The 144,179-nt window shown below is 42.3% G+C and overlaps 7 protein-coding genes across 11 annotated transcripts in view; 3 read left to right on the top strand and 4 right to left on the bottom strand.

Moving 5' to 3' along the window:
* ror2 (receptor tyrosine kinase-like orphan receptor 2) overlaps window positions 1-37,289 on the bottom strand; it is a 75,333-nt gene extending 38,044 nt beyond the window's left edge. For both annotated transcript variants that reach the window (XM_018744934.2, XM_018744935.2), the window contains exon 1: window positions 37,063-37,289. In XM_018744934.2, the coding sequence (XP_018600450.1) occupies window positions 37,063-37,135 (73 nt within the window). In that variant the 5' untranslated portion in view covers window positions 37,136-37,289. The remainder of the gene's footprint in view (window positions 1-37,062) is intronic.
* Window positions 37,290-44,029: 6,740 nt separating this feature from the next.
* Window positions 44,030-49,409, top strand: LOC108929876 (piggyBac transposable element-derived protein 4-like). Its single transcript, XM_018744708.2, has 4 exons — window positions 44,030-44,083; window positions 44,624-44,753; window positions 45,952-46,039; window positions 47,622-49,409. Exons 3-4 carry the CDS (start codon window positions 45,962-45,964, stop codon window positions 49,407-49,409), a joined length of 1,866 nt encoding a protein of 621 aa, XP_018600224.2. The 5' UTR covers window positions 44,030-44,083; window positions 44,624-44,753; window positions 45,952-45,961.
* Window positions 49,410-60,882: 11,473 nt separating this feature from the next.
* LOC114910756 (piggyBac transposable element-derived protein 4-like) lies at window positions 60,883-62,320 on the top strand. Its single transcript, XM_029253131.1, has one exon. The coding sequence runs from the start codon at window positions 60,886-60,888 to the stop codon at window positions 62,107-62,109; it is 1,224 nt and encodes a 407-aa protein (XP_029108964.1). The 5' UTR covers window positions 60,883-60,885; the 3' UTR covers window positions 62,110-62,320.
* Window positions 62,321-64,297: 1,977 nt separating this feature from the next.
* Window positions 64,298-74,273, bottom strand: sptlc1 (serine palmitoyltransferase, long chain base subunit 1). Its single transcript, XM_018744694.2, has 15 exons — window positions 74,199-74,273; window positions 73,207-73,314; window positions 72,907-73,001; window positions 72,431-72,524; window positions 71,993-72,065; window positions 71,698-71,830; window positions 71,456-71,585; window positions 71,247-71,336; window positions 70,910-71,017; window positions 70,704-70,799; window positions 69,571-69,667; window positions 68,840-68,894; window positions 66,423-66,540; window positions 65,848-65,921; window positions 64,298-65,229 (listed from the first exon to the last, which is right to left on the bottom strand). Exons 1-15 carry the CDS (start codon window positions 74,250-74,252, stop codon window positions 65,136-65,138), a joined length of 1,419 nt encoding a protein of 472 aa, XP_018600210.1. The 5' UTR covers window positions 74,253-74,273; the 3' UTR covers window positions 64,298-65,135.
* Window positions 74,274-91,118: 16,845 nt separating this feature from the next.
* Window positions 91,119-130,558, bottom strand: cdc42se2 (CDC42 small effector 2). Of its 4 annotated transcripts, none has more exons than XM_018744879.2 (5): window positions 130,221-130,558; window positions 105,774-106,025; window positions 95,213-95,314; window positions 94,665-94,787; window positions 91,119-93,304 (listed from the first exon to the last, which is right to left on the bottom strand). In XM_018744879.2, the coding sequence occupies exons 2-4, from the start codon at window positions 105,825-105,827 to the stop codon at window positions 94,686-94,688; spliced, it is 258 nt and encodes an 85-aa protein (XP_018600395.1). In that variant the 5' UTR covers window positions 105,828-106,025; window positions 130,221-130,558; the 3' UTR covers window positions 91,119-93,304; window positions 94,665-94,685. The 4 variants fall into 4 exon arrangements, with proteins under 4 accessions (XP_018600395.1, XP_018600392.1, XP_018600394.1 ...); XM_018744876.2 differs by having other exon boundaries at window positions 91,150-93,383; XM_018744878.2 differs by lacking the exon at window positions 130,221-130,558 and adding an exon at window positions 120,079-120,095 and having other exon boundaries at window positions 91,150-93,383.
* A 4,901-nt stretch (window positions 130,559-135,459) lies between these two features.
* Window positions 135,460-138,782, bottom strand: lyrm7 (LYR motif containing 7). The gene is made up of 5 exons (XM_018744728.1): window positions 138,697-138,782; window positions 138,399-138,471; window positions 137,944-138,014; window positions 136,134-136,215; window positions 135,460-135,760 (listed from the first exon to the last, which is right to left on the bottom strand). Exons 1-5 carry the CDS (start codon window positions 138,712-138,714, stop codon window positions 135,690-135,692), a joined length of 315 nt encoding a protein of 104 aa, XP_018600244.1. The 5' UTR covers window positions 138,715-138,782; the 3' UTR covers window positions 135,460-135,689.
* Window positions 138,783-140,130: 1,348 nt separating this feature from the next.
* hint1 (histidine triad nucleotide binding protein 1) lies at window positions 140,131-143,836 on the top strand. The gene is made up of 3 exons (XM_018744731.1): window positions 140,131-140,321; window positions 141,554-141,658; window positions 143,525-143,836. The coding sequence occupies exons 1-3, from the start codon at window positions 140,211-140,213 to the stop codon at window positions 143,687-143,689; spliced, it is 381 nt and encodes a 126-aa protein (XP_018600247.1). The 5' UTR covers window positions 140,131-140,210; the 3' UTR covers window positions 143,690-143,836.
* Window positions 143,837-144,179: the final 343 nt, after the last annotated feature.

Genomic DNA, 144,179 nt, shown 5'->3' with positions numbered 1-144,179 from the left:
CGTTTAACCAGTGCTCTGGAGAACAGCATACTTTTCACATTAAATCTTTTGTGACCATCTACATGAAATGCATGCCTCTGGAGTCATGCAGAGGGCACCTTAACCTATGGAGCATGTGACCGTTTTCAGCGAGACTGCTTTCATTCAACTCCTCTTTGGTTTCCCACAACTTCACAGCCTTAACCACAAAGTTGGGGGCCAAAATGGACTCTCCAAAGCAGGATGTTTAAAAGGCAGGAGTTTCATCTGGGATAACTTGATGGCTGGCAGCAAACACATCCACGAAAAAGGTTGTTCTGTGATGTCGCTAAATGTGGTTGCTTACTGAGACTGACTCTCTAGTTCCGAGGTGTTGATCCTTTTTAATGTAGGTAAGCGTTAAAGAGAGTTGTGGAGAGCTGTACCGCGGGGTCTTGGTCTGCCGGCACCATGGAGGAATGCTTAGCAAAACCACTCGCAGACATCTGCTCAGTGTTGGGTAAACAACATCAGGAATCCAGCCTGACCAATTACACAAGGACAAACATCTGCTTTGATCCAGGACTAAATAAGACACAAAGGTATCATTAGATAGACAAGCTGCACACTCCTAATTTACCATCTACAATGAGTGTAAATCGGTTCCGTTTTTAGTAGCTATGATCAGAGAATGGCATACGGTAGTGGATCAGGGCTTTTGCACAGTGTGGGAGGACTCCCCAGGGGGCTCCATCCAGGACATAGATAATTTCTTAGATATGCTGCAAACCTTTGATTTTTTTTTAAAGACAATTTTGAAATGGAGGTGCTATGTAGTACTAGTTTCAAAAACTGTCATTAGCCCATGTAATGGATTTTCAAATATACTGTAATGCACCTCTTTTAAATTCATTTATTAAAATATTTCACTTTAACTTAACATAAACTTGCACTTGAAACATCCAAACTTCCAAGACAGTGGACCCATGGATAGCATCTTACTGTTAGGGGTTGCTTAACCACTTGCAATTCATTTCAATTTGGGGAGGTCTCCCTCTACATATAATTCAAGATCTCGAGAACCACTGTACGGTGCAGTAAGCTATAAACTTGAAGAAACTGAGCCAATGGTGCCCACAAAGTGCCACCAGACCCCAGCCTTGAACTGAGGTCTCCACAAACCCTTGGTCAGCTTAACCAAAACGCATTAACCAGTTGTTTCAGGCGCTCTAACATCCCCGAAGATGTGAGAGGGGATGAGAAGAAAAATTACAGGCTTGTGACTGGTAATGCAACAGAAACATGTGGGAACATTTAATGCAATATTTTTAAACCCCAATAACAGTCCTATTTGAACCTCCTTTTCAACAGAACTAGTGATTCACTTTTGCCTTGACATTGATGGCTAAATTATTGTTAGATGTCCCGCCAGGACAAAAGTGCAAAGAAATTTAACCGGGACCCCCTGCCTAAGAAAGTTAGATGACCAAAGTGATCAGTGAAAGAGCTGTAATGAAGCAATTATGTACTGTGTTCCTCAGATTCTGCAGATTGCTCAGCTGAGGTTCATTTCACCTGCAGATTTCAGGCTACTTAAGACTTTAATATAGAACCACTCATAAGTACTCAACAAAATATTTCCACCCAAGATGAGTGTCGCTCGGATCCACTATTCTCTTAGCGCAGAAATTTGCAACGTAACATTTTCAGTTTACATCTCCAGTGTGAAATGACAGGTCTGAGGACTGGTAAATTAGTTTGGTGGGATGTTCTTGGGACCTGGGGGCATTCAGGAATGTTGGCAAACCTATGGTGAAATTTCACAGATCAACAATCCTTTCATAACCGTGTCAACAACAGCCAACATCTGGGACATTTTTCCATTGCTTTGAAGAAACAGATCATGATTGATTTTATCAGAATTGGTACCACACAATGTGATCTTCAGCATCTTCAACATTCTACTGGCTATTCGACTGTTTGCAAAAACTAATGAATTTTTCTGACAGACAGATGTAGTAATAAACTTTAATTTTTTTTATTGTTTGCCTCATTTTTACAGCAAGGCCTCTTTTTATTCACGTCTTGAGCTTATCTAGCACTGATTGGAAAAAAACACCACAGTGTGAATGTGGTCCTGGTACACTGACAGCACATCAGACAAGGTGTAACTTGCTCAGGTGAGGCTTTCCTGCCAGACAGCTGTCAGGATAACTTCCTTACAAGGTGTTGCTGCCATAACGTTACCCTGTAAGATTCCACCCATCACCATGTTTCATGTTATCTTCTTTCAAGTTCATAATAAGCTGATGCCTCAGCGCAATCAACCAATCCTCACTGTGATACTTCAACCAAAAGAATCACTGTCCTGGAATCACCAAGTTAGGAACTGTTTTTACTCTAACAAGAGTAAAAAGAGTAATCAGAGTTTCAAGCAAGAGATCAGCTCAAGCAACTGAACATTGCACTGGCACATCTGGGTCTTGCTTCCAACATATCACTATACCTCCAGGACCATTTCCAAAGCCAGACAACATGAGGCGGTGCATCAGAAGTACAGCGTGCCAGTGATGAGTCGTGCAGCCTGTGCAAAAAATGTTTCCCATCCTTGGGTATAAACACTGTGCTGAACACAATTTAGGTAGAGGTGGGCTGCCAAACAGCTCCAGAAGAAAGGTTGGCTGGTTTGTCCCTGAAGGTTCTTCAGTAAACAGAAGACGGCGCCACATGACTTTTTAATTGTGAACATCTCTACTTGGATAGTGCTCAATGGAGAGAAAACAAGGGCATGTGAAAGTGAGGGCACTGATATGTTTACAGAATGTTCTAGAAGGGAAGGGGGAGCGGAAAGCAAAAAACATGAAAAACCTTAAACAAAACACATGTAGGAAGGAGCTGATGACTTCACAACATGGTTAAGGCAATTTGTCTTTAACATTCCCTTTATGGAGTCTGTCTGGACCCCAAGGGAATCTTTCTGCATCTGCCAAGGGCCAATCCGTCAGGTAGAGTAAGTTCTGTGAACACTTCATCACTGCATCTTTTGCTAGTTCTTGTCACCATTCAGCTGAAAAATTACCTTACTAAAAATAACTCACTGGGGGGTGCAAACTATTAACGGCAAGGTACAATTTATTTACATTTTTTTAAACAGAATCAAATCAAGTTAATTATTGGCATCAATTTCTACAGAGAGTAAATTAAAATTTTCTAAAACAAACTCATCTTTCAAGATTCAGTATTCGAGATACACTAAATAAGCATTAAGGGCATGGAATGTTTTCTTCAAACTATAATCTGATCTCTTTATCAAGGGTCACTTCAAACTCCACAAGTCAAGTGCTGAAATGCTTTAAAAACATACACTTCTAAGACTTTAAAATAAGCATAAACAGTTTGTGGGATGAAATGTTTGCCATGAAGAAAACAGAGTTGTTGGTTTTAAATTAAAAGAACTTTCAGCTAATGTCATAAACATTTGTTTTACTGCAAGGGCATTATACACATGAAAAGCTAAATGATTTGTGTAAAACCGACGCTCAAAGTTTATTTTCCGTCAAGGCACCGAACACACCGCCTGTTGGTGAAAGCAAAAACGTCACATTGCACGATTCTAACTATTTGAGGTCAGAATTATTTGACAAATTGTTGCACGTTTCCCTTTCTGAGCACTTCCTCCTTTCAGAATTTTGAAGGGCTGGAGCTTGTTGGGGAGGGGGGCTGTCAATGGGCTCTGAAAGCTAATGGGGGTGGTGTGTCACAGCCAGGAAGCAGAGGAGCAATTTGTTTTCAGACAGTGTCAAAAAACGCCTAAGGGGACCCTTCGTTTCTAGGGCCTCTGGAAAGACAACGGCTCCACTGTACAGATTTATGAGAAACCATCGGAGCACTTAAAAATCTGTCGTATTGGGAGCTATGACAAACACACACACACATGCACAACCCTTTTCTGGCTACAGGTTCAATGCACCACCCCTCCCTTTCCCCACTCCAATTTAAAAAACAATGATAGGTCTGTTTCTAATGATAATGAATGTTTTGTGCTGTTGTGTGCTGGTACTATCATTGCACATTTAGCCTTTTCATTTATATTGTTTGTTCCACTTCTATCGTTTACTTTATCAATGCATCGTGTTTAGTCTTCTCATTGATCAACACTGGCGCCGCAAAGATTAATGGTCAGAAAGGAGTCTGACATGAGGCAGAGTAATCTGTTAAACCAGGCATTTAGTGTGTGTGTGTGTGAGAGAGAGAGAGAGAGAGAGAGAGAGAGAGAGAGAGAGAGAGAACCTTCAGGTGAAAGGGGAACAAGGGGGCCACTATTGTGACCAGCCACGATGCAAAGGCAAGGATGACTGACGGTCTCCCCAAGGGAGCCGGGGTCGTAAAAATCTACTAATGCAACGTGCGTTGGGCAGCCAAGCCTAGAAACCCTGCCACTTTGTGATAACAATCCGAACCGTGGCATCAAAGCATCTGTGCACGTCAGAGACCTTCTGGGATACAAATCTAATAACAGCGCATGATACTCAAATGCTCCGGATCAGCCTAAGTCAGATTGAAAATTCAAAGCTTCCTGGAGGCCAGAAGCTCATGATCTGTTTATTCAAACTACAATTACAGATTGTACAAAAATGACAGACACAATGGCTGCACTGTGCACCTCAGTTCTCTCCTATCAGTCTTCGAGTCACAGTTTGAAGTTCACTATCTAAACACGAAGTATGTTGTTGCGGCTTTGCAGCCTACAGCACACGTAGAATAACATTTGCATAACCAGAACAAGGAGCTCATTACTTGGCCCTCGGAAAGTCAGACAGGAAAAACAGAGAAAAACAAAAAACTTTTGGTGACCCCCAAAAATAACCATTTAGATTTATACACTATGTTCATTCAGCACATGCTTCGAAAACAGGCCTGTTTCACGCATCTTCACTTAAAGATTGCTCAATACCTAAATAAAGTCACATACGGTGATGCTTGATAAGAGGCTCTGTGTAACCATCTGAAGCAATTTCTTTCCAATTTGGAAAAATGAGTCTGATCTGTATGGAACGGTCTCTTGAGGGTTCTTGCCTCTGATGGAATTATGCAGCCAAGACATTGCAAGAAACTGGCAAAAACAAAAATCATGCTATGGAGATATGGTCTTCTATAATTCCCATTATGAGTGGTAACAGAATAAAAAATGTCCTTTGAAAGTTATGCAGTAAAGGTCAACCAAAAGTGAATGTAACCCAGGTTTAGATGAGTGACCTTAGGCAAAGTTCAAATACTAACAATAATGCTTCACAGCTTATTAGGTAAAAATTACAAGGTCTTTCCAGAAATCACAAATGTACAGAGACCTTGAAATACAATTTGGAAGTTGACAGATGATACTGAACTCCAAGTAAAGTCAACAGTTTTTTTACTGATGTGGTTTAATATGAAAATGTATATAATTGTGCTGAGGAAAAGCATGTCAAGTGCTGCCAGAAAATTTCATCCTAAAAAAACTGTTCTGGAAAATGCTCTAATCATTAAAATTGAAACAGGGTGAGACACAAGATTGGCCTGTCAAAATGTAATATGGAAAGAAATTTTCCTTTTTTAATGTAAAAGTTTACAGCCGAACACAAAACAAAATGCTAGCCTTTTATAATCTGTATATGTTGGCTCCCCATGTGACTATCATTCCACTTGTGAATTTTGCAAAATAGTTTATCCTTAAATTGCATTTTCCCGACTGATCCATTTTCTAACATTTCTGCTTGTGGCAGGAAAAGCAACCTGTACTTACATGCCCAGCTGTTAGAAGGCAGTAAAATGCACTCATACACAATAGGGCTGTTCCTTAATTACTTCAACTCACTTTCATTGTGTTTACAACCATCTGGTGTTTGTGAGTGTTGGTGATTAATGTCACTGTGAGTGATGTCACACGTTAAGGGGATGAGTTGTTCAACAATCGGAACTGCAGTGGGGTTTTGGGGAAGCATTTAAAGTATTTTTATTTTGTCATTTTAAATGCATCATTTTAGCTCAAGTGTAATAAAAATTAAAACAACGGTGCCAATTCATGGACCCCCAGCAAAATTCATACCTCACTTAAGGTTCTCATCAGCTTCGGGTCACTGGTAAACGAAATAGGACCAAACAGACCTTTAGCCCCCAGGGTGTCATTCCAACAATCCATATATGTCAGGTGATCAGGGGGTTTTGCCAATGCCAAAGCATCGCAAATGAGGCATACCTAAACTTGCATACATTTCCACCAGGGTAACAAGTAGCTTCCATTAGGAACTGAGGGACAGCAAATTTCTTCCAGAAGTGGAAGCCATGAAACTGCTAATCATAGGGTCTTATGTCAGGCAATAGTCAGCCAGTTTCATTCTCCTGCTTACACTCACTGTCTGGAGGTGCTTTTTCACAGCCTTCCTTCAGGTAGTTGGCAGACTGGAATGCAAATCAGTGCTGTCACTCAAATAGTGTACTGTGGCTTTTACCAGTCCCTTTCCAAAGAATTTCCCCCATCCCTACCCCACCCCAAAAATTCCCCAAAAGGTCCCTTATAGCTGAAGGAGGCGGGCATCTCGTGTTTGAGACATTTTTCATTGCGGACTGGCTTTCTGCTGTGATTTTCAGACAACAAATTCTTCAGGTCTCAGAGTGAGCTACACAGAGCACAAGTCAGCACTTTGGCATTCCTGTGGTGCTGGCATCCTCCGAATAAAGAAGCGGTTCAGCTGCAAATTCCTAAAACGTTTGCTGCAAGCCTCATCGCTCTGCGGGCAAATAAATCCGTGCCATACAATAGTTAGCAGATGAATTAAAAAAACAGAATATTTGGGGTACCCATGTTGAAAAACTCACATGGAAGAAAATACTGAATCTATCTTTTTTTTTTTTTACCATTTTTACTGGTTGGTACTTTGCCTCATACTTCAGAAAAAAATAAAAGTGCTGTGTACAGACCAAATATTTTACAGTTTTGACATGGGGCAACCTATGCAGGATATGGTTTGAGTCAGGAGCTGTAGTGAGATTATGATACCAAAAATGAACACATGCAGGAAGCAATAAGTCTGCGTCCAGAAAAACTCGCACTAAGAAAATAAAATAAAAAAAGAATACCCTTTTCTCTGTAAGGAGATAATCCGCACACAAAAGAACCTTTCTAGGTGCAAAGGAAGAGTCTTGCACTTTGTTGAACAAACACTGGACTGGCAGAAGTGAAAGCCAGCAAGTCCAGTTAGGATCATCGCTGTAAAATAAGCCTCCCCATGAAGCCACTAGGCCTAACAGGGATGGACCTACTAACTTATGCAACACTTAGGGTCTCAGGCAGCACTTGATTCCACCCCACAGCAACCAGAGGAAACCAAAGAGAATCCACACAGGTTGAACTGGATTTAAACCCTTGTCCAAACCCACGGCTCAGGAATTGAGAGATACCAGAGGTACCTGCTACACTACTGTGTTGCCCCCTACGTTTAACAGTCCACCTAAAATCAACATGGTTTGGTTACTAGGCTTTGTAGTTAACTCAGAAATACAAAGGACAGCCATACATTAAACATGAATAGGATGAACAGATCAGCCAGTGGTAAAACAGCAAGGTCACTGCGCAGAATTTGGGGATTACTGGTTTATGCATCGTCAAATACAGAGAATAAACATCCCAAGTCTCCCGTGTCATTCGCATCAGTGGAGATACAGACCAAAGACAACCAAAATGCTGAACAGGGAACGAAGTCAAAACGAAGACTGAATGAAACAACTGCTGAAGCGGGCTGCAAGACAACGGTGCTATCTGATGTGCCACCGTGCTACCCTCTATACAATCCTGGTGCCCAAACCCACCAAGGAGACGAGGGAAACGCCATTTGTCCACCTTCATTCAGATCCCACCCTCGAAAACATACCGCCTGGAAGCACTTTCACTTACAACAGCTGAATGTTTCTAAAACAAAGCTTAAAAAAAAAAAAAAAAACAACTGATAGACACCTTTTAAACTCATAAGAAATACCACTTACTGTCGATTCAGTTCAACGCCACAGACAATTCGGGGAGATGTATGAACATGAATAGATGTATGCACTCACGCTCTCCTAAACACACACAGAATTAACTCTGACCAGGTGTGGGTTTTGGCCTCTCATTCCCACCGTAGAACAGATACATTTTTGTGTCATTTACTGTGGAAATGCTGTCCATGTGCGGTCACTTTGTAGTCCAGCATTCCTGATGAGAACCATCTCTTGGGTGGGGAGAAGGAACGACATCAAAAAGGGGGATCCTGGGACTGGAAGGAAGGGGAATTGATCAAAGTCTCGGAGCCAGAAGCTTCTGTGTGGGGTTGTCTGCTCTGCTTTAAATGAAACCATCGCCCCTGAGAAGTGAAGGAAGCAGTGACAAGTAATACAAACCAGAAACCTGCTCCTCGCCCACACTAGGCCAATCTCAGAGCATGCCAATGCCATCTTGTACTTTACCTTGGAACTCTGCTGCCAGGTCTTTATAGCACCAGTCTGTCACTTTTACCATATAAATTTAATTCAGATCAAACTTGGGTTTCAGTTTCATATCTCTGGATTAATTTTGTGGCTTCAGGTTTATTAAATCATTTACGCTTCTCTAATAAGAAAACACCAGCAAACCATCAACGCCAACAATGAACACTAACACGAAAAACCATCAGCCAAATGTTAGGAACTGAAAATTGCATGCCAATTATTAACTTGCCATTAAAATTCCCCCTTAAAAAATTATCCATTGGTTAAAAAAAATGAGTTGGGAATATTCTGAATACTGCTTTTTAAATTTTTAAACATTTCCCACATCATGTGCACAATTGTTATTTGCAATTTTTTATGGATATGCCAAACAAGAAAAGTCTGCTGCAAAGAATTTTCTGGCAATATTATTACATGTGGGATAAGAGTAAATAGAATACATAAGAATGAGAAATAAACCTTTAGCCTTTTTCCCTTTGATGACTGGAATCCGTCAGGCTGGAGACTTTTACGCCCCTACAGCATGTGTTCCACAACAAAGTGTTAGCCAGTTTGCTGGGAAACTGGGCTTGCCTGACACACCCTCCCCATCTCCTCTCACTGGCAGTGAAAGAAAAATTTGATGCAGATTTTAATAAAATTCCCTTGTTAAAAAACATCTAATAATCAGTTGGTCATTGATTTAGCCATTTTATTGCTCTGATTACACCTGGCATAGAAACTTACGCAACGCATTAAAGCATGTTTTTCGCAGTAAAGCTGACCTGAAAGTGTAGTACGCCAATCTACACCCAGATGTGGTCTTTAGTTCTGCTCTTCATTCACTCTAACAGCACAACCTTCAGCAGCTGCAATCAACAATCAAACATTAACTCAACTATCCATCTAATTTTTCAAATTGCACCAAGTGGCAAACCCATCTTGTGCTCCTCTGTGACATAATTGATCATTTGTACTATATTTCAGTGTAGCTCTGAATATTTAAGTACTGGAGACTGTGGGTGTGACAGGTCCAGGCATACAGGCACACTGGTACCTTTCTTAGACTACAGCTCCATTTCCCCTTTTCAGCAGCACCATGTGCTTTGCAGATGTGGGCGGAAAAGCAAATGCATTCTTTTCTTTTATGCCTCAGATTGACTATGCTTTTTTCACTTCCTGGGTATAATATCCTGGTTTTGACCTCATGAAAGTACATGAATAAAAACACTGATTTCACTTTGCTATGCTTTGATGGTATTTTTAGATAAAGAGGGTGAAGAATTCATTTTGGCGAATGAATCCCCCTTCCTCGCTCTTGCTGTCACAATTTACATTTGTTCAGATTCAACAGACAAAGCTGCCATAAAGCAAAGGCTTCACTTGAGAGAGGGATGCAAAGTCAAGCTCTGGCTAAACAGATCAGGGAGAAAAACACCAGAGAGGGACAGATTAGTAGTAGGTCAGCACTCTTAAGGCATACCAGTGTATTTCGAAGGACACGACAAAAGGACCTGTAAGGGATAACTAATAGACATGTCATAACGAACCTGAGCATGACTCCCAAATGTATCACAAACTGATTATGTTAATCAGATTGTCTTATTTTTCCAGTTCATGCAAAAAATTAATAACCGCTGCATATTTGCTTTGAATGATGCAATGAAATTAAATTCTCACATTCCCGAACAGGGGTAGAAACTCCATATATTGAGGAAATCCGTGTCTGTCACTTGGGATGAAGAGATTGTTGTTATTATTTCACCCTCTTGCATCTCTGCGAGACGACTTCCATAGCCTAGTGCGTACAATCTGATATGCCACATTTCCTGTGATTTTATCCTTGTTAAATGTCCTTAAATCGGAAGGGAGCGAATTACCAAAAGCCATTTATGGTGCTCAGGCAACAGAGGAAGTCTTTACTGTCACTGAACAACAGCAATTAAATGTAAGGGTCAAAGCTCTCTGGATTAGTGTTTTCCTTCTCTGTCAACCAAACAGACCTTTAATCTAATAATATCCTAATATGAAAAAACAAACATTTAAAATGCAATTGGACTCCAAATATCATGGTTTAAGCTATTTCCTACAGTGAAATTAACCCAGAGTACCATCGGAACATGTCACATGTGACTATAGTACCAGCTGGAGGTAAAATAAGAGAGATTATGGGAAAGGATGGTTGAGTACACATTTGCATTTCAGTGGGAATGCGCAGCTCTGGCTTCTGTTCCAGACCCTCATTCGGAGTCCTGTCTTTCACAGGATTGTGGATTGCCCAGCCTGGGCTATAAAGGACACAGGCCAACAAAAATGAGGCTATCAGACAAGGGCCGTCTGGGGCCCCCTATTCTGCTCCTATCTGAACGGTGCCAAGTTCCTCCCCACCCCTCCCACCTCAAGCTGTTCCATGCTTTGCATTTCCCCTGTCCCTTTCCCTTCTAGCCCCATATTTCACCAGACACATGTCCGCTTGATAAGGCATGGCAGAGTAGGAGAGCTGCTAGCATGTCTTCAACTCTAGACTAGTGGCCTGCAAAGCGCTGTGGGGAATCTGCCTCAGCATAGCCCAAGGGAAGGCTGGGAACAAGGGTATGACACTCATGGGCATTACACACACGGCCAATTCCAGCACAGCCTGGTGACTGTCATATGATTCCCTTCTTGTCCTGATGGTTGTGATGAGTCACCTAGGAGAACAGCACCTGCAAAACCCTTAAAGTGAATGAATGAATGTAATAAAATGAATACTGTGGCACACAACACTCTGAGTTCAGATGGGGCGAAGAAGCACAGACAGGCAGCATCCCTGACAAACGTTTACTGGAACACCAGTACACAGGGAAATAATGCTCTCGGTCCAAAGACCCCTTATTCTTAAGAACCTACACCTCAAGCCACCCTTCGCAGCCTGCTTATAGCCCCCCAGGTTTTCTCCCTTTCTTGTTGGCAAACACAGTCACCCTATTACATTCCCCGTAAGTCCCCCCAGTGGTTGAACACTTACATTTTTCCCATAATTCAACTATTTGCAATAAACCCATTTCGTGCCTAAACTCTCGGTAACGTACAAAGGGTGATCCCTGACGCTCAGCGCTGGTTGTTGGGGTGGGGACAGCCGATGTAGCCCGCCATGGCGGCAAGCCCAGAGAGCCGAGGCGGTCATCCTTGTCCCTCATCCGCCCGGCCTTGGTCCCAGTACAGCTGTTTCACTCGTGTGTAGCCAGGCTTGGTGGCACCGACGTGGTTCTCACCGACCACTTTGCGCCCCCCACAGCTGACCATCTTTCACGGGACCGTCGGGTCAACTCTCCACAGCCCGGCCGCAATGTCCCAGCTCTGCCGTTGGTGGTGAAAATCCCTGTCGCGTGCCCGGTGGTCTCACTGCGCTCCCCCCACTCAGTCACTTTTTGGCAGAGGACCCGGGCAGGCCAACCTGCTTGCCACTTCCACCCCTGCCACCTCGCCGCACGCTGGGACTGCCACTATGCTCACGATACCGGGCTGCTTCTCATTGTGCAGTACTCCTGCTTTTTGTGGCGTAATAACTTGCTTCCCCGCATCGCCTTTTTTTTTAGGAAAGCTCGTTGGGGCTTCAGGCAGGCTGGGCGTTTTCCTCTCGAAAGGGGTGATATCTTCACACATGAGCGAATTTATGCTCGAGGGTTCGCTCACCTTGGCTATGAAGCCCTGCCTGTCCCACGTCAAGGTGCGCCATTCCGCACCATCCAGCATGTCGTCCAACCTCTTCGGGAAAGCGTCACTCTCCGTGGGTGCAGGGTAACTTTCGCAAACACCTGCGCTCAGCAGCAGTTCACTGCTTCAAGCTGCCGCTTTTACCCAGGGTGCAGGGAGACCCCACTCAACCTGCTCAGCCCTCTTCAGTGGCACTTCGCAAGCTCTTCTCTGCCATCTTCACCAGAGTGCGCGCTTCCCCAGGGTCCCCCTGGACACCCGTGCTCCGCAACAGCTGTTCCGCCTCTTCTTTCACCAGTCACCATTCTTTCGTCCCGCCAGCTTCTTTTTTCGTGATGATTTCCCTTTCTTCATCTTCAATGTTCCACAGTTCCTGAATCCAGCTTCTCATCATCCTGTCCATCCCCATCCCACTGCTAACACCAGTGTGGCGTGCAGTGCTCTGAGTTCGGATGGGGCGAAGAAGGATGCACAGGCAGCATTCATTACAAACGTTTATTGGAACACCAGCACACAAAGGAAATAATGCTCTCGGTCCGAGGACCCCTTTTCCTCAAGGTCCTGTGCCTCAAACCAGCCTTCCCAGCCTGTTTAGTGCCCCCAGGCTTTCTCTCCTTATTTCTTGAACACTCATTTATACACACACACACACACACATTTTCAGAACCGCTTGTCCCGTACGGGGTCACGGGGAACCGGAGCCTACCCGGCAACACAGGGCGTAAGGCCTGAGGGGGAAGGGGACACACCCAGGACGGGACGCCAGTCCGTCGCAAGGTACCCCAAGCGGGACTCGAACCCCAGACCCACCGGACAGCAGGACTGCGGTCCAACCCACTGCGCCACCGCACCCCCCACTCATTTATATTTTTTCCATAATCAAACTATTTACAATAAACACATTTTTCTGCTCAAATAGACGGTAACGCAGGTCATTACAATATGAATGAAGTTTATAAAAAAAAAATCCTTTTTCTCTGAAAAGACAATTCACTCAGATTCGGATTTAAAATATAGCAGTGCAGGAAAAGACACTAGGCTTTATACAGACAATAACATGACAAATATCAAGCTTTTAACTGAGATGCAAGTTAAAAATCACAATACATCTGTAAAACAAATATGAAAGTTCGAGTACAATATATGGTATGCCAACATGACCGAATGAGGACATCCCACAATTCTCTTTGACTTCCATGTCTGCCCCATGAATCATAGCCCACATTTGTTTGACCCAAAGTTCAACATGTTCTACAAATGACAGTTTTGTTGCACCATAGTATGAATGAAACAAAAATGCACACAAGTCAAAGGTCTTTGCTTCTATCAACTGGTACAGTTTTTTTTCCTAAACTTGCTACAATCATTATGACCCTGTTAGCAAAAAGTACAAAGACCACACACAAACACACACATACAGCTAGAAAAATTAGAGAGTACAAATGATCATAATATCTTGAACGTTTGCCATTGTGAAACACCCCCCTGCAATGGTATAAACATTTTCTCACATAACGACAATAGTTTCAACTTCCATATACAGCAAGCAATGCTGCTAGACCCTGTTTGGATTTGTTCTTTTGTTGTTTTTATCATGTGCGCCTCCCAAAGGCTTTTCTGGGCTTTGCTTGTTTATATAGTAGCGCTCTGTGCCAAGCGTATGGTCTCTCTAATGCTGCCAGAGATCGAGCTCTCCCCTCTTGTTCAGCTCCATGTAAACACTGTAGAGTTAAGCCAGAGAAGAGAACGGGGAGGTGGGGGCTCCACCACCTGCACAACACTGCTAAGACCCCACCAGCAACTCAAGCCTTTCCCGGGTGTTGCCGCAACATAACAAAATTCAGCCCTTACAGCGAGCTTCATCAGCAGGTCAATGGAAACAGACACAGACTTGGGGTGTTAAAGCTTTGAAGAAACCACCAAAGAAAGAAGAACAATAATTTGCATTTGCTTATTTGGCAGATGCTTTTCACCACTTAGAGTGCTTACAGTGATTTACCCATTTATAGAACTGGGTCAATTTGACTAAATCCCGCTTGGGGTGCCTTGCAACGGACTGGCGTCCCGTTCTGGGTGTGTCCCCTCCCCCTCCGGCCCTACGCCCTGTGTTGCCGGGTAGGCTCCGGTTCCCCGTGACCCCGTATGGGACAAGCGGTTCCAAAAATGCGTGTGTGTGTAAATTCGGGGTTAAGTATCAAGCTCAAGAGTACTGTGGTAGGAGGTGGGATATGTAGCCAACCAGGGTATATTGCATCCCTCTCTAACCAATATGCCACCTTCTTCCCAGAAAGATTGTGAGTTTCGATGAGCACAGCCAACACTCAACTGAAGATATAACATTTAATCTCCCGAGTTTGATTTATTAATGGCTGAGGTTTAATACCTGATTTGCACTGTGATTATCAGTGTTGGAACACATTTAGCAAATTTGATTGATGGTCCCTAGTGAGTTTTATTATGTTAATCTTGAATCTAGACCCATGAAAAGCAAAGCATAATTCACAGAAGTTAAATTTAGAAAAGCTAAAAGCCAGCCATGACTCAGGACACGACTTGAACCATTAAACAACCTTGTGGTCGAGCTGATTTTCCTCTGGGAAAGCAATTACGCATTACATCAAGAAAATTAGTGCATTAAGTGATGGTTTCTTGTGGTCAGAAGTGAAACAATCTTAAGCTATACCTTCTTTCATTCAAAAACAAACATATTGGTTGTAAATTCAGCCGCTGAACAAAGCTTTCAGACCTGGCCTTCAATCCTAAGTTGTTGCCGTTTCTCTTCATTAAGACATCTGGTTGCCATTTTGACCTCTGCAAAACGGTTTTTAATTGCTGCATTAATCAGATGTCTTACACACCATTTCATAGGCAGGTATATAAACTAGCTGTTTATTTGATGAACGTTTGACATAAGATGGAGTAGTTAGGTCTGGAGTTTAAAACAGTGAATGGTCAATGGTGTTTATAAAAAAAAGATTAGCAAATTGAAAGAAATGGTAAGAGTTACATAATTTTTATCGTTCTAAACTTGGAAAAATTTGATCTGTAAAAAATGCAAAAAAGTTTAGAAAACTGGTGCACTGGAGCAGGAATGGCTTCTAATTAATGCCATTTTTCAACCAATGTACTGGTACAGCGTCTTCTGAAACTTGTCAAAGCAGCATCAGTACGTGATTAGTCCATGGATTTATTCCTGGGGCTGGAGCTCATGTCTACAAGAGCCTCCGGTGGCTGACCCACCCCCCCCCATCCCTCTTTCATCTTTTGAAAAATGGAACCTACACAGGACACGGGTCCTCCGGCTGTCAAACCCCGGAGAGCCCCAGAGTCCAGCTGGAGAGCAGTGCGGACGGATTTGCTCTGCAGGGAATGCGAGGCTCCACAGGAAAAGGAGGGGGGGGTGTGGTGGGGGAGATGGAATCCTTGGCATAAATCACCGCAGGGGCCTTAAAGCAGGTGTGAGCAGCTCCGCAATGGCTCATCTAAGGAATCGTATCCCTCGACACCTTGGCGGAGGCTGTCGAAAAGAGCAGCACAGGACACCGGCTTCCCGCGATGACATACGGTGACACGTGCGATGTGAGACTCCTCTACATCTGACTGATCGCCACTCATTCTTCATTTAGTGTGGGGGGAAAGTGGTCTGAACAACAGTGCCAAGGATTCAGGTGTTGTCCTGGCAGGGGTCAGCGCCTTTGTCCAGGAGCCTTTCCCTGTGGTACGGCCCGGATCCTGTGGTCTGCTTCTTATTGGCTGTGTGCATGCACGCATGCCTTCTCCCTCTCAGAAGCATCTCCCTTTAATTACGATGAAAGGCGGTAACCTGATAGCGCACAAATCCGGGTGTTGCATGGTGATAATGAAAAAGGCAACTTAATTCCTTAGAAAAATGCCCCTACTTGTGCACCCCCACACCCTGCACTGAGCTCTCACTTCCTGTTGGGCTTAGTTGAAAGCCCTGGGAGCTCAGACCCGTGTTTTCGGAGGCTTGCAATGATTTAGCCTGTACAAGACCCGGCATGGACACACTCACCCAAAAGTTCTACCGGACCAGAGGGTCAAGCCACAACTACAGCTGCTTTACATTACCTCACTGGCCGGGCAACCAATCGCAGGCCTCCCACCGCAAAAACGGATTAGCTTGTAGACCATTCCCGGTGCCCGAGAGGAGAGAGTAATTGGGACAGTTTCCAGAATTCCTCAAAAATGAGGTTCCGCAGTTTGCAGAATTTCTGCAAGGTGATTTATCACTGGTTCATACCTGTCCATCTGTTACCAAGCTGCTTCAGACAGGTAGAGGCCCCACATCACAATGAATGCCAAGCAGCTGGTACATGTGAGGTCTTTCGTTTCAGCGAAGCGCAGGCAAAGTGCAATCCTCACAAAACGTGTTTTCGGTAAGAATGTGCAATATTTTCGTCTTCCAAAGGTAATGTTAATGCAATTTGTAACAAGAAAACCAGACACTTCAGAATAAATCCACGGCGAAGCAGGATGACAACCTCAGTGTAGGCCTGTCATGATAAGGAAACATACAACAAAAATGTCCTTATCGCTGAAAACTGATTATATGGTGGAGCGACAAAGCGTATAAAGTACAAGATGTTTTTTTGCATTTCTTGCTATTCCTCTGAGAAAGATCACGTCAACATTGCCAAGCCTTGGAGTTAAAATCACACAGCTCATTAAAAGCTCAATAAAACTCAAGTACAATTCTACCTATGCCCAGACATTTAAAGTGCTCCTCCTGAAGCTCTCCACAGTCTGTCAAAAGACCTCCGTGCTCCCGCTATTCGTGGGGAGTCATGGGAAAGTCTCGGTGTTGCTGTGGGCATCTTTGGTTGATTAAACACCGTCTGACCCAGTAACAGTTTCAGCATGACGGCCTGGGATTAGCCAGGCCTGTACCCAAATAAGCTCAACAAACATGCCAATGGCTGCAATCACAGAAGCAATGGTTGGTTAACCCCTTGCTGACTTCAATGTAGGGGATGAAGACATGAAAAGGTCAGTAGGCTGTGAACAGCAGTTCAGGTGCCCTGAAGATCCCCAAGTCCCCTCAGTCAACACAGCAGTTAAAGACATGGGGCATTAATTCAGCAAGAGTAATAAAACCCGTCTGCAGCAGCACAAAACGCTATGGGTGTTTCACGGTCTAATACGCTATTTTTACACGATGATACAAAAGGCGTTGCTGGGAATTTGTGTTAGGATCTGGCCAGTATAGATTTCTGTATCCCTAGCCTTAAAAGTTGCATTATAATGATTACTATTAATTTGATGCTTAAGTGGCGTGCAGTATTTGGCCCATTTATACCGCTAGGTATTTTTTCAGAGCAAGAACCTTGCTCGAGTATACTACAGTTGAGGTTGAAGTCTATTTCCTTCATAGTTACTGTTATCTTCATCGGTGATTAGCATTAATTTCTTTTTTTTAGGTTGACAAGAACTGTTTTGGACTGCGCATATCCAGACGTATGCACCTCTCAGTTCACACATTAGGATGGCTCCTACCCTCACGGTCAGCCTCTGACTCTGGCAAAGATTAGGGCTATTTGAGAGGATGACTCTAAATTAAAGTGTTTGCTATCCACCCAGTATTATTTTGGTTCTACATTTTCCTCCAAGGAGCAGGAAACCGCAGGCACACTCTGCGAAGTGAGCTGAAAAGAAATTTACAAATCATTAAACGGAGTTATCCCAAGAGCCGATTCCAACAAAATTCTATGGAAAAAAAGAAGGTTTAAGCTTGGGCAGCATCTCAAATAGGAAAACTCGGCTCTATTCAAAGTAGATAATCGTCCATAAATAATTTTTCTCTGCTCTGCAATGGGCTGTGCGTGCTTGTAAATGCTGATTCATTCGGTGCTATTTCGTAATTGCTAGGTTTCAGTGGCTACAGGCCATAATTGAGAAGGCTCAAGGTCTACTCCATACCCCCTGTGAGACAAGGTGGAAAAAAACGGTCAAATTGCGATTTTAGAAAAGAGGAACACTATATTACCCTGTAAAATTAAATAATCCTAAAACTGTTTTTACCATACACAAATGCTATAGCCAGACAGTAACTATACTTTTATTTAATACAACCGGATAAACTGGATACAGTATCATTTATTCACATGGCAGACACTTTTGTAAAGCAATGAATAATACAGAGTACACAAAAAAAACTCTACTGAATAACAGATGAAGAGATTTGGATACACACATTTATGAAAGCACAGAAAAGAAAATTTATACAACACATTTCTGGAGCAACTACCCATAGAATTGCAGGAGAAATATATATAATATATAAAATTAATATATAATTTTGTAGCTGAATCCAGGAGAGAAGAGAATCAGAGAGAGATATACTTTAAGACCCTTCCTGAGCACTGGAAGGGATCCAGCAGTTCGGAGGGACAAAGGGAGCAGACTCCACCACACTGAGGCAAAGATCAAGAACTGGCAGGCTTTTGATTTTGGACCCCTCATGAGCAGTACCATCATGAGGCTGGAGAAAGTAGCCCAACACTAAGAGTACCTTACCACCTCCCCACAGTCATCAGTAATTTAATATATGGTGCTTTAAAGTAACGGTTCAAGTGGAGTTTTTAAATGGTCAAGATCCTCCGCTTTTGCCTAAAATCCATCAAACCATATTAATATGCTAAAACAGCAGTTAAGACCTGATGGGTATAACTAAATTCAGACAAACCTGGGACAAATAAATCAGCACTTTCTGATTTTCATCCCAGGAAGAGGTCTTGAGGAAAAAAGTAAATAGTGCACGGAGCACTGGACAGCAAGCCAAGCTAAACGACAAGAATTCAACACTGGTTTTCCTTTTCCTCAAGAATGTGATGGGTTCATGGGGTGTTTTAATAATTTCTTTAGATTTATGTGAGGTTATGATGCATGTCTGTGCTGATGCCTTTCCAACATTAACATCCCAGGAATATTGTACTTGGACAAACAACAGAACTGAGGAGAATGCTGGAGTCCTGCTATTGTTCAAGATCCTTAATGTGAAAAGCATGTCCGTCCTAAAACAAACTATGAAGTGCTACTTTTACCTACAAGATTTAAAATGGGAAGCCTCCTTGCAAATCCGTTCACTTGAGCACACATCATCCAACACAATCCCACTTCTGCAGCATCCGCAGGGATCTACAGCCTTATCCCAACCAGTGAGCTCTGACATGGCACTGGCGAACAAGCTTCCATGCTGTTCGAAACGCCACGACCTCTTAGAGAGGCAGCAAGGTTCGAGACGTTCCAGCTGTGAAACAGATCACGAAGACAAGGAGCAAAAACACATCCTTGTCAAAGAAGGATATTAACTACTACTTGTGATCAAAAATAGAACTAAACACATCACTTCAGAAACGTTGCACTCAGCTGTGAGAGATCCTCTCAACCTTCATCTTCATCTCCACCACAGGTCCCCTGAAGAGAGGATGAAATTCTGGTTTCAACATCACAGGCCAAAGAACGCCAGGTCTAGACAAAAAGCGCCTGTTCCCATCCTGCTACGGTGGCAGCCGGTGTAATGTTTCCAAGGATTTAAGTTCTTCCACCTCTAAAATGCAACTACCTCCAAAGTTTCTCGCCAACAGCAGCAATGCATCTGAGATCTACTAAATTTATGTCAACCCATAAAACAACATACAGAAGACAATATGCTCTTGTAATGTTACGGTAGCATAATGCAGACATGTGACAACCTGCCAGGCACAGAGCTCAAGTTTCTAGAGCACAAACCATGCGCCGTTCCAACCACTGACCCACTATAAACGCCGTCATTAAGCTGTGGATTTCGACAATCGTGCATCATCCATTAGGAATCACTGAACGTAACGTGCAGAGAGATGGCAAATTACCACTCCTTCCTAAGAAAAAAAAAACATATGCAAATCATTTCAGGGTGGCCCCTTCAGAGGTGGGCTCATTTTCAGAGGGGTGGTCGACCTCTGGTGGAAACTAACTGCCACAAAACAGGGTCTCAGATAAGAGCTCCTTCACATCAGTAGAAGTGGCTCCAAGGAGATACCTTTAACTTATTCATCCGGGACAATAATGCCAAAAGGAAACCAAGGGCCTTAAATACATGAAGCACAGCATGGGCTCTTAGGAAGGGGACCAAAAGGCCGCATTGGGTTACCGCAGCCGAGGAGAGAGCGGTGGACAAGAGGGTTTCTTTGGCGACGTCGATAATGCAGCCCGTCAGACAGAGAGGACAGAACAATAGGCATCCCAAGGGGGCTCTGACATACTGAAGTATCCCCTGGCAGCGCCTATGTACTACAATACGCCTTGGGGTCAAGTGCCAACTTAACAGCATGAATGTGCTCCCTCTTATGCGTTCACTGTGGGCTTGGGTGGGGGGGGCTAAAATCCTACAGCCTTGCTACCATAATTTTCCTTTTGGATACATTTGTGTTTAAACAATAATGCAGTGCAGCTACACCAATAATCCTATAATAATTAAACAAACCCTGTAGTTTAAGTCATGGGTACCTTTTACAGCATAAATCTGCAAAACATTGACAGTTTTTCCCCTCCAAATTTGGATTATGGCTGGCAACACCAAGGCAGTTGTCAGTTGCTTCTCGTGGTAGACTATCATTTAGAAGAGCCTCAAGTTAGTGACTTGTTGAAAAGTATCCTACACAGTATCTCACGTGTGCGAGTTATTTCCATACCATATTTGCTAAGATTGCCCAGCATGATGGGCGGTGGGAGAGAACGTGGGGTTAGTCCCTGCTCAGTCTGTGTGAAGTGTGAATGTTCTCCCCATGTCTGCATGGATTTCCTCCAGGTGCTCTGGTTTCCTCCCACAGTCCGAAGACATGCAGTTCAGATGGACTGGTGACTATAAACTCCTTTGAGTGTGTGAATGGGTGAGTGGCTGTGTGTGGATATGCTGCAATGGACTGGTGTCCTGTCCAGCGTGTGCCCCCCTCAGCCTTGTGCCCAATGCCTCTGGAATAGACTCCAGTTCACCGTGACCCTGGACAAGCGGTTATTGAAACGAGATGGAGGAATTTGTTGACAGTGGCTGTTGGTTTGATAGCGATCAAGGATCTGAGCTGATATAGCACAAGTCCCCCGATGGAGCCCTGCTGAAAAAACTGAGTTTAATTACTTCAGCACAGAAATCCTAATAAGTTCAACACATTTTCTTACTTAATAAGAGTAACAGTTTACTTTCACCAGTTATTAAGCAAACTCATTTATGTTTCCACTTTGCTAGTTGTTTCTGGATACAGAATCGCAGCCATTATATATTCCCACTGGATATAATTCCTTAACACAGTAATACTTCTTTCAGTAACAAAGTGCATTAAAGGCTTTAAATTTTAATAATGTGTTTTGAAAGAATTTTCTTTGGCTTTCATGGTCTAAAATAAAGTAATCTGCTTTCTTTTTCACCATGAAACCACATCAAAGGGTAATGGTTTGGGAAACTCATTTACACTCCGCGGGCAAATCCTGATAGGATTGTCCAAATGACAGAAAGCGAACAGGCACTCATTTTGAGGAATGAAACGTATGAACACGGCCGAGCTCAGCTTCCGTTCAGACGGTAACCTCTCCAGCAATTTCATTAAGTTGTGAGGAGTGTTGAACACACCTACATTTGGACTGAAGACGTACAGCGCTGAAGCTAGAGGTCCCGGTTTAGGAAAAAAAAATAAAACCGAAGTAGAGTAGAGCTCCTCATGAGCTCAAAATCAGCCCAATAAAAATCTGAATAGACTAATGGTTGCCAACCATATTGCTTATTTTTCTACACAAAATATTGAGTGGTTTAATGAAAAAAAAAAACACTTTAATTTAAATTGCACAAAATACATTAACTAAGAACAACTGTTTTACAATATTTTGCCAGGAATAAAATGGGTATTTCTTCATTTCTGGCAGTGGGAAAAATGATTTTTCCAAGATGTTCCAAAATGTCATTACTGTTACTGTGGCAAGCACTTAGTACTTTTAAGAAGAAGAAGATAAAAGCAAAACTCTTCAGATTCGTAGTATTTTTATTCACCCTCCAAAAACTAAATCCGAAACGAAAGGTGATACTTCGAGTACATTGCTGAAATTGAATTTAAATTTGCTTTAAAATGTTTTATGTTTTTTTTTTTCTCTGCGAAGAAACGGAAACCTTTAACCTCCCTCCTTTGTGGTATCTGGCATGCGGGAGATTTCAACAGATGGATGAGGTACACAAGCTGACGTGAAGGAGGGTGAGATGTTAAGCCTGAACATGGCATGAGGACATGCAGACAAAGGAGAAATTAATTAACAAAATGGTCTGGGAACTTAATGGTTACTCACTTTGAGCACTTTTTGCCTTCAACAAACTGAAAAACAGGTTCCGTGTCATGGCTCTAGGTCTCCTTCAGATCTAATGACAAGACCTGCACTGAAAAAAATCTGTCAAGGTAAGAGTCACTGGGGGGGATTGGTGCATGTGTGTGTTTGCAAAAGAGTGAACCTCCTTCCGAATAGGAAGTCCATTGCGCGCAATGTGAATTAAACCAAATGGATATTTTTACTGCTCCTGCCAGGTGGAGTATTTTGTTCAAGTGCACTACAGGGTACAAGTCTGGACCATTAACCACCACAATACTTGTTGCTCTCCTCTTCCCCCCCCCCCAAATACAACTTCCTCTACTGGAACACTCCAGATTATGGCAGGCAGAAAGATTGTAATCTAAATTTACAAACAAACCCCTAACCCAATTTCAAAAAAGCTTCTCGTTTCCCTCCAAATAGGATTTTGGAAATGAGACTCAAGGGTGAGATATAAATGCTCACACTGTGTTTTCTGTACTACAAAATGCAGTGAATGTCTGGATAATACATGCCATGTTAATAGCAGACTTATGGGCATTTTTAAATTTTGGGCTCATACTCTGAGGTTCTAGTCTTTAAATGTCTCTTGGCATCACAGTGAACATGTTAGAAATATTACCAACTCCATATAATGAACTTATCAGAGTTGGCATATCAAAAAATCTAGGAAACATTTTACGTTTGCCAAAATTCCCACATATTAGTATGATAACAAAACAGGTCACTGAGCACCGTAGGGCTCATTTTCACCTGTAGTGTTTTTACTTGGTAAATACAGTTTTCAGCACATTGCTGAACTAGTGTCTAGAACCCAGGATGTACAAGTTCTTGCAGTGAGATTTTCTCTTTGTGATATTCGCAAGAAGTTGTTGAATTATGGGAAAACCTTGTAGCTATCCGTGTGATGTAGAGGGGTTCACATGGTGGAATGCGACAAATTTTACTCTAGAATCATGTGCCTGCATCTAAATCCATCCTTCTGCTGATGTACTGCACCCTTTGCACTGTCCTCTGAGATGTATGTCGCTTTGGAGAAAAGCATCTGCTAAATGAATAAACGTAAATGTGGTTATGCCTTTTTACATTTTAACTGCCAAATGAAACACTGAACTTCTCTCAGATGATGGGACGGTGATGTAAACAATCCAGCCAGCACTTAATCCTAAATTTTGTTCTAAATGCACCAGAATGAAGGTTATTAATACTACAATTTAGAGAGATGCTTTCGCTTTCCGACAAACTGATTTCGTCCAAAATACGGACGAGTCACGTTGTTATATCATTCTGTTACTCGCCACGGGCGAGATCCTTGTGGGTGATTCCGACTTGGTGAGGCTGTAACACAATCTGGTGGATATTCGTTGGAAACCCCAGCCTGAGCAAGCCAGCTATCCAAAGGCTTAGAAAGCAGGCTTAACCGTCCGTCGACGTTGGCCGGTCGAAAAAAGCCGAAATTTCACTGTGGGAATTTGGCAGGAAATAATGGAAAGTTTTTTAGCTTGAGGAACCTTTAAACGCTTTAAATCGAGAAGTGATTCTAATCAAGGGGGGTGAATTGTAAACACCATGACATCAGAGCCGTTCAGACGATCCCTCCTGTCCATGACATAGGGTACGAGTGATTGCAGAAGGCTCATAATTAAAAGCACATGCCCTGACAGAACTTCTTTCCTTCAACATTAATAAAAAGATCGTTCTCCTTTCTGCTTTTCACTTTAACACAGTATTTCACATTACAGCAAACACAAACTTGCCATCTGTACAGGCAGTTTATTTTGTACAAATTGTTTTCTTACAAGTTCTTCAGAAAATCCAAAGGCCCTATAAAAAAGACAGACAGTTGTTTGGGGAAAATACTACATACCAGTTTTGGCAAACATCATCCCACTGTCCTATTAAGAAAAAAATGTCTCGATTTAACATAAATCTTGTCCCTTTTTACTCTCTAATAACCTTAAGAGTTCAATGAATTCATCTGGAGTTTTTCTGCAAGAAGCTCAGGCTTTTTTTTAAAGAAATGTAATCATACTTAGCCCATCACTGCAGCTATGCACTTAATGTCTAAGTTTTCATACTGCCAGCATGTTAAATGGCATATTTTCAATAAGCCACAGATTCAGATCTTATCAGCCACCAGGAACGCAGCATTACTTCATCGTAAAGGTGTCTTATGTGTGGTACAAACACACACACACACACACACACACACGTCAGCCCATAAATGGATCCCACCCTTTGAAGCTTCTCTCACATTCTGATGCTGAAAGACAAAGATTTTAATGAGGCGAGGAACGAAAGTTGTGAAAGCAGAGTTTCTCGTTGTGGCATGTACTTTAAGTCTGTTCATTTTTGCCAGGTTTGGGGAAAGTAAGGAAAGGGATGCTAAATCAGCTGGCGGTTTAAACCCAGATTTATTTTAAATGCAAATACGGTCTAAAGGCCGTATTTATAATAATCCCTGCGAAATACTAACCATTGCAGCTTTACCTATGGCTCACTTAGACCTTGACAATGCTAAAGACTCTGAATAGTAAATCCAGCTCTGTGTGCAGCTGGTTGTGCATTACTCACTTATTTGTGTACCCTGATCTGCTCGTTTTATTGTTATTCTCAATAAAAGTTCTCTCAGTATAGCTCAGCAGGACAATTTCTGATGGACTGGTCCAGTTGAGCTGTGTTGTGCAATTTCCTTCACTGAGTTTTTCTCCATCTATCCATCCATCCCACTTGGGAAAAGGTCTGTGATGTGACTGATTTCACACAAATATGCTAAGGAACCCATTTCATACAGCTTCCCTGGTACTTTCAGCTGGCCTTGGTCACTAAGCCACAATTTACAAAACGAGCTGTTAGCGAACGGACAGACGGTACACAGAAGTTTATTAAATCTTGCCTTTGCAAGCTATAGGAAAGACAATTTGATCTTGGCTAGGAGGCCTGTGGATGTCTTTTCTGCAGTAACACAAATGCTGCAGGCAACAGCAACCCGTCCACACATCTACTTCACTTTCTCCTTCAAAAGTTTCCAGCTGAAAACCCTTTACAGAATGTTTTTTGCTTCTCCAAAATTTCCAGACTAAAAGAGCAACAGGAAAATACAAGTTCTTAATAATTTGCTTATTTTAGATATGAAGGAAAAAAAACCTTACGGCAGGCATATGGGAAAACACATAAATACATGAAAACAGGCTTTTTTTTTTGGAACACGGTTACACAGTTCTTGAAAAATGTGCTGTAAAATGCAAGACAATGCCCTATGACTGTTTAAGAGGAGGATAAATAAACCAGATTCAAGAGCTCTGCTTAACGGCTTATTACAGACCAGAATAGTTTAGCAAGTTAAAACATTTAAGTCCCCAATTATTGATAAGAACCATGTCAATCTATAAAGGACTGGAAATTCCATACCATCAGGAAGTGGCAATATGATGACCAAACGTAAAATAGGGGAATGCACACATATAGCACATAATGCAACACTAGGCAGAGTTAGGAATGGGTTTTGATAATAAACCCACTGGTTCTGATAAACGCATCCAGTCAAACCGTGCCTGTGCATTATGAAAATTAAATTTGTCTACTAAGATTTAGAGCGCTATGCCTTATTTATTAGAGTTGCATTCAGGCGCGTTGTGGCACCTGAGCTTAATCCTAAATACTTTCATTTGAGTAGAGTTCATACTAGACTAAAAATCAACCATGTGCATTTAACTGGGGGACGGCTGGTAGCATAGTGCTTAGAGCTGCTGCCTTTGGACCCAATGGTTGTAGGTTTGATCCCCACCTCTATGTAGTACCCCTGAGCAACGTACTTACCTAAAATTGCTCCAGTAATTATCCAGCATTACTCAGCTTTATAAATGGGCAAATAATGGTAGGTAGAGTAACACTGTAAGCTGCTTTGGAGAAAAGCATCAGCTAAATGAATAAACGTAATTGTAAGTAGTTGAGTATACGGACCTCACAGTGCAAGTTGCTTTTGAGAAAAGCGTCAGAAATGAATAAATAATCTCCCTTCTACTATGCTGTGCAAAAACAGTAAATCCCGGCTCTGACCACCAGCTATGGATGTATTGCTGCTTCCTCGTTCCACTGGCATGTTGAACCGCGTACGGTAGTCCGATCTGTCACTTCGCATTATACGCCGTTCATTTTGCAGACATCAGTGGGCAATAAAGCTTATAAAGATCTTTCAGATGCAGAATCCATCACAGCAAGGATTGTGGTAAAACAAACAGCGACTTGTCAACAGTAAAGAAAAAAATATCTGTAACATTTCAGACCAAGGAATTTGCTGGATACCCTTGGAATTTCTAGCGCTGAAGAGGAGAGATACGTCTGGCTTCTCAGGAACGCATCCTTATGCACAGCACAGATTTTTAAAGAGCTTACATTTATGGTTGTAAAGCTGCAACGCACGTTCCGTTGGGCGACACAGCACTCGGAAGGCTTCTACCACAGTCCCCAAGGAAGAGCAAAGACCACCTGTAAGAAGCATCCAAACAAAAGGCCAATGGAAACAGACTTATTACACACTGGACTGCACCTCACCAGCTGCGCAACACACACTGGCTAATCTTTTGGCGCTCGGCCTTTTTATAGAAGCGCATTCCTTCGATCTAATCTCCCTCGCCGTGTGACTTTCAGTCTGATGATCCCAAACCGCAGGACAGGAGAGCACACCTGGACCATCTGTATAATGAATGCCCCCAGTGTAACGCAGCATGCTGTGTCAGAAACCGCAAAGGAATCTCCACACGTCAAGTTTCTTCTTGGACCCAGAGCTGAATTTAAGACTATGTGCTAAGGGCAATACTCATGTACTATAATTTATGCCAGTTTAATCTGCTCTGATTATTAAACTGTGGAGGCTAACCACTCACCTGGAGACAAAAACACCCAAATTGTATGAGCATTTAAAGGTGTCCAAATCTCAGCTGTATAACCCAGTGTAAATATAAATTCCTTGAATACACTGGCTCCAAACCGAGGTCTTTTTGTTAACTGTCCCTCTCGTCAACTGTCACCGTTCTCACTGTGCAAACTCAAATTCGCACTCACACACGTGTGACCTCACAAAAACAAGGAAGGCACTCAGTGAATGAACGCATGCGCTAACTCCCCTCACCTTTGCCTATCTCGAACCTCGGAAAAAATAGATAATAGCTGTAAAGTAAAAACACATTTTGGAATTTTGACATCGACCCAATATTCAAAAAACACAATCTCAAATTTCCTCAAAATCTGAAGGGAAAAAAAGAGTACTTTGTGAGGAAGGTCATTTCTCAGTCTGTACTTCTTGTGTGGTTTTACATTGTGTCCTACATGGCAACAATCTGCATATTTTGGAGCCCATTTATGGTTTTCAGTGGAGCCACAGAACAGTGATGCCACGCATGTCTTCCAGGCACATCCAGCTCGTGCAAAATGTTGTCTCCACATTAAAATGAGCTCATCGGCAACCATCGGAGCCATACTAGCTCTTCTCGGCGGTTTCTCTCTGTGTGTGAATCACTGGCTCATCACAACCCGTTCAACCAAACAGAACCCAGAAAACCGAGATCACAACCGGCCTAGCAGTTTTAAAGTGCGATTTAAATTTTTTTTATATATAAAAAAAAAAAAATTTAACACCTTCAACATGCCATGTAAGAAAACAAAACATAAAAACACAAGGGGGGAAAACCATTCGCCACAGAATAAGGCATTTCCTGCAAAAACCACTTAACAGTATTTACTGCACAGTACCGCTGGCTCTTCACACCCAACTCCGTGGTATGGGGTCTACCCAACCTCGCTAACACAGGCTATTAACTGGACGTCTCTGTATTATTAGTGAGCGCGCAAGCTTCAGTCTTTAAAGTAACCAAGATGACGTTTTTTATTCTGACGAGCCGACGCAGCCCCGGACAAAAAAAAAAAAAAATGAAAGTTTGCATTTTATGTACTGAAGATAGTTATCATTAAGTATGGAAGCAATGCGGTTCTTTCATATTTTGGTTGATTTTTTAGTGAGGTGATCGTAAAACAAAAAATTTAGGCCTTTAGCTCAAAATAAATTGAAAAAAATTTAAACAATTAGACTTGTTGAAAATTTAAACTTTTTTTCTTATTTTGGAATAGATCCTTCTGTACCTCTCCCAGGACAAAAAAAAACAATGGGCTAGGCTGCATCATTTAAATTCTTGAGAATAAGTGCAATGCCATGACGTAGTGAAAATGTTTAATGCTACTTCAACAAGCCATTTTCCCTTTCTCTGAAAGCAATCATTATCGGATTAAAGAGAGGCTCTGCTTTAAAGAGTGAAGTCAAAAGTTTCACAACACTCTTCCTCCTACATTAACATCATCTCTTATGATTCAGTGATTATTGACTCTGTGGGACCTCAAGACTGATACTGATGCCAAAGATGCGCTTCAAATGTGTGATAATTCATGCCCCACCCCAGTTCCACTTTGATTGTAAGTTATGCAGTTTCACAGTATAAAATGCAATTCTAACATAGCATTTACAGGCCACTGTGGTACGTACAGTTTCCTGTAAAACAAAGGAGAGGCATTGTCCTTGATTTCTTCTGTACAATTTGTGTTTTTCCTTAAAGGATCATTAAACCAACCATCTCTAGTCAACTCTTCTTGGTTCACTGTAACCAGCACCATCATGATGCTGCAGGTTCAACTTTCACTGTCAACTTCTATCGTCAACTTTTTCCATGGTTTTTAACTGAGCCGAAACAGGGAGTTTAAGAGTGCTCCCTCATGGACGAACCGAGTCTGTGCCAGCAATTGAAGCCTCCAGTCTAGAAACTTCCAAGCACATCATCACAATTTCTTTAAATCTTTCAACAAAATCTGAAATTAACAGTTCTGTCAACCAGAAAAGATGGATGGGTTTTCCATACCAAATGTAACATTTTACTATTGGGCTGCACAAGTTATACAAATGATTAACTTGTCCCAGGATAGACAATCTCATCTTTGTCCTAAACTTTTTGTCTCATTCAACTCTTATAGCTTGAAGCGATGTTAAGAGATACTTTGGAATCCCAAACAGACTCTCATTATGGTCGCCCATTGACCACAAATAGTCAAATTACTCTCTGTAATGGTTTTCTAATAGGGTGTTAGATACATCATACTTAGTCGCAGTTTAATCAATGGCAAATTTTAACTACCTAAGAAATAAATTTGACTTCACCAATGCAAACTTCTATAAATATCTACAAGTACGTGACTTTATTGCAGCGCTAGTAAAGTAGATGAGGCGATGGACAGAATCAAACTCGGAAACAACTCACTGCAGCGAAAAATTCCAAGGGTATGATCTCTGCATTACAGTGTATATATTATTTTATCAAGAGTCGGTACTAGTTCTCATGATGTATTGGAGACATGAGAACAGGACCTTGACTTGCCTACCAGCAACTGTGAATGGTCAGCTACATGTGCTACAGTCTTCCTTGCCTGCCCTTTTCAATGCACCCATTGGTCATTCATCTGTGTTGGTATCTCAGCTGTGTTCTAAACGCAATGCCTTCTGGACACTTTGACACAATCATTCTGTTAATGTGATAAGACACAAGCTTAAGGGAAGGGGGTTTACTCAACCATTCAAAAAAGAATCATCTGATGATGTCACAGATCAAAGGCTGATTACTCACACATACTGAGCAAGGAAATTATTTTAATACTATGGACTATACATTGTTGCCCCTGTAAATATGAGGATGACTTAATTTTTCAAGTGAAAGAAAATTGAACACTTACTTGATTCGCATGACAATTTAAAGAAATTCTGGATTGTCTGGACACCCTTCAGGAGCTTTTTCTTGCACAATATTTACTTGATAGTCTTACAGGCTGATTTTCAGGTTATCAAAGGATCAGTCCCTAGACTCCAGCAAGATTGCTGCATTCCTGCACACCTGGGAAATTGGTGGCCCACTTGTGAGGGATTAAAAATTGCATCTGCTGGTTTTCAGTCCTGGCCCCTATGTGGTGGAACAAACTCTGTCCCTCAAAACTGCTGAGTCCATCCCTTTTGTGTTAGACCTGATTTTGGTCCCATACTCCAGTCAGCTTCATTAGTTAGCCCTTCATCATTTATTACTTTTATCTACATATTTCCCCATTCATATTACCTCTAGAGGCTTGAGTAATGTTTACCAGCAAACTGGTGATATCAGAAAAACTGTGCTTTGATTAATGTTTGTCTGTGTCTGAAGCTCTTTGTCTGATCCTGAATGCAGTTTGTTTACCCTGATGTTTAAATTGGGGGAAAAAAAGCATCTGCAAATAAATGGAAACGCAATGTAAATCTATCAGAGACAAGTCTTTAAAAAAGGCAGCTGCTCCTCATTTACATTACATTTATTCATTTACCTGACACTTTTCTCCAAAGCAACTTACACTGTTAAGGTTACAACTACTTACCCATTTTTACAGCTGGGTAATTTTACTGGAGCAATTCAGGGTAAGTACCTTGTTCAATGGTACTACAGCCAGAGGTAGGGATCAAACCTGTAACCTTTGCATCCAAAGGCAACAGCTCTAACCACTAGCTACATTTGGGGTAAGGCGTCACTAGGCTGTTCTTCGGGTTTTGAGATTTCATTTATATGCTATGATTTTGGGCACCATGTGGAAAAATGTCACTTTACAGGTTTAAATGTAGGTTATCTGGGTGAATACACATGCACGCACACACCAAGTGTCTTACTGCCAATGGAAAACACAAGAGAAACAGTACAGCATGGAGAAATCCAACAATAGCCTTTATTTAAAAAATGTCTAACATTTGGTATTCAAGGTCTAATCCATATTTCGGATTGCAGGAGGTACTGGAACATTTCTAAGACTGGTGGCTACACTTAATGATCAAAAATTCACCATGGCCTTACGGGTGTCTAACAAAGTCCACATGACAAATTTTTTCAAATGCACACAACTCACAGATTGGTGTTAACTCTGAAAGATACCATATGAATGCATGTTTTGGATAACATATGGTCCCACTTTAGAGCACAACCAACTTCTCCCCCAAAAGAGTTAAATGGCAGCACTGTTTTAAGTCTGGCATTATAATTTAACAGTCCATATGACAATTGTTAATGGCTCACTCCGCATGCAATCAGCTCCCTTGCTGTAACTCTAACCAGCACCCCTACAACATGCGTAATGATGACAGAGGAGGCTTAGTCACAGCTGTGTTGTGTTGGGATGAATTTCCTTTCAACCCTTGACCACAGAAATACTAGAGGAACATATACAAACCCATTGTGCTGCCTGTCTTGGGTGACTTCGTTAGAGCAAAAGATCCCCATTCTTGTTGGTCTTCCCATGTGAGACAGCCCGACCCACAGGGCTCTGATGATCTACCACTGTCACAAAAATTGGTCAGGAGTGACCAACTCCATTATACCAGCCAAATCGACACTGGGCATTAATGGTGGAGGAGGCCTCAAATCCCAAGTGGTTATCCTTGCAGCAGCTCATGTATCCCACATTCATAACATCTTGTGGCATTATGGCCAGATAGAAGGATAATGGTTAGAGTTGCTGCCTTTATACCCAAAGGCCACGGCTTCAAATCAAACCTCTAGCTGTAGTACCCTTGAGCAAGGTACTTACCATAAACCGTTCCAGTAAAATTACCCAGCTAATAATTGTAAGCGCGCTGGAGAAAAGTGTCAGCTAAATTAAGAAATGTAAATGATACGCCTTAGTTGAAGCCTTCAATAAAGACCACTCCATTTATGAGCATTGTTTGAAGGCAGGAAATTACACCTATCTTCTCATTATAATAAACAAATAAAGCAATAAGTTTCAAGGCCAACATCTGATCCATATAGAATAAACTAATCTGCCATGTTCACAACAGTGGTGGTAGATTGATATACCCAGTTGACTTTGGGCATTTTGGGATTGGTCAGTGATGAAGTGGACATGGCATTTTTCTTAGAAATATCATGATGCAATGTTGGCTCATTGCCTTGTGTCAGGCTGACATTTTACAGGCCAAAACCCATCAGGTCACTGGCTGCGGTGGAACAGGCTGCAGCCAGCATTGGATGTTCTTGAAAGAACACAAAGACCACTTTATTATCCAAGTTCAAAAGGCTCAGCAAGCCAAAAAGTACGGTTTTGTTCATCAAATGTTCACTTTGTTTAGCTGTTATGTTCAGAAATGCTTAACTGGCTCAAATAGTACCATTATGAGCCAGATATCTTTAGGTTACTCTACTGATTACTACCAAAACAATGGCTGTTTTGCCTGTACAGGCTTCATATAAGAAAAGGGTGTAAAAACTTTACCAGTCCAGGATGGGCATGCAACTGGTTCCAGCAAATATGCCAAGAGTGACTAACTTTATTAGATTCACAGCAAGACAGCAAACAGTAAGCCAACATTGCATCAGCAAGTGTGAAGTGTAAGCAGTCAAGAAGGCTAAACACTGACCGTTATTTTGTCGCCGTCAGTCAAATGATGCATCGCTGTTTTGCTGACTTCACTCACTAAGTGTAAATGTGGACTTGCTCACTTTTCCTGTCTATGTCCCTCACTCCACTGTCTGACACTAAGAAATGTTAACAAGCATTTCTCCTCTTGTCTGATGGCAAAAGTAACACAAAACAAAGTCAGTCCGCATTAGATTAACAGATGAACACACCTTGCATCAGATCAAACAATTGGTGCTGATCACCCTTTAGTGGCAGGATTACAACATACAGGCAAAAATAATCAGAACATTACCTTCATAAACTGTAGAAGCAATATGTCTATGTATTTAAAAACAAATTCAAACAATGATATAGCAATGGCAAAAAAATATTCTAAAGACAGATTTCATAGATCTCATGCCAACATTATTCGCAGTTATTAGATAGATTCATTACAAACTAAGCTTAATATAAATTAAAATGTTCAAACATTTTTAAACAAATGGAACTTTCAAGGCTATACTTGTACAAATAATGCCAAAGGATGTTGTTCTGGTTTAATTCATTTTCTGATGGGAAAAAGATTAAATGACATTAACCACAACGAAACCCTACGGACATTATATACAAAGCTTAGCTTTTCTGTTTCACTGAACACATGTTGTTTGACACAATGCAGAATTTATAACGTTTTGCACATGTAATTTTTACTTTTTGAACTAAAATAGTTTAGTATTTAATAAAAAGCAAAAACAATAACAATCGCTATTACTTTTGGTCATGAACCTTCCCTCTCTGCAAAAATCAAAATAAACCGTAAAGCAACTACTATTAATATGATGTACCATCATACACTGCCTTTCACAACTGATGTGTAGCAACAGTCCTTTAATGTTTCATACCTACGACAAAATTGTCTTCTCAACTCTCCTTGATGTGGATAGGAAGACAGTGATCCCTTTGGCACACCACGACAAGTCAGAATAATTATCGAAAACTTAATTATGTTGGTTTCTCTCTGGATATTTGAATTAAAGAAAAGCAAAGAAATAAGTGAGCCATCATTCAGGTCTCCAGCTCAACTTGTTGGTCTCTTCCTCTGCACAGCGATGGAAAGTATCTCCACTAGGAATCCTCAGAGAGAAGTGAACCACACAGAAGGGAGTCCTCCTGACTCTTTCGAAAAACCACGTTGATCAGTTAGCTTGGTAACTGGTATGTGATTTTTCTGTATTTCTGCAGCTTTTCTCCAAACTAACTTAAAATGTTTGGTTCTGCTACTTAGTGATTACAATTTACCCATTTAAAGAGCAGGATCATTTCTCCTGGAGAAATTCAAGGTATGTGCCATGCTTAAATGTATTACAGGAGGAATTTGAACCCAAGTCCTCCAGTTTCAAGACAATGGCTCTAACCACTGCATTACCTGCTGCCCTTCAATCTTTATCAAAGCTTCACAAGACGTTACATGGGTGAGAGGACCTTCACGAGCAACTTTGCAAAGAGACGTTCCTGCGGCCCAGCTTCTCACTGGCTCAGTGCATCGTGTCGCAGCTTCCCACAAACATCCAGCAACCAGCAAATGCTCTTTTGCCGAAAACTCATTTCCGGCAAAGACTTCTGGATTACAGAATATGTCTTCTTCATAACCACAATTATGCTCAAAATCCACACCCCAGCAAAACAAAAGCTTCCTTGGGCCTTTTTAAAGCTACACTCTCTGCCCATGCATTCCTCTCAAGAGGAGATCTCAGCTGCTTCTTCTGCACGGGAGAAGCAGGAGAGCCCAACGTCAAAGACACGGAGCACAACGGGACCCCTGGAGTCTGCTCGGCCGCACCTCTCCGTGAGCGCAGATGCCTCGTGTCACGCTGACAGGAGCCCTTATGCGGGGAAATAGCTGTCCTATGAGCACAGTGTCGCGGTTACATCAAACTTTTTCCACAGCACTCAGCTGAAAAGCGCTGCACTCAGCCCCCTATCCGTTTCTCCTTACCGTCCCCAGATTGCACTCGATGCACACGCAGCCGAGTCGTAGCTGCTTTGCTACACTTGTCATGTTTGTCATCAGCCTGTAATTAGCTTTAAAACAGAGAACAAAGATCGACCTTATGTGCGCCGTGCTCCGCGGGTTAACAAAGGACCGTTTCATTGGGCTGCGCCAGCAGGGTCCTTGCGGTGCGGCTCGTTCTCGCTGGGGACGCAAAGCAAGGCACGCGGAAGGAAACCTCGAACAACCTGCACGTCAGACACTGACACAAAATGAAGTAAACAGCATTGTACCATTAAAGAACTAGTAAAAGGCTGGACTAAATGAATGGGCCGAATGAGTTTCAACCCCCCCAACCCCAGGTCAGAGGGGGTAAAAGTAGAGGTCATGCCCGCAGCAGTCTGCCAGTGCCAGAGGTTATCCTACTGCCACAGTTAACAGAGGATTAACTCCGACCTGCTCCTGATCCATTTACAGATGAAAACAGGCAACTAAATTCTCACATATCAACTTTTCGGATTTCCGTCCGCGGCATCTCCCCACAAAGAGCCCTGCACCAAGCGGCGGGGGCTCAGCTGCCACAAAAGACCAGGGTCTGAGCCGTTAATGCTATCACATCATTTACATCCGAAGGCACCTTCCCCCTCGAGGAAGGCCGAAACCCAGCTATTTAAACTTTTCTTACTTGAATCAGGGTGGAGCTCAAGACTCCAGTGGAAAATGAGCCCACAAGGGGGGGGGGCACCTCTTGAAACACTGACGTAAATGACTTACTTCACTGGAAGGGACTGCATGGGTCTATTGCACCAGAACAGAGTTGTGCACCACACACACACCAAATCAGTTAAATGTTCTTACAGCAGAGAGGACAGTGTGTGTGAATCACTTTTTTAAACTGGTGTTCCTTCGGCAAAGCAATCCTCCTTTGAGCTAAGCTTACACAATAGATGATGGGTTCAAGAACTGTTATTAGCCAGTGAATCAATTACCACATCAATGCCTTTGTTGAATGCCCCCCACCCCCCAGCACACACACCTTTTGACTGGGCTAACTGCTATGGACCTCCTGCGGATCGTCAAAAGCTCATCCTTTAAGAACTTTGTTTCAAAACTGAAAATATTACAGTTAAGTGTTTATTATTAGAAAGTGTGTGTATTGTGTTCGGAACACTGCGAGCTACATATGAGCAATATATCAGTACACCAAAACAACCACACTTTTTTTTTTTCAAAATTACAGGTAGATGCATTGGTTGCATAAAAAACTGAAAAGTTTAAAAAGGGTAATTCTATGTTTTCAATAAGCACACTAATATTTTCACAAGCTCTGTTAATTCAACAGCACGAATAAGGCCAGGAGCTCTAATTGCCGAAATTAAACTGTTTTTGAAAGGCAAAATTAACAAAGGAGCAGAGTCCTGATCCCATCCCCCCAAGCCCCCAGTCCAAATACCAAATGGCAGGACCTGGGAAGGGCAAACTGAAAACAGGAAATCTCCACACGTGTTTTACCCCCCACGGACAGGTAAACGGATGATCGGGAGCGCGCATTCTCATGAACACGTCCAGCCGTGCTCATCACCCCCACTCATCCATTGTTAGAACTTCAACAATAAAAGCGTTTATTTCACAAAAAAATATATATATATATATTTAAAACCATACAGGCGACGCGCTTATAAAAAGACAGACTTCTTACATATTTATGCTAATGTGTCGAACAAGACTTCGGGTCCTAATGTTAACCTCTCGTAATCCAACTACAGTTAAATAACTTTTTATGTCCGTTACGTTAGAAACAATTCCGATATCTTCAGTGCATAAGATGATAAGGGGTTCAGTTGTCAGAAATAAGTGAAATATAAAATTATAAAACCAACCTGCGCACGTCCGCCAGCATTTCAGAATAGACTTAGAGAACTCAACTGCCGTGCAAGAACATGTTAAACCGAGATACGGAGACAATTAACTTAAGTATTTAAATTCATCCGTCATAATAATGCATGTTTTATGCTTTCTTTCAAGTTTTTAAGTTTTCCTGACTCAAACTTCTCCATGATGAAACAGCCGATCCACCGCACCCCCGGAGCAAGGCAAAAGAAGGTGATTTTTTTTTTTTTTTTTTTTTATAATAAAAAAGGGTGCAGTATTACCTGTGCATGTGGACACACACAGAGCCGCGATCACGAGCGTCTGCAGAACGCTCCGCGTCCAGGGTCCGTACATCTCTCCACCTGGTGGTCCTGCGCTCGAACCCCCTGCCTGCGACTTTTACGCGACTTCTCAGTCACGGGGACCTGCGCCCAGGTACTGGGAGTGAGTGGAGCGTCTCTGCGCCCACTGTTCTGGGAAAGAAGAACCGCTCGCAAGTGAGAGGAGCAGGAGCGCTGGCTGGGTGGGTGGAAGCTCGCGGGGAGCAGGTAGCGGTGCGCGCGCGCGCTCGAAAGCCCCTGTGCTACGGCTCTGCGCTGCCCACGCAACGGCCCATTCCATCCGCCGGAGCCGCACTGTCCGAACCTCGCGCTATCTACTGACTCGCGCCCCTCACACACTGAGCGCGCACTCACGCTCCGGCCAGCCGTGACGTATCAGAGTCCTCTGCCGGAACCGCGATGCGCCTGCGCCACCTGCAGGAGGAGAAAGCGCAGAAAACACCTATGCGTTGGGTGACGTCTTCGACCTGAGAAAAGGAAATATTTCAAACAATCCTTCTTCTTGTTATTGTGTTTACATCGCTTAGGTGACGCTTTAATCGGAACTGCATTTCACCAGTTATACATTCGACTGTTTTCAAGGGAGAAGTGCTGGCTAAGTGCTTTATCAAGAGTACAGCAGTAAGGAGCGGGTCTCGAACCTGCAGGTTACACACAAGACCGTGTAAATCAAAGCTTTGGAGCTATTACCCATTTTCTGCAACTCAGTGGGAGTTTTCCTACAAACTGTCGTCCCTTCATTTATGAGACAAAAATTAGAGCGCAAAAGTCTATTTACACCTATTCATTTAAGAGGCCGTTTTCGCCAAAGTGACGTATCATCCGACGGTACAAGGGCGCACCTAGGGGCAGCGGCGGGGAACTACACTTTAAATACTTGTTCATTTGCATATAGAGTGTTGGGTATAGTACACAACGTCCAACCGTAGAGGGGACTCTGTGTGTTTGTAATAGGATGAATGCTCGATAAGCCCAATAAAAATATGATTAAAAAACTGAATACCCATGCTCATTATTCTAAGGAAAAAAGCTTTAAGCTAATATCAGAGTGTTGACATAGTGTACTAGGCGAATACAATTTTTAATCTTTGGCAAAGGTCCCAGAATTCCGCTTGGCTATTATGTATATCTGTGGGTAAATGATTAGCACTTACTCATTATGGGCTGAATATTCTTTCTAAAAAAAATTATTTTGCTTCATTTGTCTGCAAAGCAATGTGGACTAGGGTTAGTTTAGCAAATCCAGAATAAAACATCAGCCACTGTTAGAAGTGTTTCAACTGTAGTTCTTGTGGAGAAGGGACTTAATGATGACAATATAATGTCAATTGTTGTCCACATGGAGAAGATAGTTGCCTTTTTGCAGCCAAGTGTTGCCAACATAGGCAGCTGAGAGACGAGATGGATTTCTGGAATGGACTTCACCAGGTCCAGGTCTTTCTTAGACTGGACCCACAAGCTTTTGACTTCTTCCAGGATTCTTCAGCATATTTTTCTAATAGTGAGAACTAAGGCTATTCCTTTTATTCAAGGCAGCCTGCTCACTGCAGGAAAGGCTATCAGTTTGGACATTTCAGTGATACAAGGCAAGAATTGTTTCAAACTGGGACACATTATGAGATATTACTCTGTAACACATTTAATTTATTTAAACAATGATAGAAATGCAAAATACACTTCAAACAAGACCACATACAATATATTAAAAAATTGCATGAATACAGGTTATGAAAAAAGAAAATAAAGCCCACATTGCTTTCACATTTTCATATTTCAAAAACAAGCATCCGGTATGTTGTTCAGGAGAGGCCATGAAAACATAAATTTTAACATTAACACACTTATTTTTCCTTCCATGAATCGGAATGGAGAACCAAGACACCAAAAGTGTCTGGTGGCACAGACTGTCCAGCACAACAGGTTTAATCTGCTTTCACCAATTCTGCTTTATTAAAATCTTCATACAATAAATAAATCCATAAAATCCATCATGCATACTCTAAAATGTATATAATAAAATCTATAATTTAATAAAACCAACCAGTATCAATACTGCATGAGGGATACTTAAATAGACACTAAAGCATACCTCAAGCCTCAAATAAGAAAAGTGTTGAAAAGTAAACTTACCCAGCAATTCCATCACTCAAGAAGGGGGATCCCCTGGTGTGTTCTCAGGGTGTTCCTGTACACCTTATCTGATGTTTTTCCTGGGTGTTTTCTTTCACATCACATCTGTCCCTGTTAATACATTTTTCACTAAAACCAACAAGTACAATTAAACCAAACTATAAACAATAGAGAATAAAAGATTAACAAGCACCCACACAGACAACAAAAAATAATAAAACACCACACAGGTAGCCCTTTTTTAGGTTACTTAAAAGTGTAATACGTTTTACAAGTTGACTTAAAATGTTCGAATAAATACAGTGATAAAATAGATATTTTAAACCCTGCACCTACCAATAAAACACTTAACATATAACAAAGATCAACACAAACCCATACCAAAAACAAGGGGTTGCAGTGTTTCGTACATGTTTTAAAGACATGTGTTACTTACCCAAGGATGGAATGCCCACCAAAAGCCTGTGACAATAAAGCCAAAAGAGGTCCTTCCACCTTTTCTTGGATTCAGAGTAACCCCGTTGCTGGACATCTTTCTGCACCCTAAACGTAAGGTAGGCCCCAATTTTGTAATACACCCCAAGTCTGCCCTTGTCTGGGGTTTGGCCACTCTGATCATTAACCATGTCAAGGTGTCTACTGCCTTTTGAATGTCAAGATTCCATCCCCTCAAGACTTTGTCATATGTCAAAAGCATCTGCTGGTCGATCTTCCTGCACAGATGAGTCACCAAATGCCACACCTGTCCACAGCTGTCGACAGTCCAAAAATAAATATGCAAGGGTGGCGCATCCGCCACACTGGAGTCATGGGCAGAGAAGGTGTCTGGTCAGTTTGTAATTGTACAGGACCTCTCTGATCGGCTACTTACTTTGCAAGCAGCGCCAGCTCAAGTCTTCCATATGGTAGTCAAGCTCCTTTCTCTGAATCCCAGTCCACGTGCCCTTCTCGAATCTTAAAAGCACCTGAGGTCCTCTCCTCTTGATTAGGGCTTTGTGCTTGAGGAGGGTCCAGCCACCAGGGTCTTACTCCACTTTACAGCGCTGTCGTGATCAAGCTGGGTGTCAGCATTTGGCCCAGTGTTGAACCAGGGCTTCACCAGATGACGCATCAACAGGACCAAGCAAAGACGCACAAAGTCCTGGTGAGGGATGTTAAATTGGAGCTGCCAGACAGTTACATACCTGGGAGAGTAAGAGCCAATCCAGTTTGAGAGCTATGGGCACACTTCTCCCCTCTTGTTCCTTTAGAAGGTACATCACCTTCCTTCTCACATACTGAAACCTAACTCCCCGCCCCCCTCATTGGAACACTGGCACACAGCGAGAGGCCACTCCTGCGACTATCACGACCACTCCCGCTACTATTGCAACAACCCCCCATGACGACTACTGTCGCGGCTATCGTGGTCACTGTCGCGACTATCACGAGACTGTCGTGACTATTGCGGTCGCGACTATTGCGACCGCGAACAACTTTTTTTTTTTTAATTGAACAAATCACACACAATACCAGAACATTAATTCAGAACAACCAACCTAGCCAGGGGGAATAAAAAAAAAAAACCTTAAATTATAAAACACTCCAATAACCAAACATTAGATCAGGACCTTAAAAATATCACAATAAGAAACAGTCTTAATAGCCTTCTTATTATCACACTCCTTGATAGTGTCAATGTACTGCTTAACTTCTTTAAGAAAAACAGAAAATATAGGCTTTTTATTAGCAAATTTTGACCTGTGTATATGATATTTAGCCAAAATGATTAATGAATGATATAAGCTTGTTTCTCTGTGTGCTTATCAAAACGGAAGAACCCAAACAGTACACATTCATAATACAAAGCAAAATCCTTACACAATTTATCAGTAATAAATTTTGAGACATCTCTCCATAGCTGCTTGGTATAACGGCAGTGCCAAAAGAGGTGAGGCACCGTCTCTGGGCGAAGGCTACAAAAAGAACAGTTTACATCAATCCCATCCTTGAATTTTCTAAGAAAATGCTTGACAGGATAGAATTTGTGTATAATCCTGAAAGAGATTTCCCTAACCTTGTTAGTAAAGAAATATTTGTGAGTCAACAGCCAAACTTTCTCCCATGGGACCTCGTCAACAAAGGTGTTCCAATAAGCAATGACATAAGGTAAGGTGGCAACTTCATTCCGAAACACACACACATTTTCAGAACCGCTTGTCCCCTACGGGGTCACGGGGAACCAGAGCCTAACCCGGCAACACAGGGCGTAAGGCCGGAGGGGGAGGGGACACACCCAGGACGGGACGCCAGTCCGCCGCAAGGCACCCCAAGCGGGATTCGAACCCCAGACCCACTGGAGAGTAGGACTGTGGTCCAACCCACTGCGCCACCACACCCCCTATCCCATTCCGAAACAAAGACCGATTATTCCTGAGACACTGCGAAAAACAGATCCTTCCACATGGAGTATCAACTGGGTTCACTACAGAAACAACAGCAGGGTAAGAGACTCCTCCAAGCAGAGTCACAGAACCATTAGGAACAGCCTGCATTACCAGGCCAAACTCTTCCTTTGTGACATGAAATCCAAAACATGACATAAATTCAGTGTAACTCATGAGAACTCCTCGTGAGGTCATCAACTGGCCCACCAGAAGGATACTTACGTCAAACCAACTCCTTAAAAAGATACTCCTACCCTTATACAGGATCTCACCGTTGTTCCAAATATGGTACCGGTGTGGAGAAAAGTTGTGCTTGTAAATTAGTTTCCAAGCCAACAGCGCCTGTTTGTGAAAGGCTGACAATTTAACAGGTAACTTCTCTATGTTATAATTGCACATCAGAAGGAAGGAGAGACCGCCGAGTTGGTCAAAAAGAAATTCCAGATGGAGGCATCATGTCTCAGAAATTGTCTCATCCAGTTAATTCTAAGAGTCATATTCAAACTAGCAAAGTCCAAGAAATCAAGGCCACCATTCTTATATGAGTTGACAACTACAGACTTCCGGATATAGTGGACACGACTTCTCCATAAGAAATCGAAGAGCATCTGGTCTATTGTTTCAGCAGTTTTGCTGTCTAAATGTACCGAAGAGGCAACATTAACGAGCCTAGAAATACCTCTGCTTTGGACAGAAGGACCCGCCCTTTTAAAGACAAGTCCCTCTGCAACCAAAGATTGAATCGCAATCAACTGTCGCGATTATCACGGCCACTGTCGCGACTATTTGCGATTGCGATAGTCGCGACAGCGGTTGCGATGCTCGCAACAGTTGATCGAGATAGTCCAACGCACGCGCGCTTGCTCACTTTGAAGTTGCTCCCGCGCAAATGAAAAGAAAAAAAAAAACTCGCAGAAGGTAGTGACAAAAATATGAGGAATAACCTTGATATTTAACACAAGCTAAATACATCACTACATGGCAGCGTTTCATCTAATTTTTTCCTCATAGAAATGAAGCTGTGATAAACCTTAGACTAGGAGGAGAAGGCGCGATAGAGAACATCTTTTATAAGGCTTCTCCACACTGAAAGGGGTAGGGTACACCTGTGCAACGTAGAGCAATGTGGGGAAAATGTCACCTTTCAAAGCAAGGGTTTTTCCTACCAAGGAGAGGAACCTGGTCTTCCAAAATCTCATCTTCCATTGAGTCTTTACCAAATGTTCTTCCCAATTGGCCCTGGCAGCACCTTCCGAATACAATCTCTTCATGATTACACAGTCATACAACAGCACATACAGATACACACTTTGTGGCAAAGGATGATGGGAAAGTTCCCCTCATTCCCGCTACTGTCTATTAAATATTATAAATAATAAATCGCTCATTTTCAACAACAGTTTGCATCCATCCAGTCAGCTTTCAATAACCGCTTGTCCTGATCTGGGTCGCGGTGAACCGGAGCCAATCCCGGAAACATTGATTGCGCACAAGGCTGAGGAGGGGGACACCCTGGACGGGACGCCAGTCCATCGTAGCGAAGGCAATCAGAAACACTCGCTCTCATTAAGGACAATTTGGAGCCACAGTTCACCTGAACTCTGAGCAATGAACAAACGTACTTTCTCTCGCTCCACCCAGCGCTGCGCTGCCTACTATAAATCATATAATTTAACTTCGTATTTTATGAACGACATTACTCTATATAAATGTTCACTTCTGCGCGCCGCTTTGTACTTTTTCGGGCTACCCGTGCGGTGTCTCTTTTTGTGATTTATGTATTCAGTCCAGTTTTCTTTAGTATTAGTCTATTATTGCATGTGGGTTTTTACTTCACTTTTACTGTTTTAACGTGTGTAAGTTTTTTTTGTTGCGATGTCGTGCCGACTGTGTGCATTTTGTAAGGTGTCCTATAGACGGCAGCACGGTAGCGTAGCGAGTAGCGCTGTAATGTCGCATCACTGGGTGCGCGAGAGGACGTGGGTTCGACGCCCCTCAGCCCAGGTTGAGTTTGCGTGTGTCACCGTGGGTTTCCTCGCGCAGTCCAAAAACTCGTATTTCAAGTGCATTGGGGACTCTAAATTGCCTTAAAGTAGGTGTGTGATGGTGTTTGGATGAGTCACTTTTAAGTGGTGTTACACATGATTTATTTATTTAGCAGCCGCTTCTCCAATAATGCGACTTCCAATGAACTCTATGTAGTGTTATCAGCCCACACACTAGTCATCAGGTGACTTACACGGCATCACTCACATACACGCGTAACACTCGTGGCACCTTGAGCGAAAACGTCTGTTAAATGAAACTGAGCGGTGACGTGCTGTAAGAAAACATTCGCAAAGAGAAAAGAAACCTGAAGCGCAGAACCCCGCAAGCGATAGAAGGACCGCCTTCCTTAGACTCGCGTGAGTTTCCCGCTTTTAAAGCCTCGGGCTACGGGTTTAAATATTTTAAATCTGCCATCATCAAGGTTTCATTTAAGCCAGTTTATGCATAAAGAATAGATTTACATTTATTAATTTAGCTGACGCTTTTTTACAAAGCAATTTATAATTTTAAGATACTTACACATATTTACCAATTAGGGCTGGGTAATTTTAATGGAACAATGTAGGGTAAGTGCCTTGCTCAAGGGTGCTACAGCTGGAGGTGGATTTCAAACCGGCGACCTTTGGGTATACAATAATGCAGTAGCTCTGACCACCTCACTACCAGCTGCCCCTTGTACTGTATTTCATACATACAAAGAAGCACACGTATTTGAAATATTAAAAGTGAACATTTATAATATCGTTTATAAATAGTAAGTTAAACATGTTTTATAGTACGGTGGCGCAAGAGAAAGTAGGTTTGATCATTGCTCAGGGTTCCGGTGCTCCATTCATTGAGTTTATGGGTTTGAATTTCTAGATTATGAGGCGTTACTATGTTCCCTCGCGTTTCAGCCACTGGGTCAGAAAATGCCCGTATGTGAACCACGTGACCGTTGTCTCCGTACGGAGACTCGGGGTTGGAGCGCAGTTTTTGAATCGTTGCGGGACTCTCACATACAAGTCTGAATTACATCTGATACAAGTAAGTATTATTTATATATTGTTACGGCGGAAACTTTACCCGCTGGTTTTTTATTATTGATTTGGTGTTTTATCTTTACAGTTATTCATTTAGCAGACGCTTTTTTCCCCGGCCAGTTGTTCTTGCACCTCGGTGGACAACACATGGAGAAATTTGGATGCAGACACGAGATTCTAGTACAGTCCATTTGTCTCGTGCCACCACCATATAAACCACACGAGCAGCTGCATATCATTATTAAACAAATTATTAAAAATTATTTAACATGGCACACCTCATCATGCACTTAGGAGATCAGGGAGGGGAGAGGTAGGTCCAAAAGAGGAGAGATTCAGTAGTTCTGAGGGGGGGGGGCTTATTCCACAACCTCACAAAGCCAGAACCAAAAGCCTTTGTGCTCTTGATTTTGGAACTCTTGTGTGTGGGACCACCAAGCGGGTTAAGGTGGAGGAGCATCACAGTCTCGTTGGGGTGTAGCAAGTTTTTATTTACATAACAAACAGTTACATCATGCTAAATCCCCACTATCCATTGCATTATCTTAGTTTTTAACCTCAAATGTTTTCCACTAAATTTGGGCTTTCTAGTTTGATGTATAACACATTCATCCAAGGTGACATAATACATAGTGCTAGATACACAAAACTCCCTACGGTTATTCACCTATTTATACTGCAGGGCAATGTAAAGTGTATACACTATGAGCAGTGCAGAGCCTGCAATCCATCTGAAATACATGTCTTTGTACTGTGGCTTTAAACTTTCTCAAACTGGGAGAAAATGCAAACTCCACGCAGACTGAACAGGGATAAACCCACGCGCAATCATGCTGTTTAGGTGATGTGAGACAGCGGCACCGTGCCGTCCATTTTCCCATGTAGTTGGGAATTTTTGCATATATAATTATCAGTTTCCACTTATAAGTATAAGAGTATCATAAGCCTACTATTCAGGACTCACTACCTTTAACCCGTTTCTTAGTGGAGCTGGTGACGATGGTGTCCCCAGGCTGCTAGGTGTAAACATTTGTGTTGATCAAAATAATTTAGCAAAAAATTAAATAGAAATCCTGATAATGAATGAATGCAACAGGCCTCTCCTCTCTGGAAACACCACACAACAGCTCAGTAGTGAGACCTTCAAAGTATGGAGGTGAAATGGAAGAAATAGAGCTTCTATTGTATGACTATGCTTGCAGGTGGTCCATCATGTCGAGCAAGTTCCAGAAAAGAAGAACGTGTGATTCCTCTATGGACGTTGATGATCCCAAAGGCAAAAACACAGAGGTTAGTATCCTACCTTCTATTTCACATGCAACTCATGAAGTTTGAATCTGTTTTTTCTTCCTGAAGAATTACATTGTAGAATCAGAGAGCTGAGAATGAGCCTTGAATTTGGCCACAAGCAGCTGGACAACCTGCAGTAAGACAGTAACAAAAATTTTTAGGTGGTTTTAGATTTGGTTTACTCTGTATATAATAAGTGCATTACTACACTGTTACATATCTCAGGTTTCTAGCAACTATATACCCTTTTTATGGAAAGATTGAGAACAAAAGCATTTTTAACATTATTGGCCTTTCATTACTGGTGAACCATTGAAAATGAAGAGCTTCAGGAATACCACAGGGACACAAATGATGTGTGCACAGCCCTCTACCATCTTCAATTCAACTCAATAATTCCATTTTAATGTGATTAAAATTGTAAGATGCATTCAGTGGTGAAGTCTTGTTTTTAATATCTTTATTGTTATGAAGTTTGACCCGTAACAGTGTAGACATTAAGCAACGATGCTGAGTTATATAGGCAAAAATTGAAACCAGTTCACAGAATGTGCTTGAGTTTTTCAGCATGTTCAAACTGACTGGGAAAAGAGGGAGAAATGGACTGTACAAACTTTGTACAAACCACACACACACATTTTCTGAACCGCTTGTCCCATACGGGGTCGCGGGGAACTGGAGCCTAACCCGGCAACACAGGGCGTAAGGCCGGGGGGGACACACACACGCAGGATGAGACGCCAGTCCGTCGCAAGGCACCCCAAGTGGGACTCAAACCCCAGACTCACTGGAGAGCAGGACCCGGTCCAACCCACTGCACCACCGCGCCCCCCCCTTGTACAAACCAACAAAGATTTAAAAAAAAAAAAAGAAAAGACTTCAGTCTAGAATTCAAAATGGAGGAGGGGTGTATCCCCGTAACTTTGCTGTTGTTGAGAGACAGATTTCGGACCTGTCACCACTCTGTCAGATGGCAAAACTCCTCCCTGTACTCTGCCTCATCATTGTTGGTGGTTGGGGCCTATGATGGTGGTGCCATCAGCAAATCTAATGATGGAATTGAAGCTGTGTCTGGTCTGGTCTGGTCTGGTCTGGTCATATGTCAACAGGGTCTACTGTGGTCTTCATTTGAGAGACACTAGCTCTACTCTAGGTTTTTTGTGCATCTTTTCTGCATCTTCTCTGTGAAGTGATGCAGTTACAGAGCTGCTCAAGAAACAGTTGAGCATCCAAATGTCCAATTACTTTTAGCTGATTAAAATAGGGGGACTATGGATGAAAAGGACTCTACCCCCATGCAGATACTCTCAAATTAAAACTGGCAGTCTGCACTTTCTGTGTAGTTGTCTAATTTCTGATCAAATGTGCTGGAGTACAGAGCCAAGCAAACAAAAATTGTCACTGTATAAATACTTACTCGCTGCACTGTTTTCTGTGCATAGTGTGCTTCCATCAGTTTTATTTATATGATGCTTTTGTATTTATGTATATTTATTATTTCAGCACATCTGTTATGTTTATTGCTCTGGTACTTATGAGTTTGTAATTCAAGTTTATATACATGAGCAATTTGTTTCATCAGTTTTCTGCACAGCAAGCACTTGATAAAATGGCTGCATGGCTTGACGGCGATGGATCTGAGACTGAAGTAGAGACTGACAGTGATGAAGGTGATGATGAGCATAACGTGTTTGTGGAGAGTGATGCATCTGATGGTTCCGACCCTGAATCTGAACAAGACACTAACACCAAGAGCATGATGTCCTGTTATGATGATGACAACAACGATGATGAAGGTAATGAAGTAGGTGCTAGAGGAAGACAAGTCCAAACCACAAATGATGAGACATCTTCCTACATTAGCAATAATGGACTTGTGTGGTTATCAGCTGATCCTCCTCGAAGGAAGACCAGACCTTGTAATATTCGTCACACCAAAGAAGGACCTTGTGGTAAGGCAAAACTGGTGGAGAGTGAAATGGATGCATTCTTGTGTTTCATTGATCATGAGATCCTCAGTACGGTGATTGAAAACACTAACAAGTATGGGAGAAAATATATGGTGTCCAAAGGAAGAGATCCAAGTGCATGGATACCAGTTGATGAAGTTGAAATGAAAGCTGTGATAGGAGTCTTGTATCTGCTTGGTGTGTATCGCTCGAAACACGAGTCTCTGAGATCTCTGTGGTCCAGTGGTCACAGTGGTAGACCAGTCTTCAATGCTGCCTTTAGCATCAACAGGTTTGAGCAGATTTTGGCATTTATGAGATTTGATGGCCATGAAACATGTGAGATCAGAAAAGCCAAGGACAAATTTGCTCCATTTCAATCCGTCTGGAATGCATTCATCGAAAATTGCAGGAAAAACTACATGGTTGGTGCATATGTGACCATTGATGAACAGCTCATCCCATTTAGAGGACGCTGTAGCTTTCGGCAGTATATGCCCAATAAACCTGACAAATCTGGCATGAAACTCTTTCTGATGTGTGATGTTGCAACGGCCTACACTTTCAACGGTCTACCGTATGTTGGCTGTGAAGGCAATCGGCAAAACATTGGACTGGCAGACAGTGTAGTGAAGAAATTGGTAGAGCCAGTACACCACTCTGGCATAAATGTCACCACTGACAGTTGGTTTACAAGTGCGGAACTTGCAGCTGATTTGCTTTGTAAAAAAATTACATTGTTGGGAACAATTCACCAGCGCAAACCAGAAGTTCCTCGTGAGTTTCTTCCCTGTAAGAGCAGAGCTGTAGGGTCAAGTCTGTTTGGTTTTTGCCAGAAGCTGGCCATGGTGTCTTATGTTCCAAAGAAAAACAAGGTGACTCTTCTTTTATCCAGCATGCATGACAAGGAGGAGGTTGACCAGGTTTCTGGAAAGCCCATGATGATCATAGACTACAATGAAACAAAGGGTGCTGTAGACCGTGTAGACCAACTGTGCCACAACTACAGTGTACAGAAGAGAACAAAGCGTTGGCCTTTAGCTTATTTCTACCATTGCCTCAACATTGCTAGTATAAATGCAGAAGTTATTTTCATGGCGAAGTTTCCAGGTTGGGAAGCTAAGCATCCTCACAGACGTCGCATTTTCCTTAAGAACCTTGGCCTTCAGCTGCTGAAACCATGGCTGGAGAGAAGGGTCCAGGTGGCAAAACTTCCAAGAGCAACCCATGATGCACTGAAAGTTTGTGGTGTTGTGAGAGAGAAGCCTGCAGAAGAAAAAGCTGTCAAAAAGCGCAGAAGATGTCACATTTGCCCATCATCGCATGACCGCAAAACAATAGACCGTTGCAGTGTGTGCCGAGAACCGTGCTGCTGTGACCATAAGAACGTCACTGTTGTTTGTGACTATTGTGTTGACTAACAAAATATTAGTGTAAAATTACACTGAACCGTATCATGCTGATAACCACAGAATAACCATTTGTTTGCATTTAAGTGTTCTGTGTGATCAAAGTACTAAACTATTGGAAAGTACACATATCGAGAGAGTTAAAGTAGTCAAAGCCCAAAGTGAAGAAGTTGTCAAAATATTTTGATAGTTTTACACTCTCATGGCAGTTTGTAGCTCATTTTGTGTTAGATTAGTGCAGGGGGTGTTGAAACCCCAAGGTCTGTAATATTGTGTCCTGAAACTTCCATACATTTAAGGGAACGATCCCTTCTCGCTATGAGTTGTATCTGTACTTTTCCGATTTTACAAGCAAAGCCTGCAAGTTTCTTCTATTCATGTGATGCAGTATTTTCAATGGAATATTAATCTTTTGTGTCTTTCCTTAGTAATTTTCAGCAAGTCTATCAGAAAATATCTGGCAAATTGTCTAGCATCCTCATCAGCTGGTTCAGGTGTAGAAGAAATTATGTTTATCACACATAATTTGGCACTCTAAATCCAGCATATTCTCTTTCATTACCTTGTTCTCATTCATTATTTTCTCCTTTTTACCTGATTCACTGTACATTATAAACTTTGAGAATTTCCAGAATAATTATAGGACAGGCGGGAAAAGCTTTAGCAGCTGATTAAGGAAAAATGCAGTGATAATGGTGGATTGATTGTATGTAAATGGACTGTTATTTTGTGCCAAGGATGCAGTCCCATGGTTGCTTTGTGTTTCTCTTGGTGACTCGCTGATTGTGTCCAAATGTGATCCTGTAATGTAGATTTTTAAAAAAAAAAAAAAAAAAAATCATTGCTATTACTGTTTTCTTTTACCTCTTCATGGTTTACTGTTTCAGTGTGGTTTTCTGCAATGGGTTGGTTTGGGGTGGGGCAACAAGGTGTGTGTTGGTTTCCTGTACACTCATGTGACACCTCAAAACTGTTGTTTGTTGATAAATTACACAATACTGCATTTGCATGTATTTATAAGCTCTTTTTTGTTGCATCAGCAGTAGCACTGGGTCACTGTGACATACAAAGTCAAGAACGTAAAATAATCTTGGAAACAGCTCCAAAGAAAATTCATTACTAAGATCCTGCATATATTAAAAGAAATATGTGTGTAGATCACACATGAAAAATACTAAAAATAAAGTCAAAAAGAGTAAAAGAATAACTGACACATTGAAAGATTACAGTGGAATTATGAACAGATTGATTTTCATCTGTTGTGGTAATATTCCTTTTATTTGTAGTGACCAATTTATTTAGTTCTGTATTTTTTTTAACCATTCTATTCAGTTTGATCCATTTTTATCTTAGTGTAGTTTCCTTTTTTGTTTCAAATTCCATTGTGTCCACCTGTGTGTCACTTTCTTGTTATTTTTCATTGAGTTTGACGTCATTTAATGATATCAAAAGTGTCATTGTGATTTCAGATGTAATTTCTTTTGCAACATACAGGTACGCTGACAAAGGCTACCCACCAAAATTTGTCTGTCCTGAAAAATAAAGCTTTTCCGTAAGCTCAGCTGTGCTCCCCCATCTTTGCTCTAAATAATCCTTCAGGGTGAAATAATGGACACTGAAATTGATTATTTTTAATGTTCTGTATACCATTTGGACATTCCTTTAAAATCCCAGAAATACAAAAGTATAAAACACAGTACTGATATTCGTGTGAAACGTTCATTTGATTTACAAGAATTTGACTTTACAAGGAGTTTCTTTTCATACTCCTACTTTGCCTAATGAGGGATTTGCATTTATGAGGACTGTATTGGGTTTCACAAGTCTCAACATTTAAGCAGCGCAAGACACTTACAATTATTTTTTTAATGCTTTTCTAAAGCAGGTAACTGATTAATATTTATCCGGGGTGACTTTCAGTGTTAAAGATGGAGTGCACCAAACTTCCTACAGCCATTTACGCATTTCTGTACACACACACACTTCCTGTAACTGAGTGATCGATTTACCTGAAACACATCTCTGGGATGAAACCCCCATGAACACAGGGAGAATGTGCAATCTTCACACTTGCAGAGCATGGATCAAACCTTGGTCCAGTCACACAGCCCAGATGCTGTGACGTACCTTGTCAAATTTTTCAGTGAGTGTGAATTAATTTCCATTTGTTCATATGTTTAGTACTCTGTTTTCTTTTTGAATTGAGGTTGAATTAACACATTATTCCAAAAAGCTGATGTTCAAATTTTTATACAGTAGATCTTTAGTGCTTATTATACTTTATGCTTTCAAAATCTGTTAAGCTGTCCAGTCCATAAAGTTATTTAAATCTGAGAAACCTTGATTTGTCTTTTAGAATAAAAGACAAATTCTTTGGAATATGTCAGCTGAGTTTTAAATGTAAAGCCCTTTACATTAAAAGTCTTTGGATGTGTTCAGCGACACATTTCATCCAATAAATCACATTCACATTTCTTCATTTAGCTGATGCTTTTCTCCAAAGTGACTTACATTGTTAATCTACCTACAATTATTCGCCCATTTATACAACTGGACACTTTTCGTGAAACAACTTTGGATAAGTATGTTGCATAAGGGTACTACATATCCTACCAGCTGTGCCTTTTGTTGGAAACTGAACAGTGGAGTGAATTGTCTCTCAGTGGAATGTCTCCCTCATGCAAGCGCTTACATGTTCAGAGTCCCCTGGGAAAGGTGTTTATGAACTCCATGGAGTTGGTCCCCTATGAACAACACAAAAAAACATGTATCACTAGCACTGTTTTGTGATGTGAAAACAGAATGTGTCATTTTTGTTTATAAAATATCTACAATTCCTTTTTCCAAGCCATGAGGTCACCCACCCCTCGTACATGGTGGTAGACACCGTGATCTGGGCGCATTCCTTAGTGCTGTGTTTGTACTGTATTGTACCATATAAGGTATTGTTGTTGTATCAATTTTGCTTTCTGAGGTTTAAATGATTACTTGAAATGTGTCATCACCCAGCTCCATGAAGCTGGCCCTCACAACACAAACAAAAAAAAGCATGATTCTTAGTGATGTGTTTGTGCTGTTTTGCGCTGTACAAAGCACTAGTCTATGTTTTAATTTGGAAGATACTCATTTTTAGCTGAGGGCATAGATTTATATTAAACACATTGTTTAATGTAAAATAATGGAAGACATGGGTACATGTAATTATTGTCTATAAAACCCAGTAGGCTGCATAACTTCTCACTAGTTCAACTGCATGTTTTTTATGGGTGTGTTGTGGTCTATGGTCATTGTAAAACCAGTGCAGATCATTTAATGGTATTGCTTCCACCTGGTTGAAACTATGACTTAAACAAGCAACATTGCACCTGAATGCAAGTTGTTAGTTGTTGACTGTGGTTTAAAATATTTTCCCTAAGATTGCTCCTTATGCCACACAACTTCCTTATCTACCATACAGGATAGTGATAATAGTTCCATTCTTTAAAACTTTCAATTTCACTGCAAGTTCTGTTAGAGTGGAGGCAGAATTCAAAAACCTGAAACACTTTGTGGCAACCTTACCCACGACAGTAAACAAGTCCTTTGCCCCCCAGTTTAAATTCAAAGAAGGACGCATGAGAAAATCAGTAGCACACCTACTATCAAAGCAGACAAAACAAGTTTGTTTACGCACCAAATGACAGGGTTGTAGAAAATTGGAGAGGACTTGCTCTTCAACCCAGAAAAAACATACTAATCCGCTTGCACAGTGACTGAAGACAGACCCATCAGTTGTGGTGACAAAAGCAAAACTAGGTGTGATAAGGAATGACAGGGGTACAACCCGTAAAAGTGTGTGGAGATAGTGGATGTCGTAAATACTTGTGCTTTTCCTGCATTTTATCAGTGCCTTTGTAGTGCTTTCTGTGATTGTACATTTTACAGCTGCTAAGTAAGTGAAGATGCCAGCTAAGTTTAAAACTTGTGAAAACCACGGTGTAGCACGCCGAGGCCGCCCGGGGAGGGGGCGGAGACGGGGGCAAAGCAGCCACAGTTGGGGTTGATTTCATCCCCTATTTCTTCCCCGGTGCCCAGCAGTAGGGCAAAGAGACCGAGGAGGAGAACCAGACAGAGGCGACTGCAAACCCAAACCCTGAGACGACACCCGCGTCCCGACCGACCCGACTCTCCCAGCACGAAACCTCTCCCTACCTGTTACCTGCTCCCCCTTTCCTGTCTCCTTCCTTCTCCGCTGTCTAAGGCAAATAAAAGCCCACAGCAACGGGCGACTGCATCTCCTCCTGTTTCCTGCCTCGTCTCTTACACACGGTTAAAAACAGTGTGCAAAGAAACATTTATGTCCTCAGAGCTGAAATACAACCTGATATATGTGTGTGTGTTAGAGCTGAGTGCAATGTCCATATTCTGTTTTAATTTCAAATGTGCAGCTCCCACCAAAACTGCAAAATGTAAAAGTTCTTCAAAGTCATGCTCACGCTACCCTGGAGTTTTACACAATATTGTGTTTGTAGGCAAGAGGACTGTCACAACTTCAAGAAGCGATTAAAAACACATGATTAGTTCAGTGAGATGTCCAGATGTTTTTTAGGGATCCAGAATATAGAAAATGCAGTCACTAACTGTGTTGTTTTATGTAGCACCACGATGGTCTTGGGGGAACATTGTTTCATTTCACCATTAATTCATTTAGCTGACACTTTTCTCCAAAGTGACTTACAATGTTAATGTTATAATTCTTTACCCATTTTATACAGCCGGGTAATTTTACGGGAGCAATTCAGAGTAAGTAGAGTAATGCAGCTGGAGGTGAGGCTCAAACCTACAACCTTTCCAAAAGCAGTTGTTCTAACCACCACAGTACCAGCTGCCCCTACTGCATACTTCCTTACTACATAGTCTTTATATATATACAACGACGTAATATTTTACATACATAATGCTTTACTATACACACTTGCAATACGGGCGTGGCGAGCGCGCGCTTTCGCGCGACTGATTCGCAGCCAGATTAAAGACGGAGGGAAATCAACCATGAGGTGGGGGCAGGGGTCACATGTCCCGTTCATCGCGTTGACGCTTAGAATCTGCATTTATTTAAAAAAAAAAAAAATTGTACGAAGGTTATCAGGATTCATTTGTCCTGCGTTTTTTTGCACCTGCCTGCATCAAGTGGAAAGTAAGAAACTAAGTTTACATTTTAATTTACATTTTCATTTATTAATTTAGCAGACGCTTTTGTTTTGTCCAAGCCAAGGCGACGTACATCTCAGCAAAAGTAGAAATTATGCATTAAGGTTTACTTAAGAGTCACATGTCTGCAGCTATGTCTCTTTCTTTTAATGTAATGTAATGCTCAGATTGTATTTTTGATGACGTGTACGTCGCTTTGGAGAAAAGCGTAACTGAATAAACGTAAATGTAAAATTTTGTTTTTTAGAGATGTTTCTGCAGCAAAGCACATACGCGTTGTAATAAGTGGCTAAAAACAATAACATAACATCAGAAAAAAAGATCGAGGACGACAGGGGTGTGCGGAATGAGAATGTGTGAAAAAAAGAGCTCCAAAATAACCAATAACTGAGTTAAAGACAGAGCTGCAGGTAAACTATGAAGGCAACTTGCACTCGATTATCGATACGGATTGTGTAACTTGTTTGCACGGTGTCAACTGAGTGCAAATGGAAGTGAGTTGCAGTAATTATGTATTAAGCCCTCGTCTCATCATTTAAAAAACGAATTGCAGTCAGTCATTCGCAGACAAGTCGCGTTTTGTTTTGTTTTCTTCGTGTGTTATAGTGCATTTGGATCAATGGACTGGCACTTGTACTAATCTTCCAATCTGAGCTCAATCGGAGAGAACTGAGGAGCTCGTCGTGCCCAGGAGTGCACGAAATTCATATTCATACTCATACTGTCCGCAGTGATTCTTATGAGGTGACCAACAAGGCGGCGGAGACCAGTCAGTGTCCTACTGAGGGGACTAATTATGTTTTACTGTGTTTTACCGTTTTCCTGAGAAACAATGTGGGCTTAACTGCATGCCTCAGGTTGTATTTTACCTATCTTGAGAAATTAAAATGGATATATATAAGCCACTTTTCCACTAGAGTTCGTTTTTGAAAATGTATTTCTCTTTAATTTACAACACGGAGTAGCGTCTTTGGGCGTAGACAGTGCCGTAACTAAGAGTTCTAGTGTTTCACTGCTCAGGACCACTACTAACTAACTAACTGACGAACTGGGCTGGGAGTGACAGTGAGTCCCGCTCCGCCATGCAGGTGTCTCACTTAATCTGTATACTTGGACATACTTTTTTTTTTTTTTTTTTTTTTTAATTTACATTTTTTTAAATATAATTAATATGCTTTGTTGCGTCGAGCGTGTGCGTTTTGCAGGGTGTTTGAACGAGGTGTGACGTGGTGTGAGGAAACTCGGAATAGGAAAGGAAATCCTGGGAGCGAGAGAAGAAGGAAACGCTCAGTCTTCCGTCTTCTTTTCCCGCATCTGCTGAGGTGAGTCTCCCTTTTAACTGCTCTCATGGGTCGCACTGCCTCGGGCTATATGGGTTAAATTTAAATGCGTTTGAAATTTCCCGCAGTGCCACGTTCATTTTTCTTGCCTTTAAAAGTCCGTTTAAAAGGTTTCTTTCTATGAAGCGCTATGGAGGGCACAACTGAGCACTTTTTTAAACGTTCTTACGAGTCACATTATGATTATGTGACGTACGTACAATATATGTAAAGTTATATATATAAAATATTTCTTTATACATACATAAATATATATTTATTATAATATGTGTGTGTATATTTGGTTGTTGATATCCCTCCATTCGAATACTACTTACGATCTGAAAGGAAACATGCGTGAACTTTAGTTGTAGAAACTAAAAGGCGGGGTTTTTTTTTTTTTTTTTTTACATTTTAGGAAATATTATAAGATGTTAACATTTACTCACAGTAACATTGATCTCCTCACATTTTTATACTGGATCAAAAATGCCCGTGTGTTTTCTCCCATGGGACCACGTGGCTCTGCACAGCCACACAGTCAGTGTCTCGTTGCAAGAAGCGCTTCGCATAAAGAAGACAAAATTACACCTGATACTGATAATTGATACTCACATGCTTCTCCGCGGAAACTTTATCGCAGATATTTTTTCCTCGCGGAATTGGCGTTTTTCCCATTTGCGCAACACAGCGTCCCGCCATGCCAAACCCACTTTTTCTTGAAATATTACATACTGTTCTGTGTTCATGGCATCATCTACATTTTCACCTCAGGAAATATTTTCCCATCGAATCTGCACTTTTTGTTTGCGTAACACTGGGTATCTATTTTGATGTATAAGCAGATGACAAACGTACCGGTACCGCACAGAATTTGCAATCACAAACTTATATGATACTTTACATATTATTGGTGGTATTTTCTGCATTTTTACCTGGAAATATTTTGCATTTGTTAATTTGGCAAATGCTTTTCTCCAACTCCACTTACAATGATTATTATGTAGTGTTTAGCTGGCACCTTCGCCCAAGGTGACTTACAATGCTAGATACACTGTCTTTCACTCATGTGCACCATAGAGCAGTGTAACCCACACCCAGACATTCACACAGTACAGGCAATTTTAGCCACGTTGCACTGTGGGATGAAAGCAGCGTGAGCACATCCGAGAGCTGAGAATGAGCCTACAGGTAGCTGGACAAGCTGCAGACAGACAGTACCAACTTCACAGTGTACAGTGAGAGCGCGGTCAGCTGCAAGGCACAAAATAATGCAAGAGAATGAGCTGAAGCAGAAGTGTACTAATGTACTGTAGAGGGCATGTCCATATCCAGATTTCTCAGTCTGCTGCTACGTTAGGAATGTGAGTGTTGCTTTAAGAAAGTAGGGCATTATGGGAAGTGTATGCAGTTCTGCAGGCGTGTCTGTCGGCCATATTGGGTGTGCTGTTTGATTGATTGTGGAGACAGCAGAGCAATTAGCAGAAAAGTTTTGCTGATAATTTTTCCGATATGTATGCGCATTTTAGCAGCTGTGCGCAATTTTAGAAAGTAAACATAATGTGCTCAGTGGATCCCTGCTTGTAGCTCATCCTGTGGAGAACTAATCGATTAAAAAGTGGGTATTTTCCCTTGAGTAGTAGGTGTGTAATTATTGTGTTTTATATTGCGCTGAAATCATGTGTTGATAGCTATACAGGTGTCTCACAATGTTCTAGTGATATCTGGATAATTTGTTTGGGGTTTTTTGAGTGGGCTGGGAAAACTATGATTTTTCCCAGTTTAAAGTAATCGGAAATGGGTTTTTTATATAAAAAATGTTATGTCAGCATTGTTTGCGGGAAGGGATTAATTTTGTAAATCGAAGGTCATCTGTACGTATGTATTATTAGAAGTATTTATTCTTTTTTATTATTACTGTTTCTTTTTGTTTTCCTCTATTCATGATTTGTTGCAGGGGTCTCAAACTACTGGCCTAAAAGATGTTGTAATACGGCCTTCATTACGTTGCACAGTGTCAATGCAGTCCAGCGTGTGGGTAAACTCATTCGCTTGAAAACACACCGACATTTGAACAAAGCACTTTTGTTTATGCTTTCAGTGCCGATTATTGTCTTGCTGTTAAAACTAAGCTAGCAAGTGAGCGCTTCTCAACTACGTACCATTAGGAAGTTACGGCAAGCTGCAGTTTCCCCCAGCGTGGCCCTTTCAAAACCAAAACAAAAGGTTAATCTTGAGCAGAGACCATTTCAAGAAAATTGGGCTGTTGAGTGTTTTTTTTTTTTTTTTTTTTGAGTATAATGGAAATGCCACCTGCTTCATTTGCATAGAAAGAGTATAGCTTTGAAAGCATATAGCTTTAGGTGTCAGTGTATAACAAAGCATTCTGACACATATACAAAATACCAAGGTGACCAAAGAGATGCTTATGTGCGGATGCTAATTGTCTATGTATGTACATATATGTGTACAAATTGTATTTTCTCTGAGATGTACGTCGCTTTGGAGAAAAGCGTCTGCTAATTGAGTAAGTGTAAATGTAAATGTGTTTATTGCTCAGAATTCTACTGTATAATATAGAAATATAATAAAATGTTCATGCACTATAACTTTAAGATCGTGCCCGGATAAACCTTTACAAAGCTACTCCTGTAATGTAACGTAAATGTTTATATACATTTCCAAAAAAAAAAAAATAATTACTAGGAAGGTGATCTGAAATCGTGAATATTCGGATAAAGTTTTGTGCAGCTACTCGTGTGATGTACATTAGTTCATATGATGAAAAGAAACAAACGAATCACACATCTGTATCTAAGTCTCTCTTGCTAATGTAATGCACAAATTGTATTTTCTATGAGATGTACGTCGCTTTGGAGAAAAGCGTCTGCTAAGTGAATACATGTAAATGTAAATATCACCATGTCAAAGTAAAGGGTTTAAAAATGTTATTTAATAATAAAGTTCCAGTTCCCTGTTACACTACTGGTTAGTAGAAGGACTGCAGTGGCCCCCATGCTGAGCATGAGTGTTGTGGTGGGCCCTCTTAGATTTCGAATGTAGTTACTACAGTATATGCACTATGTTGTGGCAATGGATGTTGATGGGAAAAGTGAGAAGACCAGCTTGGCTGCCATAATACAGTATTTATGAACACACAAGGAGGCGAGTCTCGGTGTAATGGCCAAATTTAAATTTAGACTGAAAAGAATGAAGGAGATTATTCTGAGCTGGGAATACGGAAAACCGGTTGTAGGCTGCACACGCCACCTTTTTCGACCGAAAAGGACGAAGAGAGACTTGCCTGTACTTGTGGACTGAGATTGGGTATAGAGAGTCAAACCAAAGTCATAGAATGTCAGTAAGTAGGAAGATGTAAAGTAACCAGAGGAGAGCAAGAAGTTAATGAGAGGCGAGATAAAAGAAATAAGTTACAGGGGAATGGGCTGCAGGAGCGGTGAAAGGGTGGGATGAAGGGAGCAGGTGGTGGGTCTGTGCGAGAGCTCACTGTAATGTAAATGTCAGCAACAAGAGAGCTCTGTGGGCTGAGAGACAGCATCATTGTCTTTTGGATGGGAGCTGTCTTTCCCACTGAGCAGGTCACAGAGACAATGCTGGCAGACATCCTTGTGCATGCGCCTGTGTATTGTGATTCCCCTGGTTGGGTGTTTATGACCCATTGCAAATAAAAAAGCGCAATAAAGAACTCTGGTCAGAGCTAGAGCAGGATGTCCACAGATGTAAGGTAGTGCTTACTATTTTAACTTGATTTCTGTTGGCAAAGAGAGGAGAAACTTAGCTGCAGGATTTGAATTGGTATGTAGACTCTATTTATTGGGGGAAAAAAAAAGGCTCATCCACTACAATTAATGAAAGGAAACTTCAACTTGTGTTGTGTTATGATACTAATGTTAACTATTGAAATAATTGCATCCACTTTAATGGGATTTGGTGATTTTTTTAGCATAAATGGGTGTGACCTTTTGGGGTTCAGGAGCACATTAAAACAAATTATTAAAACTAAAAGTAATTTCGTCTTCAAGTTATGAGAGTTCACAATACAAAGGGTTGAACTTCCCCTTTTACTAGCGCACGTCTTAGTATTTACAGTTAGTAACAAACCCAAATAACCACACATAAGATGTGAAACCCACCTTATTTTAAAACACACTCACCCCTCACTCAACAGAGTCCCATACATTAAAAAAAATCACTATATTGGCTTCTGGAAATATACACTTATAGCTGTTTACTTCTCCGAATTTGTTCTTGACATTCGACCAAATATCAAAAAGCCCTGAGTTTGCACGTTGAGAGTATAATTATGTGCATTTCCATTCCTAAAAGGGCTTCAAGAGAAACACCAGTGTAGGTTACACAATTGCTTGAATTTTTTGTCATTCATAGAATTCTCTTGCTTTTTTTTTTTTATCTAGACCGTTGACATGGCTGCAGAATATATTGAAGATGAGAACATAAACACTCTGGATGAAGAAGCAATTATGGGCTCACAAAGTGAATCTGATGTCTCGGATGCAGAAGATGGAGACTATGTTCCCGATGAGGATGCTAGTACGCCTGGGAGCTCAAGTTCGCTGACTGAGAGCGATACTGAGGAATCCTCTGATGAGTCTTCAAAGCAGGAAAGTGATCCCCACTCCGATAGAATGAGTCGTAAAGGCATTTTCTGGCGAAAGACGCCTCCTAAGAAGACCAAAACACTAAGCCACAACATACTGAGGTGCCGTTCTGGGCCTCTATCAAAGTTTACCACCATCTCACCAAAAGATGCATGGGACCTGTTTATCACTGACAATATCATTGAAGAGATTTTGAAGTGTACAAACAGAGAAGGACGAAGAGTAGCAGCAACTAAAGGAAAAGAATGGAAAGCTCTTAAGAAAGATGAATTCTTGGCTTTCATCGGCTTGGTCCTTTTTGCAGGGTGCGAGAAGAACTGGGATGTATCTATCCGTCATATGTTTGGGGATCTTTTACACAATCCTTTGTATAAGGCCACTATGGCTGTCGGAAGATTTGAAGATATTCTGCATGTCTTGTGCTTTGATGACAAGAAGACCAGAGCCTCTCGACGTGAAAAAGATAAGATGGCACCTTTCCGCTGCATATGGGAGCTGTTCCTGGTGAACTGCAGAAAGAGATTTTCCCCCAGTGATTGTGTCACTGTGGATGAACAGCTTGTGCCATTCAAGGGGAGGTGCAGATTCCTACAATACATGCCAAGGAAGCCAGCCAAGTACGGCATCAAAATATTTTGGCTTTGTGATGCACGTGTGCCATATGCAATCGATGGGATTGTGTACACTGGGAGGGAGCCTGGGAAAGAAATACGGAAGAATGTGGGGGAAAACGTTGTCCGTCAGTTGTGCAGTGGCATCAGAAATACAGGTCGCAGCATCACCACGGACAATTTTTTCACCAGTGTGGGTCTTGCAGAGAGTCTCAAGGAGTTGGGTCTCGGGCTTGTGGGGACTCTACGCCAGAACAAGGTGGAGATCCCTCCTGTCATGAAGCCCTCCGAATCAAGGAAGGTCTATAGTTCAGAATTTGGGTTTAATGGCAGTACGACCATGGTGAGCTATGTGCCAAAGAGAAAGAAGGCTGTTGTTCTCCTGAGTACTGTGCACCATGACAAAGCGGTGGATGAAGACAGCCAAAAAAGGAAACCAGAAATAATAACATTCTACAACCAGACAAAAGGAGGTGTAGATGTCGTGGACCAGATGGTTCGCACATACACGTGCAAACGAAAAACACGGCGGTGGACCATGGTTCTGTGGTATAATGTCCTGGACGTAGCCACCTTGAATGCTTACACATTCTTCACCTCTCAGCACCCTGAGTGCTACAGGGGTGTCCCCAGTGCACGACGGCACTTCCTCAAAGAGCTCACTTTGCAACTTATTACACCATACATGAAGATTCGACTGGAAAACACTCGGGGTCTGCCTAAACAAACCGTTGAAGCAATGGAAAGGTGTGGGGTGACAAAATCCGAATCTCTGCCAATGGGGGAAAATGAAGAGAACCAACTGAAAAAGAGGAAGAGGTGTCATATGTGCCCAAGTTCAAAAGATCGGAAAACGCAAACTTACTGTATGAAATGCTATGTACCTGTATGTCGTGACCACAGGCAGAAGAAGGTGATTTGTGTTAAGTGCATTGAAGGGAAAACAAAATGATTAATTCCAAACTGCAAGTGTTTAAATTTTTATGTAGCATTGCTACAATACTGTTCTTTATTCACCGTGCTTTTGAAATCTGCCGACCTGTCAAATCTGCTGATACAGATAGTTATCTAAACACCTCATTGCAGGGAACAATTCCAAAATGTGTTTGCATTTTTTATATAGCTTTGCTACAATACTTTTCTTTATTCATTGTGCTTTCAAAACCTGCCAAATCTGCTGATACAGTTATCTAAACACTTCATTGCAGGGAACAATTCCAAAATTTAAGTGTTTAAATTTTTATATAGCGTTGCTACAATACTGTTCTTTATTCATTGTGCTTTCAAAATCTGCCAACCTGTCAAATCTGCTGATAGTTGTTATCTAAACATCTCATTGTAGGGAACAATTCCACAATGCCTGCATTATGTAAGTGTTGGTACTGCTTCTTATGATGCACTGAAGGAGACAGGGGAATGGGACTTTGAGCCTTCTTTTAGTCATGATGAATGGTTATCTATTTGTGCTGAAGTCTTCCCTATGCATCCAAGAACAAAAGTTGAAGCTCATTTGTAGTATCTACCTCAGTCCAGTGTATCTTCGTAGTATGTTTCAAGGAACACGTCAGCTGAGTTTTAAATGTAAAGCCCTTTGTTTAAAATGTTACTTCATTTAGCAGACGCTTTTCTCCAAAGCAACTTCCAATGAACACTATGTAGTGTTAACACCTCACACCTTATTCACCCAAGGTGACTTACACTGCTAGATACACTGCTTACACTGGGTCACTCATCCATACATCAGTGGAACACACACACACTCTCTCCATCAGTCACACACTATGGGTGAACCTGAACAGCATGTCTTCGGACTGTGGAAGGAAACCCACGCAGACACGAGGAGAACATGCAACCTCCACATAGACTGAGCGGGGATCGAACCCACGTCCTCTTGCACCACCCAGGCGCTGTGAGACAGCAGCACTACTTGCTGTGCCGTGTAAAATTGAAAAATCTTCATATTCTTTAAACATGCACAGTAACATGCCATCCATTAAATCATTCTCTTGTGGACCAAAATATAATTCAGATAATGATTATCACTTGTAGCAATACAGGTAATTTTAGACTGAGTTGTGTAAGAGTAGGGGTACCAGTTTTAGGAGTCTTTAATATTAGTATTCTTTTTACTTAGATACATTAGTGACATACATATATGCTAGGTGCTAGATATGTTACTTGCATACATCTATGATAATTCTTGTTTACTACTACTACTACTTACTCTATAGCTCTGTTAGTATTTCTGTTGTTTTCTACTGTGTTTGTGCACCTTAACTGTGACTAATTGTAGGGCCATGGTTGGGATGCAAGCAGACAGTGCATTAGGGCCACCTTTGAGGGAGCATGTTCCTGTGTGTCATACCCTGTCTGCTTTTTCTGGGTACAAATGTGAGACAGAGGGAGAGGAGGACATTGCCAAGGGGAAAGGGGGAAGGAAGATGCCATCTTGAAAGTGCACTGTGTGGAATAAAGCTTCTAATTGAATCCAGTGTCTGTGTCCCTCACTGAAATAAACTGAAATAACACAATTCTATGCATGTAACTGCATATAAAATGTATGCAAAATGGATTATTACATTTAAACAGCTTGAATCAATGTTATTAAACAAGCCATTTATTTGACACTGTAAAGCATTACAGTTCAATATAATCGCTTCATATATACACTGTTGATCACAAGTAAGTTTTGTTTTACTGTAAAAAATCCCGTGGTCAGTTATATTTTCCCCCAGACAAACGGTGATGGATCATGGTAAGTTGATTAGTGGACAGTCACAGGACAGGAAAACTCTACAGGGTAATACGGAAAAACTTCCTTAAATTCATTTTCCTCAGCCTTCAACATTTAACATGTTCCCTTCAACAGTGTATTCACTTATAACAAAATCCTAAATATTTTATACAACTCTAAAGAACGAAATTAAGTTGGGTTCTTTGACACTAAACTTTGGTTCAACGGCAACAGAAAGAGGAAAAAAAAAAACTATGCAGTTAATGAGAAAAATGAGTGCCAATGAACATGGTCCCCGACTTAACTTTCAAGTGACAAACTTTCTGCCACATGATCTTTTTTGGGATGTATTTTTCATAAATAAATAAAATTTAAAAAAAAAAAAAAAAAAAAAAAAAAACCAAGAATACCAATCGCAGTTACGTGCTACACCAACAGATTGCAAAAGCAAAAACTTGAAGCCTTTAAGTTTTTTTCAAAAGAAAAGTTGTGAAAGAAGCAAACATGGGGATCAAGCTCTTATCCCTCACTGTTCACAATCCACTGTATGGGACAGAGAGACAGTCCAGTCCACTGCTTTGTTTCTATCGAAAACCTCCCCGGGTTGTTAATATTTACATTTTTCATTTAGCAGATCCTTTTTCTCTGAAGTGACTTACAACTCAAAACAACCTGAATTTCATAACAGAAGAGACAGATATAGACGCAATTCCTGAAGTGCAGTCACTTAGCCCAACAGCACAGTTTTTGCCAGCATACATTACATGGGTAGCTACATAATGAATTGATGACAAATCCCTGGTTAGCACCGTGTCACATTCAACTTTCCAACCTTTTGAGTAATGAACCACCTCTTGATGCCATTTCAGTTCTTGATTTGAGGACCAGCTGTAAAGGTTCATCTAGTCATTCTTCCTCTGTGGATTCATACAGACTAGAAATAAATGAAAACAGACACTATAGAACACAGACCATATGGAATCCAACATCCTGTAATCCTGTAAGCCACATTTATTGCTAAGTAAGACAAGTTGAATATTACAATTTAAAAAAAAAAACGAACAAAACAAGTATTACTCTTTTGAATTTGACACAGAGGTACACCTAGCAAACAGAATGACCTTCAGGCAACATCAGTGTGGTACTACACAGTCCGTGCATGTGCTTATTCCTTCAGTCCAACCTAGGGGGTCGTGAGTGTTTTGTGTTCCATAGCTCCTTTCCCCTCCCCCCCAAATCCAAAACTACTTCAGAATGGCAAGTGCCGCCTCTCTGATCAAAGATGCAGCCATGTTAATCTCTTCATCAGTCTGTTCCACGGTCACTACTACGCGGATCCTGGAAGAAAACACCACAGCATTAGGTAGGAAAGAAGACCATCATGTTCACTACTAACCTGGTACAGCCGGTTTCATTTAAGAGATTATTCTAGGAGAAACTGACAAGGAACAGGATGGGCTATAAACATGCCCCCAAGTGAATCACTACACTAAAAATACTGTTTAAAAATAAACTGTTCTTATTTCTGCTCTGCAGGCAGTAATTGGAAATTGCACAGTTAAATGCAAATGAGCTGGAAACAAGTACAAGGAAACAATTGTTTTTGAACCAACTGCTGCAAAGGACCAGCACTAGGAGAGTAAACATTAAACCAAGAACCTCATCACTCCACTAGACTTACAAAAGCCATATACATGAGCACTTTGCATCTATACACTATAGTAAATTCACCTTTATATTTATCAGTTTAGCTGAAACTTTTCCACAGCAGAGATTTCAACAGGAACAAAAGAGCGTGAGCACCTTGCTCAAAGGCGCTGCAGCAATAGCAGCAGTGGGATTCCGATCAGCAACCTTCAGGTTATGTGTCAGGGTCCTTCACTGTTTACATTACCTGCTGCCTTATGAACACATTAGGAAAGTGATAAAAACATTCAGACTTGAGGTATTACTCACGTTGGCGGAGGCAGAAACTTTTCTTCCTTGTCCAGGTAGCGAGCCTGAGTGAGGGCAACCCGCCGGTTCATACACTGGTAAGCAAATTTTCGGATTAGTAAAGACTCCAAGCTCCATTACTAGCTTGTAATAGAACCATACACACAGTAAGCATCTGTCTTCAGTTAGTACTGCCTGTTTTTCATTTTATTCAGAGTGTTTTCAATAGTTGTATACTATTTATGAATTATTCTTTATCTGGCCGACAACTTTTATCAAAGGTGGTTCACATCATAGCAAAGGCAATAGTAGATTCAGTTACTTAGGAACCATATAGCAGACATCCATATACCAGTATCCTATTAACAAAATACTAGATTTTAAAATAATCTAATTGTGAGAGAAAAAAAAATTGTCAAAATGTTAAAAATGTGTCAGAACAATTAGACAAAATTGACAACGAACAGGAAATTACTTCACAGGCATATTTTCTGTGCAAATCTTGAACGGTTTCCACATACCCCTACACCAGGACACATTTTTAGGCCTTAATAAAATCCATGGTAATTTACATGTTATCCTCTCTCATCACTTACGTATTCTACAATTGTTCTCAGGGTCTTCATATCACTGTCTCTGGACCCAGTGCTTGTCTCCAGCTGCAAGTGAAGAGCGGGTGTGAAAGACTCGCCGACCACCTTCAGGCCAGGGATCCTGAAGGAACACAAAGACAAGCCCTGCGTTCAATGCTGTGGTCAGGACTCGATAAAGTAATACATTTACTTACCTGACATTTTATCCAAAACAACTGTGCAGCACTGTTAGGCCTGTACATTAAGTTACTTAACAATAATTTACTCTTTTATACAGCTGGGCAAGTTTTACTGCAGCAATTCAGGCTAAATTCCTCGCTCAAGGGTACTACAGCAGGAGGTGAAATTTAAACCCTTGTCCGTTGAGTGGCAGCTTTAACCGCTACACTACACTTCCCAAAGGCAAAAAATTTACAGTGCCCATAAAAAATATCCACCCCCTTGGACTTCTTCACACATTGTTATGTTACGGTTTGGAACACAGAACAGGGACAAAAAAGAATTGAATGCATAAGTACTCCCCCTCCCCCCCCCCGTAATTAGAACTGAGAGTCTCTTTGGGGAAAGTCTACATATATTGCACATCTTGACACTGGAATTTTTGCCCATCTTGGCAAAATTTCTGAAGATCTAACTGGATGGGGATTGTGTGCGAACAGCAACTTTCAAGTTATTGTTCAGATTCTCAGGTTTTGAGGTCTGTGCTTTAACTTTGCCACTCCAGGATATAAATCTTTGTGGTTTTAAATTACCCCAGCGTGGTTTTTGCTGTATGCTTTGGATCTTCGTCCTGTTGTAAGATGAATTCTTTTGTTAAGTCCCAGTGCTCCTGCTGACCGCAACACGTTTTTCTCCATTCATTTTTCCTTCTACGTTTATAGTCAATACCCCAGAGAAGCACCCCTGAAGCACAATTCTGCCACTACCAGGCTTCACAGTAGGGATAGTGTTCTCAGTGCGATGTGCTCCATTAGGTTTGTGCGAAACACAATGCTTAGCATTGAGGTCAGGAAGTTCATAGTCTTCTTCAAAACTGTTGAGTGCCTCACATGCCTCTGGGCAAACTCTAGCCAAGAGGTGATATGAGTTTTTGCAAATAAAGGCTTTCTTCTTCCCAACCCTCCATAACAAGGCAGATTTATAAAGTGTGCATGCGACTACTGTCTCAAGCACAGTTTCTCCCATTTGTGTAACGGAGGACTGTAACTCCTTTAAGAGTTGCCAGACTTTTCACTGGTTTGACAGGTATTTCAATTTGTCTGCACGCTCTTCTTGCTCTGACCAGGGCCCTTCATTGTGTTTGTTACTTCCCCCCTCCAGGGGATTCGGCATGTGCACCCTGGTCTCTATGAGCTGCATGGGGGGAGGGAGAGGAAGAGAGAGACTGTAGTGCCGCTCTGCTCCATCCAAAAACCCTACTGCTGCCTCCCAGCTGAAAGAGCTGTGGTGTTCCTGATATTTGCATTTACATGCATTTAGTAGATGTTTTTCTAAAAACCAACTTACAACAGGGCAAAGAAAGGTGCCTTTCAGCAACAGAAAAATAATTACACACGCAGGCTTGTTATTCTCATGTCACAGTCAGTTTGTCCAATGCTCCCGTTTTTGTCCAGCACACAGTACGGTAGAAGCTACATACAGAATTGATGAGGAGCCCCTTGGCCACATCATGTTGCATTCTAACAACAAACTTACATTTACATTTATCCATTTAGTAGACGCTTTTGTCCAAAGCGATGTACATCTCAGCGAAAGTACAATTTATGCATTGCATTAAGAGAAACAGACATAGCTGCAGACATGAAAGTCTCAAGTAAACCTAGTTTGTTCCCTACCACTTGCTGCACCGAGGTTCATTGTTCGAGTAGGTGCATAAAACACAGGATAGACAAATCCTGATACCCTCCCACCAATTTTTTTTTTAAATATTATAAGACACACAAACAAGCAAATACAAACTTAGAGCAACAAACCACCTCTCAGTTCTAGCAGGGCAGCAGTAACAAATGCAAGGCACAAAATGTGTGTTGCAAAAAGCTGGTAAAATTATGTCCTTGTATCCAAAAATGTTTTTTAAAAAGGAACTAATATTATGCGCAATTTTTCAATCTCGAGCAATAACACATTTTTCAGTCTGAGCAATCAGTACAAGCCTAGGAAGGAGCTGTAGACTGACAAGTAGGAGGCCATCTCTGAATGATTGCAAAGCAGGGAACGTTAACCTCCAGAAAACAACATTATTATTTATACTCAAACAGCAGCTCAAGGCCAGAGACCTGCAAGGGTTGGCATATCATTATTTTTGTCTGTTTACAGAGCACATACATGACCTGTCTGGGTCTTTGAAACGTTAAGTCCCAGAAATTTTACACACCAAAAGCCAGCCTCAATTTTCCCATGGAAGAACGCGTTTTACTTACCCCTGCAGAGCTCTGTGGACACAACTGCATTTTTCCCTCAGAATGGTAAAAATCTCTGCAAAAAAGATTTTCCTGTTTCATTTTCTGTTTTGGGGAACCCCTGATGCCAATACCCACCTGGTGAATGGATAACCTGGTCTGATTTGGAACAGAGAGCCCCCCCAACATACACACACACAGAGAAAGTTCATAAACCAGTCAAATCTTCAACGTTGAATAGATATATCATTAACGCTTTAGCACTTAAAACCATCATGTCTACAATATTAACATTTTGTACCCTAGAGCCTATTGCTTCACCTGATTATTCAAAAAAACTGCCAACTCTATGAAATTTCAGGTACTTTTACCAAAATCTTAATTAAGGAAATTAAAAACACAGGTCTGCAAAAGTCCTCCCTTATTATTCAAGTCAATGCCATGGTCAGGAGTAGTACCTATGCTCTAAATCATACTGTATATCATATGCACCAAGTAATCAGGGTTGTTTGCTGGCCACCCGAAGCCTTTTCAATTCAATTAAAGGCGCTGAAAGGAAGCCTTCAGAGGCAGAAGTTGCTGGAAACCTTTCAAGGACCATTTTACTTAACTGAACCTTAAAAGATTTATTATGTAGAGTAAATTGTTTATGTGTGGGCACAAGTGTAGCCCCTGTGTTTATATTCCTGTGTGCGGTGTGTTTGTGTTCTGCCCTTAAAACCGCATGTTACAGAAGATGGACATCTACCTACCTGGGTCTTCCTCCATGATGTTGAGGGCTTCTATAGCAGCAGCAGCCAACATTGGCGGAAGAGAGGCAGAGAAACAGTAACCCTGCCCAGACAGACGCTGTGGAACATTCCAGAACAGTTGATTCCCAGACAACTTCACAATCATACATTACATTTGTATATTTCGCAGACACTTTTCGCCAAAGCAATTTACAACACAGATTATATGACAAACAGTATTAAGGCTGGAAATGGCAAATTAAGCACTTTACCCTGGTTCCTCATGACATGAATGGTTATAATTTTTTTTTCAAGATCCAAACATTTTCTAATTAATTTATCTTGAATTATAGTTTCTTTGCTTGTAACAGAGCAAATGCAACATGTTTTTATCCACAAAGCTGAGACATCAGAAAAATGAATCTGAAAAGAACGGGAGTGTAAGACCGGGTTCATTCAACTCGCTTCGAGAACGTTTACAGCTCATGTCTGGTTTTCGTAAGCACTAGTGATCAAAAAGATGATGTTCAAATCAAATTCTGGTTCATATGGGGCAGAAATATACTAAAAATGCACAAAACAAAAGGTGTTTTAAATTGTCCGTAAATTATTTAATGTTTGCAAAACAGTTATATCAGAGCTAGACTAACATTTTCACGTGCTACAACACTGAAATAAAGGAGAAATTCGATCATGAAAAATGTTACCTAACTTTACTGAAGAAATTGTAGGCATGTGTCAAATGTGGCGATACGATGATTGCTGAACAGGTATCACTAGTGTCTCGCAGCACCTGGGTTGTGCAACGGAATGTGCTTTCAATACCTGCTTTGTCTGTGTGGAGTGTGTTCCTTCTGGGGGCTCTGGTTTCCAACTCACAGTTCAAAGACATGTGTTTCAAGTAAGCTGGCGACTCTAAATTGCTCCAAATTAATATAGATAGGTGAACAACTGTAGGGAGTTTGGGTGTAGTACAGCTATAAGCACACGCCCCCTTGGATAAAGGTGTCAGATAAATCAGAGTAGGCACTGTACATTGCTTTGGAGAAAAGTGTCGGCTAAATAAATGTAAAATGCATATATATATATATTATAATAACTACAGCACTGACTCATGGGGGACTACTTGTTCAGTATAAAATCAGTATGAATACCTGATGATCTATGACAAAAGATCGCCCGCAGCAGAATCCACCAATAGAAGCCAAAGCATTCTCCATGTTTGCACTGATGAGATCAATGTCATCAATCTGAAAGGATCATAGAAATGACACCTAAATGGAATACAGTATCTTCTGTTAACATATTGCTAGGTACGCTAAGATTTCAGCATATGAGGACTCTTTGTGATGCCACTTACATTGACTCCAAAGTGCTCTGTGACCCCTCTTCCATGATCTCCAAGAACTCCAAAGGACAAGCTCTCTTCCAGGAAAATGCGGACCTTATACCTGTACTTAAGCTTCACCTAAAGAAAGATCCATGTCAGAATGGAAAAAACATTATGTAAAACTGATGTTATCTAAAGAAAAGAACGTTCAGGCAAATTCGAAAAAACTATCTTTAAAATAAGCATTGCTGTGAAGACCTCCCAACACAAATCAACATTTTCCCATATCTTGGATTAAACATGAGGCCAGTCATGTAAATTAAAACAACAACTTATCAAGAAGACTGAAAAACACCATGACTCTTACCAGTTCTGGAAGTGGACAAATATCACCAGTGTTTATGTACAATCCCTCTACAACAATGAACCTCCTGATTACACGAGCTTTCCTAGGATTCTACGAAAGAAGAGGGACAAGTCAAAGTTGAAGCCCTGTGAGAATCTGCTTTTCTCTTTCAAAGAGCTACCCTCTCCTGAGGAACTAAACTTTTGTGAACTCAACCCCTTGGAACTCACCTTCTGGTCCTCCACTTCTTGATCCTTCAGAAGTCTCTCCAGATCCTCCATATCATTGTGCTTGAAATACTTGATGAAACTGCGTGAAGCCTGGAGTCCCTTCTGGATTGCAAAACATGCTGCTTCATCTCTGGATGGACAAAATATTCAAAGACAGTTTAAAAACAAAAAACATAATGTAGCACAATGTAGCACTATCCTTATGTTAAAGAAGAAAAGAATGCCTTCTGAGAAATACTCACACAAACACAATGTCACCTCTCTTAGAGTATGCAGGGATAGCGCTAGCTATTGTCGCAAAGCCGTAGGAGTAGATGATGGCTTCTTCTGTCCTCATGAACTTTGCCAAACGATCTTCCAACTCTAGGTGAACGTCTATATGTTACAAGTACAATGTATGTTTAATTTTGCAAGCACAAAATTGTGAAGACAGAACAAAGGACAAATGCACATGCAAACGTTTAACTGTTACAGAAATTCAACTTATAAAAACACAGGTGTATGAAAAGAAGAAAAAAAATTAACTTTAAAATTTACCAAAAGTCCCATAAAATCCTCTAGGGCCACAGGTACCAACTCCATACTTTTTAAGAGATGACAAAGCTCTTTTCTGCCAAGGTGAGAAAATTAAATAAAAACATTCAGACTTCACTTTATAAGACTGACTTTCTTTAATAACAGTAATAATATAAAATTACTTAAAAGTAGCTGCTATTTTTCTGCATCGATTCTTGAAGTAAGAAGAAAGCAAAAGTAGTACAAGTAGCAATAATTCCAGACTGGCAAATACACAACTCATGTAAAAATTTAAAAAAAAAAAAAAAAAAAAAAGAGTAAGTTACGATAAATTATTTCAAAGAGAACACTGAGGAAAATATTAACAACAGTCATTTAGAAAACTAAAAAGCTAAGAAAAAAAAATTAAATTTAAGCAATTTAGATTACACTAATGCTAAAAGTACTGGCAATACCAACCTTCACTCTTTCATTGTCCAAGAGTCCCAAAAAGTTAAATGATGCAAAGTTTATGCACTCCTTTCCGTTAACTACAATTTTGTGGCTTGTAGGCCTGAGTATAACAAATAAAATTAGTGAAGACAATCCACACACAATGGACAGATTTAATTTAGTATTCGGCTAGTAAATTCAATGACAAACGGCACCCAAATATGTATCTTTGATGATGTCATAAATTATTTAAAAAAACAAGAACAACCATAAACTGTCAGCTAATCTGATATTTTGGAACTGTACAGGCACATACCACTATGTCATGCCATTAATAATGTGGGTATGTATCTATTAAAACGATTGTAAGAGTTAAATGGACTTTCCTTGTGATACTGTTTACGTTTAAGGCTGGATACTCATTACCACTTTACTGATCTTCTTTTCTTAATGTCACAGTGTCCTTGTCAAAGGTAAAGACACAATGTTGTCCGGTTGCTCACCCAGTGACAACGTCATAATTCAGGGACGGATGGTCCTTTGACACGGGAGGCACAAGAGGTTCAGGCTGCCACTCTTCAATTAGTTCCTCCTTTTCCTGCAACAGACACGGAAAAAAAGTCACAGATGTTCAGCCCTTCCACTTTCACATCACGATATGGAACTACTAATATTATTCATAATAATCCAAATTCCAGATTAATATCATCTGCATTTCTGCCAGTAGTTCCCATATAGACAAGGTGGGGGGGGGAAAAAAAAAAAAAAAAAAAAAAAAAAACTATATATGAGCAGCCTGTCACCTTTTCAGTGAGATCAGACCTCTCCTGAAGTTTGTATGTCTTTGAAAACAGCAGTCGGATAATCCATAATATAAGAATCCCTTCCAGTATCAGATGGTAAGCAGGCGCCTGGGGGGGGGAAATGTGAAAGTGACAGGTAGTTACAATAGAATTTGTGTTTTTTTTTTTTTTTTAAACCCACAAGGATTATTTAAAGTGAATTTAAAGAATAGAACAAACATATATCAACTAAAATTGTGTTACAATGTTTTAATAAAACAGTTAATTAACTAATCTACTAGTTCTGGGGACAGAACTCTCTCACACCACAGAATGCCAAATTAGTCAAAAGGAGAATATTATGCAGCAATGTTGTTGTCCCCGACATGTGGCTCAGTGCTTTGTAAGTGGACAATCTCTACATTTTCTGAGTGACTGCAGGTGTAACCTGATAGAGACGTGGTTAAGAAATTACATTCTTAAATTACCTCAACCTGACATAATATTTTCAAACCAAGCTGGTAAACAACTGCAGTCAACTGCACCCTTAAATCTTGTATTTCCGAAGTGATTTACAATAGAGCAAAGTTTCGTAATCCGGTTCTCTTGCCTACTTCAGATTATTGCAGCGACGGAAGCAAACCAAGTTTTAATTATGTTTAAAAGAAAGAAAATCAGCATGGAACTATTCCTAAAACAGACACATGGATGTAACACTTCCTGTTTCGCCGTGCCACGCCTCACTACACTCATCATTGGGCGATGGCAGGAGTTATGTTTTGCTGATTGGTCTGGGCCTCTACGTCCACAAATACGATTGGCTACTCATTACGTCAATTATATCTCGTAAGCGCAACACTTCCTGAAACGCTAACAACGTCTGAATTGACAAAATTGTACTTTTTCCTCGGCTGTCGCTCAAAATGAGTAAAACACAGAATTAAACAATCTAATAAATACAACAAACAGTTAAAACATTCCGTCGTACAAGCAAACTAACATTTCCTAGTTACCTCATAGAAAGCCTGTACCATCTCAACTAACACCCACTGCTGCCCAGACGCCATTTTGGAATCCTAACCACGTGATCACTCCTGCGCTTAAGAAGCGCTTTCGTCACTTTTACAGCAGTACGGGGTTAGCAACGTAAACTCTGCCGTAAAGCCTTGTTCATATTGAACATACGTACTATTAATTCAAATTTATTTAGTCGCCGCATAATTTCTACGACCTACTAGCAGTGGATGCAGAAACAGACGCGAAGTGCGATATTAAAGATACATGATGAAAACCAACCATCTATTTCCTTTCTGCTCACTTTTTTATTGCGTAAATAATAATAATAAATGAATACGACAACGCAAATTATAAGTAAAAGGCAAGCTAAACGATTTTAATCGAGAAATGTCATTGCATTAGTTGCCTAAGTAAAGTTGAGTTGGTTAAAACTATTTGATGGGTTATAGTATTTTTCCAGGTTACATTAAATTAATTGTTTGTACATAAAAATGACATAAAAGGTTTGGCTGCACGCCTCCAGAACTCACTTTATCCAATACACAGGCTGTACACTGCAGAACCCTTCTCTGTTATTTCTTTTACTATAGCAGTGTTTCCAGTAGTAATGTTATAATGGATCAAATGATAAATCCAGGGGAAATAATTCTCCACTGTTTCTATAGTCAGCCTTTTTTTTTGCCTTAAATCAAAATTTATATGAATTAATGGTGGCTTAATTATATTTTTGTTGTTCAAAAATGTTGTGGCGAGCCACAGATTACCAGATGCCACAAATTTTACTTGTGTCCAACCATAATAACTAGGGCATGATATGTGCCTCAGCCAGGCCTGTTTTTTTTTTGTTTTTTTTTTTTTTTTTTTTAAAGAGCCGTTAGATATTTTTACAATAATATTTGTCATAAATGTTTAAGAAATTTTGCTTTTTCAACAACCTAAAACAAAATCACCCAGGTTATGAGTAATGCCTGAATAATATACTGTAATTTTTTTGGAGACTATTATCCTTCTTGTACTCAAACTACAATAGAAATGATGTAGTATTATGTTATGTCACGGTTTTAGTGTAATTTTAAAGAGGCCTTAGTGCAATATATCTTCGATATAATAAATTGGTCTAATATTCTTCTATGTTTCACTTGTTTTTATGTTAACATTCTTTGCAGGCAATGTGTACTTTTTAATGTGAACAGAAATCTAGTTTTGAAGATTGAGGACATTACTTAAAGCTCATAACAGATATTGTACCATATGATTAGAATACACACACACACACACTATCTGAAATCGCTTGTCCCAAGCGGGGTCACGGCAAGCTGGAGCTTAACCCGGCAACACAGGGTACAAGGCTGGACGGGGAGGGGACACACCCAGGATGGGACGCCAGTCCATTTCAGGGCACCCCAAGTTGGACTCAAACCCCAGACCCCCCAAAGAGCAGGACCTTGCCAAACTCGCTGCGCCACCACGCCCCCCTACGATTGGAATACTGGGAGCAAAAAAATAATTGTGAAGCACTTTTTTACTCTGGATGATAGTTACTGTCAGGGCTGTGGTTATGGGACTGGTTGTTGAGACTGTTTCCAGAAGCTGTTGTTGTAAGCTACGCAGCCCTTTCAAGTTTTCCTGACCGAGATATTAATAATGAACTGATTACCTTTCAAAGCAGTATTTTGAGGCTGAATTTATTTTCCAGCATTTCCGTAATGCAAGAGGGGAAAAAAATGCACAGAAAGGTCCTTCTTTAAGTAAATCTGGAAATAAACTAAACTTCTGCTTATTGCACTTACAAGAAGCAGGCCTATAATCACTCCCATGCAGTGCAGTTACACTGCGACTAAACATTTGCCCAAAGCTCCCAGATGAAAAGAAGAGCAGCTCTTGCAAAAAGAACAGAGATGAGGAGCTTCCGGAGTTTATGAAGTTAATGAACAAGAAATAGTCTGTGATACATCTTTGAAGGGAATAACGTCATGAAATACAATTTCAGTTTTGGTATAAACAGTGTTGTCAGATAAATGAATTTGCCAAAGGGCTGTAAGGGGCTCCCTGAGTTGTCACTATCTTTGTTGGCATTACTGTTAAACCATTTATCAAATGATCAAGGCTGGTGGCTTCCAAACCAATATAAAGTTTGCAGTATTGAATAATAGTAGTATGTTGTACTCTATAATGGGGGGTGCGGTGGCACAGCATGTTTGGGTGGGGTTTGCTCTGTGGTGGGTCTGGGGTTCGAGTCCCGCTTGGGGTGCCCTGCGACAGACTGGCGTCCCGTCCTGGGTGTGTCCCCTCCCCCTCCGGCCTTGCGCCTTGTGTTGCCAGGTTAGGCTCCGGCTTGCTGGAACAAGCGGTTGCACACATTGTGTGTACTCTATATCTATAGAGTCTATGTTTTTTCTAGTTATTATACTTACATTTTTTCATTTCACAGTTGCTGTTCTCCGAAGCAATGCACAACTCAAAGTAAACAAATATGTATTTCAACAACAGATGGAGAGACAGAGGTGTAGACATATGATTCACAAAGTACAGTCAATTAGTCCAACACCACCTTCTGTGCCAGCATACATTACACATTGCTTTATGAATAGCTCTGTACAGAATTGATAAGGGATGTCTTAAAATAATAATCTAGTGAAAGTGTATGGAGTAGATAGGAAATGATGAGAGAAATGAATCCAAAAGGAATGTATTTTGGGACTCTTCCTGAGTATTGAGAGAGATTCAGCAGTTCTGAGTCATAGAAGGAAATCATTCCATCACACTGGAGCCAGAGCTGAGAACCTTCAGGCTTCCTCCGAAGGTCTGGTTGGGATGTAGCAAGTGATTAGGTCCTGAGAGAGACAAGGAGGGGACACATGAGAATGTTCTGGCAGGTCAACACAACTTACGTATAGGCATTCTGGGTAGGCTTGATAGTGGAAGCTGGAAGATGAAGCAGGAAGGAGCTGCAGTAGTCCAGGAAGGGATATCACCGTGGCTTGGACCAGAAATTGCCTAGAGTGTGCTGTGAGATAAGGGCATATCCTGAGGATGTTATGCAAGCTGTGTCCAGGACCAGGTTATGGCTTTGATGTAATACAAGAAGCAGAGACTTTTACTTATGGACCACCATGCTGCCCTCATCCCTGCTCTGGAAAGACTCAGCTGCAACACAAACTCCTTCATGGTTATTACGAACCTTTTTTAGCAGATAGCAAAATTATTCGCATAACATGGTTATTTGAATTCCTGAAGTACTTCTTAAGTGCATTCATATGTTTTTAAATAATCAGTAAAAACAAAATTAATAAGCATGAAAGAGGTTCTTTTAGATGTGCTCTGCCGGCTCAAAAAAGCTCAGAAGGTTAAACGAGTTCAGTCTCCTTGAAAGCATAAACTGTAAAAGTTTAAACCGTAAGTTGATGTCTTAGGTCTAAAATTTGCTTTTCGCAGCGAAATCAAAGAGATGCTTTTCTGCATCAAACTTTCGCTTTCAGTGAACAGAACCCATTTTGGAGCTGCGTGTTGAACGGCATTCAGTTGCGCTGTCTTGTAACCCGAAGCCCATGGCTTCAAGTACCTCGATCTGCTGCGGTTGCAGTACCATTGAGTGAGGTACTTAGACAGAGTCGCTCCACTTAAATACGTAGCAGTATTACAGGATGTTCTGTATAAAAGCCCTGGCTAAGCAAAGCATAAATCTGGATCATGTTTCATTATTAAACTTAGAGTAGTATTTCTTGGTTAAGAACTGCTTCAGGTTTCACCAGAGCTGCTTCATTTAAAGCTTGTCTTAAAAGCATAAGGTAGTTGCTTGTTTTTAAACACCAGAACCAAACTGAGGTTTTAAATAAACTGCACAGCCATTTAAGCTGCCGTATTGTTAAACTATTGACGTTGAATAAATTTGTCCTATTAATGTTTCGCGTAACATTGAAGGAGATGCAGTGAAATCATGACACTCTTTCACAAAAAAGTTTTTTTTTTTTTTTTTTCCCCCAGCATTTCTCATTGAGGAGAAGTGACCACAGAGAGCACAGAGGTCAAAGAGATGAAGGAAAACAAAAAAGACTGAAAGATTTGGACAAAGAAAGGGAAAGACTGTGAGTTGGAGAACAAGGAGACAGAGGACCTGCTGTGCATAGACTTTGAGAAAAACTATTGAAGAATGAAGTGGTGGGAAATCTTCTGAAAGACACAAAGGTGGCTGTAGCAGAGAAAAGGGAGAAAGAGAGCATAGCTTGAACGTAGCGTGATTGATGGCAGTTGCGTGAACGATATCCAGTTTTTTTTCATTTTGTACAAAATGTTTACCAACATGAAGCATGTCTTAAAGTGTTATAGCTTCTCTTTCACACTCACCACCTGAAATCTTACCACCAGCACTCTTCTTACACACTTTCTTGACACCTTGCTTACTCATGTGTTGGGTAATGAAGAAGATTTGGTGAAAATGGCAGGAAAATTGAGTAGAATCTGGCAATCACACACACAATGTCTACAACTGCTTGTCCCAAGCAGGGTGACGGTGAGCCAGAGCCTAACCCGGCAACATAGGGCGCAGGGCTGGAGGGGACGCACCTCGGACAGGACGGCAGTCCGTCGCAAGGCACCCCAAGCAGGACTTGAGCCCCAGACCCACCAGAGAGCGGGACCCAGCCAAACCCGCTGCGCCACCGCACCCCGCAACCTGGCAATCAGCACTTAAACAAAGCTTGTGGGAGAACTGAGGATTACGCGTATTCCTCCGGGGGCTGTTCGGCCTTTAGCTGCTTCTTCGTGTTCATCACATTTGCTCGGCGTATGAGCCAAGTTCTATTATGAAAACTCGCACAGTAGCAGAAATGACCAAACATTCAAAACACTGCTCCCTCCAGTGGGCTTTAAAGGGAACAGATTCTTATTGCTGGGGACGGGACATGTCGTCATGCACTGCAGAAGATCACTCTGATGACTATACAACTAATCCTCTGTAAGGCAGAAATCCTTTACTTTATATCTCACTGCTGGTCCTCGCACCTCTCAAAAGTTCTCTGGCAACCTGGACAACTTGTTTGCCATCCACTCTGTCTGTCAAAAGCCAAGAAGTAACAATAAACTACAGCCTCTGCTTCTCACAGTACTTTGGAGCCATAACCCAATATTGCAGACACCTCCTATTCAATGTTTGTAGAATCTTCCTCTACATCACAACATCAAGCTATAACGATATCCCGACTGAACTGCTGCAATACCCTCGTTTCTGATCTTCCTGCCTCTTTCATCAAATTTTTTCCACCGATGTATAATGTTACTGTGCTAGTTGTTTTTGACCTGCCAAAGCATTCCTCTGTATCTCCCTTGCTTGTGTCTCTCAACAGGTTCCCATGGAAGCTTAATACTGAGATGATGTTATCAGTCTTTATACCTCGCAACATTACTGTGCTCCTCCATCTCTGACCATCTGCTTGTGCCGCTCACAGGAGGTCCAAAACCAAAAGGCCACCAGTTCTCAGTCTTGGCACTGATGCAATAAAACAAACTCCCTCTCCTGCTCAAGACTGCTGAAGCCCTCCCAACGTTCAAGAAGGGTCTTGAACTCATCTTTTTTAGAGCCATCTCTCTTCTCATCTCATAACAGTTTTGTAAATTAGTCTAACAATGGCCATTATTTTTCATCTATGTATTTACTACTCATACCACTTGTACAGGCTGCTGTAATGCACTTTTGTCATGTGCACCAGGAAAACAGCACTATAAAAAACAAGCTGTGCTTTAATAATCACGTAACTCTGTCTAAAGCTCTTTGTTGCAGAATGCTTTCTTAATTTTTCAGTTATACATTGTACTGCAGAAGAGTGAGCTTATTACATTAACGTAAATACAAGAGACATGAAGGATGGGGGCAGAAATGTAAAAACAGAGAAGTATATTTCAGTTAGTCTCTATATGGTGAAAAACTACCATTAGCCAACTCATTAATGCACATGACTGTTACTCTTCATTACACTTAGTTACTTTTCATATTTGATAGACACTTGAAACACTGAGGGGAGCGCAGTGGTGCAGTGGGCTGGACCGGGTCTTGCTCTCCGGTGGGTCTGCGGTTTGAGTCCCTCTTGGGATGCCTTGCGACGGACTGGCGTCCCGTCCTGGGTGTGTCCCCTCCCCCTCCGACCTTACGCCCTGTGTTGCCGGGTTAGGCTCTGGCTCCCTGTGACCCCATATGGGACAAGTAGTTTCAGACAGTGTGTGTGTGTTAAAACACTGAGAATGAGTCTCATAATGGGTCATCAGCAAGGTTATAGGTGAATTACCTGCATTGGAATGCAGAGCCCAAGAGCTGTGATTCACTGGCACTGTTTGCTCTGCCACCCTCTGGTTCTAGGATAGGCCCTGGACCACTGTAACCCTACATGGGCAAGTGCTTTTATGGGAAATGATAAAATCAGAAAAAAATCATCAAATGCTGAAAGTTCAACAAGCCCTCATGGTCAGGTAGGTGTGTGAAATGGTCTCAATTCCAGTATTACTGACTTAAATTCATCTGGTTTTAGTGAGTGGGTACTAGGTGTCAGAAAATAAGAACAAACTTGTGTATGGCAAGAAAATGTGAAGTTATTATTAATGGAAAGTAAAATGCATGCAGGATGAACTGGTACTGAAACCTCCAGGAAAAACAACTAAGTTGTTATAAGGCACTCACACTAGTAACGATATATTTACGTGTTTTATTTAACGTGAACACAAAAATGATGATGTAACACAAATGTGCTTCACACGTGGGCCTTCCTCAGCGTGGCTGGGTTACACAGATGACGAACAGGCAGAATCATGTGACAGTAATTGAAAAGAACAATCAAGGCGACTGGACAAACTGCTGGTAGGAATGACGATTAGGTGGACGCTGCTGTCCATTACTTGGCAGGACAGCAGTTTCTGAAGAAAAACGGATGCTTCAGGTAACCTTTACAATGCATGTGAACCACAAAACGGAGGAGAGAAAAACAAAAAAAAAAATCATCATCCATAGATGAAGAAAACAAAAAAGTAATTAAACAGAAATAAAAAATAAAATCAACTGCAACGCTCAGTGACACATCTGTAACAAAAATGAATATATGTTATTATCCATTGTCAACAACTACTTGTCCCAAGCAGGGTTGCGGCAAGCCGGATCCTAACCTGGCAACACAGGCGCAAGGCCAAGGCGGAGGGGGACACACTCAGGATGGGACACCAATCCATCGCAGGGATCGAACCCCAGACCCCGCACATAGCGGGCAGTTGCTGAACCTGCTGCCCCACCACACCCTATAAAAACTAGAAAAAACACAGGAAAAGTGAACTATGCATTCCCTTTTCTTTTCCGCCACTGACACTTTACAAGATTAAGGGAAAGGTCAGAGCTGCAGAAAATGGGTTTAACTCATTTACTTTAACTCCCAACCTTCCAGCCTTCCCACCCCTGCTGTTGAATCTTTGACAAAGGTTTTTACCCTGAATTGCAGCAGAACAATACCATACAGTATAAATGGGTAAATGATTGTATGGAGATTAGCTCGCAAATCTAACATCTCAAGTCACCTCGAACTAGGGTGTTAGATAAACAAACAATAATAAAAATAAAAACCAGACCCTTTCCAACATGTCTTGTACAATGGCAGAGTCAGCCACACGGCCGCAGTGTTGCACCTCGAAGCCCCAGTGCTGAACTTGCACCGCTGCAAACATGCTTGTTAATGAGAAATAAAGGGTTTTGACATCAAATAAGAAGTTTCATTGAGCATTTGATACTTTGCACTGCCTGACTTTTACGGTGAGCAATACTCTCAGACATTTTCCAATACCAGATATTCGTAATGATCACATATACTCTGAAAAGGTCATCTTTATCTCCGGTATATGTGACACTGCAGACCCTGAAACATATAGCAGTTCTAATCTGCATTACAGTTCAACATTAGCGGTGTGTTTTCTGCAGTCATCAATATTAACGTTTTTGCACCCATCATAAGAGCTGATGAAAGCAGCAGTAAGTGGTGTAGCGGTTAGAGGTGTCACCTTTGGGCTCACATGTTGTTGGTTCAGATTACACCTTTTGCTATAGTACTCTTCAGCAAAGTACTTACCCTGAATTGCTTCAGTAAAAAAAAAAAACAGCTGTATAAATAGATATCTAACTCTAGGTAGGGGTGGCACAGTGGGTTGGGCTGGGTTGGGCCCTCGTGAGTCTGGGGTTCGAGTCCTGTTTAGGCTGCCTTCCGACAGACTGGCGTCCCGTCCTGGGTGCGTCCCCTCCCCCTCCAGCCTTGCGCCCTGTGTTGTCGGGTTAGGCTCTGGCTCGCCGTGACCCCGCTTAGGACAAGATGTTTCAGCCAGTGTATGTAACTGTAGGTAGCTTAACACTGTAAGCCGTTTTGGAAAAAAAAAATCAGCCGAATGAATGAAACAAAACAAAATTTCAATGGTTTAGCTTTCAAACCCTCAGAAAAAAACCCTCTTAAATTGGCTTAAAAGTTTTTATTTCAGTTGAGTTAAAATTGCATCTGAAATGAGAGGGGAAAAAACATTAATGTTGCCTCTGTAGTTGGAAAGGATTAAGACTCATTATTGCTACATTTTCAGTAGCATCAGTAATGAACAACTGGGTGTAAAAGTTATAATTTCAACACAAGAACGTCTTTAAGACCAACCTTCTCAACCAGGGAGTTCCCAGAGTGATTGAGTTTCGGCTTCCAAGGAACCGCTGAGCCGAGACCCCATGTCACCCAGCTGTAGCCCTGCAGAGACAGGAGGCCACTGCTACTCACATAAAAATGATGTATGGATGAGTGACCCATTGTAAGTCGTGTATCTAGCAGTGTAAGTCACCACGGTGAATAAGGTATGTGGGCTCATAACACCACATAGGGTTCACTGGAAGTCGCTTAGGAGAAAAGTGTCTGCTAAATAAATGTAGATGTAAATGTAAATGTAAAGAGGTTCTACTTCAGGTCATGAGGGGCCCAACCTCACAACCACATTGCACATGTCCCAAAGTACGGAGAGAACATGTGAAGTGCGTGGTTGAGCTCCTTACAACGTGTCACATGACTCATCGCTATCCGTCAGAGAAAAGAAACACAGCTGTGCAAAAGAATTTGTTGCTTGATTTGATGCATTTACTAACATGGACAAAATTACTCAAGCGTACCATTGCTTTCATCTGGGTATTTTACTAGTCAGTTCGGGGCCACACAGGCCGAGCAGGGATCAAACCCACGTTCTGTTGTAGTACCCGGGTGCTGTGCGGCAGTTGGGCTACATGCTGCACCACCATGCCACCCTCACCCTGCTTTTCATTTCGAAATATGTAATTTATCCAGTGAGCAGCTCAACAGAGGATAATTATAGATCAGCTGGAACAAGAACCAACGCAGTACGCAGTGGATCCCCAGGACTTGGTCGGAGAACTAAATATATTTGATTTTGGGTATCATGATTTTATAAGTCTGACCCTTTTTCATAATCATATAGTCAGGCTTGGGGGTGAAAAAATGTCAGCTGAATAGAGCTCTACACAAACACTGAGGAAAGACGTTAAGTTCCTTAAAAGCTGAGGGACCCGCTACCCCTTGTTACACTTATAATTGATCAGACAAATTAAATTGCATTTAAGGAGAGGAAATTACCGTGGGGCAAAACGCAGCTGAGGCACCAGGCCAGAGGATTACCAATAGGAGCCATTCTGCAAATCCCAGGAAAAAGTGACTTCATCCATTTCTTTTTTCACCTACTTTCAGACTTTTTTTGTTACTCCCAGTGTAGGTATTAAATTATTATGGATATGAAATAAGGGGATAGCTCATCTATAAAATTACTTCTCTCAGACTAAACAAATTGTGGCTTTGCTTGCAGAGAGCTAGGACATGTCTGTAAGGCCTTTGGAATTTCATTTTGTGTGACGGTGCAGGATAAAGATTAATGAAGGTATATTGCCCAGGATTCAATAGATGGGTCTTTAAAGAATGAATAATGAATAATTCTTTGTGACTTGATCTCATGCTTCTACCTTGACACTCTTGTGTTGTACCTTTGACTAACTGTCACACTGTAAATGTGGGTAAAGACAAAAGACAATAATAATGCCCCTGTGAATTTATTAGAAATAACACATAATCATTCATATTTTCACAATATGATGGCATATTCATAAAATCTTTCGCATACAGGGTGGGGTGGTGGCACAGCAAGTAGCACTACTGTCTCACAGTGCCTGGGTGGCGTGAGAGGACATGGGTTTGATCCCAACTCAGACTGTGTGGAGTTGGCATGTCCTCCCCATGTCTGTGTGGCTACCTCCAGGTGCTCTGGTTTCCTCCCAAAAAGATGCTGTTCAAGTTCCCCCATAGTGTGTGTGAGTGACAGAGAGAGTGTGTTTGACTGATGTATGGATGAGTGACCCAGTGTAAGTCACCCTGATGAATAAGGTGTGTGGGCTGATAACACTGCATAGAGTTCATTGGAAGTTGCTTTGGACAAAAGCGTCTGTTAAATAAATGTGTGTAGAAAGAGTTTTACAACATTATGCAAGTCAGCACCATAAGAAAGTAGTTACTGTAAATTGGATGCTTTTGTAGCAGACTTGTATGGTAAAGGTATTATGAAGATGAACTGAATTTTGAATGAACTTTTTCAGTTTTGAACAATTTAATGTCTTTTATTTGAAGACAAATGGTGGTTGTGCAGCATTCTAACATGTACAGGGGCTCCCCCAGAACTCAGTAAGCCCATGTATATCACTCAGAGCAGACCAGGGACCTGGGTGTGGACCCAGTCATGGGATCGTTTATTGCTAAGGTTCTTGGGACAAGGCAGCGCTTGTAGTCAGGGACAGTCGTGATGAATCCAAGGCGCGGACGTTGTACGTGGGGAGGATCTGAGGATGTGGTCAACGAGGACATTGCGAGGGTCGATGCCATAGGGGACAGGCAAGGGAACTAAGAGGGAGAGCTGCGATCACAGGAGGGTCGGTTGTCTCAATAAGATTCCGCAGCTGGGAAAGAGATGGGGATGGTTTTTATAGCTGAATGCTCCGTTTGCCATCAGGTGCTTAAGCAGAGTCAAGTGCTGCTGGTTGTGGTGCGAGCATCATTGTGACAGTATACCTCCACTGAGTACACACACACACACACACACACACACACTTTCTGAGTCGCTTGTCCCATACGGGATCGCGGGGAGCCAGAGTCGAACCTGGCAACAGAGGGCATAGGGCTGGAGGGGGAGGGGACACACCCAGGACAGGACACCAGTCTGTCAGAAGGCACCCCAAGCAGGGCTCAAACCCCAGACACAGCAAAGAGCATCACTCACACACTGGCTGAAGCCACTTGTCCCAGGCGGGGGTCACAGCAAACCGGAGCCTAACCCAGCAACACAGAGCCCAAGGCTGGTGGGGAGGGGACTGTATGTATTTGGTGATGACTTTCTGTAAGTCTTTCAGTCCATGGAAAATTCTTCACTGGTAGGTGAGAACCTGGATCAAAGATAGGATTGGTAGTAAGTGGAAAGTGTGGAGCAGGGGTGGCATCTAGCAGGTGTACATCTTGGAACTAGTTAAAATAATAAATAACTAGAGGAAGCCAAGCACATAAGCCAGGCCCAGTGCCCCCCCCCCCCCCCCCCAAAAGTTTGTAAACCAGGCTCTTGTTTGCATGTGTTTCGCAGCAGTGGTGGTCCAGTGTTTTTCAATTTTAATTTTTTTGTTTGACTTGCTTTTGTTTTTAGAAACATGCAGGCACATGTGCATATTCATTCATTTACGTTTTCATGAAACGAGACATTGTGTATATGTATATTTACGTGTATTCGTTCAGCAGACGCTTTTCTCCAAAGCGACATACATCTCATAGAAAATACAATGTGTTCATGACATTAGGAGAAAGAGGCACTTAGATGCAGACACGTGATTCTTAAGTACAGTTAGTTTGTTTCTTTCCACCATATGCACAAATGGTAATCGCACGAGTAGCTGGATTATCCAAATAATTGAAAATTCCTAATCACAGTGCTAATTACTTTTTTAAACATTTGCATTACATGAGTAGCTGTGTATGATTCATGGATATATAAACGTATGTGTGCATTTATACAAGTATACTACACGAAAATTTGAAACAGCGGGTGCAAAGGATTTTTGAAGCAATAGACGTCTCTCCATACAGTCTGTTGTTCAGAGAATGGACTGTACTGGGAGGGTTTTTGGTCATCTGGGAGGTTGAGATAACTGCCCTCTCAATAAACATGGCTGATGGTCCAGATTGATTTTGGAGGAGCTCGGACTTGGGGAAACTGACCTTGCGTAGATGAGAGAGCACCCAGGTAGAGACTATAAAAAAATAGGTATAATCAAATTGACATCATGAGCTTACATGTGTAAACACTAAACAAAAAGTTGAAGAAAATCCTTGGTTATGTAGGCTGTCTGTAGATGTCACCTCAGTCTAAATGCCAACAGTATGTAATTCTCAATGAAATGTAAACGTCTAGATGGGGAAGGAAAAGAGAATGTATTACTGTTGTTCCGATGTGCTGCCATCTTTCAGTCTGAGCCTTATTTAACACTCAAGACCACTTTCCATGAGAGACAGACTTTTTCATCTGCACCCAAGTCCATTTTGTCACGCACAGTTATGCCAGATGTCTCATTTGCTGTGATGTCTGACTCACACTAGCAGAAGGATCCAAGTCGATGACTATTGATCTGGCTCAGATTTCATCACCAATATTTACATTCATGAATTTGGCTGATGCTATGCGAAAGAGCCTTTTACAATAGATGAAGACCTTCAGATACAAACACACAATCAAATCACATCCTGTTGGTGTGGCACCACTATTTTGCAGATATAGAAAATGCATAGATAAAATTAAGAGATGGTGTTGGACTAATTTTTGAAGCTTTCAGAGATCAGCACGGAAAAGTGGGCCCGAACAAGATAAGTTTCGAGACTCTTTGAGTACAGGGAGGGATTAAGCAGTTCTGTGAGGCCAGAACTTGGAAGGAAAGGTAGGTGGGAATAGGTGGGGGTACAGAGCGGTCTAGCTGGGGGGTGTAGGAAGTGACCAGGTCTTGTAGGTATCTTGCTCTGATTCCCATTATCAGCAAATGCTTTGAGAGGCTCATCAGGGACCACATCTGCTCTGTGTCGCCTGCCTCGCTTATCACAGCAACCGTTCCACTGACGATGCCGTTGCCTTCACCCTGCACATTGCTCTCTCTCATCTGGACAAAAAGAACACGTATGTGAGAATGCTGTTTGTGGACTACAGCTCAGCATTCAATACCATTGTGCCCTCCAAGCTTGACTCTAAACTCCGGGTTCTGGGCCTGAACGGCACCTTTTGCAGCTGGATCCTGGACTTCCTGTCAGGTAGATGCCATGTGGTCAGAAATGGCAGCAGCATATCCTCCACGCTGACCCTCAACACTGGAGCCTTGCAGGGCTGTGTCCTCAGCCCTCTCCTATACTCCTTATACACCTACAACTGCGTGGCCCCACACGGCTCCAATGTCATCATCAAATCTGCCGATGACACAACGGTGGTAGGTCTGATCACCAACAACGATGAGACGGCCTGCAGAGAAGAGGTACTCACTCTGACACACTGATGCCGGGAAAACAACCTCTTGCTCAGCATCCAAAAGACCAAGGAGCTTGTAGTGGACTTTAGGAGACAGGACAGGGGGCATACCCGCATCACCATCAACGGGACGCCAGTGGAGCAGGTCAACAGCTTCAAGTTCCTTGGTGTCCATATCACCGAGGACCTCACATGGTCCACTCGCACTGAGGCAGTGGTGAAGAAAGCTCACCAGCGCCTCTTCTTCCTCAGATGGCTGAGGAAGTTTGGTATGAGCCACCACATCCTCAAATCATTCTACACCTGCACCTTGGAGAGCATCCTGACTGGCTGCATCACCACCTGCTATGGGAACAGCACCACCCTCAACTGAAAAGCTCCTCAGAGACTGGTGCGGACAGCCCAGCGCATCGTCGGAGGTGAGCTTCCCTCCCTCCGGGACATCTACACCAGGCTACGTGTGAGTAAAGTACGGAGGATCATCGGAGACTCCAGCCACCCAAGCCATCAGCTGCTCTCGCTGCTACCATCAGGCAGACGGTGTCACAGCATCAAATCCTGCACCAGCAGGCTGCAAGACAGCTTCTTCTTACAGGCCATCAGACTGTTGAACTCTAACAAATAACTAACACCACCACCACTGGATACTGTATGTTTTATTATGTGAATATTGTAGACGCTGTAATACTCTACAGGCGTTTGTGTATACTGTACAGACACTCCTCACTTAACGAGTTCCGTTCCTGCGACTAGGTCGTTAAGCGAATTGGTCGATAAGCGAGGAGCCGCCCCTTACCGATATTTCAAGCATGCTGTACTGGTAGTGGGTTTGTGTCAACCATCTTTAGAGTTTGTTTTAATGTCACCTTTGCACCATTTCTAACATTTTTTGTATATCTATAAATGCTTATACAGTAGTGTACTGTATACTGTAATAAACAGAACAGAGGAAATCAGCTCTAATATACATTACTTAGGTTTGCATACTGTAAATACAGGTAATGGTTTTTATTTATTCTGAATAAATAAAAGGTATAAAGGAAACTCCAACTTGATAACTTTGTTTTAATTTGCATAACTCATATATTACAGAACATAAAAATACAATAAGCAAAAAGTATAAAAATGATGCACCAAAAAAATTAAGTTATAAAAAAAGACATTCAGATTAACATTTTAGTCATCGAATCCTTCAAAGTGTGGTAGTGGTTCGGGGTCATCAGCGTTATCATATGTAGTCTGGAGTGAAATATGTAGCCTTGGAGATTGCGAACGCTTATAGCGAATACTGACCGACTGTGGGAACGAGACCGAGACTGAGAAAGGGTGATGCGAGATAAGATGCTTCACGCTGAGAAGCCGTGCTGCCGTTTCCACGACCAAAGTTCTTGTACAGCGTACAATACCGACCGGTCGGAGAGCTGGTCGTAAGTCCGCGCGGTCGTTAAACGAGGAGCGTCTGTATACATTTTTCTGCCGTCTCTACATTTCCGTAGCTTATGCGGAGAACGCACCTAAGATTTTTACCACCTGTACACTTGCTATGGTGAGTGACAATAAAATGACTTGATTTGGTATCTGGGTGCTGATCCTGACTGTCTGGCTGACTCTCATCTATATCCATATATCCATACACCACAGACTCATGGAAAAAGATTCCATCACTCATGGCCTTCCTTTGCTTTCCTGACCGTACCTGGATGCCCCTGATCTACAAAGTGTATGACTGAATTGCCAAAATCAAGTTTTACTGATTTGGAGAGAAGCTGGCTTTTGAAAGCACTTTCTATATATCTGGAGTAAAATAAATTCCAAAGTAAATTTTTTGCACCTAATCATGAAATAATTCTTTTGTATACTCAATTTGTTAATCCCTGCACATAGGAAAGAAAATCTCACCTCCATTGTAAGTTAAAAGCATATTTCAACAATGTCATATTCAAAGGGAAAAAGACGTAAGGAGGACATCATCAGTCACTTAGTAAATGATTGTCTGTGAAAACAAAGGCATCGCTGTCTGTCCTGTTGCCAGGCGATAGAGGCATTCCGTCACCTTGAAAGAAAATGCAAATGGGAAGAGACTGGCTGTCAAAGGCCTGCCCTTTAGAAGAAATCCTAATACAACTTTTCTCACGCATGCTTGAGGGTATTGTCACACTCCTTTCCAGGGGTTCAGTCTTGGTCACAAGTTTCTGGAAATAGCCACAAAGCGGTTGTGCGCCCTGGGATGATGTGTTAACAGCTCCTGACAGTAGCCGAGACATGAGAAATGTGCCATACTTTAACAAAACGAGGCATCCAGATCTTGGTGGTTTGCGGACTTCCGCAGCACGTGCTTGGTTGCAGTAGTCATACAACCCTTGGGGCTGATGCATGCAACTCTTAGCTCTTTCTGGCCCGAGTCCATCCGTTGCATTACAGGGAAAGGTTGATGTTATATTCTTTAGCTGTCCACTTTTCAAGACATGCCTTCTTTGAGTTCCACTAAAACTCATTGTTTGCTCTGAGGTCATCATCCATGCTGGTCTTGGGTACAGATTCTAGCCTGTCTAGGGACAATGCCTGTTGGGGAGTGATGCATGGTGTGATGACCTCATCACATGTTTTAGTTGTTTAACTCCAAACTTACAGCCTGTAATCTTGGGCTCACGGAGGAACCTTTCAGCAAGATCGCACCCGTGTCCCTGCCGTAGTTCTGCTTCCAGAAGGTCCAAACCACCACTGTGGGTGAAAACCAGTAAAGTGGAGGCCAATGACAACATCTAGTAACAGTCAACTGCGTGTACGAAAATATGAACAAATCCAGCCTTTCAATGGGCACACTGTACATTTTGGTATTTACTTTTCCTTCAGAACACAAATAAAGGAACATGACTTTGCAAAATGTAATGAGGTCATCGGTTCAGAAATACACACTGTTTTTGTCATCACTGAGGACAGAACTGAAAAAAGCAAATAAGTGAACATTTCCAAAACCGTTTGAAGGAAATTGAAACCGCTGTTTAATGTTCTCGTATTATAGTTGGACCACGCCTGAATCAGCTGAGATTGCTTTTCTTCTGTTAAAAATTTGATGCATAATTTGACAATTCTTTTTCACCGTTTGCTTCTTTCAGCAAAAAGGAAGTTACATATTGAGTAGGTTTTTTTTGCATTTGGTTTTAAAAATGATATTTATGCTCTTCTGTCCAAACAGGGCCAGCTAAGAGATTGGGTTTTCATATCTGAGCTCCAAAAAACGAGAAGCCAGCTTTAATGCATTTCTTCAATAGGCAGTGGAACGGACACTGTGTGAAGTGTCCAAGTGCTCATTTCAATAAGCCTTCAGCGACATGCAGCCCGAGACAGAGCCGTTCTAAGACTTGGCCAGAAATCGTCAGACCAGCTGCAACTCCTAAAAACAAAAACGAGCAAGACAGTTTAACATGGAAAAAATATTTATTTCAACAGAATTTGGTAATCTACAAGCCAACACTGAATGTGCATTAATAAGGGGTGGAGGTGTACAAAACTTGGATGTGTAGAACAATGAGTGTAACTAATATAAACATCTTTATTGAAATGGGTGAATTCCCTGATGTTGAAATTCATTAGCTGTGAGGTCTGGCGGAGAGTAGGGTAATAACGGCATAGGTTTATCTCAATATATTTGTTATTCATTACAGTATACTGCAAATTCAGTACGGATCACTTTTTTTGTCACTTGTGCTTTAACTTCTCTGCGTCATTAGTTTGCATCCATCTGACTCGGCACTATTTTACATGTCGCTACTGAATGACATGGCAAGTTTCACTACTCCTGTCCAAGACATATCTATTATTGGTCAATAATAAATACTGCCACACTTATTCCTTCCAACTAATTTGCGATACTTATCGTAGAAAAATGAACCCAACGTTAAAACGGGAAAAAAAAAAAAGCACAGAACAAAATGGAAATAAATTACCCCAAGCTGTGGCACATAAGAAACAAAGTATTTACAAACATAAAGCACAAGGAAGCGTGGAGATGGCCGGACGCGGGTTAATAACAGGGCTGTCGACATTACAGACGCACTCTGGCTGCAGTTTGGACTCAGGCAAACGGTATCAAGACATGGCAACCGAGAAATACTCTGAATATGTGAATGAGAGACTGATTTTCAGAGCAATTACAAAACATTTGAAAATACAATCTCATCTTTTACAGGCTAACGTCAATTGGAGTTCATACATTTTACTTCCAGACGGAATATGTTTCCAATAGTATGTACATAGTACCATATACATTTCTGATTTCTTTACAGCTTGTTAAAAGGTCTATTGTTAAAATATTCTACCATATTAACAAACAGCTTGATTGCAGAGGTTTTTTTTTTTTGTTGTTATTTATAACTTTCTTTGCTTGGTACATTTCAATTTCACTACTAGAAAACAGTGCAATACAATATCATGTATACAATTTATTTCATATAGGTGAAAATATGCATTTTTGACCTGAGCAAAATGTCCTTAATCAAAACAGTAGAAGTAACCCTGTGTGTTGATGGTAATCATTCTGGCATTACCTTCATTACAGCCAGTGGTGTTGCCACGGCAACCCTAATGGCCCCAGTATAACTCTTAGCCAAAAAAGTTGACGTTTGTCGTGAGGTTCGTTTCAAAATGTGCAAAGTTCATAAACTCCGCCAACAGGTCAAACCGCCAATGCTGGAGACTGGAAGTTTGGATTTGCACCATGGTCAAATATACAGAAAAAAAATCTCTTTGCCAAATTAGTACCAAGCACAACCACAGAAACTACATTTCTCTAAATGTTACTACACTGTGAAAACACCATGTAACTTCAACTCAACTGATAAATTTACAGCAGAACGTTGGAGTGAAATGCCAGATATGTCATTTCAACATCAGTTTTGATAGTGATGTAAGAGGGAATGGAAACTGGAGTGATGTAAACAGCAAAGTAACAATCATATCTCCGAAGGAATGGCAGTTAAAGTTTGCCACAGTCAAATTAACTTATTGACAGGAGAGAAAAGAAAACTATCCCATCATTCCATAGCTACAGGCATTTTGGCACCACTAGGCTGTAGCAAGCCACTGTTCAAACACACAGCCTCTGGGCTGACTGCCTAAGAACACCCCCCTGACCCCCCAAAAAAAGAAAAAAAAAGAAAAAAAAAGAAACTGTACTTTTGTAGGTTCCAGACCTTCAAACATGAATAACAGCAACATTATAACAATAATAATAATAATAATAATAAAAAAAACTAAACAAATGCTCACAGCAAATCACAGGAAAAGCACTACACTTGCACTTGCAGAGATGAGGGTCATGCGAGCGAGCGAGCGGGCGGGCAGGCGAGCAAGGGAGGTAAAGCCTCCGTCTTAGCTGAACCGACGTGTTGTTGAGGGGCGCGCTGCTTAAGGGTGTTCCTGACTGGCAGGGCAGCCTCATTCCCACGGGAGTGCAAAAACCGTCCGTGTGCATTTGCGTGAGGAGTGCCGGGGTGGGCGGGTCCAAGGAAACCTGTGTCGTGGCGGCAGGGGCGGGGGGTGGATGGACAGCAACCACAGGCAGGGATGAAGAAACACAGACTTGAAGGAAGCTGTGGAAAGAAGAATATAAATGCCTTTTTTGGATGCTTTGGATAGGGTCCAAATACACTGACAATATTAATATAATAAATATTAACTATTGTAAGGGGGGTGCGGTGGCGCAGCGGGTTTTGGCCTGTGCCTGCTCTCCGGTGGGTCTGGGGTTCAAGTCCCGCTTGGGGTGCCTTGCGACGGACTGGCATCCCGTCCTGGGTGTGTCCCTTCCCCCTCCAGCCCTGAGGCCTGTGTTGCCGGTTAGGCTCTGGTTTGCCGCGACCCCGCTCGGGACAAGCGGTTTCAGACAATACGTGTGTGTAATTATTGTAAATAAGTTATTAAACACTATATCTATTGTTGTCTTTAATATAATTATTATTCATCTGTCTATCGAATGTCTAAGACTACTAAAGAGTTACATTTGTTCAATACATACGTACAATAAGTGCTTACAAGGTTACAGGGAAACAACTGTATGATAATGCGTTGAGACCTACCATCTGAAGGAAGAGCGATTCAAATACTCTACTTTAATCACAGCAGCGGAGGTGCAGTTGTTAAAAGTCTGGTGGCGCAATAGTGATACAATCAAAATTACCCACCTTTATAAAAGGGTAAATCACTGTATACTGCTCTGCAGAAAAAAACATCAGCTAAATAAATAAATATAAATATAAGCCTGGGATAAAACATCATTCGCATGGGCTGATTGCAGTTTGGAGTTTGTTTGTCCACTGGAGGGTGACAACAGAAAACAAGTGAGCTCTGATCGAAATATCTGATTGGAGGGACTTGTTGGATTGCAACTACTGAAGAGCGCTCGACTGCCTGTTTCTGCAAGACCAGGGAAACTCTTGAAAATGCTGTGACTAAATCAGAAGTAGAATGAGGAAGCATTTGTGTGTGTGTGTGTTACATTGGTCTGCTGTATAAAGAGGTAAATGACAGTAAGGGGTTCACCTAAAGATTGTAAGTCTCCAAAGCAACTTACAGTCTTAAGGTTACAATTATTTACCCATTTATACAGGTGGGTAATTTTACTGGAACAATTTAGGGTAAGTACCTTGCTCAAGAGTACGACAGCAGAGGTGGGGATGGAACCTGCAACCTTTGGATCCAAAGGCAGTAACTCTAACCACTATGCTAATTAAATTAAATAGATTAGATTAATTAAATATCACATAATATTTACATCACTTTGGAGAAAATTGTCTGCTAAGTGAATAGATGTAAACCCAAGGTAAGTAATAGATTTGCTCGCAGTAAAGCACAGGAGTCGTAATTGTGCTCCTTACCATGAACATTCAGTGCTCAAGTTATCCTGCTTTTGTGTCCACCAGCTGCATCTGCACATTGACCGGCAAGGCATCGGCAGCATATCCACCCTTTGACTGCATTTGGTTCTGAATTGAATTCACCTGAAAGGGGAACAACATCCCTGCTTAAACCAATTTTAGACTTAAAAATGTCATACATAATACATGAATAGAAAATAGTCACTCATACAGATGCAGATTGACTACAATATCTACAGAGATGCAAGATACATGAAGACATAGTATGAAAATCGCATCCTTATCTGAATCACTGTTTCAGATGCACTGCCCAGAAATGTCAGTTTCCATCTGGATCTGTCAGTAGTTGTTCCACAGCAAAATCAGTGCGGTGTAAATCAATGCTGAGAGAGCCAGCTCGTGCAAAACTGTAATTTCTGCTGCCGTGCGGCTTGTAGCTGCGCGCAGCAAACGTGGTGCGGGTCACGCCTTGGTGACCGCAGGATGGCGGCCCATCCCATCGAGATCTCGCCCTGAACCCAGAGGGATGTCCTTCCCGGCTCACTCACAGAGTTCATGCCACTGAAGAGGTCTCCTGATCCCACGTGCGCCGTGTGGACGAAGTTGGTGGGTTCGCCGATCATGCTCCGGTCAATGCGCCTCCGTCTCTTCTGCGGAAGGAGGAAAGAGACCGTCAGCCTGCGACCGTTCATTTTTCTGACGTTCATTACTTCAAGAAGGGTACTCGAGCAAGAGAGCCATCCTTACCATCATTTGCATCAAAAACTGTAACACTTATATTGAGAGCAAAGAAGTCATTTTCAGGGGGCTCCTTATTCCATTTACATTTCGGATACATTTGTTCGTTGTCTTATAAATGGTTCAGTTATAAATTTTTAAAATTACAAGCATTCTCCCTGCCCCTTTCTAAATGCATTTTAAAAATAGACAGGGAGAATGCTTGTAATGCATTATTTTTCTTTACCTGTATAGACATGCACAGGGTTTTTTGTTTTTTGAAGTGAAATCTCTGCAGCAAAGAGAATTTAACCAAAGTTTACTGACATTCAAGCCAATAGATGGCAATAAAGTGCACCTTCCACACCATTTAAAGCATGTGTACCGATTGTTTATATTTGTAACACTAGTGTAAAGACGAGATCTGTTACTGATATGATAGAGGCAAGCACAGATAATTAAGGCAATTGAATACATTAAAAAATATCCACATTATTAACCTTTTATTGACTGTGACTTTGAGGTAAAATTGTATTTGTAAGGTAAGGATCCAGCATATTTCTATCCATCAAGTTTCAAAGTAAAATGATATGAACAATTGCGCACTGAAGTTATGATGCACCTACTAACATTCCTCAATATGTTTTTGACCTCTGACCGTGCTGTTAAACATTTTAGAATAGAATAGAATATACTTCGCTGTCCCATTTCTGGGAAATTTGTCTTGGACAGCCATGACACGGCCAGTGCACAACACTGGACATAAAACAATACATACCATAACATACAATAAATTAAGAAATAAAGCAACAATCAAAATATATTAAAAACCTACTGTATACCAATCTAAAATTTCAGCTTTGGAATTCTCTATTCAATAATTTAACCGCAGTTGGCACAAAAGAATTTTTCTAACCATTTTATTTACACATTCAGAATCCTAAATTGTGTTTTGTATCTTCAGATGCTGGATTCGTATTGCAAGTTACCCAAATACACATACATACATGCCATGATTTATCTGAAGTTTTTTTATAACAGCTCTTGGGTTTTGAGACCAAACTTTCAATGTGTGAACAAAAGTATATAAAATTGATTAGAAAGGTGTCCTAAAAAAAAGAAATTTGCATAAGTGAAGCAGAAGTTCAGCAATATACTGTAAATGGTGTGTCTGCAACCAGATCTCTGTCTGTTGGCGTTGAGCAACGTGACAGTATTACTTAAAGAGTGGGGCGTTACGGAAAGTGTACGAAATTCCACAGGAGTGTCTGCCAGCCATATCGGACATTTTATTTAAGTGAACGACTACAGAGACTGCAGAGCAGGTAGCAGGAAAAGTTTAGGTGTTTCTTGGATGTATATGAGCGTTTTACCAGAAGCGCGCAGTTTTAGAAAGCTGTTCACAAACCCAGCATGCTCGCTGGATCCCTACTTTATTGCTTATCCTGCAGAGATCTGATCATCTGAAAAGAAAAATAGGAATTACCCAAGTGTGTAAATGTAAATATTTTGTGCTGACATCATAGATTGGTAGCTGTATAGGTGTTTTATGGTATTCTAGTACTTGGGAAAACTTTTTGGGATTTTTGCATGGGCTGAGAATACATTTTTTGCCATTTAAAATAATGGTGTATAGGAAATTTTAATATCTTTCCAGGGACGGATTAATTATTGAGAGATGCCTGAACACTATCACTCCTACATAGGTTTTAATTTGTAACTTTGCCAATGTACAGATTTACAAGTTACCATTCAATGTTTAGGAAGGCAGTATGGACTCGGAAATGTACGTTATGGGTATCAAACAAATGAAAAGGTTGGTTACATACCGACTCGAGCAACACGTGGTACAGACCCGGGCAAGAGCATTTTTGAAGAGGAAGTTCAGGACTGGGGATTTTCTGAGAAGTGGCTAACACTGTGTAATAAAGATCCTAATCTAAAGAAATAATAAAATAACAGCTGAAGCGAACCTTTTACTTTGAAGGACATTCTTCTGTAACACAGCAACTCAATCACATTACACCAGACATGTGAAGCAATTTTCGTTAATTATTACATCTCAAAATATGACGTTTAGGCATCAGGTGTCTGAAAGTAAAGGTGTAGGACATAATGGACAATAAAAAGATATTTAGCAGCTAAACAAGTGTGTAGTGTCATCCTCAATGAAGAGAACTGATGTCTTTCTTTCCGTAGTGGGATGTTCAGGCACTTTAGCTGTATGTACTGTAAACACATTATGTGCACTGTAAATTAACTCAACAAATCCCAGAAGCAGAGGGGGTAAAATCAAAATCACACTGAAGAATAAGTAGTGATCATTCATACAACTGACAGAAGAAATCTATTAAAATGAATCTATTCAAATTATGAGGGTATTAAAATTATGATAAACACAGGACTGGGTATAAATGAATGTACCAAAATTTTAGAGAAATGTGTCTATTAATGCACGAAATATGGGCACCACAGTCTGTACTGCAGTGAAGAGGGCATGTAACAAAGATATGTATATAGTACACACACACACACACACACACACACACACACACACACACACAGATCAGCCACTGCATTAAAACCACTGACAGGTGAAGTGAATAATATTGAATATCTCATCACAATGACACCTGTCAAGGGGTGGGATCTATTAGGCAGCAAGTGAAGAGTCAGTTTTTCAATTTGATGTATTGGAAGCGGGAAAAACGGTAAGGATCCGAGTGACTTTGTCAAGGGCCAAATTGCGACGGCTAGACGACTGGGTCGGAGCATCTCGACAACGGCAGGTCTTGTGGGGTGTTCCAGGTATGCAGTGGTTAGTACCTATCAAAAGTGGTCCAAGGAAGGACAAGCGGTGAACCGGCGACAGGGTCACGGGTGCCCGAGGCTCACTGATGCGCGTGGGGAGCGAAGGCTAACCCATCTGGTCCAATTCCCCAGGAGAACTACTGTAGCACAGATTGCTGAAAACCGTAATGCTGGCCATCGTAGAAAGGTGTCGGAACACAAAGTGCATCGCAGCCTGACCAGTCAGAGCGCCCATGCTGACCCCTGTCCGCTGCCGAAAGCGCCTACAATGGGCACGTAAACATCAGAACTGGACCATGGAGCAATAAAAGAAGGTGGCCTGGTCTGATGAATCATGTTTATATATATACACACACACACACACACACACACACACACACACACACACACACACACACACAACATCACACCAAGTCTGTGGCAAAATAAGAGGAAATTTTTATGAAAAAAATAAAAGACACAAATCAGAGGGGGAAACTCAGGGTTTTTTTTTTTTTTTTGCTGAGGTTTCATCTCTCACACCAAACTGCCGGGGCTGTCAAGACCTAACAGTGACACACTGACACACTCACCCCAAACCAAAACCAGTGGAAGTGGGGGGTGGGTGACATATCATCTAGCCAAGAAAAGCTAGTTCTGCTGCTTTGTGTAAACCAGTGCTAAATCAGGTGTCCAGTGCAGTCCAAGAAAACTCCAGAATATACCGGTCAGATGCAGTCACTGTTGGCCCAGACCATTGCAGGACAGCGTGGACGTGCCTCCTCCACGAGACACCGTTGCGATCCCTCACGGGTGCCCGGTTTACCGCCAAGCCATTGAACTGGTGATCGAGAGCAGCCATGTCCGGCACGTCCCCCCGGTCTCCTTGGACCGTAAGGGGCTCGGAAAAGACGAACAGTTTACTGAATGAGGCGTGTCGCTGGGCGGCTCGTCGAGCAGCCCGAGTTTAAAGAATTCCCACAGCATCAGGGAAGGGCCGCTACCAGAAAGGAGCATTGAGAAAACACTGGCCAAAGGTGAAGAAAAAGTGAATGAGATGACCGTGGAGTGACCCTGCTTAACGTTGCGTCACATAGGGAGGCGGGTCGTCTGTGGACCCCACCCCACCCGTCCTTCGGACACGTGTGCTGCCCCGTAGTCGGCCCACACCGAGCGACACGCATTTCAAGCGAACGAAAGATGGGTGCGGAGGTTCGACCGCAGTTAGCGATCGCAGACACGCCGCCCAGGAGAGGGATGGGGAAACCAGCAATAAAGCTGAAAACCTGGTATCGCGTCCCCGTAAAACGATTAGGACCGCACGAAAGCAACTTACACCGTTTCCTATAACCTAGGGAAGGCCTTTTCCATTAAGGTGCAACCCTGATTTGTGAACTGAACAGACAGAATGTAATATTTATGCAACACAACACAACACAACACACACACACATTTTCTGAACCGCTTGTCCCATACGGGGTCGCGGGGAACCGGAGCCTACCCGGCAACACAGGGCGTAAGGCCGGAGGGGGAGGGGACACACCCAGGACGGGACGCCAGTCCGTCGCAAGGCACCCCAAGCGGGACTCAAACCCCAGACCCACTAGCGAGTCACAATGGAGCCAATTGCAAAAATCCATTTAGCAAAGGATCTCCCTCACAGGTTGGCATGTCTTGGTCGCTCACCTCTCCTTTAGTTGATCTTAAGAGTGTTTGCTCAAGGTCGCGGGCAAAACTTCTGCAAAATACTGGTGCAGAGTTAAAGCTGCCGTGACAATCGGAGGTATTATTCCAGTTGCTATAGGAATTTAAAAAAAAAAAACAAAAAAAAATTAAGATAAAATACAAATCGATTTACATTTGGGTTCTATGCTACTTACAATTATTTACGCGTTTAAACAGCTGGGTGATTTCACTGGAGCAATTTTAGGGTAAGCACCTTACTCAAGGGTACTAGAGCTGGAGGTGGGAATCGAACCTGCCACCTTTGGGAGGTTGTTTTTCTTTCGCAAGAACGTTATTAGTGTCGAACTGGATGCATTGTGCAGTACATATACAGGGAGTGCCATATTTTTTCCAAAACAATGGATCGCCCCATCACCCATCCAGCTGTGCCACGGCAAACCGTCTCCAACAAGCTCTCCGTGCCGTTTCATTCCTGACTTCACGACTCAACAAGGATACGTAGAGCCCGTTCAGAAAGAAGGCTTCAGCATAACACAGCAAACATTCTTGTTAGTGCCGCACCCGTGATCACGTGACACGGAGAGGGGGTCCCAAACGCTAGGGGGGGCGGCGGGCGTCACGACGAATCGCAGGAATCCGGTTTCAACGGCTCATTACGGCAGAGCGCTACGGCGGCCGAGCCCGACAGCGCCGCGGAGGCAGGGAAAAGGTCGGCACGTGAAACGCATTATTGAAGGGTGGTGTCTGGGAAAGCGAGAGCGCTGCCCTGCTCCCTCGGTGCAGTTTCCTCTCTCCCACACTCCCCGCTGACGGGCTTGCGTAGGAACCCAGCGCAAGAATAGGAACCCAAGGCCCTGCAGCCTGTGCAAGTATGTGAAAGGTCAGGGTAAGAACACTGTTTTACCATCTATTGTTTAGCAGCAAGCTATTCAACACACTTGTCTAAATAACGACACACACACACACACACACACACACACACACACACACAATACATCAATATGTCCATATATGTGTGTGTGTGTGTATTCAGCCCAGGTACAACTAAAAATATCAAAATATAAAAATAAAAAAATAAAAATATCAACTGCTTATGAACATAAATACCCCCACCCCACCCCACCCCACACACACACACACACACACACACACACACACACACACACACAATGGGCTTCATTATTTTGCCCACTACAGTAATCCTACTTCCAGGACAGGTATTTCATTCTGTACAGTGGCTTCCATCAGATGCTTGTATCAAACGCATTAGGACAGAGATACACGCTTGGCATCTCTAAGAGGAAAGGATTTCGTCCCTCCCTGGTGTCAGCCTGCCTATTTTCTGGTTAAATCTAGCGTAAAAAAACCTCTGAACTACCCTGGAAACACTGGCCAGTGTAAAAGAAGAGACCGAATGGTGGCGTTTGGACTCGATGTACCGTCAGCTCCCTCTCTCTCGCTTTTGTAATCTCAACCCATGGTAGATGTAATATCGAAACTGCAATAGCGCACAGTACTTATTACTCAATGATATTATGACATTCATTTACATCATTATCATCATTCCCCAAAGCAAGTTCTAATGTTAAGATACTTTATTCACCTATTTGTACCCCTGAGTAATTTATACAGGAGCAATTGAGGTTTAGCACTTTACTCTAACGTGCTATAGCAAGGGCACGGACACTGGAACGTATTAAATTACCCGTGTCCAGTGCGTCCCGGGCAGACCGTGCCTCGGTGATGACCCTGCACTAAACAAGCATTTGCTGATAATGAATGAATGAAAGAAAACGTAGCTTCAAATTTTGTCCAGGTTTGTTTCAATAAGCTGCCATTATCACTTTCATGCACAAAAATACTTTCTCTTTCGGCATTTAATTTAGGTGACATTTTTTTCAATAGGATAACAGTAACTTGACCCCCCATCACAACAGGAATTTACCTAATGGGGTGATTTCATGTCACCTGTCAAAGAAAAGAAAAGCAAAAAAAAGTACAATACAAATCAATAACAGACGAATGCAATCCACATACAAAGGGCTGGAGAAGTATGCAGTGACGAACGAAAACACGCAGGCTCTCACTAAATTGTTTCGGCAGCTTATTCCATACTGTTTCGAAGGGATTCGAGGCTGCGGCTTCCCTGCTGCACAAAACCCAGAGGAGGAAACCGCTATCCTCACGCGGCTTCTCGTTTCGATTCGACGGCTTCTTCAAATACCAATTAATTCAGGTCTCGCTGTCGCCGGTAATGAGGGGAGCGAGTGCACCCTGGGTAATTTGGTTTTATCTGGGTCACTGGCGAATGCACGCGCATGCACATGCACGCACTCGCTCACTCACGCAGGCGTGCGCGCACACACACACGCGCACACACATACTTGGAGCGCTGCCCCCAGGGAAGCAGTGACCTGATTTCAACCGTCTCACATCTTTATGAAAATTACCCACAAGTCTCACTGCACGGAGGGGCAGGTCTAGAAAGGGGACAAAGACGTGCTCAAACGTAACGTTCATAAACAGCGGCCTGAACCACAGAGCGGCTGAAGCCGAAAGGCTAAACTGAATCCAAAGTGGGGGACGTAAAGAGCGTTTGGAGAATTTATTTCCACGAAAACCGGCCTCCAATAACCTGCAACGGATACTGCAACAAATACTGCACAGCCAAATATGATCGCGAACACCGCGCGATCGGAAGGGTGCGGGAATATTTACTACGCACTCGGGTGAAAAAGGGCCGTCTCAAATTGATCAAGCCCTAGGATGTCAATGAACGGGCGCAAGATGCCGACTAAGGAAGGAACCTGACTTCACAAGGTTCGAGGCTCCCGCAAAAGCCATCTCAAGAAGAAAATCAGCGTCTGAAAGACAAATTTCACGGAAGGCTGCTCCGGTCTTCTTGACTTTTCCTGCGTTCGCATGCTAAAGAAACAATGGGTCTGCGGGGGATGTCTTGGACAGGGAAGGCGAAATGTCTCCATTAAAATAAATCAATAAACAAATGAATCGGAGGCAGTCGCTGCGAACGGAGTGCGGGACTGTCCACGCTGGGTTAGAGTTCTGGCTTTTAACGGAAGCAAATACGTAGCAGCAGGTAAGGGGAACTGGACACGGATTTCATAATGAGTGATGCCAGGGTGGGGGGTGGGGGCACCTGCGCTCTCCCTCTACTGCTCTTCACCTGAACACTCTAGATTCAAGGCCCATCACTTTTTCATCATCCTCTATGCTGCTGTCCAATCACCACTTTGTCTTGCTGTCCGTCGCTACTAGCAGTAACCGCACGTGCATTGCTGTCTCCCAAAAAATTCCCACGATGCAACTCCCAGTCACATTATTGTCGTCAGACACACTAACGTATCCCGTTAACTACTAAGATGTTTCACAGTGAAAAAGGAGGAGACAGGAAAACATAAGGATTTCAAATTGGGATGGGGGGGGGGGGCGGGGGAGAGTACATCAGACTTGCACTGGACACTTAAGCCATGAAGGGTATGAAGCCAAGTGACTTTAGGGATTTCTTACACTACTGAGGTCAACTATTTGGTGTGAAATGGCTGCGGATTCGAACCAATTCCTCTTTTGCTGGCGGACTAAGACCGAATGGCGAACGGCTTTCACCGAGCTGAAAAGAGGAGACAATGGGGCCTCCATCCCTTCTGTTCTCCTCCGGTGGCTCCTCGCTCGCTCCCATGGAGCTGAGCCGCTGTAAGCCGTGCCCTGTGACCCGAAGGATGACCACAGGTTAGCGGAGAAGGTCAAGGTCTCCATTTCTCAAGAGGCCTCTCTTATGTAGGGCTGAGCTCCCTGCAGGACCCTTGTCTTGGCTGATGAACAACTGCAGGGCGCAACCAGAATAGAGTTTGTGTCCGACGCCATTTCCTTCCCGGGTCAGTAATATTAGATTAGCGTGTATACGGCGTCTCAGCAGTGGAGTGCTCCAGCTATTTGAGCTCCTCAACTTACAGACACAGTTAGCACATTTGCTCATTATTCGATTTGCTGGTGAAGTCCAGAGACGGCTTTATCATGGGCAGCACGGTGGCACGGCGCCTGGGCGGCGCAAGAGGATGTGGGTTCGTTCCCTGCTCACGTCCGTGTGGAGGCTGCACGTTCTCCCCAGTATCTGCTGGGGTTTTCTCCGAGCGCTCTGGTTTCCTCCCACAACCCAAAGACATGCAATTTAGTTGGACTGGTTACTCAGTCACCAAAGTGTGTGAGTGACAGAGAGTGTGTGTTCCACTGATGTATGGATGAGTGACCCAGTGTAAGTAGCGTATCTAGCAGTGTAAGTCACCACGGTGAATAAGGTGTGTGGGCTGATAACACTACATAGAGTTCATTGGAAGTCGCTTCGGAGAAAAGTGTCTGCTAAATGAAGTAATATATGTAAGCCACAATCGATAAAAGGTTAATGCAGACATCTCTTGATTTATGATTTACTGCAAGTCGCTTTGAAGAAAGGCATTTGCAAAATGAATACATATAATACCAAATATGGCTTTAGCCGTAATTTAACATATAGCCAGCCTTTGAGTCGTACTACATCTTCTCACCATTTGTTCAGCTCTCTGTAAAAAATAAACTGAACTAAGGTGGAAGACTATACATCTTGCACTGTCCTGCTTCCGTTCCTGTACCCAAAATCATATTGCAAGGCACCTTCAGCAGCAGTGTTTTGCAAGGCACTATAAACCACTCGGAGAATACAGTAAGTGTTCTTGCTGTAATAGAGCAGAAATACCTCACTCAGTCCCCCAATCACTGAGCGCAGAGCAAAGGGGGAGTCTGGGGGTATAGAGTGACGAGGTGATGCAAGTATGCTCTTTCCTTCAGCTCTCTAACAAGACGGGCGCGTGAGTTAGCGCACCATCAGCGATACGGCTAGAGTCACGGTGCAGAGGCCCCCCACCTCCCAGAGCCTGCTAAACCTAAACCGTTCTTCTCCCTCGCGAAACCCCTTTCAGCCTTTTCGGATTTTTTTGACGGCTCTTCAGATAAGTTTCCACGTTCCGTTTGCCCCTCGGAGGAACGCGCAGCAGTCCGAAAGGGTCCGGCGGGATGCGTTCTACGCTCGACGTCTCCCCGAGCGGCACCGGGAAGCACAGGGCCCGGGGGAGTCTGCGCTGTGAAGCTTCCTGCGCCGTCTGACTGCGCACATGTCAGCTGGAACGGTACACACGTCTGCTGCGCTCCAGCCGTGATATGATAGCGATACCACATGCGTGATATTCCCGAGCGGTTCTGGAAAACAGTACAGGTGCACCCCCCCTCCCCCAAACAACGCGCTGAGGAACAAAGTCGGCCGTTCTGCTTTCGTACAACACGTGTACAGGAGATCGGTCCAAAGCCACATCCTCCAGTGCTTCTCGGACGAGCCGATCTTGGATTCTTGGAGCCTACAGAACCTCTGCAGGGTCTCTCCATGTTTACATAGCTTACATTACGCACAAGCTCAATATCCTCTTCGTTCCTCTAAATGAAGTTTTTAAACCCTCGAAACCCTCTGCTGAGGCTTCATACACGCCATAGGGGGTCCACGCGTCTCTGGTTCTAATCCACTGATCTGTAGCATTCCAAATTACAGTCCAGTTCATAGAGGAGCGTGCAAATGTGTAATTAAAGGAAAATGACAGTCAAAATCTGTAATTTAATCAACCGCGTAACCGCGATTCGAACCCGAGGCCTTCGAGGACAAAGACGGCAGCTTTAACCACTTTGCCACCTGCTGGCCCTCACTAATACACATCACAACCTGCAAAACAATGTATTATCAAGGCCAGGGTTCAAGTCAGGTTGAAGTCTGCAAAGCACAGAAATCAGCTACTCTTCATCTTAGAACAGCCCTGAGCGTCATTCCCCAGCAGTGTTACAGCACAGCGGAGGAACCCCGACGCTGAAGCGCGCACTCACCGGCTGGGGCTGCTCCGCTATACAGCAGTTGAAGCACAACCAGAACTCGCTCATGACTCAACTCCCCACTGCGGTCCAGTGCCAGGCGGATGAGGACCGTTTCTCTTTGCTTTCCTTTCTCTTCCCTGAGGAAGGCACTCCAGGGCTGGATGGACAGCAGAAGGACGAGTCTGCGAGCTGGAGCGGCCCAGGAGCCGGGAATCCTGGGAGTCAGGCTGGCGTTCGCTCCGGGTCCTCCTCAGTCGGTGAGACCTGCCACGGGAAAGAGCAAATTGAGCTTCCTCGCACAGAAACACTTCCGAGACACATTTGGGCAAGTTGTCAGGCATATGGGAGATGTATACACAGACAGACAGACAGACAACCGGCGCTTACACTCAGCCTTGTCCCTGGGAGGTCTCCAGCAGCCTGTCAGCATCGCCTATAAACCGAAGTGTTCTGCAAAGCTGCAGCACTGAGCGTAAAAGAGCACCATCTGAACCACATTAGCGTCCTCTTGTCAAACTCCCCAGGGGGTGAAAGAAAACTTCTGTATCAGAGCAAGTTCGAAGAAAGATCTTTAAAGCAGTCAAGGTGTGGGACACCGCCCCCTGGGACATCCCAGGAATGGGCAGGTTCGCGAAGAGTTTAGGGTGAGTTTCATTCAAACCTGCCCACGCAAAGCAATGCACAAAGGACCACCAGTGGGGAGGAATGGACCGCAACTGATACCCACCAGAGAGCCGGAGCACCAGCCAACTGCAGGAAACTCCTCTTTATCATACCAGACATTGATGGGCAGTTTGCTATAACTGTACAGGCAGTGTACCATTAATTACCACTGAGGCTCCCTCCAGGCCTCAGCACCGCTGAATCCCTGCCAGCATTAAACAAGGGCCTCGGAACCTTGATACATGAATTACTTCAACAGACCGTGCAATGATCATTTATGCATTTGATATCTGAATATTTACATTTATTCATTTAGCAGACGTACATCGCTTTGGACAAAAGCATCTCAGCAAAAGTACAATTTATGAGTTACATTAAGAGGAGGAGACATAGCCATAGACATGAAAGTCTCAAGCAAACCTGGTTTGTTACCTACCACTTGCTGCACCGAGGTACTTCGTTCGAGTCGGTGCCTAAAACATAGGATAGACAAATCCCGATACCCTCCCACCATATCTTTTTTTTAAAAAAATACACAATATTTAAATATTGTAAATATTACATGTCGGCAGCAAACAAGCTGTGCTTTAAAAATAACGTGTTTTTGTGTAATGCTTTTCGTCTGTTGTTCAACGTACTTTTGCTTACTCCGAGTTGCACATCGCTTCGGAGGACACCGCCCGCGAAACACGCAAGCGTAAATACGAAACCTAAACCGGGAACTAACGGTGATGGTGTTCTCAGCGCCGGACCACCAACCTTCTGCGGGAAACCCCTCTTTATCATACCTGACGCTGATGAGCAGTTTGCTATAACGGTGCGTGCAGCGCGGGATTAATTACCGCTGCGGTGAATTACCCTGTAATTACCAGCTTATTTGCAGTGCTTCAGTAGAGACTCGGCACAGGCAGTCTCTCTGGAAGAACAAAGCTCTTTTCTGATGTGTATCAAAAGGCATCGCTGCTGACTAAGTGAGCGCACATTGGGCCCATTGTGAGGCGCCCGGGTCCGCTGCGACATCCACTCTTCGTGGCATCAAAAGAAGTGGCGCCCGCCATCGTCGCTCAGCTGCACCCCGGTTCTATGTTGTTGGAGCGCCGTCCGCAACGGGGGCGGGGCCGGTGCGAATGTATAACCTAGTCCGTCTCGGGACCTGAGCTGTGCACCAGGAAGGTCAAAAGTTTCCCCAAAACCAGACTTGCCGTAAAGACCAACAGAGGTTCGGTGTCAAATTTCAGAAAGTGCAAAGGCAGTGGTGTTTCAAATATAAGTACAATCACGTTCGTATTGTTTTACAGCCATTATCTACCATCTAGTTCCTTTCTCAAACGAGAGCGCTATGAATAAATCATCAGAGCAGAGGCGGGGGTACTGCGTTTTGTTCCGACAGCTAGTTGGTGACAAGCTAAGTAATGGCGCCACGCACCCGGGAGCTGAAACTTGTGACCGCCTGGCATGTCGTTTTATGACAGGCTGGAGAAACCAGACATTTGGGACCATTTTACTGGCCCTCCTCCTCAAATCAGCCCGGCGATCACTTCCAGCGCCTGGGAAAGTGCACGCTGTACATGGAAAGACCCTACATCGCGGCTCAGAGAGATCCAGAGGGAAGTCCCAAGCAGAACCTCAACCGTTCCCGGAATGCCAGTTTCGCCCTCAGGCCTCTGACAGATCGATTACACCAGGGGTAAAGACGTGCGTCTCGCTAGTCCGAGCATCTTCCCATGCGCTCGCTCCAACATGAAAAGCGCGAAGCACGTCGCCAGAGGCTTCATCGCAAATCCCAGAAGGCCTCGGAGGAGCGTGGAGCTCGAACTAGGCCGAGGGCCTGAAAATAAACCCCCCCAAGGTAATCGCAGCTGCACAACGTTCAGTTCCCTTCCTGTGCTTTTGCTCTCGTGTGACCGGAGGCACGGATGGTCGTCTAGACGGCCCCAGTTCCTCCCGACAGGCCGGGGATGCTTCGGGGGGCCGCGGGTCGATGCGGGTGTCACCTAGACACAATGCTTCCGGAGCAAACGCCATTTCAGAAGCAGGGAGAAATCACAAAGGAGACAGTAGAAAGTGTGGACACAAAGGCCGATCCCCACCCCCGTACACCGTGATCCTAAATAACAGCTGCAAAACACAGGTTTCTAGATGCGAGCTTCACTGAAACATCGCTGCGGAAATTCGCCCAAACACAAATTTCTTCAGTCGCGATGCAAAGCTCCGAGACCTCAAGTTGCGGACAAAAAAAAGAGGACGTTCCCAAAACAAAACACAAATTCTAAATTTTTAGCTCTACTTTCCGTTATAATCAAAATGGTAATGTATCATTTATTGGGCTCTGTACTGCAACACATGTACAGTAAAGTATAAAATCGGGAGGTTACAATTTAAGAAAGACAGCAGCGACAAACCACAAAAGCATATGCTTTATCACAATCAATACCAGTTTCGGGTAATACTGCTGCACCAGTAATGATCTTTGAAAACACCATCTGTACCTCTGCCTGCATCTTTATTGTAAGGATTAAGTAATTCTGCCTGAATCTTGCTTCATTGTTTGAATGCAAAGAGTGACAGAAAAAGATGATATGCCACTAAAGTATACATCAGGAGCCTGGTAGAGTGTGGTGAATGCTATTAGAGATTCAGCAGTTCTGAGGGGGAGGGGGAGCTCATTCCACTGTTATCAAGCTTCTACAACTGATATAAAACGCTGTGGTGTAAATTGTGCTCACCGTGACAAAGCATGCCTATGCACCCTCCCAACTCATCTCTCTCTGCTCCCATTGGCTTCCTCTAGTTGAAGATTCTTGTTACGGCCTACAAGATGGACGAAGGAGCAGCAGCCTTAATACCTAAAGAACCCGATCATTCACAAGTGCGCTGCCCCCCCATCTCTGGTCGGCGGTACCACTTGAAAGGGGCCCCAGATCAAAAGCCGACCAATTATCAGCCTTGGCTCTGGTATGGCGGAATGTCCCTCAGAACTGCTGCGTCCCTTCCAGCATTCGGAAAGGATTTCCGATCTCATCTCCGTCACACCACAGTTCTCTCCCGACCTCCTGAGAGCTATAAAAATGAGTCCAAAACCATTCATGTCACTTCTGTTCCACGGTCAGTCTGAAGCAGGAAAATACTTGTGGTAGGAAAACTATGTTTTGGGCATTCGCATCAATAAACAGTGGAAATTCTTGTGAAGCTAGTTGGAAATTCGAAGAATTCTTCTCAATTATATACTGTATATCATGTCCTTAACGGATTTACACTAGAGGTAAACTAACATCACCACGATGAAAAAAAAACTCAGTCAGAATCATGACCACACGCAGCAGGAAAATCCAAATACCTGACGGACACGAGCGGAAAAACACATTACATAACTGTCAAAGCCATGTTCAGTTTGAAATAAAAAGTCTTCCTAAATGACAAAACCCTGGAGACAATTTAAATGAATTTTATCACAAAACGCAACGTGCAAATGTACAATCTGATCCTCCGACGGCCGGTCTGCACAAATGACACTTTTCCCACAATTAATTTCTCACCTGGAGGGAAAGGGTTAAATGCGGAACGAGCCCTGCAGACACACACACACAGATCACTAGAGACAGCCGAAACACTCACAGGCAACAATTTCGATGAGGAAACCACGGCACTGGGAGGGACACAACCGCCTTGTCACGTTTTTCATATCTCCGGCTCGTCACAAACGAAAGGTGGCCCATTTTTATTGCCAATATTAATCGCAAGCTCTGCACGCGCAGCAGCAGCAGGTTTCCCTCCTTGGCGAGGGTGACGTCACCAGTTCGTAGCAAACACTCCTGCGACTGTTACGCTTCTAAATCGCCCATTACGATGTAAGAAAACATCCATTACGCACAGTTTGAGTTCTGTATGTGAGATTCTATTAAAAACACGCAGTGGGGAACAGAAATATGAGACACGTGCCGTAAAACCGGCAGCGTTTCCTGACAACAACCTGGGCTGTAAGAGCGTTTAAACACTGACTGAGCAACGAAACTCGCCGCAGTGCTGCGTCTTCGAAGCTAAAGTTAGCAATGAAATGCGCTTCAGCTCGCAAACAATGACGTCATGTGCGCGAAACGCTCCGTTTCATGTCGAGTCCTGTTTTAGTTCTGTTCCGAACAATGCTGCACCGCTGCAGGGAGCAGTCGTCTCTCTCCTCCAACTACAACTCCACCTCCCACTCCAGGCCCCGGTGTGCGTCACCAGCTGAGAGTCCCGCCCCAGAGGAATTCTGGGTATTCCAGCTTTAATGGAACAAGGCATGCTTTACTGGGGAGGCGTCTTTGGGGATGCACTTAATTTACGGACACATCCCAACTGCTAACAGAACAAAAGTAATCCAAATTTAATTAACCAGAGTTTGCTGTTGACCTCAGGCAATAACAGGTTCACAGGTGGGTCCATATGATATTGACATTTAAGCTTACATTCGTTCAAAAGTGCATTTTACCATCCGGTGAACCGTTTCAGCTGCAAACACAGTTTTTTAAAGCACAGCTTTTTTGTTTCTGCTTGCACATGCCACTAAAGTATTTGTCTACAGAAGAGCGATTCAGACAGCAAACACCTGGAGAAAAGTAACCGATGTTGCTGTTAAACGAGGGTGAGAAATTAATAAGAGATGCGTTTTGGAACTCTTCTTGAATGAGGGATTCAGCAGTTCTGAAGGACAGAGGGAGCTCATTCCACCACATGTGAGCCAAGGGCGAGAACTTGCAGGCTTTCAATTTTACAACCCTCCCAGTTGCTGGGGTGTATGCAGTAGTCAAGCCTTAAAGGTACTGGAATTAGGATCCTTTAACCCATCTTGTATGCTGTGAACTGTGTTGAACTTGGTACAGACAGCCAATATTCCGCTGAACATTTACATTCCCTCCAACATTTAGCTGACCCCTTAGGATGATGTCTTCATTAATTGTGACAGTGTCACAGGACCAGAGGACCGGTGACAACCTTATGGTTTCGGTGTTAATAGCAGCACGGTAACACCACATTACAGCAGACTTCTGTTGGTCTCCGAAGAACAGGGTCACTAAATTGAAGCGCAAATCAGCTGATACTACAACACAATAAATATAGACAGTTAAAATGTTATTTTTGGTGCTAAAAATGGTGAAATAATGTTCTGAGATTCTGGGCAGAACGTGGCGATCCGCAGTGTCTTCAAAGGTGCCTGATGGGAGGTGCTGAACTATAAAAGCGGCTTTCTACGGACTTCTCCGCCTGCGTCATCACTACATCAGGATGAGAAGGGAGTCTGGAGGACGTGGTTGGAGCCCAGCTGGATGCGATACGCAAGGAGTTCTCCTTCATCTATTCTTCGCTAGTCCAAAAAAAGCCCCTGGATTTACATACGCAGAGCGTTACTTGGGTTTGTCAGCAAAATCCACTGGCTCACCTCTTGGACAAGGATGCTGAGGATAACAGAACCCCATTCTTCTCACAGAGGAGGAACAAATGCCAGCCTCCTGTCCTGTCCTGTCCTGTCTACAGGGCCTGAGCACAGTGCTACTACTGGGATACCTGAAAGAAGAAGCTGGCTGTGATGTCAGAGGATTATAAGTGTAACAATGCACGGGGAATGGCCATATCTTGTCCAGGTCTTCACAAAATATGCTTTCGTATCATTCATTTCACCGAAACGTCATCCGAAATCTTTAAATGGTGTCTGCATATACAATATTGCTGAAGGAAAATGATACACGCGGCGAGAGTCAGCGAGGAATGAAACAGGAATGGTTTCCTTGACAACAAAGGGGACAGTCACACCGTGGGGGGCACAGTCTGCAGTCACATGCAAAGCACCATCAGGGGTTGATGGGTGAGAAGAAGCAGGAAAGTGAAAAGTGGGCCAAATAACTGGGGAAACCACTGGGTGCAGCACATGATGTAGTGGTTACAGCTGCTGCTTTTGGACTTGAGACACGAGTTCAAATTCCATTTCCTGCTGTAATACCCTTGCTGAAGGTACCTGCTCTAAACTGATCCAGTTTTGAAAAGAAAAAAAAAAAAAAAAAAAAGAAGCCCAACTGTATAAGTGAGTAAAACAGAGTAAATTGCTTTGGAGAAAAGAGTCAGCTCCAAAACCCAAAATCAGGTCCAAAATCACTCATGTTGTGCTGCATGAGCACCGCTGCCAGTGTGAGCTAAGGCCTTGAGGTTCACGAAAAAGCAACAGCACCTCTAACGCCTTGGCACGTTACCATGGCAACAAAGACTCTAGTGCAAGGTCGCTCACGTTAAACACTCGTGATGCCAGAGTTGCATTTATGACGACAGACAGAACAGGCTGGATTCAGGAGGACCACCCACATAAGTCGTCACGTTTTTTTTGTGCAACGGATGACATTAAACAAATGAATAACTGGACTAAAAACCATATTTTTTTAATTTATCAATTCATTTAGCTGCTTCCCTCCAAAGTGACTTGCAGCGTAAAGTTACAGTGATTTACCCATTATACAGCAGGGCGTTCTTTTTACTGGAACAGTTCGCAGGGTAAGTACTTTAATCAAAAGTACTACAGCGGGAGGTGGGATTCACCTCCTGCCAGGCGCCGCTACAGGTGAGCGAGACGTGAATCCGCATCCAAAAGGAGCTTCAGCCTGCCGAGACGGCGGCGGAACCGGGGTACGGGCGCCCGTATCTGACAAAGTGCAGGCATTGTGGGGCGCTGCGCCTCTCTGGGAATCGTAACCTCGGGGGGGGGGCACTGTGACCTCTCCCACCTTGCTGACTCAGTCACAGTTCGCCGGAACAACACCGTAGTCACAGTATTTCCCGATCCCAGAAGCTACTCGCCTGGGCTGCCCCCCCACGCCCAACCCCCGACTCGCCACATGCTGCGTTATGTAAGCAAATCCTTCCACGCACCCACAATCCAACTGGCGTTACGTAAGTTCGCCCGGTAAACCCTCAAAAAAAAAATCTTGTCTGAATTCATTTTTTTTTCCTCGCGATCGAGCGCTAATCCGTTTCACGGCGCCCGTAAGAGCATTACTCCTCCGTTTTGCATTCTCGGTGAAAAACTAAATAAAAGGACGTTTTAAGAGAAGCGATACAGTTTCAAAAGGCTGTTTCATTGGAACCGTGCAGAGAGCGGCGAACGGGAAGCACTTCTTTTTGTGTCCTGCAACAGGAACGAGGGCCGCCGAGTTTACTCTTCCCTTGCAGCGGTACCGGGTGCCAAAGCGGCCAGCGGGACAATTGCGGGCCTTGTCCTTTGGGGCCAGCCCTCATTCCTCTCCCCACGACCCCGTTGCCAGGGCAGCAGCCGCCCGCTGGCCTTCTTTACGGCAGGGGTCCAGGGCTGCAGGGGTTTGCAAATGGGCCCTGTAACTCCTGTGCACGGGAAGTCTCTGAGGATCGTGAAGGAACACAGCGAGGACTTGGTACGTATGCTTCTGCTTGAGGAGCGCAAGATCGTGAAGAAATGAGGGGAGGACTTGGCACGTAACCTTCCACCAGAGGTAGACAGGATCATGAAGGAACAGAGAGAAGACTTGGCATGTGTCCTTCTGCCTGAGGAGTTTGGGCTCATAAAGGGAGCTTTGTTTTCTAAGGGAGCATCATGCCACATACTAGTTGTGCACTTTAACTCAACAGTCTCAGGATTTTCTCAAGGGAAAAAAAAAAAAAAAAGACTAAGCTCTATGAATGGTCAAAACCTTTGTTGCTTTTGAATTGACATTTTCTCCCTAGAAAATTTAACTTGGCAGACGAACACGCTGGTGATATGAGACGTGTGACTTTAGTAGGGAAGAAACACGGGCGTCCGAAGGCTGTTGAGCATCATCCAAAAAACACAGCGAGAGCACGAGTTGTGTATCTCCCAGGTAAACAAAGAGACGCCACTGGGCGGCATATTACCCCAGAAAGCATTTACATTTATTCATTCGGCAGACACTTTTCTCCAAAGCAACATATATCTCAGAGATCAATACAAAAAAATGCATTACGTCAACAGGAGGAGAGATTTGGATGTGGACACGTGATTCTAGAGTACAGTCAATTTGTCTCATACCACCGTAAAAACCAGTATACATCACACGAGTAGCTGCATATAGATTTTTTTCTGATTATTTTCCAAAATATAACGTAATACACGTTGATTGAACACGTTGGAAATCGGGATAGAAGTTATGAGACCATTCTTCAATGCTGAAGTTAAGCAGTTCTGAGAGAAAGAGGGAGATCATTCCACCACATGCGAGCAAAAACTGAAAACCTTTCTGCTTTTGATTTTGGACCTCTTGCGTGTGGTACCACCAAGTGGGCAGAGACGGAAGAGTGGATCAGACTGGCTGGGGCATAGCAAGTGATCGAGTCCTGATTGTTGATGGTCTTGCAGGCTGTAACCAGAGTCCTGAATAGCAACCTTAATGTGCCTAATGCATCATTTACACTAAATTGGCAATGTGTAGTGGTCAAACTGCTACCTTGCAAGACCTGGGTTTGAGTCAGCTAAATGATTAAATGTACAGCATATCCAGAATGAATGGTCAGTGTGTAGGATGTAGACTAGCTCTTTAATTTCATTTCCAATGGTTATGTCATGCAGGATATCTCGCGTTCAGGTGCTGCATTTCTTTAGATGCACAAATCTGCTGTGTAGGGCCTTAGGCAGACCATACGGTGCATGGTAATCTCTGCTAATCTTGCACAAGATGGGGGGAAAAGTAAACAGTTAAGTAGATGCAAATTAATTAAGCGGGTACAGATAACTTATATCGATTCCAAATGATCAAAGACTTTACACAAATTGATTCTCTTTGGATGTATACAGCATTTTTTTCCCCCCTCCTGGTGACTTCACGCTGCAGAAACGGCAGTATCGATCAGTCTACAACGATGCTTGGGACCAGCGGGTAGCCGGTAGAGCTGTCATCTTGTAACCGAAGGGCATAAGTTCAAATCCTCACCGTCGAACCCTTGAGAAAGGTAGTAGCACCGAATAGATACAAGTTCAAATTACCCAGCTGTATAAAAGGGTAAATAATTGTATGCAGCTTAATATAAAAACCCAACACCAAGTTGCTTTGGAAAAAGGCATCAAATAAATTATAGTAATGCTACCGGCCTTAAACTCCGGATTTCTTTTCTGTTGCACTCTGACAGCAATCAGGTAAAATACAACCACAGCATCATGCAAGTTCTTTCTAGTTTTCTTGCCCAGCTCACAGCATCATAATTATGGCAGCATACCTTCTCTATGACCAAATAAAGTCTGCGAGGTGAATGCTCGAAGACGTTAAACCGATATTCTGAACGCAAAGTGGAAAACGGCCCGGAAATACGCAGCCAGGGACCAGATTCCCCCCGAGATACCAGCTCATTCGGGACACATTCACCCATGAACGTTTTCTTTGGCACGCTCATACTGTTGATAGGGGAATAATGCGGAGGGACTCGTTCATGTGCTGAATGGGTGCAGTCATTACAGCGGTGGGAGAGAGCAGATCTGGCGGTACAGTACAGCCCAGACAGGGGTAAACAAAAGCCCCCTACCTCCTCAGGCCATCTGCCGTTTGCTGAATGGCATGCTTTCTCCGTTGCTCTCCTGCAACTCTCAGTACGTTTGTGCCAAGGACACAGTGTTAGGAGCCATCCCTCGTTGTTTCTCTCAGCCTCTCTCTCTCTCTCTCACACACACACACACACACACACACACACACACACACACACACACACACGACTTTACGTGGATACTTGTGCGACGACATCCTGTTCACTGGGGGTCAGGGAACATCTGGCTACAGCAGTCCAATGCAATTCCAACTTTAATCACAAGGATCCATTCCCCACATCCTCCACAATGGCTGCAGGAATGCACTTTGTGAAAACACCGAGCAGATGGAATTCCTATGCCAGGGCAGGAGAATCCACCTCTTCCAGGACAAAAGAGCAAAGAGCACTTCTCCCAAAAGCAGGAGCACCATTCAACCCAAACGGGTTGATGCAACGATACGTCGTCCCGATAACCGACGCGCAAGGAAACCGAGCGTGTCCGATGCACTCGCCTGACAAGGAAAGAGCGACACCCTCCATGCCTAAAATCCTACACAAGAATTCAACATTAGACCCATGGGGCACGACAGCACCTAGGAAGTGTCACAGAGTAAAAAGACTACATTAATTCTCTGCATCTTTACAGGAAAAGGTTACGGTGTGCGTCATCCTTCCTCGTCCAGAAAGGAAGTCGCTTCCCCACATTGTTCTATCAGGGGGCCGATAATGACCACCATCGCCCGTCTCTAATGCTTGCTGGCCTGTGCCACTGTACTTATCTGTCTAAAAAAGTCATAAAAAGGTCCCCATCTGTTAAAGCCGCAACCATTTGCTGATTAGCAAGATTTATGCAGGCGTCTAAAGTAGGAATGTCAGCGGTTACCCATAATCAATAAATTAACCAGTGATGCTGCTCTTTTTTTTTTTTTTTTTTTTTTACTTGGATGTACTGTATACTTGTTTGGCTGCATGTGTGTTACTTGTGCAGAAATTTTTGAAACACATAAGGAGCTGTGCAAGGTCAACAGTTTCAGACTCCCAAGACTTGTTCTGAGACTAGAGCTAACCCTGCAAAATGTTAAAACTAATTCTTGGTGTCGTAGGGGCACTGAAACTGTTCCGCACTGAACGACCCCTTATGATGTTTGGAACAATATAAACAATAATATATTTTCAAATTTCCCTCATTACATATCCCAAGCTGTACAGCTTCTAGGGGTTAAATTTCTCCACAAGTTGAAGTTTATATGATGGATGGAATAGTAACATAAACCATGAGCACAGTGGAAATCTATGGTCAGCTTTCATCGTTTCTGTATCTATACACAACATAATTTTTCACACAAACCCAAAGGTGACGTATGGGTTATTTACAGTAAACTACTGCACACCCTCAGCTAAAACAGCACGAGCATTTCCAGTTTTATATGACTTCCAGTTTGATACTTATCGTGGGCCAGTGACTACAGAAACGGAAAAACCCCGAGATGTTGCCAGGTAGGTCCCTACATAACGTCATGCATGACAACAAACTCCTCACCCTTAAAATCTTTTAACAAGTCGAGCTTTTATGAGGCTGGAACCACGGAGTCAGCCCTTACAAGCCCCCTTTGACAGGACCTGTCCAGTTCCAAACTGCTGACTTGAGCCATTCACCTCCTGCTTCTTTCCATGTGCTGCAAGTTATTGTTGCTGCTGAGCTTATGTAAGGGCTATTCCCAGTAGCACATTCTGGTACTGGGGGGGGGGGGGGGGGTGGGTCAGAAAAATGAAGTTATGTTAACATTTCTTGCACTTCATGGGGGACTAGGACAGAATTACCGAAATGCAAAAAATAATTGTTCTTGTCAATGATATGGCATGGTAGAGAAGCGTGACACCGCTTTTGTATTTAATGCACCCCCCATCATCACCAAAAACATATAAACAAATGTTTGTCCCGTTATGTCACGGAATCCCTGCCCATTAGAGATTGTGCTCATATGCGGTGATTAATCTTCTTTCAATAGCTTCATTTGGCATGGATATTGGAAAATCCATTTTTGTTATATGCTCAGTAATTCTGATTGAACCTTGACAATCAGCAAGCTGGATTTAGCAGATTGAGGTTTAAGACGTTGAGTCATTTTTACGTAACGTTTGATTTTATTTAATTTTTCTGTTTATTTGCGCTCTCTCTCTCTCTCACACACACACACACACACACACACACACACACACACACACACACACACACACACACACACACACACACACTAGGTGTTGACCTGCTGATAAAAATATGGGCTTTACAGAATGATTTTTTTTTTTTTTTTTTTTATTTACTCATTTAACTGATACTTTTCTCCAAAGTAACTTACAATGTTAAATTACCTAACATTATTTACATCTTTATTCAGCTGGGTGATTTTTACTCAAGCAACTTAGGGTAGATACCTTGCCCAAGGGTAGCAGCAGACAGGATTTGAACCGGCAACCTTTGCGCTTTGCAATCAGCTGCCTCTGGGTATAGGGGTATTTAATTTGGTCATATGTGCTGCTGGGAATGTGATGAGACTAGGGACAGGAGAAGAGAAGCTGATCAGCCTGAGCCGAACCTCAAACATCCCACCAAAAAAAAAAAAAAAAAAAAAAAAAAAAAAAAGCCTCTGAAGAAAGTACCAGTTGTGATATACTTCACCAGTGGGAGAAAAACAATAAACAATCAGACTTCCTCTGAAATATTATGTTTCTGCCAGCCTGGTTCCCGTAAAATCTCAATTTAAAAGAGGAGATTGCAGAAGTGACGTCAAATGAAAAAGAAGAAGGCCTATTTAACAGATAATCATCCAACCTCAATTTTCTTCCTACTATTATATACATACATTAAGATCTGGCAACGTGGCAAAGCTCTGCATTATGTAGGGAGGGCTTTGCATTTTCATATAAATCTGTTCTCTTACAACTTCTAACATGTGTCATTAGAAATTCTTATGCTTCCAATATTTTTTAACATGAAGAGATAAATTAAGAGGCAAACCTAACAGAAAAATAATCTATAACACAGGGAATACTGAATCCACCACCAAGTTATTCACAGAGCTGGCAACATAATCCATAGACCTGAGAAATTCTACAACGCTTACACGTAACTAAAACCAGGAATGAATAAAGCCTTAATAAAAATGTTTACTAGTGAATACACAGATAAGGAAATTTATAAAACTTGCATCACATTATCTGTCACCATCATTTCTGTCTTTCAGTTCTATGTGCGGCTACTAGCGTACTGTGCACTGGTAAAACGGCAGTACAGGCAGTCCCCGGGTTACGAACGTCCGACTTACGTACAACCCATAGTTACGAACCACCCCCTTATTGACCGGAAATTAATTTTTTGGTCACCCTTAAGTAACAATCCAATGAAAACTTCATATTAAGCTTCTTATAGAAAATATTTGAGTTATTGTACATACAATGATTCGTAATAAAGAACGGGCGCTACTTTGCATCAAAACACTGTGCGTCTACAGCGGTTCGTCAGCTCATGGGCGCGTGAGCCCGACATAGGACAAAGACTTCCTTCTTTTCAGTCAGACCATGTTGCTGTTAAGTGTCTTGTGTGTTACTGTATTTGGCTTTAATTTTTTTTTTTTTTTTTTAACCCTTATAACCATGGCACCAAAGCGTAAACGTGATGTAAGTGATGGAGATACATCCAAGAAAAGGAAAACAATCACGACTGAAATTAGAGTGGGGGGGTGTGGTGGTGCAGTGGGTTGGACGGGATCCCGCTCGGGGTGCCTTGCGACGGACTGGCGTCCCATCCTGGGTGTGTCCCCTCCCCCTTCAGCTTTACGCCCTGTGTTGCCAGGTTAGGCTCTGGCTCCCCACAACCCCATATGGGACAAGCAGTTTCAGATGATGTGTGTGAAACTGGAGTGGAAATAATAAAGTGATCAGAAAAAGGTGAAACGCCAACAAACATTGGCAAAGCAAACAAAGTTTCTTAGACACTCTCACTCTCACTCGTCTGCACTTCGCACCTCAACCAGCAGCTTCAATCGGAGCACTTGGCTATAAAAGACACTTCTTCCCAGTTGGGGAATCTCACTCGAGACAACCATCCCCCCTTCGTCCTCAAACGTACCTCGCTCTGCCCTTCCAAGTCCTGTCCCTCATCGGTCCTCGGTCCCGTTCCACATCTCTTTGATAACCGCCGCTCGCCTTGTCCCTCGACCACGATTTCGGAACCTCGCCTCTGTTCGCTTCGCCTTCGCCCGTCCTCGGCCACGAGAACACGTCTAATCCTTCGATCCTGAATAAATGATCCTGCACTTGGGTTTAGCGTCGTCCGTGTCCAATGTTCATCATGACAGTAGTAACAATTATCATCATCTCCTTCATCTCTCTCTATTATACTATAGTTACATTTATTATTATCATTACATCATTACATTGTATTGTTATTTACTGTTATATTAAAGATGTTTTAGTGTATCCGGAAGTGTTTCTTTAATGTTTTTTATGCATAGAAAGGTACACGATATACTAAGACAAACACTTGACAAACTGATGTTAGATACCCACCATACCTCACTGTTCCGACTTACGTCGGAATCCGACTTAAAGACAGACAGAGGACACGGAACTCTTTCGTAATCCGGGGACCGCCTGTATAGGACAAATAGTAATAGCAACCATAGATCTGTGTCTAAAGCTCTTCATCTATTGTGAAATGTAATTTTGCTCACTCTCAGTTGTACGTCAAGGAGAAAAGGGTCTACCAGACGTAATCAGAAATGTGTAGGAATTGCTATTGTGCTATAACACATAACATAGTTTTCCACTAATATCTCCGCAAATGGAACCCAGGGAATTCCCTTCCCTCGTGGCACTGCAGAGCCGGTGAGCAGGTCGCTATGAGAGAGCAGGAGGATAAGCGCGTGCAGCCGCTTACCGGCCCTTATCCTTTCGTCTCACTTCACTTCACGCTCAGGCGAAGTACATTAAAACAGTACCGTTAGAGAAAAGTTACGTAACTACGGTCTGCCACACAGGTACGACGCCGTCATATCACTGAAGCCTTCAAGCACGTTCTTCCGTTTTCCTCAGCATGGCCTCTTATTATGACTAATACACAGTAACAGCCAAAAGTGTTAGTTAAAAATTTTGAGCAGAAATCCAGTCAACCAAGAAGCCAGCAGGTGAGGTAGTGGTTAGTGCTGCTGCCTTTGGACTCCGAGCTCACAGGTTCGAATCCCACCCCTGCCACAGTACTCTTGAGCAAGGTACTTATCCTGAATTGATACAGTAGAAAGGACCCCGCTGTATAATCATTGTAGGACGGTTAACATTTTAAGTCGATTTGGATAAAAGCATCGGCTGACCGAATAAACGAAAATGTCCTCCCAGCTCTTCTGCAACAGTTCCCAGAGATATAGGACACTTCTGAGTTGCTTGGCTTTCGCTCTTCTGTCCAGTTTGCCCTGGTTGTTCAGGTGTCCTTGAACTTCCAACTAGTGCTGCACGCACAGGTAGTGAGGCATACAAAAATTAGAGCGTAAAACCGTCGACGTCCATCGCGCCCGAACAACATGCTGCCAGCATGACCCACTTTGCCCAATAAATGCACTGCAAATTGTTGCAATAGTGCCAGTTCAGTTCTCAGAATGGATTTGTTCTTCATCCCCTTGCGAAATGATATTCCCACAGGGACATGCAAGGCCTCCTTGGTGAAAATGTTGACACAAGCACAACACAGGCCAAGGGTACCTTGCTTGCACTCTGCGTGCTGCTACACGCCTCAAAACACTGATGTGGTTGGCTGGGAGATCACTTTGACAGTGCAGAGCCTGTACTCCACCACGCCAACACGCCGAGCTGCTGAAAACTACATTCTGAAATTCCAAAAATTGCTTGATGAATTTCATAAAAGAACAGTATGTCCTAAAAGCTCCTCATTGAATGTAACCCATGAACAGTGAGTGGACAGGCCAAATGTTTAGCATTCCCCGCTGTCCCCTGCTCCCCTACTGCACCAGCCCCATCTCACTGTAAACCAAACAGCAAGTGACAAAGCAATTATCTCCACAATTTCTGGTCGCTGCGTCCGCCTGCATTCTTCACTTATTGAAGTTTCCTGCCAAGTCAGCAGATTGTTGGAACTGCCATGACCTTTTAATGAAAGCGGCCACAGGCTGCTCAGTGCTCACAAATCTCTGCATTCCTCCACTGCTGATACATCACGTTTGTTCATGTGTTTACTGAACATTGCTAATCATTACTTAGCTGATCTTTGTTGGCATTGTTAGGTTTGTCCCCTAAAATTCTTTCACCTTTTGCACAGCTGGATATCTTGCTGGAACAACTAAGGGTAAATACCTTGATCAAGGGTACTACAGCAGAAGTGGGATTCAAACCAGGGACTTTCATGTTGGATGATACAGGGCCTCACCTTACAGTATCTACTGCCCCCTTTATTGAACTTGCTTATGAGCCGCAAGGATCTGTCTAAAAAGTGCTGTAACCTTAACATGGCAGAAAAGGAACGATATCACCATCATCACCACAGTCATCATCAGAGGATTGAAAGTGTATGAGACTTTGAACTCACTGCAAAGTGACAGCAGCGGAAGTCTAGTTTGGGGACTTTGAGCAGTGTTACGGTCAGATTAACCATTCCTTACCATGTTCTTCATCAAGAACGGGGGGCACAGTGTGCAGCGTACTGTTGTCTCACAACGCCTTGGTGGTGCATGAAGACGTGGCTTAAATCCCTGCTCAGCCTGTATGGCGTTTGCCTGGGTTTTCTCCCACAACCCAAAGACATTCTTTCAAGTGAATTGGTGACTTTAAATTGCCCTTAATGTGTGTGAGAGAGCCTGTGTGTTTCACTGGTTTGTAGTGATTGAACCAGTGAGATTTCACTGATTTATGGTCATTGTAAGTAGTGTATCTAGCCTTGGAAGACACCAAGGGTCTGGGCTGACATTACTCCAGTGTTCACTGCAAGAGGCTTTTGGACAAAATCACGTGTTAAGTGAATAAATGTAAATGAACGGACCACCACTGGAAACTCAGTGATGTGGGGTGGACTGCCTAGTTATCTTCATTTCGTTGGAAGCCCGAGCCATTCCACTACTGCATGTGACCACCTTGAGCGATCGCATGCGTGCCATTACACAACATTTCTTCGCTGCTCTGTGCGTTGTCTTCCAGGAAAACGGTGCCCCAATGCAGTCAGTGACATACTGTCATCAAATGGACCAAGGTTGAGGATGCACTTGTTGCCTGTTTTCAATAGCCCTCCATATTACAAGACCTCAGTTGTAAATAACATTTTGGAGAGATCTTCTGATCCTCTGGAGAGGACCATATGACACTGGTCTCCAACCCGCTCAAACTGACATAAAATGCAGGAAATCCTGGCAGCAAAACACCGTCACGTTCCAGACCATTTCAGACTATGAGCTGTCACACCTTTGTTTGTTGTCACAAAATTTCCATGGTGTCCTGGCTGTTTTTGGCAGTCCTCAAACTTCTGAGTGACATATTTCCTGTTCAACATTGCACTATGCTTTACTATGATTATGAATGACTGAACTAACTTCTGATGCACTGAAGGCCTACTCAAAAGCAACCTACTGCAATGCCAATTTCAGCAGTCTTAAACTGAAACATCTGAAGGATCCCAACCACTTTGCTCTCATACAGTTTCTCCAACTCCAAATCTAGAAGCACAAAAAAACCTTCTAGTTGCTTGTATCAGAATGTATAATTCAGTTTAAGGGTGAAATCCCACAATTTCCTAGGATTACAAAAAAAAATAATTATGCAAGGAACAGCAGACTTCATGATGGTTTTTATGAAGAAGAAGACTTTAAACATGGAAAATCTCTTAAAAAGAAACATATGGGTGCTAGATTAGATTAGATTACAGGGTTACCGAGTGCCCAGCAGTGTTGACTAAAAACATTCTGCTTAGCCACAGAGTACTAGTGCAACATGCCTGTATGTTTACTGAGAATACAGAGATAAATGTTTTTATAAAACACTTTTTTACTAAAAATGTTAACATGAACATGTGAGTTTGAGGTGGATGACATTAAACCTAAAGTTCTTACATTTGGGTCAGTTTTGCAAGTCCAACTGTTTTGATAAGGTAACAAATGTTCATACAACTTGAATAACAAGCACAGTATTTAAAAAAAGTAATAATAAAAACAATTATTCAAAAACATTCTTTACACAATACAAAAAGAGCCAGAATTCTTGCACTGCACTTCGGGAAACTGGCATCTTGAGCATAACATGAGTGTGGCTGTTGATAAATTTTATGGAAAGGCAAGAGTACAAAAGGGTTTGTTTGACTTGTACAATGTGGTCATTCCTTTGGGTTTAAGACCATTTGATCCACAATCCACTTAGTCAGTTCTTTAATGACAGATGCTTTTGAGGGGTTAAGGAGAGGTCGATCTGGACTTACTGGTGCATTTGACAGTGGCCTGAAAGACTACTGGCACTAGTGCAGAGGAACTCATGTCCAAAGAATAATCTGAAACTGAGGACATCATAAAAAAAAAAAAAAAAAAAAAAACTCCATTAATATCTAAGTACAGACTTGAAGATCAGATATGCAAAAAATGTGGCAAGTTAGGTATTCAGTTCATACATCCTAAAAAAATGCTCATCAGAGATGTTAAGAAAATATCCAAAAAAAAAAGACAGCAGGAGAGCAACACCTTGCCAGTGCAATTACTTACTTTCACCCACTGTGTCAAGATGGGGAAAGGAGAGAGAGAAGAAAAAAAAAAAAACACAACTTGAAATGTTCTACTCAAAGGAATCTTTTAAAAAAGTACAGGAAAAATGAGATTAACTAAGAATAAGTAAAATGACCGTCATCCTTACGCTGAGAAATGCTGGCCATTGTGGGGCTAAAACACTTTTCTCACGATATGCCCCAGGACTGTATTTAGATTACACAAAAGCACATGAAAGCGCTAACATTTTCATAGGCAGTTGGATGTACTGACATCAGTTATTGGCACCATATAAATAGCCTCATTGTGGACACGCTATGGGGAAAACTCGGGGGTAGCGGTCAACACGGAATTCTCTCGTGTTCCATTTTTTACCTAATCGTGGAAGTTCCTGGGAACCCTGCAGTTACTTTCATGACGTGTGCCTACTTTAATAGACAGCGAGATCAATATATCCATTAAATGTCTTTAGTAAATTACTCGTGACAGTCACGTGTACAGCTTTCTCAGAAGCATCTTCATGAATCCTGCCATTTGACTTCTAGTCAAGGTACTTCCAAGTGAGTTTGTCAACTACACACTGCAGAATGCCACAATGTCCAACCCTTTAAATCTGCAATTTTTTTCAATAGATAAATTTTAGTCTGAGAATCCAATAATAAATTTTAACCTTAAAATCTGAAAATTATGACAAAAGGCATTTTTCTATAAGCAAATATACAGCAGTTTTAGAAATGTTACCGTTCACAAGAAAAAGATAGACAAATTCTAGCCTCAAAACACAGCATGTAAAATACAGAACTATAAGTTGCAACAATGTACATGTACAGAAAATGATGAATTATGAACATAAAAACAGGAAACTAGTATAGTTGAGGAAATGCATCTTTTAACTCAACATGCAAATACCACAAAGAAGAGTTGCCTTTTTTGGCATTTCAGTTCTGGAGGTCTCACAGGAGTACACTCTAAAAATGAGGTTTAAATCCAACCTCAACCACATGTTGCTAGGAAACATCATAGTGCACCTCTCTAATATATTCAAAGCGTGACGCAGCATACCGACTCCTTCATAAGTAAGAGATTACATGTGAGATTGGCAGGGTGAAAACACGGCATCTGACTTTGATGGTGCATTGAAAACACCAAAGGTCACACTGCAATACTGAAAGTGTCCCAATAGTTTCCCATAGCACTGGAGCAGAGTGGTTCACCTGACTTTACTACATGAAAGATGAACCTCAAAGAGGTCATATAGCAGTGCTGGTCTAAAATGAAAATTGACTCGAGACGTATATGGGGTGGGTCTTGAAAACACTCCTGGAAAGTAGTATTTCATAGAGCAAGTGAGCAAGCCTGCAATGGTTAACAATTTATACTTGGGAATTAAAATTTCAAATATCCCTGAATTCGCCAATTAAGGCCATATCACCTCAGTAATACCCAGCTGGAACAAAGGGTAAAAGTCCAAATGGTAAGCTAAATAAGCAGCTTTATTGACATCCCAGGCAGCCACCTTTCTCCAACCTGTTGCATTTTTCCAGGGACCATTTCAATTCATGTCTTACAGAAGCACAACCCAACATGTAACAGACCAGTGCAAAGGCTTCCTACAACTTAAACAAAAGAAATCATGTTGAAAATACATGGCTTTGTGTACACTGATGCCTGTATACTAACTCAAATGGTAATGTATACCACCATCAATAATAAAAAGCCTTTTGACTCAAAATTTCTGTGTTGAAAACACTGCCCTGGCAAATAAATGTAACTATAAAGATTTCTTAAAAGCATTTTCACAAACTATGTGAATTACAACCATTACCACAAACTGACTGGACATTTACTCTATTCTTTATCTATCTAAACAATGTGGGGCAAAATACTACATGTAACATATACTTCTTACTACTTAGATTAAAAATTGCAGCAAATAGAAAGTTTCTGCAAGTAATGTCAGCTTTCCCTTGATAGTACAAAAAATATCTTCTCTTCATGGGAAACAACCGTCAGCATTAAATTCTTTCAGACTTCACAGTGTGAAGAAATTCAAAACTGACATGAGAGAAGAAGAACGTAACTGTCTCTAATGGGCCGAGTTATCGTCCCAAAACAGATACACACATTTTCATGAACAAAAAATAAAACTACCCTGTTCAACTTCACACACAGTAGGTAAGTGACAATTTCTACTATGCGTCAGGAGAAAATAAGCATCAGTCTCTAGTAGAACAACTGCTTTCGGGTCGTCCCATATGGAAATCAATCACGTGTGAAGTTCACATCATTTGACTTCAGTGAATCTTTTCTAAAATACTGACTCATGCAAGATATGTCTGCACTGCACTGATTTGTGGATTGAGATGAGCAACCTGTCAAACTTGTCAGATTAGATGGACAAATATTTTCCATTCAGGTCCAGTACCACAGAATAACATTCCCATATTTAGGCCCCTTTCTAACATGAAAAGATTTTTTTCATGGTGTGGTTTTAAACTCTATAAATACAGCTTTTCTGATTTTGTTAAAAGTAGAAAATTTATATTCCTTTGAGCATCATCTCAAAACAGTTTTTTTTCCCCCCCCCCATGTACAATTTTTTTTAATCAAGCTTTTCACCTACATTTCCTGGAAGTGTCATATGCAAATTACAATCAATTAGTATTCAGCACGTTATTGAAAACAGGGGGACCCCAATCTGATACCTGAACACATCCTACCTGACCGTTGATACCAGCACACCTGTGGCAATAAGGAGAGCTCTGGGTCATGTGTGAAGTCATATACTATGAAGCTGTTCATGACCAGTTCTTCTGCAGCCAGAAGAAGTTCCCCATCTCAGAATTAGGCCAGAACTGACTCAAACATGAGTGGTACGGTGATGCAGTGGGTAGCACTGCTGTCTCCCAGCTCTTGCTTTGTTTGAGTGTGGGCTTGAATCCTAACCGAGTGCTTGTCCAGCAACCCTACTGCTACTACAACCACAATCCCATCCAGTACCTTCAGCATTACCATGGCTGCTATTTAAAAACAATGACAACAGTATCAACATCACCATACACATCCTGCCAGTTCTGCCTATGATGTCACTCGGTCTAGAATGCCAGGTGTCGCGAGGGTCCAGTGTGGGAGGCCCCCGGAGGTCCATCATACATGACGACTCACAATAGATCACCCACTCAAGCTATGATTAGCAACAAACAGTGCAAAACAGCTGCAGAGAAAACAAGGCTGTAAGCGTCACCCAACAATGCTTATAGGGGAGGAAAAGGAAGAGAGCTGACAAGAGGCAATTTGCCCATCAGAGCTGCAGTACTGAGCAGAATGTGAAAAGAGCAGCACTCAAAGGCCATTGAACTGGCAGAAATAAAAATAAAAATTAAACTGCTGATTTTTTTTTTTTTTTTTTTTTTTTTAAACACAGCTGGTAAAAATGTCACACAGATCCAACAGCTGAATTTATAGAGGTGAGTAAGCTTGTTGCTCCAGTGTTGCAGGGATGCTTTGCAAATAAATTAGTTTTTTTTTAAAAAAAAAAAAATACATGGCCTAAAGCCATTTGCATGTGACCCTCTCACTTCTACTCATTCATTTCACACCGTGTGAATTTCACATTATTCACATGCACGCAAAAAAAGAAGGAATAGCATGTGGCTGTGATGGGGGTCGAGGGGGGGGAAAAAAAAAAAAAAAAAAAAAAAACCTACACACATATGGAAACCACAAAAAACTCATGGAAAACTCATGGAAAAGCTGACTCCCCCGCCATTTCCAAAACCCAAACACCCCAGCATCACTAGTGATGCAACTGAATGTGGAGTAAAGAGCACCAAATACAGGTGGTCCCCGTTTTAGGATAGGGATTTGTTCCGCGAAACCCATCATAAGTCGAAAATGTCGCAAGTCGAAAATGCATTTAATACACCTAATACACACTTCTGCGTGGCAGACTGGGAGATGCAGATCGGCTGCCCAGCATCGCGAGAGAGTATTGCACCGCATATCGCTTGGCAGAGGGGAGAGGGGAAAAAAAAAAAAAAAAAAAAGGAACTTTTAAAATTCAAAGTACGGTTCCCACTGAACGCCCATCGCCAGCTCACCATCGTAAAGTCGAAAAATCGTAAGCGGAACCATCGTAAATCGGGGACCACCTGCTACTACAAAATTTGACCCATGAGGAAAGGAAGACGCGCAGGATTTTATCACAGAAAGACGCAGCCTGTAAAACAAGAACACACCCATGAGTTAACAATTCATTCAGTGGATGCTTTTCTCCAAACCAACTTGCAACATTAAGCCTTAGGTTACCATTATTTACCCATTTACACTTACAGAGCTGGGTAACTACCTTGCTCAAGGGTACAACAGCCAAAGGTAGGGATCGAACCTGCGAGCTTCAGATCCAAAGGCAGAAGCTCTAACCACCACACCACCAAGAACCTCATTCCATCCCTCACTGAACAGGAATTCCACCTCACCTGAGTGACCACCTCACCTGGCAAAACAGGACATCCACTTGCAGCTCCATTATTAAGTTCAAGTCCTCGTCGATAAGAAGGGAGGCAGTAATAATAATCGCCACACAATCGTCGATCAGCTACCCGACACTTATAAACCTGAGCCAGCAATTGAATAAGCCTAAGGCCCTAAGTAAGTAAGTTACTGTTCACCCTCAGCTCTTTCATGATGGAGGAGCCGTTACTACGTTAGGAAACTTGTCACTGCGGTACCGCAATCCCTAGAGTTGCGTACCGTACGCTCCGAAGCAGCAGACACACAGCAGCCACGCGAGCAACAAGCCGCGCGCTGCTTTCGCCGCGCGAGCTGTCACCTGGGCCGAGCGCCGCGCACCACATGGGAGCAGCGCGCGAGCGCGCGCGCGCCGCGGCGGGATGCGGCGCTCTCTCCGCGCCCGGCGCGCGCGCAGCCTGCGGGTGCCCGCTACGTGACCGGCGTTTACAGAACATTTCGAAGCAATTACACTTTCTTCTTTTTTTTTTTTCTAACGAAACACAGAGCGTTTCGGCTCGAAAACAGTGTGAAGGATCCTCCAGCACAGTCATATTCATTCAACTGCCGTACACAGTCAGTGCTCCACAGCCCGCCCCGTTCACGCGCTGAAATACCGCAGTTTTGCAAAGCAGCGCGTTCACTTCTCGCCGAATCCCGTGGTGTCGCATAAATCTGAAGATTAACGTACAGTGGGGGATTACTGTCAGAAAGCTTAACGGTATGTATGTGTCGCCCTGCCTGCGAACACAAAGCCCGGCGGCGGGTTGGGGGGGGGGGTGGCACGCCGGGAGCGGCGGGTCCGAATGAATGAACCGTCCGAGGGCGGCAATCAATGTCACCAGCCGATGATGATACACAAACAGTTCAATACCTTCATTGGTCCTGCAATCGGACAGCCGCACATACCGCACTAACCCCGCACATTAACAGCAGTTAAAATTAAAAGCCAGGAGATGATGATTATGATAGCAATTTCATAATGAATTAAAAAAACATGATGATGATTTTTTTTTACCGCCGGGTCGAGTCGCTCTTTGGTAATCCAGTGCAATCCGAATTTGGAGATTCTTTGATTTTTTTTTTTTTTTTGTTTTCACCTGCCGAGCCGCTGCTGTAAGGAGGTGGACGTCGGACGGACGTGCGCAACCGCCACTCAAGCGCGCTTCGCGGAAGATGGCGGTTTCACCGGGAACGCGCACTGGCCGCGCCGCCGCTTTCTCGGGGACTGAAGAGGGAGAAATGCGCGGTTTGCTGTCAGAGAGGAGGAGGGGACTCTGCCGTTTGAACACTCCCCCCTGAAGGTTTCGGGGCACGGGCGGCATCCCAAGAGAGCGAGAACAGCGCCCCTTGCGGCCGCTTGTGGGAGGAGCCTTCGGTTGCCGGGTTCGCTCCGCCCCCGTCGGACCCGGAGCGCATCCCCGCGCTTCTTTCATAAGCTCTGACGTCAGAGGTGAAGGAAACCTTTTTAGATATCTGACTGGTTGCGGGTGGAAATGGGAGCGGGAGTGTTTTATTATTAATGTCTGGTGTGAAATAAAGACAATTTTGGAGCAGTCTGCTCTGGAGAAAAAATGCAAAATTCGAAGTGTGTTTGAGGCCTGGAACCCGAGACAGACAGGTGCAGAGATTAGGGAGACACCTAATTTCCAGGGTTTGGGGAATCTGCACTGGCACAGCCTAAAAGCACAATCATTGATTCTTTTTTATTTAATATACTTAGTTATTATTGCAAAGTTGCACTGTTATGAGGTGATTATTAACAATTATTTGGCTTCTTTATCCTAGGCATCTTACGCACACACTTTCTGAACCGCTTGTCCCATACGGGGTCACGGGGAACCAGAGCCTAACCCGGCAACTCAGGGTGTAAGGCTGGAGGGGGAGGGGACACACCCAGGACAGGACGCCCGTCCGTCGCAAGGCACCCCAGGTGGGGCTCAAACCCCAGACCCACTGGAGAGCAGGACCTGGTCCAACACACTGTGCCACCGCCCCCCCCCAGGCATCTTACAATGTTAGCTAACCAACTTTGCAGTGATTTACCCATTTAATCAGCAGGTTCATCTTACCCTACGAGCTCAGGATAGGTAACTTGTTCTAGGGCACGAGGGGATTTTAACCCATGACTTTCAGACTGCAAGGTAACGGCCGTAACCTATGATGGCCCAGCCCCATTGAGGAGGATGAAGTTAGAGCTGTATGAGAGCAGACTGTGTTCAGGAAAAGCCTGCTGAGGTCAGTTGTGTTGTTGCTGCAAAGTGGCCGCAAGTTATGTCCTTGTGTTCTGATTCCTGGCGGCCGACCCTGCAGCGCTTTATTGAAAACAGTCCGCTGGTGTTGAAATGCATCCCTTCTGGGGAGAAAGAGTCATGAATAAAGCTCAGGACTAAGGCAGGTTGGAAAGTGGACACACACACATACACACAGACACATAATCCTTGGCTCGAAAATCTGCAGTTGGCGGTGTTTTCTTGCACATGGGTATCACATGTTCCGTCTTCAAAACTTCAGACTCATTCTTCTTCCCTAATATATCTATTTGATTTGTGAGTATGTGTACTGAAAACTGAAAACAAGGAGAGGATATGAAGTAATTCTGTCAATTGCAGCATGAACGGCGGCCCACTGGCCTGGCATTGAGCGTGTGGTTAAGGCACTCTATTCTCTGGATTCAAGGATGAACAGTATAGTTTATTTTACTGCGGGAACACATGTTTTCAATGAGCTGCTGCTGCTGCTGGATTTGACGAAATAAAAATAACCTAAAATTAGAAATTAAACCTCAAAAAATATTCCATTTGAAAATTTAAAACAATGTTATGGCATTTCATTTTCGTTCTTGTGATCGCTCACAGTTTTCGTGTGGCTTGTATCTTACCTCAATAAAATGAATGCATGTTTTATTAATAATAAAACTTGATTACTAGTAAAATGTATTATTACGGCTGTGATATCTTTGAATACAAAGCCTAGGGTCAGAAGAAGAAGACAAAATTAGTTCGGGTGGGATGACATGAACCAAAAGAAAACAGAAATAAATTAGTGTGGTTGTAGTTATGTATAAGGGGGATGCGGTGGTGCAGTGGGTTGGACCGGGTCCTACTCTCCAGTGGGTCTGGGGTTCAAGTTCCACTTGGGGTGTCTTGCGATGGACTGGCGTCTCACCCTGGGTGTGTCCCCTCCCCCTCCAGCCTTATGCCCTGTGTTGCCAGGTTAGGCTCTGGCTCCCTGGGACCCTGTATGGGACAAGTGGTTTCAGAGAGTGTGTGTGTATAGTTAGGAATACATATAACATTATGATTATTAATATAACTATGATGTGACAGTGGTTTTGTCTTTGTAAAAAAAAAGCCTCCGAAAAGAATTCCTTTCCATTCACACTCACATTGTACAGTCTACAGCCATGTATGGTAAGGGAGGCTCTGAAATGTTGCCTCCTGGCCTTGGTCTCGGAGGAGAAACTTGACACTGAACCGACAGTGGCTGAGAGCACTGATCAGAGAGCACTTAGTTTGCGCAGGTATTTCCAACTTTACCACCATCCAGGCTTCTGGGCGACACGTGCAAGTGCTCACTTAGCACGGGTATGGCTGCATCCCTGCGTCTGAAATGCGTTGCTGATGTGTGCAACTACAGAGAAATGAAACGGATGTGAGACACCGAGACGCGTGGAGTCCGCTGCCCATAGTGGCATTTTGCTTAAAGGAGGTCCGACACTCGGCACCTTATGCAGTTTTACTGTGACTCCGCAGTGGTGACAATGGGCTAAATCAAACACCTTGTATTAAATATTTATATAATAGTATAAGTACACAAGTGTGCAAATCGTTGCGGTCAGCTTTGCTACTCTGTTATTACATTCATTTAGCTGATGCTTTTCTCTAATGTACAATGGCTTACCCATTTACACAGTTGACTAATTCTTACTATAGATCAGGGTAAGCACCATGGTCTAGGCTGATACAGTAGGAAGTGAGAGCTGAACCCATCTTCCTCGAGTGCAAGGCAGCAGCTTTAACCGTTGTGCCACCTGCTGCCCATATGTGAGCCAATACAAGTTTTCTCCATAGGAAAGCATTTTAGAATGTGGCCCTAATTTACTTTTGACTGATGTGTTTATTATTAAAAAGAAACGAGAGACTTGCAGCCTCTTAAACATGTAGCCTCTTCTTTAATGAATCTACACGTTATGATATTTTATGTAATATTAACACACTCGTGGTATGGTGCCGCAGAGAACTTCTCTGTTGATCTGAAGATCTCAGCTCTTGAATTTATGCCGATGGGTGACATAAAACAGGCCACCTTTCATAATGGCATCGCACCTTTTTTCCTTCAGAAAATGAACCATCACATGCACACATAATGCATGTAATTCGCTAATTTCTTAGTATGATGTCATAAACGTTTTCATAAAACTCTATTTCCACCCCCACGCCCCCCCCATTCCTGTTTACAAACAGTTAACAGATTTTTTTTTTCTCAAGGATCAGAATGGATCACCAGCCCACCAAGGGTATCTGGTTCGACACGCTGCCCAACTCGGCAGGAAAAAATTTCTCCATTCATAATTTCCGGTAATTAAAATCTTTATTCAGATTATCAGTTTTGGCAGAAATGAGATTAATGAACCTTCCCTAAAAACATTTACATATGCATCCATTTTCATTACTCGGTTGTCCTGGTCAGGGTGGCAGGGGTCTGGAGCCAATCCTGGAATCACTGGGTGCAAGGCTGAGGGAGGTACACCCAAGAAGGGATACCAGTTCAACATTTACATATGTTTTTGTCATGCAGTTTATTTGGCTGGTTAGAACACTTAAACATTGAAAAGATGTTTAAAAGATTCAAAACCTCACTGCTATTGTCACTCTCATCAAATCTATGCTGTGGCTCATGGCATATCTATGAGATGGCCTCACTGACCTCCAAGCTATGCAAACTGTGTCTTAATAAGCAATTAAATACACACAGATGCTGTAGGCTGTTGGTGAGCTGTCATTCGGACAGTTGCAGAAGCACACGGGAATGTACGGGGCGGTATTTTTAGACTCGTCCTTTTTTTTTTGCTGCTGTTAAGCATCGCTGGCAGATTGTACTGAACGCTGCCCGGCTGGAGCACTCCAATGCAGGCCCTGTGGGTAAGCAGTACCGCCAAAACTGTCACGAGAAATATACCATTTATACATATGGACAGCAGCCATTCGCCGAGCTGATGAGAAGCACGCTTACGTGGACACTGAGACGGATCATAGATCAGGGTTATGCAATTAGTCATGAAGGACCCAACTCTGGTTGTTCCAGTCAGACGGCAAAGCACCTGATTCAACTTACTGACCTTGTTGAACCCATTCGACTCACTTTTTGAGCATCACTGGTTTACAGAAAGCCTGAAGACCTCCTGGGCTGGACTCTCGGAGGCTGTTGTTGAGGTGCCTTGTAAAAGGCTATCAGTAACACGGCTCCATGTGTCTCGGTAATATGGACCTTTTATTGTCCGAGTGGTACTGAGCTCTCACTACTTTATTTGCACACCTTTAGCTGAACTCAATGTGATATTAATTTATCCCAGTGCCTTTTGTCATTGCTTTCTGGTATGCATGCTGCTGTAGCCCTCTGCAATTTCTTTTGGGATTACTAAAGTTTCTATTTATCATATAAAGATATTCAGCAATGGGGTGTACTTATGGTAACCTGTACAATGAAAAGCAAATTTGTAAGTATTTGCAGCAGTTTGGTTCCCTTCTCACATTTGTCGTTCAAGTTTCACTGTTGAAAGTGAGTTTTAGCAAAGAACACAATTTGGTGTTTCTGTTTTGGAAAGAATGTAAATATTGTATTCGGTAAATAAAGTTTGACCTAAAATTATAGTTTCAGACAGTATGATTTAAAGAGCCATTCATAATTCAGAGAATAACAAATCCCAAATAGGGGATAAAGTTTATCTAACTAGCCATTTTAGATTGTTGGAAGAAAAAAAAAAAACAATCAAAAACCATAATACAAAGCTCTGAGTAATAAACTGTACCATAGGGCAATACAGAAGAAAATATTGGCTCAATAGACAACAAAAAGGTACAGGATAAAGAATGCCTGGGAATTTTTTTTTTTTTATCAGAGGTGTCAGACATGATGGTTACACAGAATTTGAAATTATGTGAAATGTGAACTTTGGGTATCTCAAGATGGAACTACTAAGTAACATTTTATAATCATGCAGTATTACAGTGTAAAAATGGACTCCGATCTGTTAGCATTAACACCAAGTGATTCTGTGTATTTGAGTTATTTTATTAGTTTCTTTCACATAAACAAAAATATTTACATCCTTTAAGTTACAGCAATGAATGAAAGTTTCCCATGCCAAACACAAAGCGTTACAGTCATAACATTTCAAAATTCTGTCCCCTTTTTTTACAAAAAAGGACATAATGGCAAGCAAACCACATAACAGGTTAAAATGTTTCAGTGAAATTCCTTTTAGTTAACCCTTCTTTCTAGGGTTATCGCAGTACGGCACATTGTCCAGAAGAAGGCCTTGTCTGGGACGAAGTCCTGCAGAAAAGAGGACAAAATGAAAAAAAGCGAGGATTGTTCCCTGTTCTACCCACAGAAGTGTGAGAAGTGAACAGCAATGCTTTGTGCCCAAAATCAGGCACAGATAACGGAACAGTATTCACGTTCAAGTTCACCAGAGCGCCATCTGCTGGTAGTCATGGCTACAACCAAACATTAACTTTTTTTATTTTGACATGTAAAATTTAACACATCATCAGTACTAAATTTGCAGGGAATCAGGGCTTGTTTTTAGAGGAGGAGCAAACAGATAATATGCATTGACACAAACTGCTCAAAGACATAACTAATACGGTTTTCACATTTATCCGGATGTTGCAAATTCATCTTAATCATCAGCGGTCTGACTTACGTATTTTACTGTCATCTACATGAACTGCCTGAATTACATTTTGCCGAAGAATAGCTTCTACCTCGGACCCAAATTTAATCATCTGGTGGGAGGAGAAAAAAAAAAAAAACAGCAGAATTATTTAAAAAACACTTAAAAATAGGTCTGGCAAATAATGCAAAATATATCTGTATTCAAAAGGTATATTTTTCAGATATACCTCTATCAGTTCACACACCAATATTATGATATAGCTGCATCAATATCTCTTCTACATTTACTTACTTCCCTGTGACTCTTCTCCAAAGCGATTTATGATGTTGAGCTACTTACAATATACTAGCATGTCTTTGTTTACTAGAGAAAGTTTAGGGTGAGTACCTTGATAAGGGTACTGCAGCAAAAGGTGGGAGTTGGACCTTGGTCCTTTGAGTGAAAAGCAGCAGCTCTAACCACTACACCACCTTCTTCCTTCCTCTTAAACTCATCTAAAACGATGCTGGATTCCTAGTGGCACTAATTCAGTGTACAGTGTTTGCTGTTGGACACACCCCACTCCTCTCCATCAGTCTCTCTTCTGGCCTCCCATCACTGCCAAGATCCAGTTTAAGACCGTTCTGTACAGGTCCCTACATGGCAAACCACCTCATAGCCTCCAGGTTCTGATCCCTCCTTGATGTCCTCAGCAAAACCTCCGCTGTGCCTCTACCTGCCTTCTTTCCACACCCCTCTTTCAATGCTCTTTGTCACAAGCTGCTTCCACTCAACACCAGGGGACCTATGAGTCTTGAGTTTTTGCCAGCTTTTGAAAAATGTCTGAGTATTTTGAAACAGACGCAACAGCTTTTCTTTTACAGAAAAATCATCAGTATTACTACTGCAACATAACACATTTAATCCTGGATAATCATCATATAATTTTTATCTTCTGCTCCTGTAAGCACTTCTGCTTTATATTAACAATGTTAGTTATCCTGCACAAAAATTTAATCTAGAAAGAATATATGCAGTCTGAAAACCTGCACTGATCTCACAACAAACTATGCAACTTCTGGTCCAGGCCATGGAGATATCCTGTCTGACCTTCCAGCCTCTGCCAACAAACCTCCAGTTGATAAGAATGCTTCTGCACGAGTTGTGTTTTACCTACCAAAGTATTTCCATGTATTCCCCCTCTTCATCGGCTTCCTCTAGCTGCCTGCCTCAAAATCAACACTCTGGTTAAAGCTAACAAAACCATCAACGAATCTGCTACAAGATGTGATCGCTAGCTATACCCCAACCAGCCTACTAAGCTCCTCTACCTCTGCCTGCCTGGTGGTCCCACACTCAAAGAGGTCCAAAAAAAAAAAAGGGGGGGGGGGGGGGAACCTAAAAGTAGAATGAGCTCCCAGTCTCATTCAGAACTCCTGAATGTCTCTCCACTCAAGAAGGGTCTCAAAACTCACAACCTTCAGATCTCTGCTCCCCCATGTCCTATGCGCTTGATGAATGTGTACTATTTTAATTGTTACAAAAAAAAAAAAAAAAAAGAGCCCTACATGCAGATACCTCTGCAATATATGCTGGTTCATATAGTGGTATTTGACAAATGGACTGTACTCAAGAGTCAAAATCTCTCCTTTTGTTGATGTAATACACTTCTTGTATTTTTCTCTGAGATATACAGTATATCGCTTTGAAGAAAAGCATTTGCTAAATGAAAAAAATGTAAGTAGCAAATAATTACAATGTGATGTTATAGATCTGTGAGGTTAATAAAGCTCTGAAATAATTAGATTTGTTTTGGTTTTATAAATACAGTATTAAACAATAATTAGCTGTATCCCACCTCATTTATTTTTTCGACTGACGTCTCACATTTGCTCTTTCTGAACTCTTCATTTATTCTTTGCCTTGCAGCTTTACAGAGAAAAACCAGATTTTAACATACTACCTATATAACATGGCTCACAGCAATTAACACATTTAATATGAAGAGATGTGACCAGAACCGAGCAAGAATGGATGTTGACTGTATGACAGAAGTGGCCATGACAGCCAAGAAAGTTTTAATGATATTTACTGACTGAGCAGATGGTTTTATAATTTATTAAAATTCAGGGGACAAAAGCTCATTGAAAGACAGACAAGGAAAATAATAAGAAAACAAGTGTAATTACACACACACACACACACACACACACACAATATATTTCAGATACAGATCACTAATGACGTCACTGCCGGAAGCACTTTGATAAATGGAAAACATGATTAATTCCACCGGGAAAGCTTACATAGTACCTGTTAAAGCCCTGATGTCGTCTTTAAACACATCCTGCCGAGTTCTGTGGAGCACTTTGAACAGCCGGAGCACCTGACACAACAAAGCAAGTAACAGACTGGGTCACACACAACACACACACACACAGTCAGTCAGTCTTGGATAACCCGCATTCCAGGCAGTTGAAACTCTCCTAAATACCATTATTCACAAAAAAAAAAAAAAAAAAAACTGCACACATTATTTCCCCCAAAAAACACTGTTATTCGGTGAACTATTAATAATGACTGAATTTTAGTTAAACTTCCCAAACCTCACCTTCACACGAGACTCCATACTGAATCACCATGCGACCCTTGTCAATCACCAAGGGCCAGTGAGTATCCTGATCAACCATTGGCTCTGTCTGCTGAAAGGGGCGGGATCTCGAGGTCAAATCAGGTTGTATTTCAATTATAGATCGTTTGGGTTTATGGTTTAGAATGTTTTTTTAAGTTAATAGTCGCATTTCTCTATACTACATTTGGTAAATCGCGATCTAAGAACAATTAAAAAAAAACTGGAAAACCTAGTTGTTCAAGCTCATAAAAAGGCATATTGCGCCACTGTGTCGATGCCAATATTATCAAAGAGAAATTGTAGTGCTGCCACCTGTCTACTGGAGGACGAAACGTCTTAAACGACGGTGCTGTACCGTCATTGCTTGACGCAAAGGAAGACTTTCCAGCGGACATAACACAATCCTCTTAAAACAGTATCCTAGGTATTGTTCAACTCACATTAGTCTGCCAATGATTGCCACTACAGAGACCTTCAACAGTAAATTCGGCCACATCCACTAATCACTGTACAGTATCTTGTCAGCAGGGACAATATGACTCAAGACCACATAACAAAATAGCTGAAATCCAATCCAGAAACACGCGAATAATTATATTTGCGTTTAGATAAAAGTGACAGTAAAGCAAAGGTATTGTAGTGTTATAACACTCCTTGGATGTTCTCTGTATTGCAGGGAAGTTCCTGCATATATTTTGGAAGTTGTTTGTCGGTGAATGTTTTATCTTTTGCATTGTAAATGCAATTCTACATTCATTGTAGGACAATGAGGAGGAAACATTTAGTAAATGAATAAATCAGACTGATAAATGTTCTACGAAGGAAACCAAGTGTAATTTTCATTAATTTATCAGCTAACACATCGTAGTAAAAAATTAAACGTGTGTTCCCAGAATGTTTGTAATCAAACAAGTTCGGAAACAATTGGCTTCTTTATTGAAATATATATTTTAACGCAGAAAGGTAAGGAAATGAAAATGAAATGTTCCAAATATAGAATGAACAGGTGCTACGATGCTAAATTGGTTTCGATTCGGATACAGTAGTAGACTCAAGCCTTGTACGGTGGAGTCGTAATCGCCGTATGGTAACTAACATAGATTAGCACTTCATAAACCAATCATTGCTTAGAAAGCGGTCTAAGCAAGCGTCTAAGATAATTATAATTCACAAATATCAGATCATTGTGGTTCACCAAAAAAAATATCTCTGTCTGTGATTGGTCAAGATTCATGCCACTTAATAGTTACGCAAAGCTTTTAATAGAGTGTTAGCCAATTAAAATTTAGATACTATTGTCCATAAATACTTTTACTGTAGTTGCAAGGCTGTATGTGATTGGTGTCTGTACAAGCCAATCAATTGTTAGCGTGACGTTTCCACAGCGCCTTAGCCAATAACAATTGACAGACCTCAGAGTCTCGCTGTCCAAGTATTGCCTTGGTGCAGCGAAAGGATCTTCTGACTTGGTGGGTGGAGTAGTTTGAGGAGCCATGGCTGACGAAATCGCCAAGGCGCAGGCTGCTCAGCCGGGAGGAGATACGATTTTTGGAAAAATTATTCGTAAAGAAATTCCTGCGAAAATATTCTACGAAGACGAGCAGGTGTGCGTTCCTTCTGTGTTTGATTGGCTAGGGCGCCATTCGGCATTGCTACCAGCGCGTTCTTCAGACTGCAGCTGCACGCAGACTGCATCGCTATGATTTTTGTCAGGTGGCGAACATATAACTAAATTACGTTTTCTCATATGCGTTTACGTACGGTTAAATGAAATTGGCTATACTATAGTGTTTGAAACAACACGTTTGTTCTGTAATTATCCTGTGCCAGTGAGCGGAGGCCTTTCAGTTTTCTGCAAGTGACATTTGAACTTTTACTTATCGGTTTTGGCAGCTAGGGCTAGGCTAGTCCCTGGTCTAACGGACTTTGACTGCGAATACATTTGATTGCACGTTATACATAAGTGCACCATCGAGCGTTGCCGAGGTGGAACTGATGTGACGTGAGAATGCAAAGGGGGAGTAAAGTGGGCGGTTGTAGGCATTTTCTGCGCCAAGAAAGACTACGCGCAGACTGCGTGCAGTAGCCCATTCACATTTAGTTTGCGTTGACCCAGAACAATCCACCAGATTCCAGCACAACTTCAAAGACGTGTCCATAATGACGAGGTCTAGTGGTGGCAGCCGAGTGCTGTCCTCGCGCGGCCCGTCTCGTGGCGGGAAGCACCTTGGCGGGAAGCTCGTGCCTACAGCACCTTTGTGAGCTAACTGATGATAAGCTAACTGATATTACATGTAGCTGGAATGTTTTCACTAATTTTATGACTAGTGGCGGATTCCAGAAACCTGGGCTGGGGCAAAATTCAGAAGTATACGTTTCATTCAGTTTTGATCGCGAAACAGTCCCAGAATGGATGATTATTAGTAGAGCTTAGACTAAGGCTTAGTGCAGACCTCTGCATTTCATTGTTTTTCCACTGACAAACTTATCTTAATCTACATTTCTGGTACTTCAGGACGTTGTATGATTCAAGATGAAGGTGAAGGAGTAACCAGAAAATCAAGAAATGCAATTCCTCTGCTAAATGACTAATGTAATCTAAAAGTGAAACTATCTCCCACCCTATTCCACCATAAGTCATTAATGTGGGATTTTTTAAAAAAAAAAAAAAGCTATTAATCTTCCATATATTAACATTTATAGCTTCGGATGTGAGCGATTTCAATTCCGCATAGTGAAGATTGGCACGCAACACAGCTCGTTAGTTATCTTGGACTGAATAGTAGTAATAATGCAGGATTTCTTGATTAATTGTATCTTGTGTGTTTCATTTCAGTGTATAGCCTTCCATGATGTGGCCCCTCAGGCCCCCATTCACTTCCTGGTTGTGCCACGGAAGCCCATCTCCCAGCTGTCCACAGCTCAGGATGAAGATGTTGCTGTAAGCTTTAAAGATGATCGGTCAGGATGCTTGTGACCACTGTCGTCCCTTCCACATTGCCAAACTGGCTCCTTGCCATGGAGTTCAGACATGAAATCACTTAGGCTGTCAGGTTTCCCAGAAACAGTCTTAAATAAACATTGTTATTTACTGCTGAGCATTCAACATGGCATTCACGTTCATCTGTGTGTAGGAAGGTCACTTAAATTATTTTTTGGCAGTCTAGTGAAGCTGTTATAAGAAATCAAATGATTTAGAGAGCCAGTGAAAATCCAAGCATCCCTCACTTTGTTCATTGACCCCAGACGTGCTGAGAATAAATAATGCTCTGTGCCATAACGTCGTTTGCGTTAAGGCTTTGTCACTGTGACCCCCAGAGCAGCATTGACTCTTTTCTATAGAGTAGCTGACATCCGCTTAGGCCGTCTTTACTATCGCATCATGCTAGCTGCGAACAGTTAGTCACTTCGTGTTTTGTAATTGTATTTTCATTGAATATGTGAATCTGATTCCATAAGTAAAGGCATGTTATATGTAACAATTCACCTGAAACAATGTATATTAAATGCTATACAAATGACAAGATATAAAGGAAAAGGCATTTCCAGTTTTAATAAGAAATATGTATGAAGGATGAAGACTATTGGCAGTATGTGGTTTAAGCCACTGCCATTAATTGCTTAAGGCCAAATGTCTTTCCATAGTCATATTGAGTATGAATAGGTTAAAGTTGTGCTGTTGGTTGGCTTTTCTTGGACAAGTTACCCCCATCAAAAAAAAAAAAAACCTGTTGAATGACAGCTGCTGTCAGTCTTTGACATGCAGTCCAGTAGCTGACCAGCTGGCTGTGCTGTTTACTGTAGTATAATGGAGGAGAAAATGAAGACCGGCTTGTCATTCTCATAAAGGGCTTTTTTTTTTTTTTTTTTGTAGTTGTATGATTTCAATTGCATGCATTTAAACAGTTAACATGCACAAATACTGGTTTATAATAGGGCTTTATTTTTCACTAAAATCACATATTTGTATTATAATAGTACAAATATAGATTAATAATAGCGAGTACAGTATTTTCCTGTTGTGCTGTTTTCACTTTTTATTTTTGTATCAGGTTTTTTTTTTTTGACTGAGCTCCATGAAAATGGCACCCTTGCAAACAGCACAAAAACAAAAAATGAGGGATTTTTTTTTCTATCTGGCATTTATGCCATTTTGTGCTGTAAAAATGAGAATTTGTTCCGTTTTGTTTTTTAAAATCTTAGCAATCACTGGGTGCTGCTACAATGGTGTCTCTTCTGCACTGCTGGAGCACTCAATTTTCATTTGCTAGCCACTGTAAAAAGTGTAACTTATTTGGAATAACAAATAAGGCATTCTGTAAATAAAAGATTTTTGTAAACCCAGTTGCTGACAGGCACACTAAGTCAATAAAAAATATGGGGCCTTACAGCAGTGCGGCCAGCCGATGTTATTGTACAGCAGATGGAGTGGTTGTCGTTAGACATTATGTCCAAATGTCAGGATGGGACAATCATTGTGAGTTGTAAGCTGAGGACTAACTGTACACCCTCTCGATATCAGTTTTACATTATGGCAATTAAACTGTAGTCCTGTAGAGAATTTATATTTTTGTACAGGCATTTTAATTACTAATTGGCTGACTATCAGAAATTTAGTCTTGTATTGTGTGGTCTCTTCCCATGTGTGGGGTTTTTTTTTTTTTTTTTTTTTTTTTTCTTTCTGTGCATGAGTTAATGTTTTATGTTATTCCTGACTGTTAGCTTAGAAATTGAAAACTGATAAGGTTTCTCCACCCTTTGGCTGCTTTTTAATTTTATTTTTCTCATCTTGTATGTGATGATGCAGCTCCTGGGACACATGATGATTGTTGCCAAGAAGTGTGCAGAGGAAATGGGCTTGTCCAAGGGCTACCGGTTGGTGGTTAATGACGGGCCGGATGGTGGCCAGTCTGTCTACCATGTTCACATCCACATCATGGGTGGCCGTCAGATGGGCTGGCCTCCCGGTTAACCAGTACTGACCACAGAAGACCTGGACCCTACTTCACCGGTCTTCTGAAATGTAGGGAAAAAATCAGTCTTGATTCTGCATTTGCTGTCAATCTGTCACGTGTTCACTGTGGAAGAATTTTGTGGAAAATAAATAAACTTGCAGTAATATTTGTGGTCTGGGTGTGATAATGTCCTGTCTGAATAAGTTAGAAGTGTTTATTGCAGCTCTGCGTTTTAGTCCAAAACGGCAAAATTGCAATAGCGGAACTGGTAAAGCAAACAAACCTGCTGGCCTGCCTTTTGTACTTACTTTTGTTGCATGTAATTATTGTCACCGTAAGCGGAAGCGATTATCACAGCACTCTAAGTCAATTGCCGCATTCGTTTCGGTTTTTTAATTATACTCTTCAGTAACCATTGTCCTCAAGAAGAAAGCTGGAAGCTCCTTATCTTCCAATAGAACGTGTGGAGAAATTATGGAGGACCAGAAGACTCTTCAGTAATTCCTC

The sequence above is a fragment of the Scleropages formosus genome, chromosome 6 (genome assembly GCF_900964775.1).
Source record: "Scleropages formosus chromosome 6, fSclFor1.1, whole genome shotgun sequence".
NCBI lineage: Eukaryota > Metazoa > Chordata > Actinopteri > Osteoglossiformes > Osteoglossidae > Scleropages > Scleropages formosus.
Note: the sequence above shows the minus strand (reverse complement) of the source record. Positions and strands in the feature narration are given on the sequence as shown.

What these genes read in the sequence shown, in the direction of transcription:
- lyrm7 (XM_018744728.1), bottom strand. An exon ending in CGACATCAGGGCTTTAACAG is followed by an intron (nt 138,015 to 138,398) that starts GTACTATGTAAG and finishes TTCTCTGTAAAG; the next exon opens with CTGCAAGGCAAAGAATAAAT. An exon ending in CAGTCGAAAAAATAAATGAG is followed by an intron (nt 136,216 to 137,943) that starts GTGGGATACAGC and finishes TCCTCCCACCAG; the next exon opens with ATGATTAAATTTGGGTCCGA.
- cdc42se2 (XM_018744879.2), bottom strand. Translation starts at nt 105,827, where the DNA reads ATGAGCGAGTTCTGGTTGTGCTTCAACTGCTGTATAGCGGAGCAGCCC. An exon ending in TAGCGGAGCAGCCCCAGCCG is followed by an intron (nt 95,315 to 105,773) that starts GTGAGTGCGCGC and finishes CTCCTTCCGCAG; the next exon opens with AAGAGACGGAGGCGCATTGA. An exon ending in TCTTCAGTGGCATGAACTCT is followed by an intron (nt 94,788 to 95,212) that starts GTGAGTGAGCCG and finishes TTCCCCTTTCAG; the next exon opens with GTGAATTCAATTCAGAACCA.
- LOC114910756 (XM_029253131.1), top strand. Translation starts at nt 60,886, where the DNA reads ATGTTTGGGGATCTTTTACACAATCCTTTGTATAAGGCCACTATGGCT.
- sptlc1 (XM_018744694.2), bottom strand. Translation starts at nt 74,252, where the DNA reads ATGGCGTCTGGGCAGCAGTGGGTGTTAGTTGAGATGGTACAGGCTTTC. An exon ending in CAGAGCACTTTGGAGTCAAT is followed by an intron (nt 70,800 to 70,909) that starts GTAAGTGGCATC and finishes TGATCCTTTCAG; the next exon opens with ATTGATGACATTGATCTCAT. An exon ending in AAGTTTCTGCCTCCGCCAAC is followed by an intron (nt 65,230 to 65,847) that starts GTGAGTAATACC and finishes GTTTTCTTCCAG; the next exon opens with GATCCGCGTAGTAGTGACCG.
- hint1 (XM_018744731.1), top strand. Translation starts at nt 140,211, where the DNA reads ATGGCTGACGAAATCGCCAAGGCGCAGGCTGCTCAGCCGGGAGGAGAT. An exon ending in TATTCTACGAAGACGAGCAG is followed by an intron (nt 140,322 to 141,553) that starts GTGTGCGTTCCT and finishes GTTTCATTTCAG; the next exon opens with TGTATAGCCTTCCATGATGT. An exon ending in CTCAGGATGAAGATGTTGCT is followed by an intron (nt 141,659 to 143,524) that starts GTAAGCTTTAAA and finishes GTGATGATGCAG; the next exon opens with CTCCTGGGACACATGATGAT.
- LOC108929876 (XM_018744708.2), top strand. Translation starts at nt 45,962, where the DNA reads ATGTCGAGCAAGTTCCAGAAAAGAAGAACGTGTGATTCCTCTATGGAC. An exon ending in CCAAAGGCAAAAACACAGAG is followed by an intron (nt 46,040 to 47,621) that starts GTTAGTATCCTA and finishes TTGTTTCATCAG; the next exon opens with TTTTCTGCACAGCAAGCACT.